This window comes from Hemibagrus wyckioides, linkage group LG03 (assembly GCF_019097595.1).
Source record: "Hemibagrus wyckioides isolate EC202008001 linkage group LG03, SWU_Hwy_1.0, whole genome shotgun sequence".
In the NCBI taxonomy this organism is placed as follows: Eukaryota; Metazoa; Chordata; class Actinopteri; order Siluriformes; family Bagridae; genus Hemibagrus; species Hemibagrus wyckioides.
The window spans coordinates 9,086,860-9,231,038 of NC_080712.1; the positions used below are offsets into that span (position 1 = coordinate 9,086,860).

Genomic DNA, 144,179 nt, shown 5'->3' on the forward strand with positions numbered 1-144,179 from the left:
GCCATGACACTCAATACATCAAGCCAACAATCACCATGATATTTGTTTTAATGCATCTCTCCAATGGATGACTCTCAGAAACACAGTCCCATTTTCGCTGTGTTAAGGAGAAACTTTGTTCTATAACAGCACATATTCACTTAGGTAGGTCTCCCTAAAAAACACATTTAACAGTCTAGTTGTTTGTTTGTTTTCCTCTCAGGAGTTGCTAATGGTGCTGTATATCCTTAAAGGTCAAATACCAAGTGTGGAATATTCTGGACAGATTTGTAGGACTGATAACTGATAATAATAATGAATGATTACACCGCTAAGCCACAGCAAAATCCCAGATTTAATAAACCATGACTAAATTAGGGAATGAGAAAAACAACAATATTCATCTTAAAGCGTGTCATTAGCAAGGTCTCTAGGCAGATGTTTGCTTATTGGATTCTGAAAGGACGGAAATCAAACTTCAAGCTTCACTGAGTTTTTACTTAACTGTTTCATTAGCAAACCAAAGCTCATAAGTTACAAGCTGTGTGTGTGTGTGTGTGTGTGTGTGATGCTCATTTAGCTAAAATGTCGCACTCGCACTCAGAGCTCGCTTTATACTGTGCGCTGGAGTTATCTGAATCAGATTTCATGCAAAATCTTATCAATAAATCATGCAAGATGAGACTCTCAGATGTCACATCAGAGCTGCATGTTCTCTGCCACCTCGTAACCGCCGCATTACATTTACAACACTGACGCTTACTCCTGCCTAACCCGGACTGGTGTAAGCAATCCTTTTCCAAACAAGACAACAATGCACTTCACTAAGTGGATAAGAGCCTCTGACAGATGCTGTAAAAATGTGAATGGAAATCTGATCTGAAATGCTGCAGGGTCAGGTTTTTGTTGTTCCAGCTTTAGGGAAAAAACATCCCACTATATGGTACAATGCAGGACTCAAAGCAACGTTTTACTGCAGAATATGATAACTGATATATGTACAGCTCAGGTAGCACATTCAAGGTAGATTATTTATAAGCTTATTTCTACATAGGAATGCCTAAGTACAAAAAGCAGGAATACTTTTTAGTGTTTACTTGACCATGTTGTAAAAACATGGCTTTTTGATAGTTTTAAAGAACAACAGAAAAGAAAAGAAAAGAAAAGAAAAGAAAAGAAAAGAAAAGAAAAGAAAAGAAAAGAAAAGAATCAATTTTCTAGTATTTTGTACAATGTAGTTGATCAGAATATTTGAATCATTATGATTGGTACTTTAAAAATAAAATTGAAAAATCTAGAGATTGTCTATTATAAAAGCTATTCAATAACCATTATGTAAATGTCTTCTTCTTCAGCTTCTTCTTCTTCAGCTTCTTCTTCGTCTTCAGCTTTTCCCTTCAGGGGTCACCACAGCAAATCATCTCTCTCCACCTATCCCTATCTTCTGCATCCTCAACACTTGCACCCACTATCTTCATATCCTCATTTATTACATCCATATACCGCCTCTTTGGCCTTCTTCTTTGCCTCCTTCCTGGCAGCTCCATGTCCAACATTCTCCTCCCAATATACTCACTCTCCCTCCTCTGAACATGTCCAAACCATCTTAATCTGTCCTCCCTAACTTTGTCCCCTAAACATGAGCTGTCCACCATGAGCTGTCCCTCTGATGTACTCGTTCCTAATCCTGTCCAACCGTGTCACTCCCAAAGAGAACCTCAACATCTTCAGCTCTGCTACCTCTAGCTCTGACTCCTGTCTCTGTCTCAGTGATACTGTCTCTAAACCATACAGCATGGCCGGTCTCACCACTGTCCTGTACACCTTCCCCTTGATTCTCGCTGAAATATCACAACCATTATGTACATTATATTGCATAATATATTAAAACAATCATATATTAAAACTGTAATATTAAGTAATATTAATATACAGTGATATAATTTCCACATTTTTGACTTATCGCATCAACTTTTCTAGATGTACACTGATCACACCACTGCCACTCTTCTATAAAGACCTTGAAATACACTGTTTTATTCTATTGTGTGCCTGTAAATAGCTGGATTGACAATAAGGCTCTCTTTTCTGCTATTTATATTTCTTGAAACAAAGTCGAAATTGAGAAAATGAAGGTGCTCAGTTAAGAAACCACACTTAGGGAGCAACTCCTTAGTTTACCACCAGAGGTCACTATTTCACAATTTCAGCTATTTTGTATTACGAGTACACAAGGTGTGTTTTATTCAAGAGCAGCTCCAGGGGTATTTTGCCCTGTTGTCACTTCCGAGTACAAATGCTATCACAAACACACACACAGCCTGAAGATGTGTGTTTGCCAGAAGATGCAATATCGAAGTGTGTATTTTTAGTCATTATATGTGATGATGCACCGAAAGAATCCCTTCAAACCCTTAAAAACTACTCTGATTTTGATTTTTCACAAAACTGAAGCACATCTCTGACAACAGAATAAGTCAATTAAAAAAACAACAGTAATAATAATTAAAACATTTTAAACAGCCTTATCAGTATCAGTATATATGGCTGGGTGTGTAGCAGCTTTGCAAATCGTTCAGTATTAAGAAAACATACTCAGGTACCTTCACCATCATGCTAGAAATGATTTTCTGCTTTCCCCAGACTCACATTCACAGCCTCATGTTCAACCTCCCACCTCTATCTGACCTCTGAAACACAACATTTATGAGGTTTGATCTCACTAGTGTTGTTTCAGATAGTGTTTGTGTCAGATAGATGAGCACAGAGATGTGACTTGACAGTATGGGAATGAAATAAGGCCTGTTTCCTCGATGAACTGACACCACAATCATTGACACACCTCTGAAGCCAACTTTATATATACAGCTCTGGAAAAAAATAAGAGACCACTGCAAAATAATCAGTTTCTTATGTTTTTTTCTTCCAGGTTCATGTATTGGTGAGATGAATAGTTTTGTTCCATTTTTTTGTGAACTGCTGACAATATTTCTCCTAAATTCAAAATATAACTATTGTTATTTACAGTATATATTTAAAGGAAATGACAACACATCAAAATAACCCAAGATCATGTAGTATTTGCAGAGTTTTAACCTCTTAAGACCCAAGCTTTGGTTTGGCTTGCATTTTAGATTTCGTCTAGCTATTTAGGATGAACCAATAAATATAATAACCAGATATTATCTTTGAACATGAAGCCACTTCTTTTGTGTACAACAGGTTCCAGTTACAAAGAATTATGTATTATGGTGAACACAACCAAAAATGTGATGTCCACGTATGTGGACACCAGGTTTTAGGAGGTTAATAACTCAAATAAAACAAAATGCAAATAATTTGTAAACAAATTGTGTTAATGCTTTGGCTAAATAACATTAAGAAATCAGTATTTGGTGGAATAACCCCGATCTGCATGTGTTTTGGCTCCATGCTCTCCACCAGTTTTTTACATTGCTGTTGGGGAACAAACAGCTCAGCTTTGCTTGATGGTTTGTGACCATCCATCTTCCTCTTCATGACATTCTAGAGGTTTTCAATAGGATTGAAATCTGGAGATGGCAGAGGTCTCTTATTTTTTTCCAGAGCTGTATGTATATATATGTTATATATAGCTGTATATATATATATATATATATATATATATATATATATAAACATTGTTTAAATTTGTTAGTCTCTTATCAGAAAGACTGACTAAATGTTGTGTGTTTGTAGAAGACATGAGTCTGAATGGGTCATCTAATTCCAGCTGCTAATCTTGGCTGTCTTTAAGTCACAGCGGTGGATAACTGTGACGATGAGAAGGCAGTCCTCTTCTCTGGAGTTTTTAACTGCCGTAGAGAGATGCCGGTGATGAGCATCAGTGTTTACGGAAGACGTGATTAATACTGACATTAATCTGGCGAAGGAGAAAGATTTATAGCTGGATTGGATTCTCTCTGAGCTGACTGTGTCCCGGTGCACTAAATATCAATCTGTTGATTTACACAGGCTTATAGATTAAATATCTACAAACATTTGTCATGAACACTAGTACAGAGCTGTCAGATGCATTAAAAAAAATTTTTTAAACAGAATATTAAGCATAAGAATGCCTTCAAATATCCATATGGCTACAGAGTAATAGTGTAACAGACAGAGGGTGAGTCTCAGTCAGCTCTGCACTGATCAGGGAGTTGGCCAATTTTAGCTCTGTCTCTCTTAATCGTGAAATGGTTTCAATGTACTGTAACGGTCACTTCCTAAAAAACCTTCTGAGCTCAAAAAAAGGTTAATGGACGATCTCTCAGCCGAATTCGTCTACAAAGATAAGTAATTTTTAATGATTACTTATGTTAGTGTAAGCAATGTGTGTAATAACTATTTGAAGTTGTTTGACTCTGCCAACTTGAGTGTTAAGTGTTTAATCGATTCCATAGCAGAAATAGTGTTTTATAATAGATAGATAGATAGATAGATAGATAGATAGATAGATAGATAGATAGATAGATAGATAGATAGATAGATAGATAGATAGATACTTTATTCATCCCAAAGGAAATTTACAGCTTCCAGCAGTATCCACAAGCACAGGTAGATAAAATAAGAAGGAATATAACAAATAAAAAACCCAAATTTAATGGTACAAAAATATAACAAATAACAAAATATAGCAAAATTTAAGAAAAAAATATAGCAAAAATACTAAATACAGAGATTTAAGAAATACAAGATAAGTAATGTGCAAAAAAAACAAGAGTTTAAAGGTACAGACCTAGTGAGGTGATGTGCAAAAACCGTTTATGTGCAAAAACTGTGTGTTTCTGAGTCCTGTGCAAATCTCAGTGTATTGAAGAGCTCTTTACAAACCGGAGTGTATTGTGCGTAGTGTGTAGTTTGTTGTACAGTCCAGGACAGACAGTGCCCCATCAACCCCCATATTTATGTAATAAACCCCCTTATCTCCTCTGTCTTGAGATGATGTTGTACAGTGGATGAAGTGGATTGTCCATGATGGACAGGAGCCTGCTCAGCGCCCGTCTCTCTGCCACTGATGTCAGGCTGTCCAGTTCTTAGCCCACAATCAAGCCCACCTTCCTCACCAGCTTGTCCAGATGTGAGGCGTCCTTCTTCTTGATGCTGCCTCCCCAGCACACTGCTGCATAGAAAAGGGCACTCACCACAACAGTCTGATAGAACATCTGCAGTAGCGTTTTGCAGATGTGAAACGCCAGCCTTCTTAGGAAGTACAGTCCTTTCCTGCGCAGAGTGTCTGTGTTAGCAGTCCAGTCCATTTTATCATCCAGCTGTACTCCAAGGTATCTGTAGGTCTTGACAAACTCCACACAGTCACCATTGCTCACAGGCTCAGGTTGAGGCCTGGGCCTCCTGAAGTCCACCACCATCTCCCTGGTCTTTGTGGTGTTGAGGTGCAGATGGTTAAAGTCACAACATGCAACGAAGTCCCATATCAGTTTTCTGTACTCCTCCTCCTGTCTCTTCCTGATACAGCCAATGATAGCAGTGTCGTCTGCGAACTTTTGCACGTGGCAGAAAGTCCGACGTGTACAGGGTGAACAGGACCCGAGAGAGAACAGTCCCTTGTGGCGCTCCCATACTGTTGACCACAGTGTCAGACCTGCAGTCCCCCAGTCGCACGTACTGAGGTCTGCCTGTCAGGTAGTCAGTGATCCACGTGACCAGGTGTGAGCTTACTCCCATCTCTGTTAATTTACCTCTGAGAAGCAGAGGCTGGATGAACATAAATATAGAATACAATAAACAAACCATATTTAGATCAGTATTTACATTACAATACACATGTGGCAAACTGGCAGTAGTAGTACCTTGTGAGTTTAGCAAATAGTGTTAATAGTTGTAGTAGTGCAGTGTGAGAGTGTTATCACTCATCACACACAGGTGAACTATTGTACAATGTTATGGCAAATGGTATGAATAACCTTCTGTAACGTTTTTACCATTTGCAATAGTGATAACACTCTCACACTGCACACCTACAACTATTAACAAATTTTTCTAATTTCTAATTTTCTAATGTACTTTAAACAGCGTAAAATAAATAATGTCAGCCTTGCTTGTTGTTGCTAAATACCAGTGCTGATGTTTTGCAGAGCGAGTACACAGTCATGTCGCCGGAAATTGAGTCATCAGTGTCCCGCTGTGTAGCGAGTCAGGATCCTTACCAGTGCCAGGACTCGTGTACATGATATACCGATGCATGCCGTAGGGAGCTGGGGAGCTGATTGAGTTGCACCCAGAGTAAATATTAATACCGAAGCTACACTGTGATGTTGCATCACATAAAAGCAAAGAATAAAAAAAAAAACACATTTTCGTTTCTGATTTGTTTTTAGCTACAGTTCTATTTTTCTGTTATTCAATTATACATTTATTGGGCTTCCAGGAACTGATATTAAAATTAATTTATCTCCATGCTTGAATAATTCACAATGAAGCTAAATTCCAGTCGTCTATATACTATGCTATAGGGTGTATGGCCTTTTTAGAATCTATGTAGTGCACTTCATACCAACATTTGAGACACAACATGACTCAGATTGTATTTTATAACTGATTAAAAACTGTATACATAATAGACACCGATCATGCATAACATTATGACCACCCACCTAATATTGTGTCGATCCCCCTTTTGCTGCCAAAATAGCCCTGACTCATCAAGGCTTGGACTCCACTAGATCCCTGAGGTTGTGCTGTGGTATCTGGCAGCAGATCCTTTAAGTCCTGTAAATTGCACGGTGGGTCCTCGATGGAACTTGAAGGATACTTAGAGGACTTAAAGGACTTTAAAGGATACGTTTGATAGATACTGACCACTGCAGACTGGGAACACCCCACAAGAGCTGCAGTTTTGGAAATGCTCTGATCCAGTCATCTAGCCATCACAATTTAGCCCTTACACTTGTCCATTTTTCCTGCTTCTAACACATCAGCATTGAGGATAAAATGTTCACTTGCTGCCTAATATATCCCACCCACTAACAGGTGCCATGATGAGGAGATCATCAGTCTTATTCACTTCACCTCTCGGTGCTCATAATGTCATGTTTCATCTTTGTAGAAATATATCTGATAATGTGCCATAAAGGACATGCAGGTATTCAAAGCACATTTAAGGGTAGGAAAAAGGTTAAAAGGAACCATTTTTCAATATCATTATCCAAGGAGACTAGAAGTAGAACACTTTTTCTGGAAGTCTTTTTTGAAACAGTGTAAGCTTTTAGCAAGTGGTCATGCTGAAAGAAAATCATAATGTTGGCTACAGAAATGAGACGTTGAGATGCGTGTAGATGCATGAGGAAATTGATTTATAGTGCGTATCATGGAGCATGGTTTTAAATTGAGCTGAATTCAGAGATTTCATGCCCATAGACCAGGTTACTATTTTGTAACTTTATTTTATTATTAAAGCTGTGTCCATAGAAATGATAAAGTGGTATAGCCACTTTCAAAGACTTTTTCTCTTTTTCTACTCAGTGATTCCCTTCACAACATAACAACCTTTCATAATTCAGTAAAATAGATAGGGAAGAAAAGATAAAAGGGAAGGAGATTAGTGAAGGATGTTGTTAATTTACTTTAAGGGAGAGGTACATTTTCTCATTTATTAGTGTCATTAAAAGGTCCCAAATTCTTTTTATCATTATTTCCTGGTTTATCCCTTGAGGAAATATTTGATCTTTTTCTGTTTCTGTTTCATTCATGCTTTCATTTGAGTATCATGCTTCTGGCTATTAGTGCTGCAAAATCCAAATCATGTTTGTTATCTTTAGATATCTGGTCATGTGTTTCTAGAGCAGCAAACAGGTCCATCAAGTTGCTATCTGGTGTGTTCTTTCTAAAAGTCAGAGATGTGTTACACACCATAACACAAAAAAAACCCTCTGCAAACATCCACCAACAAGCTCCTGTTATCACTTACATTAAAGCAACTATAAACAGTCTTTCTGCTCATTCTTCAGTTCACTAAACAAAAAGTAAAAACTCCTTTACTGAAGATTTTCCTCACTGCAGAAAATGACTGGACTCGTTCCATAAATGGTACCTAAACATCTCTTACAGAAAACTTCACTATATCACTTAAAAAAGAATAACATCACATTTTTTTTGATATCTTAGATAAATCAAAGCTGCTACACAAGTAACTATAAAATCATCACTACTGTAGAAATGATATCATATAGCAATGAGCACAATCATATAAACATGTGAAATCAATTCCAGGTTGAAATACAGTATTTTCAGTATAGATAAACACCTGAACATTCAAAATCGTCAGGTATTCAAAAGCACTGTGGTATACGCCGAACAGGCATAACATTATGACCACCTGCCTAATATTCTGTTGGTCCCCCGACCCGTCAAGGCATGGACTCCATTAGATTCCTCAAGGTGTGCTGTGGTATCTGGCACCAAAATGTTAGCAGCAGATCCTTTAAGTCCTGGTAGGGCCTCCAGGTGTCTCAAAGGATACGTTTGATAGATACTGACCACTGCAGACCGGGAACACCCCACAGGAGCTGCAGTTTTGGAGATGCTCTGATCCAGTCATCTAGCCATCACAATTTGGCCCTTCATCAAACTCGCTCAAATCCTTACCCTTGCCCATTTTTCCTGCTTCTAACACATCAACTTTGAGGACAAAATGTTCACTTCCTGCCTAATATATCCCACCCACTAACAGGTGCCATGAAGAGGAGATCATCAGTGTTATTCACTTCACCATTCACTGCTCATAATGTCATGCCTGATCGGAAATAGGAAACTGCTAAAGTGTATTTTCGAGGGTGGTGTTTTTTATTCATAATTATAGGCATGGACATTTCAAGTTATTTTATAGAGCCCTGTGCTTAACAGTAAATAGCTCTCAGTCTCTGACACACTCCAGCATAAAGAATAGTAATTACTGTACAGTGAAAATATGAATCATTTGAAGCCCCGTAGACACACATATGGATCATTCCCTCATAAAAATTTGTTTTATTTGTCTCTAGCTTCACCAAACCACAATGTAGCATTAAATGTTATTTATGCATTATGTGTATAAAACAATAAAACCAAACCGCATGAAATTCCTCCTGCCTCCAGGATACATCTGTGATTGACTGATAGCAAAAGCAAACACATCGAGAATCTTTTCAGTGGAACTAAAATATTCATGAAACACTCAGCACGATTTAACACACACACACACACACAGGCACAGTGCCCAGCTCGTGGCAGCTTGTATAAGACTCCCAATTTGTTCATAAAAAGTGATTTACTGTTTTTCTTGCAGAAAAAATGTCACAGTGGAGATTTTCATTCATCTCGGCTCGACAGATAAAACTTAATCAACAAAAAGTGAACACAGAAACGCATCAGCCATAGTCTAATTCACCGTGAAGATTAAAATGTTTGGTGGAAAGTCGACTTGACACAATTTTTCACTAACCACAACAGCAAAGGCTTTCAATTTAGAACTTGAAGTGACCATTGCTACACAAGAACCATTTTTTTCTTTAAATGCAGGTTGGCATCATTCCCCACAGGACACAAGGAATATCTGCTGATTTAATTAGACTGACACAGTTCATTTTCATCATCACAGATCTCCTCAGTGAACACTCAATCCTGATCAGTTTAAACCGGAGCCTAGATAGGGCCTTTACAACAGTTGTGGTAAACCTCTGGCAATGTCGCTGCAAATTTGCCTCAAGTTCATATGCAAATTTAGGTTTGTGGCAAACTTCCGATGAACTTCTGTCAAACATCTAATGAACTTCTTGCAAAGTTTGTGACAAACCTATGGTAAACAATTTATTGAACATTTACAGTGTGCAGTACATTTGCTGTAAATTCACATTTTGTACATTTCTGTCAAATATTTAGCTAAGCTTACAATAAAGAAATAAAAAACTGATCATTAAAAATATACAATTTATTAAATAAATACAAATACCACCTGCAAACCATGCAGTAATACACCAACACAGATTACAATACAGCCATACAAAAACACACCATAAACTAATTATTATTATTATTTTTATTTTTATTATTATTAGTAGTAGTAGTAGTAGTATTGTACATTAATACCAACAACAAAATTATAAGGAATCCAATAATAATAATAATAATAATAATAATAATAATAATAATAATAATAATAATAATAATTCTGCAAAAACCTGAGGGGAACAAAAAGAAGAAATATTTTATTAGCTTTTTAAATAATAAATTCTGGCATTGAACAGTATAAGGAACCATGATGAGATCCATGATTTTTTCCCTAAGCTTCCATCTCCAATAGATTCTAGACATGCCAGCCATAAAACAGTCCATTCCAGGAGGTGTATATAGGACATCGTACATGATAAAGACAAGACAATCCCATTTCTATGATTTATACAGCTCACTTCTCCTGCACAATTATTACAGTCATCAACATCACTTAAAATAACATTGTATAGCTCTTCTCTGGACATGTACATGTCCCTTCCTGACCCGGGGCAGGTCTTGCTCTATAGTAGTAGCATATTAGCAGCAAACATGGTTTGTCTGTGCATTGTTGACTGTGAGTCACACTTTCTGCACACTTTCCCCTTATCCAAATGCTGTTTCTTCAAAAGATGATTGAAGTGAATTTGTTTTGAAGAGGGTTTCATTATTGGACCAGGTTGTTCTGAGGTGTGCTGGAGCTGCTGATCTTCAGTGGTGGAATATTTTGCTTTCTTTGACACAGTGAGCGCATGATTCTGACTGATATAAGTGTAAGTAAAAGCCACTGTCAGGTTTGTGTATACTTGCCCCAGGGATGTAGCAGTGCTCTTGGCTGTTGTGTCGAAGCCCTTCAACACAATGTCCCTCAAAATGTTCTGTTTCAGGTGGAAATATGTAAGCATACGGAATCAAACCAGAAGTCATTTCATTTCAGGCTGGAGTAGTTTTACATGGTGTACTCTGCTCATTCATGTGTCTGGAAAGATTAAAGCACATCTTACCTTCTATGAGTATCTGGTATTATACCTTCTAGATGTACCGTTTATTGTACTATTTGAAAGTGATTAGATTTCAGAGCATATGTCTGTTTATCGGACAATCATGCAATCACTACAACTTTTAAAAGAGCTTTCGAAAAAAATACAGCAGTAAGAACTGGGTTATTTGTGAAATGTGGTGTCTGCGCATGACAATGGGTGTGTTACACAGACTGCCACTCCTTTCTGTTCACATTGCCACACACACACACACACACACACACCACTCCTCTCTGTCACACACACACACACACACACACCACTCCTTTCTGTTCACATTGCCACACACACACACACACCACTCCTCTCTGTCACACACACACACACACACACACACACCACTCCTCTCCATTCACATCTCCTCCCTCTCTCTCTCTCACACACACATACCACTCTCTCTCTCTCTCTCTCTCTCTCTCTCTCACTCACACACACACATACACACATACCTCTCTCTCTCTCTCTCTCACACACTCACTCACACACACACACACATTTCTCTCTCTCGCGCTCTCTCTCTCTCTCTCTCACACACACACACACACACACACACACACACACAAACGCCACTCCTCTCCGTTCACATCTCCTCCCTCACACACACACACCACTCCTCTCCGTTCACATCTCCTCCCTCACACACACACACACACACACCACTCCTTTCCGTTCACATCTCCTCCTTCACACACTCCTCTGTTCCGTTCTCCGGTGGGAGGAGCACCGGAGGAGCAGAAAGAAAGGAAACCGGTTTAAAAAAGTGACAGGAGAATCACTAATAAACAAAACGTGGACAATCCTATAGACAAACAGACTACACTCTGCTTTAGAGCAGCCTTTCCTTAACGGATATAAATGAAGGCGACATCTTGAAGTTGTGCTACAGTTTTTTTCCAGCCATGGCTGCTTTAAGAACGGTCTTCAAACTGTCTGGATTTTATGGCAGTCTTCCACAGACACGTTCCGCCTTCAAACCAAGCGCTAAACCCCTGCAAACGGTAAGACATCCAGCAAAACTTCTCCCATGGCTTAATCCTAAATGGCGTTCTAATGGAAACGTAGTGCACTAACTACTGTCTAGAATTGCATTATTACGCACTTAAACGTAGTGCACCTATGTAGGGAGCAGGTAGCTGTTTGTAGTTAGACATCGCGTAGCTGACACTACGTAGCATAGTTAGCATGGTTTTGATGGGTTGCTGTTACGCCTCATTTCAGGGTACTTTTGTTTAGTAAATAAAATTGTAAAAAAAATATATATACATTTTCAGTTTTTGTTCATTTTGTATCAGAACCACTGTTTACGGTGAAGTGTGGAATTAAGTGCAACACTTTTTGTCTTCGACGTTTTCCTGGCTCTTTTTGGTAAAATGTCTGAAGACAAAGTGCACCAAAATGCATTGTCAATTCTGAAGGACAATTAATAAATAAATCATTTTGACTTGATAGATAACTATGTATGGACCTCAAAAAGTGTAAAACGGTCAACTTTGCTGCCAAAGTCACGAAGTTTAAAGAAAAAGAAAAGTTTTCAGACTTATTAAAGTCTTGTTAAACTTTTTAATGAGTCCTGAAACACCCTGTTAAATAATCTCTCCTAAACATCAGGGATTTAGTGTAAAAACTGCACTTCATTTTCACTATGTGAACAAACCTGCCTCTTCCCTCACTCTGTCAAGAAGCGTGGAAGGGAGTCACCCGAGTCAAGGCGCTGATCTTGTGGCCTCGTACTTTTCCAGTCCTCAACTTCCCAGTTTTGGTGATCCTGTGCTTGCCATAGCCTTAGGTTGGAGTGGAAGCCAATGTAGTCTTCTGCTGTCTGCCTGAAGAAGCAGCTTTCGGAGATGCTTTTCAGCTCACCGTGCTTAAAGAGTGGTTATTTGAATGACCATAGCCTTACTGTGGGCTTCAACCAGTCTGACCACTCTCCTCTGACCTCTCCTATCACCCATCAATCAGCATCACAACTCTTGCTTACTAGTTGGTAATTTAATAAATCCTAGAAGATCAACAGTTTATGAAATACTCAAATCAGCCAGTCTGGAACCAACAGCCATGTCGCAGTCAAAGACGTTTTATACAGTATTATTAATCCATTTAATGAATGCATTTTCCGTGGTGTTTTAGGTTGTCTGCCCACTTTTCATGCCTTGTGCCTGTGTGAAACCATCGTTGTTGTTATTTCAAAACTGAGTGCTTGAATGTTTGTAGGATTTGTATTAGAATTATCATTGTGAACACCATTTCGATTATGGAAATGATTCAGACAGGGGTTAGGTCAAATGTTAGAGATATTATTCCTCCAATACCTTTTTTTTAAAAAAAACAACAACTATATTTTAAGGGTATTTTTATCATACAAATTTATAAACATAAAGAACTGGACTTGTTTTCAGCAGAGAGAGATCCCCATTGATACCGCTGGCATCGAATTTACTTGAAGTCATGAAACACAAGACTCATTATTCACAGTTATTCACTGATTTGTTATTATTTTTATTATTATTAAGTTGTGTATTTACCTGGTCATATTAACCAGATAGCAAAATAGGTCTGGCCCAGATCTGGCCCACACAATGCACTTACGCTCGTCCCACATACCACAAAGAATGACGGCCCTTTGGTGGCCCGTGTCTGGTTTGCCAGAGGTGGGCCAGACGTGGGCCAGCACTGGGCCACACCACATAAACCAAACCATAACTGGGCCACATCTAGCATGCCATCACTGCTAGACCTGATCCACATCTGGTTGACATACCACTTGCCATGCCAGAACTCAGCCAGCAGTGCCGGCTTAATGCCAGATCTGTCCCAGATCTGTCCCAGACCTGTCTGCTATTTGGGTTAATGTAGTATTGTTATTTACAACCTGATGGTTGATGGCTGAGGTAAATCTCTTGGCATTTTTCCATGAACTTAGTTTGTGTAGTTATTTATGATATAACACCTATTTTTATCAGTTTATATAAATCTTCTGCTATAGACATCCATGTAAATGATTAGCTACTATAAAAACATTAACGTATAACATCCACTGCATCAGTATAAATCTTTTATTCACTTTACAGCCAGAAAACTGTCCGAGCTGCTGTTATAGAAAATTAATCAACACTTTCTGACCAATCAGATTTGATAATTCAGTAGCATTGTAGTTTATACTGTTATATTTGATTTGTTTGTCAGGAATGGTCCTTTCATGTGAGTAATCTTTCACGTTGCCATTTTAACACCAACATGACCTCTGAAAGCATTCGCTCAGCGTCATGGTCCAGTGTTCAGTGCAAAACAATAAGCTTGTCACAGATATGGGTTAGGGCATATGGAGGCCCTGCAGTCCTACCCGGCTTTCTCACCGCATTGCGCTGGTGGAAAAAACTCTACAGACTGTGGGCTTATATTTCATCCCTCTGACATATTACAGGAGGAGTGGGCGTTAATATACAGCACAAGATTCACTGCCATTGCTCTGCTTCCTGCCTGTTACAGTTTGTATTACATTTAATGTTTTATTTGTTCATGATGCCTACATTACAAATGCTCAGGTTACTGAAGACCCAAGTTAGCATTCAGGTCTCGGAGAAAACGTCAGGCTATCAATTTCTAGGCACTCGACTTTCGACTTGTTTGTCTGTCTGATTCTGAAATTGATCAAGGTCACATGTCTGAGATTTGAGGTTAAGCTTCAATAGCTTCCTTCCTGTTTGTCATACACAGATCTAACATACACTGACCAGGCATAACATTATGACATTATGCCTAATATTCTTTTGTTCTCCCTTTTGCTGCCAAAACAGCCCTGACCAGTTATACACTGTGTATTCTGACACATTTCAATCAGGACCGGCATTAACTTCTGCAGCTATTTGAGCAACAGCATGGGTCAGCCTTCACTCCCCACGTGCATCAGTGAGCCTTGGCTGCCCATGACCCTGTTGCCGGTTCACCACTGTCCCTTCCTTTGACCACTTCTGATAGATACTGACCACTGCAGACCAGGAACACCCCACAAGAGCTGCAGTTTTGGAGATGCTCTGTTCCAGTCGTCTAGCCATCACAATTTGGCCCTTGTCAAACTCGCTCAAATCCATTTTTCCTGCTTCTAACACATCAACTTTGAGGAGAAAATGTTCACTTGCTGCCTAATATATCCCACCCACTAACAGGAGCCATGATGAGGAAATACTCAGTCTTATTCACTTCACCTGTCAATGCTCATAATGTTATGCCTGATCGGTGTATGTGCTTATGTTCAGGAAATCGAGGCCGATATTTTGGTTGGCTATTTTTGCCATAATGAGTTTGACTGTCTCTGATTTTGTCTGAGATTCTTGTTGGCACAACATCTCAATACCGAGTGGTTGAAATGATTTTATTTGACTGTACGTGTCATAAGAAGAGTTTCAAAATATGATGATAAAAAAAAAAATTGACTAAGAATAGAATTACACTATTCAGGTGCGATTAGATTTTAAAATCAATCCAAGCAGGAGAAAGGTGAGGTGAAATAGGGATGTGGTATCTTAGTGGTTAAGGCTTTGGTCATAAGGTTGTGAGTTTGAATCCCAAGCTGTCACTGCTGGGCTCCTGAGCAAGGACCTTAACCCTGAATTGCGCAGTTGTATAAAATGAGATAAACTGTAAGTCCCTCTGGATAAGGGCGTCTGCCAATTGCCAGAAATGTACATATATCTTTACACTCATTTCCGGGATACAACTTACTAACAATAAAGGCTGGACCTGTTTGCAGTGGAGACATCCCTGTTGACCCGCATGGTATTGAATTCTGCAAGCAGGGCAGGTTATGTAGTTTATGCATATTGCGACTTGTGTGCATCGTTAAGCTAAGTGCATTTAAAATGAAGCTTGCGGACGACACACATGGGTGCCTGTAGGATTACTGTAAGACCTGACTAACACACACAATATATGATAAGTGTAATGGCTTTATTATTCTATGGGGGACTGGTTATTATTTTGTTGGCATGGCTTGGTTCCGCTGGTCTCTTTAGAGCAAAATATCACTGAATATTTATGCAATTAATACTGAAAAGTGCTTATGAATGAAGATGAGACATTTCCATTCTGTTGGGTGTGGTCTTTTTTTGGAGGACTCACACACTCAAGACTTCCTGTTTCAGGTTTTTTTATTGCAGAAGAAGGGCTATTATGGAAAGCAGAGGAGATGAAATGCCTGAATGATATATAAAGCCAAACTTGCATAGGTCTGTATGACTGTAGCGCTGTAATTAGTTGACATTAGTGCTGTGAGTGCTTGCACCAGGAGTTCTTGATGATGACATGCCATGCATCCAAAGGGAAATAATCAAATCAGCAAAAGTATTAACATAGTGCTGTTTTGCAGATCTGTCTGCACAGATCAATCAACCACTCAGGGAAAAGATTCGTCTGTCGACGTTAAGCGCTGTAAGGCTGTAACAGCATGTGCTTGATGTGACAGTGATGTATCAGAGTTGAATTTGGGGACATGCAGAATTTTAGGAGACTCTTAATCAGGCAAATTGAGCTGTTTATCTGTTGTAAACTGTCTCAGTAGATTGATTTTGCCATGTTAATTAAACAGAGTGTGCAGTTAATGCTGATGGATTCCTGTGCACTTTTTCTTTTTCTGTAAATACAGAATCAGCAGTATTGAAATGTGCAGTTTAAGAAGGATAGAGATTAGGCAGAGTGGTACCTGGACATAAAACAGTCCAAGATTGCATCCAGGAGGACAATTGCTGCTCCTTCTGGAGTGTTACAAGTTTAATCATCTCATCTCACACAGATGGCACACGAGATTTTCCTCTTGGTACCTTACCTCTCGTACCTGTATCGAAAAATAGGGGTTGATGTATCTGAATGCATCATTACAGGTCTTTAAAAATTACATTTGGAGTAAACCTAAAGAAATCCTGTTTAGGATATTATTATTCTAGTGCAGAAGCTGAAAAGTGTAGAGAAAAATATCGACTTTCTTGCAATGGAAAAAAGTCAAAAGCACAGGTATATATTATTACACAAAGATTCAAACACACAAAAAACATTGTTGAATATTTTCCAGCCCTTTTTTAAATGAAGCCAACCCAACAAATGCAATAATAATGTAGACTGAACGATTAACCTCATTTGCAATAGTGTCGTGAGATGATAAAACAAGATTTTCTAACCACAAAGGCTGCAGTTACAGTCTGGTCACGTGACACATAAGCAAGAGTAGAGCAATCAGCAGAGGAAGAACCAACTTAGCATGCTACACTGTACCTTGATCTGTTGTACAATGCCCAGAACCTGACACTAAGGAAGGTTTAGTGTTAAAGAGGAACAGTATATCAATGTGTGGAAATATTTTGGCTTTAAAAAACAAGATGCAGCTCAACATTAGCTACTGTGCAGAACCTGCCTTGCTACCGTTGCTGCCTCTTAGGGAAACACCACTAACCTGTATCAGCACTTTTAAAAACACCACAAAGCCATGTATGATAGTTGCATGGCTAAAATGACGACCAAATGTGTGTCCAGTAAGCCAAGTATCACCGACCATACAATTTACAAGTATAACTCTATATCAACGTAATTCAAAACGACACGTGGAAATTACTCAGGCAGTTCATAGTGAAACATATGATGCCCCTCAGTACAGTGACCAAGCCGGGGCTTATGGCTTTGATAATTACACTGCAGAGTTTTTCACTACTACATCTGGCCTGTGGTCAAGCCGTACAGCGGAGCCCTATTAGTCTCATTTTTCCTGCCCTTTGTATGTACTGACAGGAGATCAGTAGGATATAATTTCTTTTACATTTTTACTTATTTCCTGGATTGTTAAAGGGGAGGATTTTGATTGACACTGAACCCGTCATTCCTCCTTTTATAATTTAATCAATAATGCCTTGTCTATGCGATTGTAAAGGATAGTTAATCAATCAAGAAATGTATCTGTAAACTAATTTCTAAAAAAAACCCCAGTAATAATAAGGACTAGACATGCAGATTTCAGCTTGTGTGCATCGTCTTGTATCCACTTTGACATTTATAAATAATTGCCTTTAAAATTAAGCTGCCAGACAACACACATGGGTGGTTAGATGAGTTTTTTAAGACCTGTGGTGATTAATGTAAGAAATAAAATGATGGCTCTATTCCAAAGTCTAAACCCCGTCTTCAGCCATTCAACATTCATGGGGTCGGCATAGAGGTGGTGCCAGACTATAAATATCTGGGGGTGCATCTGGACAACAAGTTGGACTGGTCCCTGAACACAGATGCTCTCTATTGTAAGAGCCAGCTATTTGTCCACTCAGGTCCATCAACATCTGCACTAAGATGCTGCACATGTTTTACCAGTCTGTGTTGCTTTTCTGTGCTGCAGTCTGCCGGGAAGGCAGCATGAAACACAAGGACGAAAGACAGCTGGACAAACTGGTGAAAAAGGCTCAGTGGTTGGGAAGAAGTCTGGGTTCACTAGAGGCTGTGGAGGAGGGATGCATACTGAATAAGATGGAAGCCATTCTGGATAATACAGATCATCATCTACATAACTAGCTGACTGAGCAGAGAAGCAGCTGCCGTGGGCGTCTTACCTCAATGTGCTGCAGGATGAACCGCTTCGGAAGATCCTTCATCTCTACTGCCATCAAGATATTCAACACCTTCTGCAGAATATAAATATTCTGAAGACAGAGTGTAAATATTCTAAATACAAACAAGGCTTTACAGGACTAAAGAATTTCATGAAATGGCATAAACGAATTATTTCGGCTTTTTCTTATGCTGTGGGAGGGGCTTTTTGCTTCAGAAATGCTGTATCGTAACAGTACCTAGTGCATTCGGTTCAGTAGCTACTGCTGAGTTGATGATGCACTACGTACTGATCAGTATATGTGTGTAGTATAAATACAATCTGGACACACTTCATCCACAATGTTGGCATTGTCATGTGACTTATGGAGTCACAGCAACAGTTTAAACATTCAGCAAGTTAACAGTTTACTCAGGTGTTGTTACACAAGTACAGTTTAACCACAACGTCTCTGACTGTTGCACAATGCTGTGTACTGATACGCATCTGATTGTCTATCTTAAAAGGATTTTCGAACCTGACTTTTGACAAGCCTTCCTCCTGTCACGTCTGATGACCATGAGACACTGTAGACATGCAGCAGGAAGGTTTTGGCAAAATTCTCGCCTAATAAACGTGTAGTTTGCAGATTCACCTGTCAGAGGCTGGTCTGCTTTATTATACACCAGAAAACTGGTCGTTACAGTCCGACTGCACCTGACAGATCGAGTGGGTGGATGGATGGAGAGAATTCATTCTCTAATAGGAGGCTGCGCTGTTTTGGGAACAACAACAAAAAAAAAAAACAGCTCTTCGCTGTATTCGTTAAAGGCTGCAGGATGGATGCCGCAGTCTATCCAGGTCTGCCTACGTATTTTATTTTGCCATAGTAGTATGGGCACATTTTACCCAACTTTAAATTACTTTACTTTGTAGATGTTGTTTTTGTATTCATGGATCATGGAGAATCCTCACAGGAGGTGCCTTAAACCTTAAGGTGCCTTCAGGTTTAAAGAAGAAAGAACAGTTGCAGTTTTCGGGGGGAAAATTGTATTGTATTGTATTGTATTGTATTGTATTGTAATATAATACATTACAATACAATACAACACATTATGTCACGTCACAGTGTGCAACTTCAAAATAAAAATCCTAAGGAGGCCTACTCCTCCTTAGTCTGTGCATATATATATAACTTCATTTAAAATAAAACAAAAAAATTAATTAAACATGTGCAATTATGTTACATGTAGTAACAGTAGAGTACAGTACAGAACAAACAGTACCGAAAATTTTTTTTTTTTTTGGGTTTCCCCAAACCAATTCAATATGATCCTCACTGGGTCCATAAATGGAAATGTTACCTACAATGCTTGTGAACATCTAACCAAGTAGAAAGAATATATTTAGTTTCAAAATCGATTGTCCCCAGAGCACATTTACACTAGATGTTGGACCTTGCTGTTAAACTAATTGTCGCATTGATTTATTTCATCTAGACGCCAAAGCACAATTGGACAGCGTTGAAATCTGTCTCAGTGGATTACGTGTGCAAGCTCTTCCACATTATAACCATAACATCATTTCTGCTTCTGTCTTATTCACTATAATAGCAGCGGTGCTATTTTACGCCCGGTGTCTGCAGGAGTTCATGAAAATTAACTTCAGTGACGTATATGTATGGACATGTTTACACAAACCTCCTTTTAGTAACCAGGAGAAAGATGGTCAGATGGTATGCTATGTCATACATAACATCATCAGTGTAAAAAAATACCTATTAATAGAAAGGTAAATTTTGAATAATACTTTCAATGCATCTTGGTCAGTTCAGTAGTCAGGCCACTGATCAAGCAATCGGAAAATCCTTTCCTAAAAAAAAAAAATCATCCCACAATGCACCACAAAACCCAGGGAGCATCAATGCCCACTATGTTCTTGGTGTCATATTTTCAGCCCCCTTTGTCTTAAAATCTAAATAGCTTGTTATTGTTCTTGTAGCTCACTTGCGTTAAAGTTTTTAAATTTTATTTGATGTTCTGTATACAGTTAATTTTAATCTAAACACTTTTATGAGTAATTTAAAAAAAAAATTAAAAAATCCATCAGATAGCCTACAATCCTACATGAAGTTCCATGACAGAAAAGCGTCGCTAACAAATTTATAATATGTATAAAGTTTTATTAAGTATATACACTTGCACTTGATCACACGCTCTCTCTCTCCCTCTGTCTCTATTCATATTCATATTTCACTTTCTATCTTTCTTCTAAAATGATCTATCAATCATTCTCTCTATCTATCTCTCTCTCTCCTGCACACACACACATTTTACAATCCAAATACACAGTCATCCATACCAGTTCCCAAACTTGTACACACAACCCCTAGGGAGCTAGCGAGCTGACTGAGACACACCCTATGACTTTATTATAAGTTACACGGTGCTCTAAGTCTGTACTGCCAAACGTAAACAGTGATACAGGAGACAGAAGATTCTCTATTTCAAGCCAGAAATGCGTCATAGCCCTGAGTGCAAGAATCTCATTGTCTGTTGCTCTTTATGCAATTCTCCTTATCTAACATTTATATAACGGATAGCTTTACTGCCTTCAAAGCAATACAGTGAGAGGAAAGCGGTCTGAGAGCTCTGTAGGAATTTGGCTACTGTTATATTTTGCTCTGCAGAGGTCTGGGGGAGGATGAGGTGCTGTGCAGTGGGTTTAAGCAGCTTATTTATTTTCCTCTCGCTCACACAGCTCATTCAGCTCTATAGACACTTACTGTAATTAAACACCGTAGCGTGTAATTTTAGGGAGTGGCAGAATGGCCGGGGTCTGGAAGGAAAAATGTCAAGCTGATTGTTCTCGTTCTAAAATTCTTGTTGTAGAAGAGATTAGAAAAGCTCTAAGAGTTAAATAATAAGCTGACTTCAGTCGAATAACAGATAGGAAAAAAAGAGTTATTAACTTTCAGGATTACACTGAAAGAGCTGCTGAGTGCTGCAAGGTAATGGTGGTCTGGTATATCCATAATCTGACCCATAATTCAGCAGTGACACAAGCTGTAATAACTTTATCCCTTTAAGGAAGGCTATACCTGTCAACTCCTTTAATATTTCTTGCAGAAAAGCTAAAATTAGCAGCTTTGTCATCTGCTACTTTGGCATTTTAGACTTGAAGCCCTGGGAAAGGACCAAATTGATGGAAAGGACTGGCGCGTGATGGCTATGGTCTGATTGATGGTCCACACTGACCCATAATTCAAGACCCTTTAATGGCTACCGGGATGCCCTTGAAGCTAATAAGATCTTACATTAGTATGTTAGTCACTTTACTAGCTCAGTCATGACCACACTTTGTCAACACTACAGATCGCTGAGAAGAAAAGAATCAAGCTCAACACAAAGGGCTTTTAACTTAGCTTTTCTTCCATCACACCATCTTGGCAGCTGATTATCAAGCACAATCTGGTGTGTTAAATGGAACAGGTGAAACAATCCTGAAACCCACTGAAATATACTGCTTTCTTAACAAGTATAGAAAGGCTGCATAGACTAGCATGCCAGTCCTGCTGTGCTTTGTTTCCTGGCAGCCATGTGTGAATGTCAATTACTGACTTGGCTCGCAGCTCTCTACCATTCAGCACGTGGTTTGTTGTGTATGCTTTATTTTCTAAATCCATCTGCACACAACTGGGTCTGTTGTTCAAGATTATTATTTTTTGGACGCTACTCACACAGTATTACAGATGGAAATATGGTGTTATTTTACTGCCAATACTCCTTTTTGTCAAAACTTCCTATTTGAACTGGTCAGGTCATGATAAACATTGATGATGATAATCATCATCGGCATTCAAAAAAGAAAGTAGTAAGGGGTGCACAGTGGTTAGTTTGTTTGCCTCGTGCATTCATGATTGGGGTTCAATCCCCACCTCCACCCTGTGTGCATGTTCTCAGGGTACTCTGGTTTCATCCGCCGTCCAAAAGCATGCATAGCAGGCTAATTCGGATCTCAAATTGTCCGGTGTGTGTGTGTGTGCGCTTATGTGCTTGTGTCTTGCAGTGGGTTGGAATCTCATCTGGCTGTCTGTCATCTTGTGCCCCGAGTCCCCTGGGATTTACTCGTGTAGGATAAGTGTTTTAGTGGATGGATGGATGGATGAATGGATGGATGGATAGATAGAAGAAAAGAATTGATCATAAAAAGACTAAAATTGGCTGTGCTCCCAGAGATGGGTTGGTATACTCTCTCTCTATGAATCACAGCGACACAAGCCAGTCAGAGCCCTCTGAGAGACCAGGCATGCAGTAGTGGATGGATAATAGTACCTTCCTCAGAGTGTGTTCATCTGCCCGTATTTTGCATGAGCAGCAGTTGGAAAAGATGCAATCGACTGGCTTCACATGCCTTCGCCCGCCACATCACCCCATCCCCAATTGGTAGCTAGGTGGGAATTGACCTTGTGGAGAAAATCAGGGAGAAAAATGCCATGAATATAATCAAGTTTTTATAACACTGATTATCCCTTTATGAAAAAAAAACAATACTTCTTGTTGTGTGGGTTTATTGGTAGAAACTCTATCAAGCTGTGTTTGTATCACTTTATAATTATTTGCTGTCTTTCTATAATGAATTATACCTCTATTACTCTACGAAACAGCTCTGTAATTCAATTTACCATTTGTTCTTCATTTTGATGACACAACGGCTCCGGCGCCAAATGAATAAATGCAAATGAGTGAAAAGGTTGATGAGCCGCTTTGCATCTAAACCGTTTTTGTATCAAGATCACTTCTGCTTTAGAGTCTCTGGAGTCTTTTTCAAATGTGAGTCATGAGTTGGAAAGATGGATGTTCGGATGGATTTTTCCTACTCTGTATGCCGTCTCAGCTCTCGGTTGGTTTCAAGCTTGAAGAGAAGCCTCTCCTAGTTCTATAACATAGTGGTGGCACTGGGCAGCTACAAGCAAAGATCTATGTATCTGAATGGGAATTTATGAATATTTCAGGATTAATGAATCCATGTGTGGCATTGAATGTCACTAGTACTAGATATAATATCACAATCCTGATCTTACTGTCTATTCAGCTCTCTATTCCCTCTTTTTGTAGCCATATACAATTGGTTGCTTTTGAGGTTACCAGGGATCAACTTTGAGACTGTCAGTAATAGCTTGGGTGGCCTAACATTTATCATTCACTCTAGAGTATTAATTAATTTCACTACAGGCCAAAAAAATGAAATTTCTGTCTGTTTTATATATATTCAGCATATTCAGCATATACCATATTCAGCATTGAATGTGTTTGTCATGACACACTCCACAGTGGTGGTTAATGACTCATATGAAAGTAGAGACTCAGCACTTTAAGATTTTCTGTTTATACCTAGCCTACTAGGGGCAGTATATTCATAGAAATGGTGATTATGTAACCAATTTCTGCTTTCTGAGATGCCCCAACCGCTTAAATTCTATATAAGGTTAACACAACAGAGGGAAAAACATCTCACACTGAAAGCCAACACAGTCCTGAGTCATTTTATATCGGATTTGCGGCCACAAAATAATTAATTTGTTTATACTAATGTCCCATGAGCCGATTTCTGCCGACAGAAAGGAACGCCAGTGTGCTGGTTAAAAGAGTTAAGCGCTAAATCCACCTTTTGTGTTCACTTGTGCTTCTCTGCAACTATTTTGTACTTGTTTTAGATTTATTTGTAGAATTTCATTTTCAGATATGATTCTTGTAAGAGAATGAAAGAAAACATTCAGATATGTATACATAAGCAGCCATACAGTGCATTTACCATGTCCCTGGTCAGTGTTGTGGGGGTTTAAATAAAGTTAAGATAAAATTAAATAGAATATGCAAAGATCCATACAGATACGGATATTTGAAGCAAATACAGATCGACGTAATGTGTTACATTCTGAGTCGGTATTTCCTTTCTGTGAAAAAAAACGTAACCAGTGGTTTTCTTTGTTGCCAGACATTTAACGCATGAGCAACAAAAAGAGAACCTGCAAAACCTAGCCATCTGCTCAAAAAATTTCACTTCCTGTGCATCTGACTCAATCCCACATGAAAATTTTTTGTGCACAGCGCCAAAATTACACACTGTGACTGCTAATCGTTTGTTGGTTTGTTTGTTTTTCCTTGAGGTACCTTGCACCACTTTTGCCTTTTTTTGTGTTTTTACTCATTTATTGACTTAAAGGAGAAGTGTCACTCCGGCATAATTTGCTCCGAGTGAAAAACAGCGCAGCAAGTTTCGCTAATAAACAAGCAAAAGCACTAAGCTGGTTTTAAAAGAATAGACGGCTTCAGCTGTCCTGAGGGAAAGAAAAACTTTTGTCAGCTTATTTCAAGGCATTACAAGTTTCCAAACACCACTAAGTTTAGTCCAATGAGTCAAAAATGCTCGCTTTGTTTTTTCTTATGTTTTGTTGTAAATGCACTTCTTCAGCATGTGCTTACGTTCCTGCTCAGTACTTGCTGTGTAGTGGAATATAACTGCCACAACTTTGACCCATGTGCTACCGTGGTGCAATGGATTAGATTTCACATTTACACTAGTACGGGTGTTATAAAGAACAATTCAGTTAGACGCGAGTTCAATAGATTTTTGGTCAGACTGAATAATGGAGGAAAAGCTGGTGTTTGAACCCGATGCTTTTGTGGTATTAACAGTATACTTGGCGTATTCGGCTCACTGCAGTGTTTTGGTCCACTGGTCATCAGTGTCGTAACTTAATTGGTCAACTTGTAAAAGCAACAGTTCTTGAAAGAAGCATGCTGCTCCTGATTGAAGATATAGAGAAGCTATACTTTATCACAGCTGAGAGTGCTGCCTTGGATTATTATACACAACATAAGCTATATACACTGATAAGGCATAACATTATATTATTATGTTGCCTAATATTGTGTTGGTCCCCCTTTTGCTGCCAAAACAGCCCCAAACCTGTTGAGGGATGGACTCCACTAGATCCCTAAAGGTGTGCTGTGGTATCTGGCACCAAGATGTTAGCAGCAGATCCTTTAAGTCCTTTATATTGCGAGGTGGGGTCTCCATGGATCCCACCTCTCAACTTAACAGGACATAAAAGATACTTACAGGACTTAAAGGACTTCCAGGATTTAAAGGATACTATTGATGGATACTGACCATTGCAGACCGAGAACACCCCACATGAGCTGCAGTTTTGGAGATGATCCAGTCGTCTAGTCATCACAATTTGGCCCTTGTCAGACTCACTCAAAATGTTCACTTGCTGCCTAATATATCCCACTAACACTAACAGGTGCCATAATGAGGAAATAATCAGTGTTATTCACTTCACCTGTCAGTGCGCATAATGTTATGCCTGATCGATGTATATTTTTATGTAATCTGTTTTAATGATCTGTTTAATGCTCAAACAAAACAATACAATGTTTTGTATAATTACTGAAGTATAGAATTGAGAGGTGTGAATCAAACAAAATGATTTGATCTATTGAACTGTTGCTGACGTCTCAAATCGAGAAGTGTATATTAAACAAAGTTCATACAATACATTGAATCATTTTTTTGTCATATCAAATCAAGTTGCTTGTATCAATTAAAATGATATAATACGTTGAATGGTTCCTGATCTGTCGAATCAAATAAAAAAATAAATTGAAGCATTGCTGGTGTTTCACCTTGAGATGCTTGCATCAAATGAGATGTAGTTAATCTTAAAGATGTTTTTCATATCTTCTGATCTAAGTTCTGCTCTTCTTATAAGAAAAAAGGACAGTGATGTATCTGATTGTAGTCTAGTCTAGTCACTTCGACTAGGTGTTGTTGAAAAGGTATTTTTTTATAATGATTTTTGAGCCCTTGCTTTGGCAATATTCCAGACTAAACTTTTCTGCTTTTACTGATACAGTAAGCATCAGATAATACAATCAGAAATAAAATAAAAAGCAGAAAAGCCAATTCACTGAAGTGATAATACTCTCAATCATTTATTTCTTGCAGTTATTTTTACCCTGCGCCATCTTTATCTGTGTAAACTTTGACCTGTGAATCCACAAGCCCGAGCTAACAAGAAAACAAGAGGGCGTCACTGTATAAAATTCCGCTACTGATTAAGTAACAGTCACCCTTGACTTTCGCCTGGCTGTTTTATCACGGTTACTTGGCACATATGAGGAGGAAAAAATAACCATCTCATCCACCAACCTGCTCTAGGGTAGTTTTATTCTCCCTCATCTCTGTCTTTTAGTATTTTGTTATTAGCCATAGTGAAATCTCTGAACATACTTCACTACCTTGCATTGTGTATTTGGAGCTGGAAAATGCACGATGGACTACACTTCTGTTAAAGCTCTATTTATTTGTGAATCTCAGTGGTGTTGGTATTTGAAATTCGTGTGTAGTGTATTGAGGTTAAAGGTAGACTTGATAGCTTCAAGGTTTTCTTTATACATTTACATTTACAGCATTTGGCAGACGCCCTTATCCAGAGCGAGGTACAAAACTGCTTCGAAGTCTCTATCAGTGACTATATCGATACTGGTTCACTAAGTCACAGACTAATTATACCGTCTGTCTAACAATCCGTTGGGAAAGCACACAGACAAACAATTTATTTAATTTATTTTTTCGCTAGCAGGAAGATGTAGGTCTTCACTTGTTCTGATATTGATGGGAAGTTCATTTCACCACCCAGGGTCAAAAACAGAGAAGAGACTTGATGCATAATTACCTTTCATTAGGACCAGTCATGCAGTGCTAGAGGATCCGAGGGAGCGTGCTGCAGTGTGGGGAGTGATAGGAGTCATACATTTACAGATACCCTTCTCCAGAGAGACTTACATTTATTTCTATTATACATCTAAGCAGTTGAAGGTTAAGGTCCGTGCTCATGTTCCTAACACTTGCAGCTTAGTGGTCCTGGGATTTAAACTAACTCGCATCCTTCTGATTAGTAGTCCAACATCTTAACCATTGAGGTACTGTAGTCGTGTATTGTAGAGTTCTTTGATTTGTTTTAAACCATTCTTCATCATTACGGTGGCAGTAGATCTGGTGTAAATCCCAACTGCAATACCATCTAGATGGGACATTTGTATGACACTCTGTGTATACAAATACACACACACACAAACACGTATACAGTGGAACCTCTGCATACAAATTTAATTCATTCTGGAGGAGAAGTAAAAATTTGTATTGCCAAACGAATTTTCCAATAAATGCAGATAATCCGTTCCAGCCACCCAAAAATATTACCAATATTATCAATACGAAGCCTATGTAAACTGTATAGCTAGTTACAAAGAACTGACCCAAGCCAAGCATTCCATGTCAAGGGTCCTCACAGGAAGTCCTGCCACCAAGCTTGGGCTAAAAATAAAACAGACCACCCACGCCACCAATCTGTCAACAACAAAAAAACGACCGACCAATCACCTAGCTTTTGGATGCATGCCGAAGGCAATGTTGGTATCGTGGATTAACTCTTTCGAAACTGTCGCTTTCGCTGACTGAAAAAAAAAAATCGTAAAATTTGTAAACTCACTTCACTTGGCTTTGCTTGGCTTTCCACTGACGCAAACAAGTTTTGAATGACAGTTTTGAAAATGCTTCATATGCCGGTGCAAATTTCTTGCAAAATTTTGTGTGCCAAGGTTTCACTGTATATATAAAGACACATTAACACACACATTCATACCCAAGGTCAATCTAGTGCAGCCTAAATAAGGTAGGAGGAAATGGAAGAACCTGGTGGAAACCCATACTGACACTGAGAGCATGCAAAACTCCATATAGAGATTATCCTCAGGAGCTCAGGATTAAATCAAATGTGACACTGCTTTAGTCAATCTAATCAAACACTTGATATTAATAGCACTCGTTTTTTAAACATTGTGTGGTATTTGAATTATTTAAATATTATTTCTTTAGCCTTGCATTTTACACATTTGTTCTCAAAATAAAAGGTGGAAAATGACATGGGGGAAAATGACCCTCATCTCAGTTTTGGTTTAGACCTTGCACATTTTTATGCCATGCTGTGATCTATGCCCAAATCATTTATATGCATAGAATTCCTTCAACTAAAACATCTTTCATGGATATGTGCTCCTCTATACATTGAGAGCTCTCCGAGGGGCTGTCGTAAACTCTGTGCATTCACTACATCGTTGGCTTCGGCTCACTGATTCCGGATGAGGTCGTTAATTAAATATCGATGCAGCAATCAAGCCCTTTGGATGAGCACACATCTGCTGAGTCGTAACAGTCAACTTAATGTGCACTGTCCACCTCATGGGAGTCTTTAATCTGCCCAGAATTTTATTTCATTGCTAAATGTTCAGAGAGATACTGAGTATGATGTAATAAAAAAATGAATAGCTTAAGATGGACAGGAACGTTGTCCTTATATTCAGAGACGCAGCCTGCTGGAGGAATTCAGATATATTTAAAACATGAAAGGAGCTCATAAGATGATTATAACACTGGGCATTTGGAAATGAATTGCACATTACAGTTATCGATTCAAGTCATGTAAATGATTGATACATTTAAGGAAAATTTAAATAGATGCGAACACATTCTTGAAACATCTATGATATTATTTTTAATCACTCTGTAAATGAAAAACCTGTTTCCTTGAGGTAAAAACGTGAAGTCGTGCACCTGCTAATTCCCATTATTATGTTATTATGAATGTCATCATGTCACTTTTAACAACAGACATTGTCTCAAAGTAGCTTTATAGAAATGTTAAAATATAGAATAAAAATGACAAAGTTTAAAATGTAATTTTATAATGATCCCTTATAATTAAGCCTGAGGCTACGGTGTCAAGGAAAAACTCTCTGCAATGATATGAGGAAGAAACCTTAAGACTGAAAAGGGAACCCATCCTAAATTGAGTGACACCAGAGAGTGATATTATAAATAATGTCCTTTTCTACAGCTGGATTTAGTCAAGTGTAATTGTTCAACCTCGAGCTCCTGGTCAGCATAATTTTTGAGTTCATTAGAAATTATTATTAAGAATCTGATTAATTTGGCTCACTGATGCTTCGGGGCTGTTTTTTTGCTGGTGGTTCAGAGGAACATGTGACACTTGATGGCTTGATTGCCTCTGCCAGGAAGTGACAAGAGTGTTCAACGTGATTATGAGCCACAGAAACACAAAAAAGGAGAAAGAAAGACAAAAAGACACAAAATCAATGCTTTGCAAAGACCATCTCGGTCTCCACCGTGGTGCGAATTAAAGAGGGACAAACTCAAGAACTTCAAAAGTTTGTATGGAGCAATGAACCAAGATCCAGTTGTCTCCAGCTCCATACAGGAAGATAGAGATACTGATTTTCAGGAGATACTAATTGTAAGGGTACAAAGGGAATGTTAAATTCAGTGTTGGAAAAAAAAATTGTGATATGTAAAATAGAAATGATGTAAACGAAAAAATGCCCCACACAGCATTGAGGGCATAAAATACCACAGCTTTATACCAAGCCACAGATCTTTAAACTTCCTTAGGGAAATGCACATCCAATGGGAACTGCTAAAAAAGCCATTACATTTCTGTGCCTCAGGACATAAACACTGGGAATTTCCAATCGCACATAAGGACTGGAAATTTCCTCTCTTATTCAAAACATCTGAACAGGTCGCTTTATTCAGGTCTTTGTAGATCTTTTCATGCGATAACCTGTTTTACCTCCACACCCTGCTAAGGTAGACAATGAATGTTTGCACAAGTTGATGATGACCTCGATAAGCACTGTCTGTCTGTCTATAGGTTGCACCATCTGTCTGTCCGTAGTTATACCATCTGTCTGTCTGCCCATAGTGTACATCGTCTGTCTGTCTGTCCATAGCCTACACCATCTGTCTATCTGTCCATAGCCTTCACTGTCTGTCTGTCCATAGTCTACACTGATAGATAGATAGATGGATGGATGGATGGATGGATGGATGGATGGATACTTTATTCATCCCATAGGGTTTCCAGCAGTATCCACAAACACAGGTAATAGATAAAATAGGAAGGAATATAATAAAAATACTAAAATACCCAAATTAGGGTACAAAAATATAACAAAAAATATATCGGATAACAAAATATTACACAATTTAACAAAATATAGCAGAAAAATACTAAATACAGAGATTTAAGAAATAAATATGGAGAATTGCAAAACTGTTGTGCAAAAACTGTTTATGTGCAAAAACTGCGTGTTTATGAGTGCTGTGCAAATCTCAGTTTATTGAAGAGTTCTGTATAAACCGGAGTGTATTGTGTGTAGTGTGTAGTTTATTGTACAGTCCAGTACAGAGAGAAGAGTAGTGTCAGCACTGACTCCTCTCAGAGTCGCATGGCATGGGGGAGGAACGACCTCCTCAATCTGTCAGTGGAGCAGGGCAGTGACAGCAACCTGTCACTGAAGCTGCTTCTCTTTCTGGAGTTGATGTTATACAGTGGATGAAGTGGATTGTCCATGATGGACAGGAGCCTGCTCAGCGCCCGTCTCTCTGCCACTGATGTCAGGCTGTCCAGTTCTGAGCCCACAATCGACCCCGCCTTCCTCACCAGCTTGTCCAGACATGAGGCGTCCTTCTTCTTGATGCTGCCTCCCCAGCACACTGCCGCATAGAAACGGGCACTCGCCACAAAAGTCTGATAGAACATCTGCAGCAGCTTTTTGCAGATGTTAAAGGATGCCAGCTTTCTTAGGAAGTACAGCCGACTCTGTCCTTTCCTATACAGAGCATCCGTGTTGGCAGTGCAAACCCTTCACTGTCTGTCCATAGCCAACAGCTTCTGTCTGTCTATAATCTGTAACGTCTGTCTGTCCATAGTCTACACTGTCCATGATCCACATTGTCTGTTTGTCCATAGCCAGCGCTTTCCATCTGTCTGTTCATGGTCTGTACCATCTGTCTGTTTCTAGGCTAAACTATCTGCCTGTCTGTAGTCTACCTCAACTGTCTGCCGATAGTCTACACTGTGTGCCTGAATATTTTGTCCACCCTATCTGTCTGTCCATATTCTACAACATCTGTCTGTCTACATCCCACGATATCTTCTTTTCTATAGTCCTTACAATCTAGCTGTCTGCCTGTCTGTTTACTGTCTCTATCTATATCCACCTGTCTATCTCTCTCTATTTGTACATAATATACACTTGTGCTGAATGGGGTATATTGGATCAATATATGGATCTATAACATGTTGTCTTCTGTCATTTCAGATCAGCCGATGGAGTCTTCCAGTTGCTTGCTGTAGCACCGTAGCACCATCTAGTGGTACTCTTTCTACATTACAGCTTGTGTAATCAATATAAGGTTTTTTCTGTGCACACTGCATGTAGGTATAAATACATGATCATTTCTGTCTTCTGTTCACGCTGTAGATCTTTCAGTGCAGTACAAACATGGCCGCCTGGTACTGGCTCTGCCTCTGCCTTCCAGACAGGAGAAATGTCTGTTCCACCTGAGACCCATGCTTTCAACCGTCAGTGACTTTATTCATGACATCCAGAGAGAAGATCCAGGAGTCTCAACAGCTTCTGTACATACCACAGGTACATACACACACACACACACACACACACACACAAAAAAGTTTTCTTCAAAAATGTAAACACAGCAGTTTTATGGATAAGCATTGTACAGATGAAACACTCTTACACACTCACTGGGTACACCATTTGCTATGTAAAATTATAGCTGAATATATAATTCTTTTCAAATATACTTTGTTTTAAAGTCGTTATTCAGGAAATTAAAGTAGAGTAGAGATTATATAATCAGCAGCCAGTAACAGTAAGAGTTTAATGTTACTGGTACCCACTGAAGTCCAATATTTTCCCTATAACTGCTCATTCAGAGGTGCTTTTCATAACACTTTTCAACGATTACAATTTTTTATTCGATTACAATACTCTTATTCATTTAAAGTTGTGGACCATCCATAAAACAAGTTAGCTCCATTTATAACTTATATAGCATACCATTTATAATTTATATTATAGCAGCTATTAAGTTTTGTACCCACACCAGGATCAGTAGCAATAGCAGCAATAATGTGTTAGATCGAGGGCATTAATCTTAATCTGTGAATTGAATTACAGCCAGAACTGTTATGGGATAAAAGTAAAAAAATATATATATAATAAAATAGAAGGAATTTTACCAATGTGTTTTAAAAATGTAGGGAAAAAATAGGGAATAAATAATTTAAAGCAAGTATTCATTAAATATATTAAAAATATATGTCTGTAATTTTAAAAGAATTGTACAACTAGTGAGCGTATACTATTCTAACTCAATGTTCAGTGTAACTGAAGTGTATTTGAAGGTGTGTGTTGATTTGATGCTTGTATAAACAGTATATCAGTGAACTTACATGGGTTGAAATGTGTTCCATGTACACAGAGGGTGTGAGGATTGCCTCCACTACGTCTATGAACACTCTGCTCAACACGGACTTCCAGCTGTGCATCAATGGAGTCGTCTACAACGTCCAATCAGCTCCAACAGGTACACATCACAAGCACCTGATATCTTTTCTAACCACGCGTTTCACCATCTTGAAGGTTGCAGTCAGATTTTCTGACTTTCTTTGATATTTCCACAAACTTGAACACATCTGCTGAGTAAAATGGCACAGACAGGGGATGGCAGCATGTGCAGGCAGTAATCGTGACATATAAAGAGGGCAGGATGTCAGGGGATCAGCAAACACCAGTTTACAATGCATTAGAAGGAAACTTAGACAATGAACGAGAGTGTTTGCATGATGTGTGGGAGAGTGCAGCATGATCAGATTTCAGTAGTTAGGTTTAAGGATAGGTATGGATGTCGGGTTTTATAGTTTGTTTGATTGGTGGTAGTTTTATTAAAAGAGGTCTATAGTTTGTCAAATGGCCTTTTTGCATGAAAGTAAACGGTTCTTGGGTGCATTTTTAGTAACGAAAACTATTTGACATCTAAGCATTCATCTCTCAGCGATTCTTAAGCAGAGAGTGATACATGTGTGGGAATCACCGCAGGCTAAACCTGGAGGAAAAAATGGATAGAATTATAGTCAATTTAGCCATTTTAAATTATAACTCTAACTCTTATGGACTACACTTACTCCAGGTACCCTTAAACCAGGTTTAATTCTCTTTTGTCTGTTTGTGTTTGTGTGTGTGTGTGTGTGTGTGTGTATAGAAACAGTGTCAAGCGAGGCTGTTACAAGTGTGGCAGATATAAAGAACATGGTACACATGTTACACACAGCACTGAATCTGCCTGAACATCACCTGGTGAAGGAAAAGCAGCTACAGCAGAAACTGGACATTCTGAAACAAGAACTCATGCCTCTAGAACAGGTTATTATGTTCTTATTATTTACTTATTGACAATACAGTTGACATTTACTAAATATAGGCATCCATATACATCCATTATACAGGTATAAACTCTAACTAGATTATAAATGACCTTTAAATAAAGGATTACCTCCTTCTCTATGTGCTCCTGTCACTGACAAAGAGCCATATAACCTTAAACTGTAATCTGTTTAACACTGCAAATAGTTTCTCTGTTCATTTAAAACCCTGCAGATTTTTTCCCACTACATGAAAGTAGAGTCAGTACTGCTTTCATTGGTTTTTATGGCTGTGGCATCACTGGCTTCACAATGTCATCAAATATGTATCCCCATATTTAGTTTGTTTTGTATTGGGTATGGAACACACCATGTTGTACACCATGTACAAATAAATAAGGTTATTTATTTGTACACCTGTAATAAAATATATTTGTGTTTAGTTGAAGGCACATCTTGAATTGAAAGCTGAGCACAGTTCTTCACGTGCTCTCTGGATGGGCTTGGCTCTGCTCTCGGTGCAGGGCGGAGCTCTGGCCTGGCTCACATGGTGGGTTTACTCCTGGGACATTATGGAGCCTGTCACCTACTTCATCACCTATGGCACCAGCATGGGGGTCTATGCCTACTACGTTCTCACCAAGCAGGTAAAGAGACACTGGAGGGTTGGGGGGACACAAAAATAACCAACTTTTAGTCATTACGTATTCATAAATTACATATTTATTTCATTCATGACCGACGAGTACCTGTTCATTCATATAATTCATAAACTAGTTCCAACAGTTTATACTTGGATCACAAATCCCAGTTCGTACAGAATCAGCACCAAGTATAGCTCAGTAATGGGTATATTTCCTTCAATATGTCCAACCAATGACCTGCTCCTCCTTCACACCCAGCACTCTGCTGCAGTCAGCTGCCAAAGCAGTCATGTGTCTTACATGAGCGCTACAAAAGTTATGAGACAGTACATGGAAGTAAACCATGAAGACCAATTCTTCACAAGATTTGTCTAACATTTTAATTCTAGCACTGATCAGGCATAAAATTATGACCACCTGCCTAATATTGTGTTAGTCCCCCTTTTGCTGCCAAAACAGCTCTGAGCCATTGAGGCATGGACTCCACTAGATCCCTAAATGTGTGCTGTGGTATCTGGCACCAAGATGTTAGCAGCAGATCCTTTTAGTCCTGTAAATTACGAAGTGGGCCCTCCACAGGTCCCACCTCGCAATTTACAGGACTTAAAGGATACTTTTGATAGATCTGGAAAACCCCACAAGAGCTGCAGTTTTGGAGATGCTCTGATCCAGTGGTCTAGCCATCACAATTTGGCCCTTCATCAAACTTGCTCAAATCCTTACACTTGCCTATTTTTCCTGCATCTAACACATCAACTTTGAGGACAAAATGTTCACTTGCTGCCTAATATATCCCACCCACTAACAGGTGCCATGATGAGGAGATCATCAGTCTTATTCACTTCACCTCACAGTGCTCATAATGTTATGCCTGATCGGTGTATGTTTAATAAATTGGCAAATATAATGTCACTGATAATAAATCTTTTAATGTGGTTCTATTATTAAAATACAGGGCTGAGATTTTGGAGCCTGGACAAAAAACATACATAGGGCTAGGGTCATTGTCAGGGGTAAACTAGAGCTTGGTACCTAACACAATATACATGGAATTATATGACCAAAGATAATAATTGCATGAATGATACTAGAAGCTCTTTGTGTGGGCATGCTTTCATAGGACAATAATAATTCTAAGTCTAAATTTTTAGCAATCGCTAATTAATATTGTTTAAAACATTTGATATGGGTTTCTTTCCTACAGGACTATGTTTACCCAGATGCAAAAGACAGGCAGTTCCTGCATTACTTCTACAGAGGCGCCAGAAAACAGAAGTTTGACGTGGAGAAATACAACACGCTCAAAGACAAGCTGGCTTCGGTAGAGTGGTTATATATATATATATATATATATATATATATAAGATCTCACATTAGCTGTTTTAATTTTCAGGACTTTTCTAATCACGTTGTATTTCTTTCCCACTCTTTTTATCATGCAGGTAGAGGATGACTTGAGGCGTTTGCGGAACCCAAATCGACTTCAACTGCCTGTGGAGCAAATCGAGCCTAACAGTCATGCTACACTTCCCTAAACATTACATCTTAATACTGGTGTTGTTTCTTAATACTGTTTACAGATATTATTTCATGGCCCACTTTTAGAAAACAGCATATTGTTTGGAACAACCAAATATTTCAAATAAAGCACTTACACTGGAGTTTCATCCTTCAAACCTACTTTTTGTCCTTTACTCTTGTGTCCAATATTATCTAAATGAAGATACCTATTGACTGAGGTGAACTGTGCCTTGTTGTAAGTACAGTGCCTTACATAAATATTCATCCTGTTTAAGTGGTTCTATAGTTTGTAGTGTTACAACAATCAAGGAATGGCTAATATCAGACAGCAAGTAAGAATAACTAAAGGAAAAAGAAAATTACAACCTTTTTCAGGAAACTCTGTCATTCACTCTGGAGTTAAAAAAAAAGACCTTGAACTTTCATAGGTTTATGACACATAGTGAATCTGAGTATGTGTCATGACTATAGACACAACACTCAAAAGCCACTTTTTTCGAAACACCAAACCAAACAGCCTCATCTAAAAGTATGCACAGTTTTATTCACTTTGTAAAGAGAAGAAAAATCCATTTGAAGCATGTACAGAACTGACTTTCCAAGTTTTTTTCCCCAAGTTGTTTTCTCCCTAACTTGTCCTCTGCCTTGCTTCCAGTATCCCCTGGGATAGAATCCAGGTTCGTCGTGAACCTGTGTAGGATAATTGGTACGGAAACTGGATGGATTTTTAGTGGTAATCTATTAACATTAACAACAAATTAATAAATTTTAGATTAAACATAGGACATCAGTTGAGACGTTGTTGAGAATTAGTTCATGAAGACTCAGGTCATAAGTTAATGGATAATTAGTCTCCTGACAGGATATCAATCATTGATAGTGTGACTCAACTTGCAACTCTCACTAATCTGCTAGCATGTAACATTAGCATTTAGCATTATAAACATTAAAAACTGTAATTGAATATAAAAACAAATAATTCTGGGTTCATATCATTTCGAATCTTCGCCATGAGGCGATAGGTGTGTCCGCATATTCTTCAGAAGCTGACACATCAGTCCACTAATGTAGATAAGATAAATTAAGTGGAACTTTATTGTGGTATTTGGCCTGAATATGTTGGCATATTACCTTCAATGCGTCCAACCAATGACCTGCTCCTTCACATCCAGCACTCTGGCAAAGCAGTCATGTGTTTTACATAAGCAGGACTTAAGTGTACAAAAGTTATGAGACCTTACATGCAAGTGAATGAGAACAATTCTTCACTTTAAAGATTCGTTCAAATACACTGATTCGTTCATGAACAAAACACCACTAACACCAATGTCTAACTTGTAAGTACAGTGCCTTACATAAATATTCATCCTGTTTAAGCGGTCCATACTTTGTAGTGTTACAACAATCAATATCAGGCTAATATCAGACAGCAAGTAAGAATAACTAAAAGAAACAAAATTACAGCCTTTTTCAGGAAACTCTGTCATTCACTTTGGAGCTAAAAAGACCTTGAACTTTCATAGGTTTATGAGCAAAGCATATCAAAGTGAATCTGACTACGTGTCATGAATCTAGACATGACACTCAAAAGCAACTTTTTCGGAACACCAAACAAAACAGCCTCGATTCTTGAGAGCATGGATTCCACAAGGTGTTCACTGAAGCATTTCTTATTATCAACTTTAATCAATATAATATTCATCTAATCATAAAATGATTATTAAATAGTGCTTCATCTAAAACAGGGGTCGCCAACTGGCGGTCTCCGCTCCGAATCCGGACCACGAGATGTGTCCATCCGGACCGCAAATCCTTTTCATGTAATGAAATAAATATATGGCAAACACTATTTTCTAATAAAATGTACAGCTCAGTAGAGCGCCATGGGTTGCTACTATAGTTACCATGCTCACTGTCCCTACGTTCACTTCAGACATGCACTAGAGCAGAGAGCCGTGCGAAACCAGATGAAACTTTCAACTTTGAGTGAGAAACAATGGCATTCTCAAAAATAAGGAAAGTTGACGCTGAAAACCGAGGTTTCCGAGATGAATGACCGTGCCGGAGGTCACTTAGGACTTAGGAAAGTGGCACTACACACCTTGAGCATGTTAGGTTCAACATATAGCTGTGAGTCAGCATTCTCAACATTATTAAAAGAAAAAACAGGTCAAGAATGACCAATGAACATTTACATTCCAGTTTGAGGATTGCACTGACCCCATTCCTCCCAAGATTCAAAGTGATAGCTGGAATGGCCAGAGCCAATTTCTCCCACCGAAGTTCTCAATCAGAAAACGTATGCAGTTTTGCAGAAGTTTTATGCTTTCACCTTTAAGTTTAACTTGGTTCAGCCTAACAGGCAATTTTCTTTAATTTTAAGTGAGTTGTTATGGACTTAAAGAAACAGTACAAATTAACAGATTAAGGATTTATTGCACTGTTTCATTTTTCCAACACTGGCACTTTATTTTTGCCTGTTTGTTTTTCTGAATGATATTGCTGATGATCTCCAATGCAATGTGGAACACAGAAGAGAGCAGTGTTCAGCATTAAATACATGTACATTTAGTTAAGTAGAGACAATACATGTAAAGATAAAATGTGATGTGAGATTTCTGTGTTTTGTTTTGTTTGACCCAATGAGGTTTGCATCATTAATTGTGATTGTTCAGCAAAAAAGTTTCAAAAGAAATTGTTCCTTTTATCTGTTATATCGTGTCCAAAAAAGATGTTGTTTACACTCATTTGTTTAGTCTGGCAAAAAGCATCAGTTCATGTTTTAAGGTATATAATTGTCCAGACCTCAGCTGGCAAGAAGGGTTCATTTACTGGACCTCAAGCAGTTTTAGTTAAAGTATCAGAGTATGTAGAATAACAAAGTATGAAGCTTTATAATGCTTTGACCATGTCATTGTATTTGCAGTTTTTGCTCAGCAGAGGTCCTTCTTTTCCTTATATGGTGAATGCTTTTATGATAAACATCATTCATACTCACTCAAACATGTGGGGATATTTCACTGACTGCATTGCTCGCTTACCAATAGATGATCAGTGTTTAGAATAATTTATAATCACACTCTCTGGTGTCACCCAAATAAGGATGAGGTTCCCTTTTGAGTCTGGTTCCTCTTAAGGTTTCTTCCTCTTACCATCTAAGGAGTTTTTCCTTGCCACAGTCGCCTTGAGCAAGCACAGGCTTGCTCACTAGTTTTTTGTCTAACATCTAGGACATTTTGCACTGTTATTTGTTTCTTATGTCCTGTTTAGCTGCTTTGAGGCAATGTCCATTGTTAAAAGAGCTATAGAAAGAGAGTTGAATTGAACAGATGATAAAGGTACATTTTTTTTCACATGTTAATGATGCACACTTTTCTTCACTTTGTGAGGAGAAAAAAATCTATTTGAAGCAGGTACAGAACTGACTTTCCAAGTTATTTATTTATTTATTTATTTATTTATTTTACCAATTCCCAAAAATTCAATTTTTTGTTGCTACAAAACTATTTAGTAATAACACATTTCTTTTGTGTGATGCTGCCGTCTGCTTTCGATGTCTTAACCAGAATGTGGCAACCTCAGCTTTGTTTGTTGGATTGTTTATCTGAAACAGTCCACTTTCAGGAAACAATGATTCAGCAGGTTGTTACGGTTAATATTAACTTCTCGCTTGTCCTTTCATTTTCAATTTGTTGTTTATTTTAGCTTGTTGATTTATGATCTATGCACCTCCAGGTTTCAGGGTTTGGTCTTGATCTAGACTGTTAAAGAGATAATTCTGGTGCCAGAACACTTGCGAAAGCAGGTTACAGAGCTGGAAGTTGACCTCACAGGCACACCCAATACAATAACAAATCCAACTGTCCAGATGAAAACAACTATTCAAATTGTTGTGGGGGCCATGCTCAAGGGCCCAACGGTGGCAGCTTGGTGGTGCTGGGGCTTGAACCCCGATCATCCAGTCAACGACCCAGAGCCTTAACCACTTGAGCTACCACCACTAAAATTACATGTTTCTAACATAGATTTTACAGTAAAGTAAAATATATATAAAGAAAATGTGTCACACTTGTGCACATGTAGAATTTAAACATTATAAGCAACTGTTAACAAGTATAGTAATTGATAGTAAAAAAAATAGTAATTGAATACAAAAACAAATAATTCTGGCTTCATATCATTGCACATCTTCACCATGAGGCTTTAGGTGTGGCCGCAAATTCTTTTAATGTGGTATTTGGCCTGAATGTCATGCCTTATCTCTAAATACTGACTCAGTGCCATTCATCAGCAAACAGACTACCAGTTGGTGTATGGAGATTCATCACAAATAAAAAACTATGTGTGCATAGAGTCTACATGCTAATAAACTCCCACTGAAATGCTGCTGTAATCCAACACAAAAGTGTTTTCCGACCAAAATGCTTTTCAATGTCCATCATTAGATTTTGATGACTTTTTCATTTAGTGTGAATGACTTGCTTGGTCAGGGATACCAACAACAAGGACTGTAAATACACTGATGAGCCAAAACATTATGACCACCTGCCTAATATTGTTTTGGTCCCCCTTTTGCTGCCAAAACAGCCCTGACCCCATCAAGGCATGGACTCCAGTAGATCCCTGAAGGTATGCTGTGGTATCTGGCACTAAGACCAATAGAAACCTCACCTTGCAACTTACAGGACTTAAAGGACTTACAGGACTTAAATGATACTCTTGATGGATAATGACCACCGCAGACCGGGAACACCCCACAAGAGCTGCAGTTGTGGAGATGCTCTGATCCAGTCGTCTAGCCATCACAATTTGGCCCTTTGTCTAACTTTCAAATCATTGCTCTTGCCCATTTTTCCTGCTTCTAACACATCAACTTTGAGGACAAAATGTTCACTAGCTACCTAATATATCCCACCCACTAACAGGTGCCATGATGAGATCATCAGTGTTATTCACTTCACCTCTCAGTTCTCATAATGTTATGCCTGATTGGTTTGAGTAAGTAAAAATGATTGTTATCTGCACACATGCTTTTGTGTGATGGGACTATAGTCTGGAAAAAAGTGATCATGGTCATATGTAGCTTTTACATATTGATATAAAGTCTCTGTCATACCAAAACTGGCCCCAGGATGTCACATGACAATGTCAAATGTCCCACTGATCACATAAGTCATGTTAGTTCCCATCAGCACTCCTATTTCCAATTCTGTTTTCTGTGTGTTTGTTTCTTACAAAAGTAAGCTTTTGTTGTTGAATTTGTGTGATGGCATAGTCTCACATTTCACATAGTCTCAGTTTTTAAATGTGCGTATTTCTGTTGAATTTGTTTAACATAGCCATTGTTTGACAGAATACATTGTTGGACATTGCATATTTTACTTGAGCTGAAACATGTTGAGCTCTGAATTGTTCTTTTCAATGCTGTAAGTGATGAAGATGCTACTTCTACAATGTAATGTAGATGATGCAAAGTGTTTTTTTATTATTATTAGTTTTATTTTTTCACTTATAACTCATAAGTACTGATCTCTGCTGCCACTGGGAATCCAGGTATTTTCCGTTTTATGTTATGCTTTGCTCTCTGCGTATTTTTACCACGGCACGTGCGTTTTTTTGATTCATGTCTTGTGTCTGCATGTTTGTTTGCGAAGTATCAGTGATGTATCCTCGTGATCACTGTGTACCAAGTGTTTCCTGTTTTCTGTTTGCCATAGTTTATTTTGATCCCATGTTTTGACTTTTGTTCTGTTTAGCAACTTCCATATTTTTCTCTTGTCTGTCTATGCCATTTTGCTGATCACCCTACCTCCTAAATGTTTTAAAATTTCGACCTTGCGTTGTATTTTGAATTATTTGCTATCATGTGCATTAAAGACATCTACACTTGCACCACATGATGCTCTATATTCACGGTTTCATAGTTTGTTTGACATTCAGGGTTATCTGACTACCGTGTTTATTAATTATCTTCATTTCCTGTTTTTTTCCAGTTGTTATTGTGAGTACACGATCAGGCATAACATTATGAGCACTGAGAGGTGAAGTGAATAACACTGATTATTTCCTCCTCATGGCACCTGTTAGTGGGTGGGATATATTAGGCAGCAAGTGAACATTTTGTCTTTAAAGTTGATGTGTTAGAAGCAGGAAAAATGGGCAAGTGTAAGGATTTGAGTGAGCCAAATTGTGATGACTAGATGACTGGATCAGAGCATCTCAAAAACTGCAGCTCTTGTGGGGTGTTCCCGGTCTGCAGTGGTCAGTATCTATCAAAAGTATCCTTTAAGTCCTGAAAGTTTACAAGACTTAAAGGATCTGCTGCTAACATCTTGGTGCCAGATACCACAGCACACCTTCAGGGATCTAGGGGAGTCCATGCCTCGACAGGTCAGGGCTGTTTTGGCAGCAAAAGGGGGACCAACTCTATATTAGGCAGGTGGTCATAATGTTATGCCTGACGAGTGTATGTGTGTTTAATCTCAGACGTTTTCCCACAAGTTATAATGAAAGACAGCTATGCAGAATAAACAAGAGTGCTCTAATCCTGAACTGTTTGAACAATATTCATTAATGATTTCCTTGACATGCCTATTATGAAATAATATTTGAATTGGCAGATTTGCATAAGTCAAACATAATGTGAGTATAAATCAACTCTCTAACCACAGTGCTTTAATCACTTAGATATCTGTTTAAGCTAAGCAACTATTATGGCAATTGTTTCCACTGCCATTTTTTCTATTTGTTATCATTTCTAATAACCAGTTCAGTGCCTGAATCCTGGAGTTATTTTTAGGCATCAGTTCATGAGGATTAAGAAGATGATGATGATTAATTGTGGAAGAAAAGACACACCTACAGATTAAATTTACTCACTGTCATTGTTTATTAGCAAGTAAGTAGTAGTAGTAATGTACTACTGGGAATTGGTTAGTTACTATTTCTTGGTAAAATAGAGTTTTTTAGTCAGCATAGATGTGAAACAGGGCATCTGTTTTTTTTTCTCTCCATCTTCTGGGTACATGTCACGTTGAGAAACCTTCAGGTTGACCAGCGTCAGGAGCTCGGTGAACTCCAGAGTTGATCCATGCTGTTGCAGTGTTTCACATAAGTCCTGAATATAGTATGATCCCAGTTGGGGATTGCGAATGGAATAGAATCCTATTAAAGAAGACATGAAAATCAGTGTCCAAATAGTCCCAGCTAAGGAGTCTTGAAACTTTATTTAACCAGGATAAAAACTCGTTGAGATTAAATCACTTTTAGAACAGTGACCTGTCCAAGAAGGCAGCAACAATTAACATATTAAAAAAGATGTTGGGTAAATAAGAAAGCTAAATTAAAAAAAATCAAATAAAATTAAAAATAAAAAAAAATAAAAAATAAAAATCAAATATGACAGAAACAACTGTCCAAAAAAGTTATTTATAAGTGCCATAAATTCCATAAGTTAAGGGAGTGCAGTAAGTTTGATAAGGCATTTAAGGCAAAGACCTTTTTTCTCCCAGCTCAGACCTAACACCAGGAACGAGAAAGAGTCAGTTTTAGTGAAGATATTCATATTTTATAGATATCATGGATGACAAATAGGTAGGTAACAAGCCACATACTGATTTAAAAATAAAACAGTATCAATCGACTGTGTCAATATACTGCAGAGGGCTTGTTTAGGGCACATTTTGTATCATTCATACCGAAAATGAAATCTTCTACTAATTGTTTTAATGCATGAAAGACAGTGGGCTTAGCCCTGCAAGTCAAATAATACCTTTTTCACCTTTACATAAGAGTTATAAATGGAAATTGACCACCACCACTTTGGTTAAGAGACATTAACCTGGTGCAGTCGCATAAGCTTGATATAGTAAATAAACTTCACAGGAGTTTCACATTTTCCTTTTGTCTCTTTCATACTCACCCACTGCTGAAGAGTAACACATGAGGAAATCTGCCCCTGCTGGAATGGTGTAGATGTTAGCTGCTTCCTCCACCTCGTCCTTATCATCATTATCCCCTCCTACCATGCCGGTCACAGGATCTTCATACTTCTTACCAGCACATGCCTTCATTCACAAAAACACAGATGTTTGGTTTTATGAAAATTTGTTTGGAACTATATTTGTTTGGAATTTGATTATGCCGGTCACAGGATCTTCATTTTTTTTTTTTTTACCAGTACATGCCTTCATTTTCAGAGAATCACAGATAATTATATTTCTAACAAAATTACAGCATCTCTGTCTGTGTTGTTATGTCTGTAGTTTCCTTCACATGGAATTAAATGACCGATGTGTTTGACTGATTTTGATTGGTTTACTGTACTGTATTAAAGTGGTGTTGCTAAATGATGTTAGAGTCACCTGAAAGATGAAGATCTTGGGCTTCCCTATAAGACTCTTGCACTGATCTCCTCTGAAGAAATCTGAGATTTCCTTAATGCTGATCATATCATCGTAGGCAGAAATTTGCCCTTCATCCCCATGAGTCAGAAAAATGCAGACAAAGCAGTCGTCATCTGTGTGGTCCGTGTTTGCAGCTGTGGTCAAATATTATTATTTAGGTTGAAGGCTGACACATTTTTGCATTACATTTTTATCAGTGTTTAGTAACATGTTAAAGTGAGATGGTCAAACCTTTATGTAATTCGTGTAGCACCTCCTTCTTAGATTTGTCATTGTAATCGTTTACTTCAAATCCTAAGGCCTGAAAACTTAAATGAAAGTAGGAAAAAGTTGTAAAATGACTGTAATTTTTTGTAGTTTCATGTTTCATTTAATGCCATAGTATTTTTTTTGGGGGGGGGGGCAGCCTGGACACCCAATTTACATGACTTACAGGACACATAGAGAGGGTATGAACACACAGAAAACAGAAAAATCTGTCTCTCTGTCTCTCTCTCTCTGTCTCTCTCTCTCTCTCTCTCTCTCTCTCTGTCTCTCTCTCTCTCTCTCTCTCTCTCTCTGATCAGAAGCATACCACCTTATGGCACGGGCATGTATGACTGGCAAAGGCATGTGACTGGTGAAGCAGGTGGAATTTTAGGGGAATCTTTCAGGTGTCCTGTAGGTATATGGATGGAAGGATGGATGGATGGATGGATGGATAGATAGACAAAAAAGACAAACCTTTCTCTGAGGTTGTCTCTATCTTTATTTGTGCCAAGACGTTTATTAGAATCTCCTTTAAAGTTTTCCTGGTTGAAGATAATTGCCTTGCCTCGGTTCTTGTGGTTCATCTTGTACTCCATGGGTGAATCATTTTTTCTGGCAAATAAAATCACATAATATACTTTTTAAATACAAGACTACATATGTGAATACAGCGTTTATGTACAAAAGTATGTGGACACCTGAGTACTACACCCTATGTGATTCTGGAATATTCCATTCCGAAACCACATTAATATGGAGTTGTTCCCCTCTTCGCTACTATGACAGCCTCCATTCCATTCCTCCATTCAAAGCCTTCCAGGAAGGCTTTCTGACAGATTTCAGAACGTGAGTGTGAGGGTTTGTGCCAGTTTATGCGTGAGAGCATTAGAGAGTTATGGCAGACGGTAGGGCATTGTGCAGGACAGCCAACCTTATCAAACCATGTTTTGTTTGCATGGAGCTCACTTTATACTCAGGCATTGTCATGCTGGAAAAGGTTTGGGCTAGTGATAAAGCATACAACAGCATATGGATGTATTGATGAGATGTCCACATGCTCTTAGCCATCTTGTGTAACAAAAGCTACAAACTAGCCTGATGCAGACTTCAAGGTAACTGCTAATTTCACTGTAGGGAACAAACCAAGTAAAGTATAATGTTTAAGATGTTTGTTTTTTTTTTCAGAGTTAAGATGGAATTATATGTGACTTTAAAAAAAAATCACAAAAACAGATATAGTAAAATATAAAGAGATTAATAAAATATGAGCATAAATGAACACTTGGAATGCTCTGTACAATAATCTAATGCAGTAGCTTACTTAGACTTATATATTGGAGTCATATATTTTGATATATATTTTACATACATATATTTTAAAACTATTTTAAATCTGCATTAAAAACTACTTTAAAACAAATGATCAGTCGTTTTACCTTTTAGGTTTCAGGCATGCCCCAGACATTTTGTCTCTTCACATCCTTCACACACAAAGGATAAGGAAACAAATGCAAAAATGTCGGCCGAAATGGCATTCAGACTCCACCTACTGTAGCTACTTATTATTATAGCAGTACACTTTTGAAACAAGTCTGTTTTATGGAGAAATAAATATTTCTTTGAGTGGCAAAAAAAAAAAACCTGTATTATCATGGAAAAGCAGGGTTTTGTGTCCTAACATTTAAAGGACATTAAAATTTAAACTAAATAAACACAAAACTAAATACAATCTTGACAAAATTTTGATGATTTATTATTGAATAATAAGCCAGCAGAACCAGTGGCAACTCTCTGAGATGATATGATTAAGAGAAGACTAATACAGAAAGGAATGAAAGGCATGAAAACTTACCTGTTACCTGCCACTAAGCAAATGAGTAACCTTACCACATAGGATTTATCTACTGTAGGCCCCGCCCCCTGAAAGCTACTCTCACAAATTACTCACCAACTCATGCAGAGCAAACCGTGTCGAAATAAAAACAATTCAGAGTTTAAACACAAAGCAATACATTGAATGGTACTAAACACAGACGTCACAGGTCACTAACAAACTTAAAAAACAATACAGATCAGATATTCAAACCACTTACTGTATGTATTTAATGTCTGAAAACTAATAATGACCTGTGAATAATTCTAAGGCAAGCAGTTCAGTATAAGCAGTGATTACATTTATAACATCATTATAATCAGTTAAATCAACTTCCTCGTTAAGTAAGTAGTCGACAGTACACCGACCAGGCATAACATTAAGACTACCTGTCTAATATTGTGTTGGTCCCTCTTTTGCTGCCAAAACAGCCCTGATCCGTCATGCACTGTGTATTCTGTCACCTTTCTATCAGAACCAGCATTAACTTCTTCAGCAAATTTGAGCAACAGTAACTCGTCTGTTGGATCGGATCACACGGGTCAGCCTTCACTCCCCATGTGCATCAGTGAGCCTTGGCCGCCCATGACCCTGTTGCCGGTTCACCATTGTTCCTTCCTTGGACCACTTTTGATAGATACTGACCACTGCAGACCGGGAACACCCCACAAGAGCTGCAGTTGTGGAGATGCTCTGATCCAGTTGTACAGCCATCACAGTTTGGCCCTTCGTCAAACTCGCTCAAATCCTTACGCTTGTCCATTTTTCCTGCTTCTAACACATCAACTTTGAGGACAAAATGTTCACTTGCTGCCTAATATATCCCACCCACTAACAGGAGCTATGATGAGGAGATCATCAGTGTTATTCACTTCACCTCTCATTGTTCATAATGTTATGCCTGATCAGTGTATTTTTGTATCTCATACCTAAAATGAATAGACTTACTGAATTTCCACATTAATGGAATAAATCGGAAGGATACAGTATACACACATGCAGCAGGTGTACTAACACGAGAATATGTTTTGTTGGAGACAAAAAAGCACTAGTATTATGTGCAAAGTTATAATCATTTAGGATTATTAAATAATAAATAATTAAAAAAATTAAAATAAATATAAATTATAGAAAATACTGGTGTTACATCAGACAGTAAATAAAGAATGAGAGTGAAATCTGGAAAGAGGCACATTAAAAGATGTTTACTTCATTTCACTTCACTCTGGATTTCGAAAGAGCTTTGAGCTTTGGTGTAACTTTCATAATAAATAATTAATGATGTGACTTCTACAGTACAGAAAGGAGAACAATTAATGTACTCTTCTAACTCCAAAGATCTGATGACTATTTATTCTGTTGTTTCTACTTTGGGAATTCCAGCTCATGTTCTATAGTGTGTGTGTGTGTGTGTGTGTGTATGCAATGCAAACCCTAAGCTAAGAAACCTTTGCACTATGAAAATGAAAATGAGATAGGTTCTAAATAAGACATCTATTGAAGCTCAGTAGAGCTGTTATTATTATTATTTTTGTATTTGCACATCACTTTTACTGTTGCATTCACAGATCTCATGAAGATACTGTACATTCATTCTGTCATTTTAGTAACTGTTTTATCATTGTCTGGAACAGCTGGACAATGTGTGCCACATCTTTTTTATTGTTTTCTTTCCTGTTATCTCACCTGTTTCCCATTAACCTTAATGTTTATCCCTAGATCCCTGTGTTCCTGTCTTTGTTGGTCATTGTCAAGGGTGTAACTTTGGTTTAAGGGGGGGTGGGGGTGTTTATCCCATTTCCTGCATTTACATACATTTAGGGACCATGGTTATACAAAATCCAGGAAATAATGAAGTTGATTATAATAAATTCTGTCAAAAAGAATAGTAGGCTACTAAACCATGTACATAAAAAAGATGTCTTACTTTCTTTATTGTTTAATAGGGGCCGATCACCAAGACTTGAGAGAATCATTTTATAAAGTCAAAAATGTTCACCATTAATGTTTTGTGTGTGAATAAAATTGAAATAATGTGAGACACAGTTTCCACTGTTAAACAAACTTTTATTTTAAACTGACCGCAGTACCTGAAAATGTAAAATGAATCACTTGTTGTACAGGACGTCTGTCAGAGACACATCCACCAAAGCGCAGGGGTTTAGAATAGAAAAAGCAGAAAACTTTTATGAACTGTGTGTTACAGAACTATTGTGTAATATCAGGTGCAGATAGACATCAGCAACATTAATATGTAATTATATGAAAATGTTGATCATTACAATAATAATTGTCTTCCATGCATAAACAACCACCCTTAGTTAATGAACAAATTAAAATATTTACATTCCTGTGCTAATTTTCTGTGCAGCACAAATACCTAAAGTAAATCATTTTTATGCCTCCAACACTGTATTATAGCAGGGTAGGAATAACCATCTGCAATCCTTACTTCTGTAATCCAAAATGATGGGAAATTGATAATAGATACACTGGTTATTTGGTACACAGGATGCAAGATTGGCACACAATCTCACAAAAAAAATATAAAGAACATTGTCGTCCATCTATCCATTCAATCATATCTCTCCATGTACCCTAACTGAGTTATGATCATATTGAGTCTAACATTAAACTAGCATCCAGAGTCTGCTTGTCATTGCTGAGAGAAAATGCGTGGTTTAAATGCGTGGTCAACTCGTTTTCATGCTACACAGAATGTTCACGAAAATATGATTTTCCTGACCTGAGCATGGGGCAGGGGCAGCCGGACATGACAATCATGGTCAGGGTCAGCATGAATCCTTAGTCTATCCTGGAAACAGTGGAGAATTCACCCTGGATGGGACACTGGTGCATCACAAGACACAATGTGCATACGCATTCACATGCTTATCCATACCTATAGGCATGTTAGAGTAGCCATTTCACTGAACTGAATGTTTTTGGGCAGTGAAAGAAAACCAAACAACCTGGAGTACACAGACACATGAACACAATGACCCAAGCTCAAGATCAAACCAGTAACCTTACACACACTTGATTTTCCTTGCAAAATATTAAAAAACAAGCAATGCTGAATAGTACCGTCCAGAATAGTTTTGTAGTAACCGTGAATGCACTGGGTCTGAGTGCTACTGTTTACTATTTATTACACCTAAAGTATAGTTTTTTAGTCAGCATGGAGGTGAAGCAAGGCATCTGTTTTTTGCCCATTTTTCCATATCCCAGGTTGACACTGCGTCGGGAAACCTTCTGGTTGACCAGTGTTAGGAGCTCAGTGAACTCCTTGCTTGAGCCATGCTGTTCCAGCGTTTCACATAAATCCTGAATGTACAACGTTCCAGACCAGATATCACGAAAAGAGTAGAATCCTATTCAGAAAAAAACATTGAAATATGATCAGCCACTGGATCTATAATGATCAATAAGTTATAAACAGGGCTACGTATATAAATAAACTGAGCTAGATAGATGTTATAGGAGCAACTACCCTAAAAACCTTTGGTTCTTTATTTGGTTCTTCATTATTCTGAGCCTTCATAAAACATTTGATATGTAATATGCAATATTTCGTATATTCTTTTATAAAGATGGAGGAGTTCAAGCAAAAGTAATGAATTTTTATAGGTGAGCTGAGTCAAAAGATTTGACTTACTGAAAAGAGCCAGAATCATTTATTTTTGTTTTGTTTGTGTTTTTTTTCCATACATACCTTCTGCTGCAGAGTAACACATGAGGAAATCTGCCCCTGCTGGGATGGTGTAGATGTTAGCTGCTTCCTCCACATTTTCCTCATCATCAACAATATCCCCTCCCACCATGCCGGTCACAGCATCTTCATATTTCTCACCAGCACATGCCTTCATTCACAGAAACACAGATGTTTGGTTTTATGAAAATTTGTTTGGAACTATATTTGTTTGAAATATGATTCGAGTTCATTCACTGGTTATCATATGCATATGCAAATTACAGCACATATATCTGTAGAGTTTCCTGCATATGTAATGAAATGAATGCTGGTACAGTTGAAATGACTTTAGAGTCACCTGGAAGATGAAGATCTTGGGCTTCCCTACAAGGCTCTTGCACTTATCTCCTCTGAAGGGATCTGTTATTTCCTTAATCTTAAACATATCATCAGAGGCATATATATGCCCTTCTGTCCCATGAGTCAGGAAAATGCAAACAAAGCAGTCGGCATCTGCGTGGTCCATCTCTGCAGCTGTGGATGGGTAAAAGCAAATAATGTTGATTCTACAGAATTTATAGTAATTAAGCCAGTTCTCAGAAACATGTAGAAGTTCAGGAGGGTTGTACCTTTTCGTATTTCCATGAGCACCTCCTTCATAGTTTTGTTATTGTTTACCTTCACTTCAAATCCTAAGGCTTGAAATCTGATAGAGCAAAATGTTCACAATTTATTTTGGTAGTTTTAATCTTTAAAGCCTAGATCCATCATTTCAAATATTCATTAGAAAATAACTGAGGTATTTGTCCCCTCAGAAAAGACATTGTTTGCTCTCAGGATATAATTTATCTAAGACTTACAGTACATTTGAAATGTTTATTTACACAGAGGAAAAGGTTAGTGAGTGTGAACCTTTTTGTGAGGTTGTCTCTGTCTATATTTGTTCCACGGCGCTTCGGACAAGACTGAAACTTTTCATGGTTGAAAATTAGTGCCAATCCTCTCCTCTTGTGGTTCATCTCATACTCCATTGTTGGATCAGTTTTACTGGCAATCAAAAGCATATAATATACGAGTCTAATAAAAGCATCTGATTTCAAAAGTGATTTAATTGTTTATTTGACCAGAGAGGATAATGTCAGTAAAAATACAACATCTACAGAGATCAGGTTTAATATGACAACTGGTAGCAGCTGTACTTGTAAATATTTATTCAAGGTGAAATCAGCTGTTTAGTTACACTATAGCTTCTCACAGAGGGTGAAACTGCTTTAAAGTGAAAAGAATTGAATGAAAAACTACAATTGCATCCACCACCTCTACAGACCTTTGACAACATGATTGGCTCTAAATGCTGTATATTAACACTGTTAACTCAAATATGATAATATGTTTTGATTAAATTTTATTTAAAAACATCAACAACAACAACAACAACAACAAATAACATATCGCCAGTTAGAGAGGCACAATTAGAGAAAAAGAGAAACACCTCACACATTCATTAAAAAATACTCAGTAAAGGATCTGCAGTTTTACCTTTTACTTTGCGCTCCACCCTCGGACATTTTCTATCTTCGTGCTCTTCAAACACGAAGAATGAGGAAGTTAAATGTGTTCATCAAAACATAAAAACAATTATTTTGTCCGAGCTGGATTATCTGCTCAGACTCCACTTACTTTAGCTGAAGTCTAAGTTAGCGAGAGACTCCTGAAAGAAGAATGATGGGTTTTTTTTTAAATATTAAAAATATTTTAATATTGTGAGGAACAAAAATCAAATGTTAAAAATAAAAAATAGCTACTACCTCACAGGAATTCTAACATTTAGGCTAAACTTGGCTAATGGACTACATAAACTAGACTATATAAAAAAAAATAAAAATATTTATTAAAAAAAACCTTATGTGAGATTAAAAGAGATGTACCAAAGGAAACTCGCCTGAAACCAGCAACTAACTAAATAAAGAATGAGGAGGAGCTCCTGTATGGACTGCTTATATAACAACCTTGCCCTACTTGGTGTAAGAGAAGCTGTTTAGTACAGCCATAGCGCCACCTACTGGAAAAAAATACCACCATCAAATAGTGTCTCACTAAAACCCATTAATTACTCACCATACACTTAGTGAGAGAACAGTGTAAAGAAATAATTTTGGTTGGAAAAAAAAAGGTAAACGATTTCACATTGTGCACTGATGATGTTTTTTGTTTTTAATTAAGTCCTAGTAATCCCTAATTACACACCAAACACTAATTACTCACCAACCTGAGAGAAGTGTATAAACTTTAATCATTAGGAGTAATTCAACCACACCACCACCTGATCCAGACAAAGCTATGTGTCACTCCCTTATGTATATAAACAGCATCCAGGTGGACTTTTGCAAATATCCACACGGAATATCTGCAGACATGTTAGTCTAGTAAGTTATAAAGTATTTCTTAAATTAATTAAATACATTTAGTAATACAGTATTAATATTGCATTTCTTCTTTCTGTCCAGAAACAGCTGATTAAATTTAAATTGCTCTGCTCATCAATTTCTGCACAAAACATATTTCATTTGTGAGACGTGGATTTTAGACTTTTTTAGTAGGGGAAAAAAATCTAGGGTGTCTCATATAACAAATTAAGATCAGCTCTATTTCAGGTTTTACCACATACTAAAATAAAGGCTCCTGTTTCGTGTGAATCCTGCCCAATGAAAAGAATGGGCTCCACAATCAGATCCACAAGTGAGAATGCGGGTCAGCATTACATTTCTAATCATGTTTTCTTATGTGACATAAAAAATGCACATATGCCTTATACCTCCAGACTAGAGGTTTGAGTCCTGTGTTTTCAGAGTTTGCATGGTCATATATACTCCACCCTTTACAAATGCAACGCTATTCACAACACTTTATATGGCCAAAACATGGCATCTTATTTTTCCCATGCTGCTCTGAGAGAGAATAATAATAATAATAATAATAATAATAATAATAATAATAATAATAATAATAATAATAATAATAATAATAATAATAATGAGCTTAGGCTTAGGCTATCGTCGTTCTAAATCCCGCTTTAATGCATTGAGGAAAGTTTACAGAGTACAGATGTACAGTGTGGAACGATGTGATACAGTATTAGAAGGTTACGGCAAAATGCTAATCAATGGACATTCGAAGGAATTTGATAAAAGGCTGCAATTGCATCCACCACCTCTACAGACATGCGACAACATGATTGGCTCTAAATGTTGTATTTAACAACAAATATAATATTTATTAAGCAAATTTTATTGAACAACAACAACACAACATATCTCTTCGAAAGGCACAATAAAAGAGAAACACCACGTTATTCTTGGCAATATTGTGCCCCACACATTCTAAGGGCATTAAAAAATTTTATTTAGTAAAGGATCTCTAGTTTTACCTTTTACTTTGCACTCCAGCATTCTTCAAATACAAAGAATGAGGAATTTAAATGATTTCATCAAACTGCAAAAACAGTTCCTTTGTCTGAGCTGGATTATCTGGTCAGACCAGACTTACTTTGTTTGCAGTATAATTTAACGACACACTTCTGAAACGAGAAAAAAAAAAAAAAAAAAGTTTACGGTTTAATGGGTTTTTAAATAATAAAAATATTTTAAGTGTAAGAAACAAAAATTTAATGTTAAAAATTAAAAACAAAAATAGCTACGACCTCACATGAATTCTAAAATGGAATTACTCACCAAACACAAAGAGAACAGTGTAAATCAATTACTTTAAATTACTTTACCAAAGAATTGTTAAAGGATTGTTTGTTTCGCCTTGTGCACCACATTGTGCACCTGTCCCACCTGGTGAGGTTTTCTTTATTTTTTATTAAGTCTAATTAATCAATTACATACCAAACACTAATTACTCACCACACCTATCCTTAGAGAAGTTTATCCTGATCCAGACAAAGCAGCTGTGTCTCACTCCCTTTTATTTCCATGCTGCTCTGAGAGAGAAAATGAAAGTGAAATCATTCCGGTATATACAACCTAGCCTCTGAGAGACAGTGTGCTCCACACAGCAGAGACACTCTGAGATCACGGAGAACAGGAGAACAATGGCAGGTGAGAATTCAACTTCTAGACATGTAATCAGATGTAAAAATTAGGATTATTATTATTATTATTATTATTAATAATAATGAGCTTAGGCTTAGGTTATCGTTGTTCTAAACCCTGCTTTTATGCATTGATGAAGGTTTACAGTGTACAGGTGTAGAGTGTGGAACGATGTGATATTAGAACCAGGACGGAGCAACACTTCAAGAAAAAGTTTTGGTAGTCGGTAGCATCAGGCGGGGGAAATATGTGACACTCAAAATTAGCCGAAGTTAGATATCAGCGAACGCCTGTTCAACTAACTTTAAAAAGCCAAAAGACTCTTCTTAAATAAAATAACAGTTAATTACAAAAAAATACCAAAAAAAACTGGATACAAGTACTTTTGTATTTTAATTAAAGTAAACATTTAAACTTTTGACTTCTACATTTACTTGAGTAATATTGTTAACTAAGGTATCTCACTCAAGTACAGCAGATACTGAATAAGGGACAAACAGATGTGAAGCATAAGAGTTGCATTATTTAAAATGCAAATAAGAATGTTAAACCAGGGTTTAGGAATGTGTGAGATTATGAATACCAAGAATTATTTATTTATTTTATTCTGGCCTGAACACATCATTTTTTTTTTATTCTCATGCAGTTTTCCAAAATGAGCTCCCAAAAAAGAAGCTTTCAAAGAATACGAAACAGAAGAAGAAGACCTGGCCGCCTTTTTTAAATCTGTTTGGATGTTTGGGATGTTTGCTTGTGGTATTTCTTGGAATTCAGGTAGGCTGAATTATCAGTTATTAAGCCTGAAGTTAGATTATTTACAAGAAATAGACCTTCTATTTAAGAATAAGATCACTTCTGTACTTACAAAGTTAGTACTTATTTTGAACATCTAAAGTAGGCCACTCAAAATGCTGTTTTCCCACAGATGCATCACAGCAACTCTTCAAGTGAACAAGGTAAGGTTATAATAATATATGCAAAAAATATGCCAAAAATCCAACAAGGCAAAACATTAATGTCATATTCTACCAGTTCAAGAATTCATTGATGAATTCAATGACTCAAAGTGAAAGGAATTTAATGAAAAGCTGCAATTGTAGCCACCACCTCTACAGACTTGTGACAACATGATTGGCTCTAAATTCTGTATATTAACAATGTTAAATCAAATATGATAACATTTATTAATTAAATTTTATAAAACAACAACAACAACAAAACATATCTCTATTTAGAAAGGCACAATTAAAGAGAAACCCCACATTATCCTTGGCATTATTGTGCCCCACACATTCGCAGGGCATTAAAAAATTTACCTTTTACTTTGCACACCAGCCTCTGACATCTTCTGGCTACTCAAACACAAAGAATAAGGTAACTGCAAGAACAGTGTGAAATGACAGGTTATGAATACCAAGTATTAAATGTTAACCACTGTTAAAGTATGAGCGGTGTGTAGCATGAAGATAACTCAGGCTTCTTTTCAGCCGGGGTTTACAATGACCCAGAGTAAAATATTTCAAGTGTGAAAAGTCTAAACATTGATTTTAACTGAATAAAAAAATTGCCATATGGTTATTGTTATTAGCATATCTTATTTAATTGTAACATTTTATTTTATACTGGCCTGAACACAATTTCTTTGACTCTTATGCAGTTTCCGAAAATGAGTTCCCAGGAGAGAGGCATTCTCAGAACACAAAACAGGAGACCTGGCTGCCTCTTTTTGGAATGTTTGGATGCTTGGGATTTTTGCTTGTGATATGTCTTGGGATTCAGGTAGGCTGAAATATCCTGACTGACATAATACTTCTGTTATTAAGCCTAAAGTTAGATTATTTACAAGAAATTGAGCTGTAGCTTAACATTAAATGGATATCAGGTACCAAATACTCCATCTTATTCAGTTCAATTCAATTTCATTCAGTTCAGTTTTATTTGTATAGTGCTTTTAACAGTGGACATTGTTACAACACAGCTTTTCAGAAATAAATAAATTCTGGATATAAATTTTAAAAACTTGTTTACCTAATGAGTAAGCCAGAAGCAATAATGGCAAGAAAAATGTCTCTGAGAAAACGTGAGGAAGAAATCTTGAACTCTTCTTGAATACTAATTGGAAAACACCTTAGACGTCACTATGGCTAAATTCTTGGCGCAAAACGTTGCATTATATACAGATTACCAAATGACATGAAAACATTTTCAGCAACCTCAAGCAATTTCTAACTGCTTCTGCAGCATGTGCATACTCTGGTCTGAAGTTGCTTTTCCTTTGTTGTGCATTCTCAATAGCCTGTATATGAAAATTAATTAAATATAGTATTTAGCATCTGCTGCTATTGCATTTCTGCATTAAATATCTGGATTCTGTTTTCAAAAGCATGTTGGATCACTTCTGTGCTTACAAAGATTGTCACTGGGCAGTAATGTATATGTGACAAATAAAGACAACTTAACTTAAAGTTAGTGTTTATAATGAACATCTAAAATAGACCACTCAAAATGCTGTTTTCCCACAGATGCATCAGAGAAACTCTTCAAGTGAACAAGGTAAGGTTTTAATAATATATGGACAAATATGCCAAAAAATCCAGGCAAAAAAATAATTTGTTAAAAATGAATTAATAAAATGTCATATTTTAACAGTTCAAGAATCCAGTGATGAGCTTCGGATCCTGCTGATTGGAAAGACAGGTGCAGGCAAAAGTGCAACAGGAAACACCATCCTTGGAAGAAAGGCTTTTAAATCTGATGCGTCTTCTTCATCTGTAACAACACAGTGTGAGAAAGCCAGTGGAACTGTACATGGCAGAAAAGTCTTTGTTATTGACTCTCCAGGCCTGTTTGACACTCAGTTATCTGTAGACAAGGTGGTCAGTCGGATTAAGCGGTGCATTCCATTCTCTGCTCCAGGACCTCATGTCTTTTTAGTTGTGATACAAATAGGTAGATTCACAGAGCAAGAAGAAAAAACAGTTGAAATATTTCAATCAATCTTTGGAGAAAATTCCTCTGGGTACATGATGGCTCTCTTCACTCATGGAGATCAACTAAACGGAAAGAATATTCATCAATATGTACGCAACAATACAAAGCTTTTGAATTTCATCAAGAAATGCAATGGAGGATACCATGTGTTTGAAAATGAAGATCAGAATCCAGAACAAGTCATCCAGCTCCTGGACCAGATTGATAAGATGGTCACTGTAAATGGTGGAGAATATTACACTACAGAGATGCTTCAGGAGGCCGAGAGAGCGATAGAAGCAGAGAAACAGCGAATCCTGAAAAAGAATAAAGCAAAGAGAAAGAAAGAGTTAGAAGAACTGAGGAAGAAGTTTGAAGGAGAAGAACTTGAGAGAGAGAAAAAGAAGATAACTAAGTGGCATGAAGAGAAAGCAAGAGAATATGCTGAAATTGTTTACTCTTATTGTGATATCCTCATTAAGATGTTAATTGAAATTATATCAAAAGAATTAATAAACAAAATCTGCCATGTTTTCAAACAATAGCACTTATAAAATAATCATTACCCACAAATGTTTGTAATGATTTTAAAGTGACTCCAGAATCAGTAATGTTCCAGCAGAATAAGGTCATCATCAAACTGGCTACTTGTTAAGTGTAACAGTAAATCTTTTACTTTGTAACATTCATCATAGTCACATTTTGTCAGAGGAATATCAATAATCAGAGGAATGTAGTAATGAATATTCAACATGAAAACATGGTTTTATTGATCAAGAACCTTTGACCATTCTGTGCATAAAATATTGAATAGTAATTAGTTACTTTTACTTGACTTCATTTTGGGTTAATCCAAAGCAACTGACAAATGACATGGCATTAAACTCACAACCTCACTCTCCTACCTCTCTATCTACCTGCTGTAATGGACAGATTTGAAACTACCTAGAACCTGCCTCATTCAGGAGTGCTTCCTAGGGACGTGTCTTTTTCCTGCCCATTTAATCTTGATGGTTTCTGAAGGTCTTTTTGTAAAATCTTTGTAGCATTTTTGTTTTTGTTCCACATTTAATTTTAGATTACAATATTTTGGTGACTTCCTTAGTTTTGTTTCTTTTATCATGGAGTTGTATTCTTGTGTATAATGTTACTTACATTACAACTTTAGGTATATCTTTCTTTTTTGGTGCAATTAGAATTTTACTTAGCCTTGTGATTAATTTCTGTATCTTTTTGATTTGTTTTTGTAACTCCTCATCACTATTTGTGACCTGGCACCTTGCCCTTAGTGAATTTTCTGTAACTTGAACAAATAAATTTATATACCTCAATATTATGGGACATTGACCTTGTATTCCAGATCATTATAAATAGTTAGCACTTAAACCATGAATGTTGCTTCCTCTTCAGCATAAGATGTCAGTGGTTATGGAGGATAAATGCCACAGTAATATTAGAGCAATTCCGATATTTAACTGTTCATGATGTTTAACATTTTACTGCTTTATACACACAGAGCTTATATTTATATACTGTATAGTGTCACAACAAAGACACAAAAATGGACACAAGTACAGTTTAGTGGTTTCTTAAAAATAATTCAGGTTATTATTATTATTATTATTAAAATCCAAAATGCAAGGCAATCTAAACAGGCAAACAGACAATCAACAAACAGGTTATCAAAGAAACAGGCAAAGCACAAACAGATGAGGAAAACAGGATCAAAACCAGATAATTACCGTGAGCTAAAGGCTTGGTGTCGTCAGAACACAGAACAATGTGGCTTAACTTTGGGAAACAGGTGAACATAATCAAAAGTCTGGTGCTGGGTGTAGTGGAGTCCACTGCAGCCATGTTTATATGTCGTGGTGTGTTATGGGAAATGCAAAGTTTTACTTATACTTTACTTACTAAACTTTAATTTACTTACTAAATATACTGCATCAGCTATATGTGGTTGAAATGACAACAAAGCTTCTTGACTTGACTTCACTTGAAGATGGTAGGTGACACAGTGACAGTATTTGTTTTCATATCTCAGTTTTATGATTATAGCAAATATCTAATTAACCCAGTTGCAAATATTTAAGTAACCCTGTTGTGTTTAAACATTCATTTTAATTATAGTTTTCAAGAATACTGGCACATTTGTGTTTACTGACATACTTTGAGTTATTTTATTTGTGCGTTAATTGTTATTTTTCCCAAAGATTTTGAAGCTACAGAGCAGCTCTATGAGAGAACAAGTGAGCATACTTTCTCTAGCATCAACCTTGTCCATGTTATAATAGAGAAGAACAATTTCATTATATTTATAATAGTATATTTATAATAGTAATAGTATAATTAAATCATGTTAAGTTCACAGATCACATTAGATCATTTCTACATTATATTATTATTTGTACATCTGTACTTTTAGCAACGTCCAGTCTAAATACCTGTTTCTGCACAGTTGTTTAAGCTATAATGAAGTATAATGGAGTATATAAGTTGTACAGCTGGGTAGATAAGCACTAAGTGCCTCCTTTTCTCTAGCTTGTGCTGGGATTTGAACTTACAACCTTACTTATCTGGTTCTCTATCTACATGTTGTAATGGACAGACTTGAATCTACCTTGAACCTTTTTTAGGTGTTTTTTTTTTCTTTGGCCTTTTAATCTTAAAGGCTTCTGAAGGTCTTTATATGAAGTAGCATTTAGGTTCTTGTTTCACGTTTATTTAAGATTCAATCAGAAGTCCAGTTACAGTGAATGTGGAAGTGCCGGTATGTTGTAGGTAGTGGAGTCCACTGCGGCCATGTTTATATGTCATGCTGTGTGTACATGACAAATTTCTTTGCAGATTTAATGAGGAAGCTACAGAAAAACTGTAATTCTCACATCCAGAAAAAATGCTCAAATAGCACTAACCATGTAGGAAGTAAGCATGATACAATGTGTTCCCCAGTATTTTTAAATTAACATATTTTAGGTTATGTAAATTTCATAAAAGTAATGAAAAGTAAAAAGGCATAAAGCAATTATTAAAACATGAAAGCTGCACTTGGCCAACTGCTGCAATTAGAGTGTCTCTATTAATTGTAATTTCTAAATAATAATGTTTTAATACTGCCTTAGCTTCTTCTAACCATAACCTTAAGGGTTCATCATTTGCTTAAGCTTAGTTCATGGGCTGGTCAAGTGCCAAAGCAAATGATCCTGATTTGTTTGACTGTTGCTGCAGAACAGGAAATGAAAGCGAGACTGTTCTTTCAGAGTTAAACAAAACTCAGTCTCTGAGAGACAGTGAGCTCCACACTCAAATCTGTGAGACTCCAACTTTAACAACAGGATGGCAGGTGAGATAAAATGACTATATTTGTTTTCATGTCTCAATTTTATGATTACAGCCAATATTTAAAGTAACCTAGTTGTGTTTAAACATTCATTTTAATTACCATTTGTTTACAGTCACATTTGTGTTTATTGTAGTATTTTAAGCTATTTTATTTGTGTGTTTATTTTATTTTATTAAATTAGTTTATTTAAACTAATTAGGTTTTTTTTTTATAGTTTTTAGTTTATTCATTTTAATTACCATTTGTTTACAGTCACATTTGTGTTTATTGTCGTATTTTAAGCTATTTTATTTGTGTGTTTATTTCTCAGGACAGCTGAATCAGTACATGGCCTGGCTTCTTTCTTCTAAATTGCGGCTGCTCACATGTTTTGTTCTTGTGGCAGGTTTTGGGATTCAGGTAGGCTAAAATTTCACACGTAATAATACATAATAAACTTATGTTACATTATATGCAAGACAGAGCTTTGTAGTTTTGTATTACTGTTTGCTATTGTGGTTTAGAAAAGCGAAGGTAGAGAAATCATAAAATTAAATAACACAAAAAATGCTGTATGCTTCAAATATCGATTTTAAATGAAGAAAGTGAGTGCATACTTTCTCTAACATCAATCGTATCCAAGTTATAATAGAAAAGAGGTGTTTCATTATAGCTATAACAGTATAAATAAAACTCAAAGTTCACAGGAGGTCACTTATTAGATCATTTTTGTACATTGTATTAATATTAACACATTGAAAATAGACAAGTCTAATTATTATTTTCCCCAAAGGTTTGGAAGCTACAGAACAGCTCTGTGAGTGAACAAGGTATGTACTGTACATTAACATTAACAAAAAACATTTGAAATATTCAACAAGACAAGAAATTAATGTTATATTCTACCAGTTCCAGAATTTAGTGATGAACTTCGGATCCTGATGATCGGAAAGACAGGTGCGGGCAAAAGTGCACCATCCTTGGCAGAAAGGCATTTAAATCTGATGTGTCTTCTTCATCTGTAACAACACAGTGTGAGAAAGCCAGTGGAACTGTACATGGCAGAAAAGTGTCTGTTATTGACTCTCCAGGCCTGTTTGACACTCAGTTATCTGAAGACGAGGTGGTCAGTCGGATTAAGCTGTGTATTCCATTCTCTGCTCCAGGACCTCATGTCTTTTTAGTTGTGATTCAAATAGGTAGATTTACAGATGAAGAAGAAAAAACAGTTGAAATATTTCAAGCCATTTTTGGGGAAAAGTCCTCCAGGTACACGATGGCTCTCTTCACTCATGGAGATCAACTAAAGGGAAAGAATATTCATCAATATTGATTATATTGTTCGCAAAAATACAAAGCTTTTGAATTTCATCAGGAAATGCAATGGAGGATACCATGTGTTTGATAATGAAGATCAGAATCCAGAACAAGTCATCCAGCTCCTGGACCAGATTGATAAGATGGTCACTGTAAATGGTGGAGAACATTACACTACAGAGATGCTTCAGGAGGCCGAGAGAGCGATAGAAGGAGAAGAGAAGAACTTGAGAGAGAAGAAAAGAAGAAAACTAAGCAGCATGAAGAGGAAGCAAGAGAAAAGGCTGAAAGGGGTTACTCTTATTCTAAAACATATCTTCAGTGGTTAATAGACATTATTTTACATTTTTTATGGCTAGGCCATGTTTAATATTTGCACAGCAATTTTAAATAATCATTAACTAAAGACTGTATCCTTGTGTACCCTGATGTCTGAAACTCACAATCACCGCCACATACTTTTCAATGTACATTCTGTAACGGACAGACTTGAAACTACTTTCAACCTGCCTCATTTTATGAAACAGCTTCTCAGGCACAGTGAACCCATACAGCATAGTCTCATTACTGTCCTTACAGCCATTACTGGAGTAGATTTCTGCCTCCATGGGGATGAGAGCCAGCTTAGATGCATTCCACTTCCAACCGTCACTTAGCAGATAAGTACTTGCCCCCACTTTCTTAACAAATGTCAGAGGTTCTGTGATTCTGGATGATACTTTATGAACATGCTCAGCACTCTGGAAACATACTACCTATGTACTACTTGCTTGTTCGTTGCTTATGCTTCACAGTCTCACTTACTTGCTTGAGTGTTTTAGTTCTGTGTGAGACATACAACTTTGTCGCATCTTCACTTAGCTCAACAACTCAAATGGGGTATCTCCTGTTGTTGTATGTGGAGTAGCACAGTAATTTTGTAAGCACTCTGTTAATGCTTCTTTCCATGGTCTTTGCATTATTTGGGAAGTGTTTATGCACTCTTTCAGCATCCTATTGAATCTCTCAATAGTTCTGTTTGCTATTGGGTATTATACACTGAAATATTGGTGCTTTAGCTCTCTCTCAGAGAGTCAGCAAATGCATGGTTTGTAAACTGACATTCTTTGTTAGAGACCAGGTAGGAAGGAATTCCTTTATTAGTTAACTAAACTAAATACTGAAATACTGACTGTCCTGAATTTGAACTTTTTCTCTTCTGAATCTGTATAGCAGCAAGTTTCTGTTGATGAACAAATATGCTTAGATCCTTTCTTGTCATTTGTGTCAAATTGATTTCCATAACAGAGGCATGCCCAGCACACATTCCAGTCATTCTGTAAGAGTTAACAAGTCAAACTGTCCTGCTATAGTACTTACTATTTTCTTTTGCCGTGAAATATATGTTTTATATATTTTAATTTTTAAAGCTTCGTTTTTCACTTATATCATAAATCTTAATAGGAAAACCTAATTGTTCTCAACTCCTGGCATTTTACAGCCAACCTTATGTGCCCTGTGCACCTTGACGGCTTAGAATAATGCTAACTGACGTTTGTATCATGTTCATTTATAAGACCTGGTATTAACAGGCATGTGTGAGTAGAGTGACAGATTCTTCTTATATAAAATGAATAGTTAATTACAAAAAGTGGCAACATTAAAGCAAGGATAAATGTAGTACTTTTCTACTTATGTACCTTTGGATACTTCAGCGACTAAAGTACGTTTGTACTTTAACTCAAGTAAAAATTTTAATTGAGTGATTTCTATATTTACTGGAGTAACATTTTAACTAAGGTATCTCTACTTTCACTCAAGTACAGTAGATATGTACTTTGCCCACCACTGATGTTCTTGAGACGTATAGGACATAGAAATACATATAACTAGTTAGCAATGCTTTTTCTAAAGAAAATATAGTATTTCTTTGAATGTTTGTGAGCGTCCACCTTTTGAGGTTTCTGTCTATATTTGTTGGTTGAAGATTAGTGCCAAGCCTCGCCACTTTTGGGTCATCTTGTTCTCCATTGCTGGATCAGTTTTACTGGCAATCAAAAGGACATTATATACGAGTCTGATAGCAGCACCCGATTTCAAAAGTGATTTAATTGTTTATTTGACCAGAGAGGATAATGTGTTTGGTGTTTGGTGTACTGGGATGTTTGGATGCTGTTGCCTTACCACCCTTGCAAGATGCTCGGGTTTGCTGACTGTGAAGTGGTTGAACACTTTATGTCCCGGGAAGCCTTCACATCTGTCCCCTTCTGGCTTTCCCTTTTAGTTATGCTGTCATAGCTAGTCTTTCCAGAGTCCCTGTCTGCACTTTACACATAATCTACATTGTCTTAAAACATCACATGAACATAAGCATACTTAATCTCTCTCTCTCTCTCTCACTGTTGAGCTCCCAGTGTTCTGAGTTTCCAGTGTGACCACTGGCTCTACCCCTGGTTGGAGTCTCGTCACTTGGTGGTGCTCACTGATGCTGTGGATGGATCTGTGTGAACAGCCTGTGACCAGGAGACAGCCGTGGACAGAGCCAATTGGAGACTATCACATCAATACGGATCTGCTGTTACATCTGTCAGCTTGCAACAGCAAGGAATTAGTGTCTATAATGAACTCAGAAACTACACTGACCTAATAGTTCCTCATAAGCCCTTGGTTGCTGTTGTATAAATGACATTATTTAGTTACATTTACATTACTTACATAATTACACACATACATTAGTTACATAATTACACACATACATTAGTTACATACATTAGTTCCATCAGAGGGTGAAACTGCCTCAAAGTGAAAGGAATTTCATATAAAACTACAGTTGCATCTGCCACCTCTACAGACTTGTGACAACATCATTGGCTCTAAATGCTGTATATTAACACTGTTAACTCAAATATGATAACACTTATTAATTCAATTTTATTTAAAAACAACAACGAAAACTACATCTCAAGTTAGAGAGGCACAATTAAAGAGAAACACCACGTTAATCCTTGGCAATATTGTGCTCACACATTCACAGGAAATTAAAAAAATACTCAGTAAAGGATCTGTAGTTTTACATTTTAATGAGGAAGTTAAACGTGTTCATCAAAACACAAAAATGTTGTCCGAGCTGGATTATCTGGTCAGACTCCACTTACTTTAGCTGAAGTCTAAGTTAGCGAGAGACTCCTGAAACAAGAATGATTTTAAAGTATTTGATGGTTTTTTTAAATATTAAAAATATTGTAATTGTGAGGAACAAAAATCAAATGTTAAAAATAAAAAATAGCTACTATCTCACAGGCATTCTAACATTTAGGATAAACTTTAAAGGACATAAACCAGACTATATAAAACAAAATAAAATGTTTATTTAAAAAAACAGTTTTTTATTTACCAAAGGAAACTCACCTGAAAACAGCAACTAACTAATTTAAGGATGAGGAGGAGCTACTGAACGGAATGTGCTGCTTGTATAACAACCTTGTCCTTCCCGGTGTAAGAGAAGGTGTTTACTACAGATATACCTACCAGGTGGAATTTTGCAAATATCCAAACAGAAAAAAACAGTCTGCAGACATGTCAATCGACAGTGTAAGAGAAGGTGTTTAATACAGTCTAGTGGAAAGTCCCAGTATTCCCAGTAATTACACACCAAACATAATTACTAACTTTCCGGCTCACTGGTTGTCCTTCCTTAAACCACTTCTGGTAGTTGCTAAGCACTGCATTACAGGAATCCACCACAAGACCTGCTGTTTTGGAGATGCTCTGACCTAGTCATCTAGCCATCACAATTTAGTCCTTAAATTCAATGAGATCCTTGCGCTTGCCCGGTTATTCCTGCTTTACCACATATCAACTTTGAGAACTGACTCTTCACCTGTGACACCTAATATGTCCCACCCCTTTTGATGTTCACCTGTGTTTTTGCATCCTTTTCTGTGTAAATGCTGCTCTGAGAGGGGAAACAAAAGTGAAAGTAATCATGATACTGGTTTACGAAACTTAGCCTCTGAGAGACAGTGTGCTTCACACAGCAGAGACACTCCGAGATCAACAAGTACAATGGCAGGTGAGAATTCAACTTCTAGAAATGTTATCAGATGTCAAGATTAATTGTAACATTTTGTTTTATTTAGGCCTGAACACATAATTTTTATGACTCTTATGCAGTTTCCAAAAATGAATTCCCAGAAAGGACGCCTTCACTGAACACAAAGCAGAAGAAGAACAAGAAGAACAAGAACAACAAGAACAACAAGAACAACAAGAACAAGAACAACTACTACAACAACAACAAGACCTGTCTGCCGTTTTCTAAACTGTTGGAATGTTTGAGATATTCGGTTTTATTTGTATATTATTAGTATATTTTAATTATATTATTATGTGGACATTATCAAAAGCAGCCTTACAGAAATAAACACATTCTGGATATGAATTATAAAAATATGTTTCCTTAATGAGCAAGCCTGAAGCAAGTCCCTGAGGAAACGTGAGGAAGAAACCTTAAGCTTGCTTTTTAAGCAACCTCAAGCTATTTCTAACTGCTTCTGCAGCATGCACATAATCTGGTGTGAAATCGCATTTCCTTTGATGTGTCTTCTCAATAGCCACATCATTTAAGAAAATGAATTAAATATACTATTTAACTTGTGCTGCTATTGCATGCCTGCACAAAATATCTGGATTCTGCTTTCACAAGCATGTTGTATCACTTCTGTACTTACAAAATTAGTGTTTATAAAGAACACCTAAAGTAGCCCACTCAAAATGCTGTTTTCCCACAGATGCATCACAGCAACTTTTCAAGTGAACAAGGTAAGGTTCTGATAATATATGAAAAAATATGTCAAAAATCCAACAAAGCAAAAAATTAATGCCATATTCTAACAGTTCAAGAATTTGTGGAGCTTCAGATCCTGCTGATTGGAAAGACGGGGGGGTGGGAAAAAGTGCAACAGGAAACACCATCCTTGGAAGAAAGGCTTTTAAATCTGATGTGTCTTCTTCATCTGTAACAACACAGTGTGAGAAAGCCAGTGGAACTGTAAATGGCAGAAAGGTCTTTGTTATTGACTCTCCAGGCCTGTTTGACACTCAGTTATCTGTAGACAAGGTGGTCAGTCGGATTAAGCTGTGCATTCCATTCTCAGCTCCAGGACCTCATGTCTTTTTAGTTGTGATTCAAATAGGTAGATTCACAGAGCAAGAAGAAAAAACAGCTGAAATATTTCAAGCCATTTTTGGGGAAAAGTCCTCCTGGTACATGATGGCTCTCTTCACTCATGGAGATGAAATAAAGGGAAAGAATATTCATCAATATGTACGCAACAATATAAAGCTTTTGAATTTTACCAGGAAATGCAATGGAGGATACCATGTGTTCGATAATGAAGATCAGAATCCAGAACAAGTCATCCAGCTCCTGGACCAGATTGATAAGATGGTCACTGTAAATGGTGGAGAATATTACACTACAGAGATGCTTCAGGAGGCCGAGAGAGCGATAGAAGCAGAGAAACAGCGAATCCTGGAAGAGAATAAAGCACAGAGAATGAAAGAGATAGAAGAACTCACGAAGAAGTTTGAAGGAGAAGAACTTGAGAGAGAGAAAACGAAGATAACTAAGTGGCATGAAGAGAAAGCAAGAGAATATGCTGAAATTGTTTACCCTTATTGTGATATCCTCATTAAGATGTTAATTGAAATTATATCAAAAGAATTGATAAACAAAATCTGCCATGTTTTCAAACAATAGCACTTATAAAATAATCATTACCCACAAATGTTTGTAATGATTTTAAAGTGACTCCAGAATCAGTAATGTTCCAGCAGAATAAGGTCATCATCAAACTGGCTACTTGTTAAGTGTAACAGTAAATCTTTTACTTTGTAACATTCATCATAGTCACATTTTGTCAGAGGAATATCAATAATCAGAGGAATGTAGATTTAAGATTACAATATTTTGGTGACTTGCTTAGTTTTGTTTCTTTTTTCATGGAGTTGTATTCTTGTCTATAATGTTGCTTACATATACAGCTTTAAATATTTCTTTAATTTTTTGGTGCAATTGTTAGAATTTTACTTAGTCTTGTGATTAATTTCTGTCTTCATTTTCTCTTATTTGTTTTTGTAACTCCACACCACTTTTTGTGACATGGAACCTTGCTCTTAATCCATGGTACCATCACACAAAATCTGTTCTATGCTGCAGTGACTGCATTGACAATGTAAATACCTCTGTATGTCTGCAAAAATGGTGGTATTGACAATAAAGAACCTTGAACCTCAATATTATGTGAAACTGATCTTGTCTTCATTACAACCAATTGGAAACATAATGAATAGTTAACACACAACGAATGTTGCTTCCTCTACAGCATAAGATGCCAGTGTTTATAAAGGATAAAGATAGTGATATTAGATTGATTTAAATTTTGAACTGTTGATGATGTTTATAATTTTACTACATTGTACACACAGAGCTTATAATCTAGCCATGGGGTCACAGTCCAGTGACTTCTGTGCCGGTCCCAAAATAGAAAGGGTTGGGTCAGTAAGGGCGTCCGGCGTAAAACATTAAATTTAACCAAATTTAACCATGCGAATCGTCAGTACTCTGAATTTCATACCAGATCGGTCGAGGCCCGGGTTAACAACGACCGCCATCGGCACCATTGAGCAACAGGGCGCTGGTGGAAATTGGGCTACTGTTGGTCAAAGAAGTAGAGGAGGGAGGAGAGTGTGCAGACAGAGAGAGAAGAGGAAAGGTAAGAGTGTAGGACTGAGAATAGGAACTCTGAATATTGGTACAATGACAGGGAAAGGTAGAGAGCTGGCTGATATGATGGAGAGAAGGAAGGTGGATATACTGTGTGTACAGGAGACCAGGTGGAAGGGTAGCAAGGAGTAGTATAGGAGCAGGATTCAAGCTGTTATTATTGTGTGGATAGTAAGAGAAATGGGGTAGGTGTGATCCTGAAGGAGGAGTTTGTGAGGAATGTTCTGGAGGTGAAGAGAGTGTCAGACAGGGTGATGAGTCTGAAGTTAGAGGTTGAAGGGGTGATGTTGAATGTTGTTAGTGGTTATGCCCCACAGGTAGGTTGTGAGTTAGAGGAGAAAGAGAGATTCTGGAGTGAATTAGATGAGGTGATAGAGACTATTCCCACGGGTGAGAGAGTGGTGATAGGAGCAGATTTTAATGGACATGTTGGTGAGGGGAACACAGGTGATGAGGAGGTGATGGGCAAGTTTGGAGTTAAGAAAAGGAACCTTGAAGGACAGATGGTAGTGGACTTTGCTAAGAGGATGGACATGGCTGCGGTTAACACTTATTTTCAGAAGTGGGAGGAGCATAGAGTGACTTACAAGAGCGGAGGTAGGCGCACACAGGTAGACTACATCCTATGTAGAAGAGGCAATCTGAAAGAGATTAGTGACTGTAAAGTGGTAGTGGGAGAGAGTGTAGCCAGACAGCATAGGATGGTGGTGTGTAGGATGACTTTGATGGTCTGTAAGAAGAGGTCAAAGATAGAGATAGAGAAGAAAACCAAGTGGTGGAAGCTGAAAAAGGAGGAATGTTGTGAGGAATGTAGACAGAAGTTGAGGCAGGCTCTGGGTGGTCAGGTAGTGCTGCCAGATGACTGGGAAACTACAGCAGAAGTGATCAGGGAGACAGGAAGAAAGGTGCTGGGTGTGTCATTTGGAAGGAGGAAGGAAGATCAGGAGTATTCAGAGGAAGAGGTTAGCCAAGAAGAAGTAAGTATATACAGGAATACAAGGAGTTACAGCACAGAGTGAAGAGGGTGGTGTCTAAGGCCAAGCAGAAGGCATATGATGAGTTGTACACTAGGTTAGACAATAGAGAAGGAGAGAAGGTTAGCTAGGCAGCGGGATCGAGATGGGGAGGATGTGCAGCAAGATAGAGTTATTAAGGATAGAGATGGAAAGGTGCTCACAATTGAGGAGAGTGTACAGAGAAGATGGAAGGAGAGCTGATGAATGAGGAAAATGAGAGGGAAAGAAGAGTAGAAGGGGTGAACTCTGTGGAACAGAAAGTAGACAAGATTAGAAGGGATGAAGTCAGGAAGGCTTTGAAGAGGATGAAAAGTGGAAAGGCAGTCGGTCCTGACGACATCCTGGTGGAGGTCTGGAAGTGTCTAGGAGAGGCAGGAGAGGAGAGGAATTTTTTCTAGGAGAGGAATTTTTAACTAGTTTGTTTAACAGGGTTTTAGAGAGTGAGAAGATGCCTGAGAAATGGAGAAGTGTATTAGTGCCGATCTTTAAGAATAAGGTGACGTGCAGAGTTGCAGCAACTATAGGGGGATAAAGTTGATGAGCCATACAATGAAGCTATGGGAAAGAGTAGTGGAGGCTAGGTTAAGGAAGGTAGTGGAAATTTGTGAGCAGCAGTATGGCTTCATGCCCAGAAAGAGCACAACAGATACCAATTTTTGCTCTGAGAATGTTGATGGCGAAATAGATACCTGATAGATAGATAGATAGATAGATAGATAGATAGATAGATAGATAGATAGATAGATAGATAGATAGATAGATACTTTATTCATCCCAAAGGGAAATTCACAGTTTCCAGCAGTATCCACAAACACAGGTAATAGATAAAATAGGAAGAATATAACAAAAATACTAAAAGACCCAAATTAGGGTATAAAAATAAAACAAAAAATATATCAAATAACAAAATATTACACAATTTAACAAAATATAGCAAAAAATACTAACTACAGAGATTTAAGGAATAAATATGGAGAATTAGATGAAAAACAAGATAAGTAATGTGCAAAACAAGTGTTTAAGGTTACAGACCTAGTTGATGTGCAAAAACTGCGTGTTTATGAGTGCTGTGCAAATCTCAGTTTATTGAGAGTTCTGTATGAACCGGAGTGTATTGTGTGTAGTGTGTGGTTTATTGTACAGTCCAGTACAGAGAGAAGAGTAGTGTCAGCACTGACTTCTCCCACCCTGTGTGGAATTAAAGTATAGGGATGGTCAGAGAGAGTTGCACTGTGTGTTTATAGACTTGGAGAAAGCGTTTGACAGGGTGCCAAGAGAAGAGCTGTGGTACTGTATGAGGAAGTCAGGAGTAGCAGAGAAGTATGTCAGAGTGGTGCAGGACATGTATGAGAGGAGCAGGACAGTGGTGAGGTGTGCTGTAGGGCAGACAGAGGAGTTCAAAGTGGAGGTGGGACTGCATCAGGGATCGGCTCTGAGCCCCTTCCTGTTTGCTATGGAGATGGACCAGTTATCAGAGGAGGTCAGACAGGAGTCTCCATGGACAATGAAGACTTCAGATGACATTGTGATCTGTAGTGAGAGCAGGGAGCAGGGAACAGGTGGAGGAAAACCTGGAGAGGTGAAGGTTTGCGCTGGAGAGAAGAGGAATGAAACTTGGTCGTAGTAAGACTGAGTACATGTGTGTGAATGAAATGAAGGGAAGTGGAAAAGTAAGATTACAGGGTGAAGAGGTGAAGAGGTGACTTGGGGTCAACAGTCCAGAGTAATGAAGAGTGTGAGAAGAGGTAAAGAAGCGAGTGCAGGCAGGTTGGAATGGGTGGAGAATGGTGTCAGGAGTTCTGTGTGATATAAAAATATCAGCAAGAATCAAGGGGAAGGTGTACAAGACAGTGGTGAGACCGGCCATGCTGTATGGTTTAGAGGCAGTGTCACTGAGGGAGAGACAGGAGTCAGAGCTGGAGGAAGCAGAGCTGAAGATGTTGAGGTTCTCTTTGGGAGTGACACGGTTGGACAGGATTAGGAATGAGTACATCAGAGGGACAGCTCATGGTGGACGTTTGGAGGACAAATTTAGGGAGGCCAGGTTAAGATGGTTTGGACATGTTCAGAGGTGGGAGAGTGAGTATATTTTTAGGAGAATGTTGGACATGGAGCTGCCAGGAAGGAGGCAAAGAGGAAGGCCAAAGAGGAGGCATATGGATGTAATAAATGAGGATATGAAGCTATCACAAGGGGGGTGGTAGTGTTGAGGATGCAGAAGATGGGGATAGGTGGAGAGAGATGATTTGCTGTGGCGACCCCTGAAGGGAAAAGCCGAAAGAAGAATATATCTATATAATTCATATATATATTTAAATATATAACATAATATATATTAATTTCCCTCATGGGATCAAAACATCTATCTATCTATCTAAATTAAACTACTGACAAAAGCTGTTACAAACTGTAGGCTGTGCTGTTGTACAGAAATAGTGCATATCTTTAACCAATCAGAATGATATGTCACAATCAGCTGAAATATCACAACTGACACAAAATCTGTTTTAACGCTCAATTTCCAATATGCATTATGCATCACCTTGGGCATCCATGGGACCTGGTTTCCGGCTCACTGGTTGTCCTTCCATAAACCGCCCAGTAGCGCTCACCCCCATCATCACTAAGTGCTTTGAACGGCTGGTCCTGGCACACCTTAAAACCTGTCTTCCTGCCACCCTTGACCCTCATCAGTTTGCTTACTGTCAGAACAGGAGCACAGAGGACGCAGTATCCACAGTGCTGCACTCAGTCCTCTCTCACGTGGACAATAATGACACCTATGCCAGAATGCTTTTCCTGGACTTTAGTTCAGTGTTTAACACTTTCATCCCTTACAAAAGTTAGTCACCAAACTTGGAGACCTGGGCATCAGCGCATCACTATGCAACTGGCTCATGGACTTTCTGACCAACAGGCCCCAGCATGTTTGGATAGATCGCCAATGCTCTTCCACCCTCATCCTTGTCACCGGAGTACCACAAGGCTGTGTGCTGAGTCCCTTCCTCTACTCTCTCTTCACCTATGACTGCAAGCCTGTACATAGTTCCAACACAATTATCAAGTTTGCAGATGACACCACGGTGATTGGACTCAGCAAAGACAATGATGAGTCAGCTTATAGAGAGGAGGTGGACTGTCTAGCTGCATGGTGCGCTGACAACAACCTGCTGCTCAACATTACGAAGACCAAGGAGCTCATAGTGTACTTCAGGAAGGAGAAAGGTGACACACACACACCCATTCATATCAATGGAGAGGTGGTGGACCGTGTCACTAGCTTCAAATTCCTGGGTATCCACTTCTCCGAGGATCTCTCCTGGACTACCAACAGCTCCAGTCTGATCAAGAAGGCTCACCAGCGCCTCTTCTTCCTGAGGGCTCTGAGGAAGAACCATCTCTCTTCAGACATCCTGGTGAACTTCTACCATTGCACCATCGAGAGCATCCTGAGCGGCTGTATCACTGTCTGGTATGGGAACTGCACTGTGTCAGCCCGGAAAGTGCTGCAGAGGGTGGTGAAAACTGCCCAACGGAGTTCCACTTCCCAAGATCGAGGACATTTACAGGAAGCGCTGTCTCAGCAGAGCACACAAAATCATAAAGGACTTCTCTCACCCTGCCAATAATCTCTTTGCCCTCCCGCCTTCTGGGAGGCGCTACAGGAGCCTCCGGACCAAGACTTGCAGGTTTAGGAACAGCTTTTTCCCCACAACTGTTTCTTTGATTAACTCTGCCTCCACCCGATCACACACACATTATCAGTGTATATAACCTTTTTCTGTATATAACCATCTCTGTGTACAGTTTACATATGCAAATATTTATCATGGTATACAAGATCTTCCTCATTGCACACATCTAAATCATTGCACTCATTGTACATAACTCTTTCTCTGAATACTGTTTACATATTTAATTATTTTCATGGTATACAATACCTTCTTTATTGCACCACCTATAATCATTTGCTCATTTGCACTCATTGTATTTACCTCCCTCTGTTTACTGTTTATATACTGTTTATATATGCAAATTATTTGTATATTTTTATATATTGTTTATATATGCAAATTCTTTATTGTTTATATACTGATTATATATGCTAATTATTTGCACTGCGAAAATGCACTTCTGGTTAGATGCTAGCTGTATTTCTTTGCCTTGTACCCACATGTGCAGTGACAATAAAGTTGAATCTAATCTAATCTTATCTAAACCACTTCTGGTAGTTACTAAGCACTGCATACCGGGAACACACCACAAGACCAGCTGTTTTGAAGATGCTTTGACCTAGTCGTCTAGCTCAGGGGTTCCCAAAAAAGAACACAACACAAAAGAACACAACAGTCTAACAACCATATAATTTTTATAGTAATTTACTCAAAATTCAAAATTAATCTCACCTAATGAGATGGGTGGGCACAATGCATGGAGCACAGGAAGTCCATTCTTGGTTTAATTTTGGAGACTGCCACTCGGAGATCATCCTTCATGATCATCCTTCACGCCTTGGATGGCTGTGGGTATTCCCTCTCGACTAAAATCCAAAACTCAGCCATGCGTCTTGGAATTAAACACTGTCTTTAAGGTTCGGTCGCTTGACAGTTCACCGATTCTAGCTCACGGGCCAGTTTATCCCCATGCATAGCGCAACTCATAGCTATAGCAGTGGGTTTAATGAGGGTTTCCCCGATCGTGTGTGGCTTTTTTGCCTGAGCAATTAAATATGCCACCTCATATGATGCCTTGTTGAGCTATTAACCAACGTTTCATTTCAATAAAAATAATATCCTAAGACTAAAGCGAAGGTTAGTTGTAAAGTTAGTTATGGATAAAACATGCTATTTCCAATAGCTCACGACCTCTACTTTGACACCTACTTTAGGAACCCAGTGGTGTACTGGTCCCTGGAGTAGTGCGTATACGCGGGTATACGGGGGGTTTGTAGCATTGCGAGGTCGTTTGTAATTCCGAAAACAAACCGTTGAACATATATAATATAACAGGCAGCAAATCAGGTAATGATTTACAGTGATCTGATCCAATGGCGTTGGACAGTGTCAGATTGTCGGGGGTGGGGCGGTTGCTATCATATTTGAAGGGAAGCCGGCACCTCGGTCCTGAATGGTCACTGTCTTTACTGGGTGCTTTTAGGGAATATTTGCATTTGGGTTAGCTACTCGTGATGATGATCTTTCATGATTTTCTCTAATGCAGGACCCAACTGAATGATACGCATCAGAGGGGATTTAGAAGTGGGTATACGCAAAGCCGGCTGATAAAGAAGTGGGTATACGCTGTATATCTGCGTATACCCTGCACTACACCACTGTGGGAACCACTGGTCTAGCCATCACAATCCAACACATCAACACATCCAACATATCAATCACATTACACATCAACTTTGAGGACTGACTCTTTACCTGTGAACAGGGGCATCGTAAGTGGGGGGAAAAGGGTGACTGAGTGCATAGGGCCCTGGCATCAGTGGCATGTGAGGGGCCCTGGCTGCCCAACCCTCAAAGATCCTCAAACATATTATTATTATTGTGAAATTGAGTGTACAGTGCCTGTGCTTGTATGCAGTATTCTGATCCTCGCTGTTTTAGCAAGATTTGGCACACTCACACGTTTGTGTCGACACCTCCTATAGGAACAGGGTGCATGCAAATTTAAATGATTTAATTGGTCATTCAAGAACAAAGCCAAATGATAATTGGCTGTGAGGGAGCACCGGAGCACGGATTCAGTAGTCGGAACTAAGCGAGCGCTGAGCGGGCAAGTTGAGACCGACGCCGTGATATGCGCAATGTCCAAACAAAAATCAGGCTACCAAAAAAGAGGGAGAGAGGAAACAAAATGAAGGGAAACAACTTCTCCCAAGTTTTTCCCCCCTAAGAGAGCAGGTGAGAACGTGTTTTGTGATAAGAGAAACAATGTTACAAAGTTAGCAATTAAAAATCCAAGCTTACTCTAAACTTTGAAATAACATGTAAAGTGTTTGAATGTGAGGCAATTTTTAAGAGATAAAATATGAAGAATAATATGACATCTATGTGTGTACTGTACAGTACATTACAGATTTCATGGATCTTGCTCAAAATATTAAAATGAGAAACCCTCTGTTCACCGGCCCTGTCTCAGAGAGTGCAGCCGTGGGTCCATCACAACAAGGTTCTACTGCTAGTTTTTCAGTCTTTTTCACTTTTGATTATTTGATTATTTTATTTATTTTGAATTAGACAGACATGCATTGAAAGAAGGCAAAGTGGTGATTTGAGTTATATTGTGTTTATTTATTTATATTACTGATTGAAAGAATAATAATGTTCTGGACAACGAGCACAGTGACTCTTAATAAAACACAATTCAAATAAAAAAAAAAATCATTAAGTTGTCATTTTTATCTATAAGGGGATACCTGAGGTACTTTATTTATAGCAGGGGTGTCCAATCCTAACCGCAAAGGGCCGGTGTGGGTGCAGGTTTTCATTCTAACTGAGCAGAAGCCACACCTGAGTCTACTGAAAGCCAAGATCTACTGATTAGCCAGTTGGAATCAGGTATAGCTTCTGCTTGGTTGGAATGAAAACCTGAACCCACACCGGCCCTTTCTGGATAAGATTGGACACCCCTGATTTATAGTATAAAGTCACAGGGGTAGGCAAAGTCAATCTTGGAGATCCACTGTCCTGTAGATTTTAGCTTCAACCCTAAGATGAAGAAGAAAAAACAAAACATAACTGTCTATAGTATTCCTGAAGACCTTGATTAGCTTGTTCAGGTGTGCTTGATTAAGGTTGGAGCTAAACTCTGTAGGACAGTGGCCTTCCAGGACCGGCATTACCTATCTTGGTATAGCACAATTTATACACAGAATTGTTTCTGTGCTGCATTAACATGCATGCAATGCAAAGAATTTTTTAATACTATACATGGTATTAGAATTTTTTAATAATGTTCTTTTCAATTTTACATCACTGATTTGACAACAATTACTGTATCAGTGAGTAAAGTGTGTATACTTTTATATTATTATTTTAAAAAAAGTGATGAATAGCATGGATCATGAGATGATGGGAAAGGGCCCCCCCCCATACACTGTCTTTGCATAGGGCCCAAGAATTGGGGCTACACCCCTGACCACACATGCTATGAAATGAGCCTTACAGTAACAGATAATATATGACAGAAACAAACAGAAATCTTCCATCTTACAGCTGGGTGTTGGCTTGGGAAGTTTTTCCTCTGGGGTCCAGCTGTTTCAGAACTCCACGGTCACTGTGCTGTGGTCATTATAAGGCCAAATCTTTTCCATTATGTACTGTAGAATAATTCCAGCAACTCGAACATATAACTAAACTCCAAACACAGAAAAGAAATGTACATGAGCAAAAAGCAAATCAGTAAGTGTGCTGTAGGTGAGATTTTTTTTAAAGACAACTTACCTTAAAGTATTAAATCTCCAGAAGACAAAAGCGATCTCTCCAGTAGGCGGGGCGTGCTCTTCTATTATTGTAATAGCGGGACGGTGTCACGCAGTGCACTCTGGGAAGAGTAGTCCTTTTAGTAAAGCATGGTTAATCCCCTAGATGAAAATAAACTACAATTTCCAAGATGCATTGAAAAAAACACGTCATCGTCATCTGTACACCGCATTGTCCTTTCTGCCACATGAGACCGAACAGGATCGCGATAAACACACATATGAAAGCTGCGGATTTTTATAAATGTTTTTGTTTACGCGGGGTACAGAATGGTTTCTTCAATTACTGATCATTTACATATATAGACTTAGAAAATGTTATCCATTTAATGCAGCAGAATGTGTTTAGAAGACAGATGTCTAATCTAATAACAAAACAGACATACAGCAGACACAGTTTATTAACAATATAGTAGTTGTTCAAACTAAAGTTGTTCATGTTAATTTCAGTCATAAATCTGTCTCATTAAAAACTCAACACTTAAAAAGGCTATTAAAAGGACCAGTGAAAATCCACTCAGACTCAGTAGCCATTCAGTCACTAGCCCTTGTGTCTGGACGGTGCTGCAGACTGACCATTAGTTTCTGTGTCTTGGATCATTCTGCAAACATTTTTTTCATTCCACACATTCACACCTCTTGTCTGCCTCAATTACCCATCAAAATAATCTTGTCAACGATCATTGTCTTCTCTTCTTCAGATTTACTTCATTTATATTCACTTATATTACTGCCCACTTATCATTAATTCCTTGTAAGCTTGTTTTTAAATAAATTTTGATGAAAATGTCTGCTGTTTGATGTTAAGGAGTTTTTAACTGTAACACGTTCAGTTTTTTATTCTTTTTGACAAAATTAACTTTATAAATATGTATAAAACAAATATGAACCACTACAGTATCTTACAAGGATACTGTACACATTCATGTCAGAGACCTTTTACTCTTCGGCTAACCAAATCCCACCCAGATCTCAGCCGGATATTTTTCTTTTTCTGGCAGACCAAACTCAAGCCAGAGCTCAGCCAGACATAGAATTTGCTTTTGGTTGACCAGAGTCCAGCCAGAGCTCAGCCTAATACTGTTTGACACAAGGGTGTGAAAAAGACTGCGGCAGCATCGAGCCAGAAGTGCCGAATGTAAGCCAGATTCGCGGAGAGAGATGTCAGTCAAAATCGATCAACATTTACTTAATTCCTCTACACTTCTGGGGCAAAATTCATAATAAAACATTCAGGGCTAGATTAAAATCATTCGGGTCTCGAGCCCTAGCGATGCCCCTGTGGATGTATGTATGGATGGATGTATATATGTATGTATGTATGTATATATGTACCAAGAGAACATTAAAAACCACAACAAATTCCTTGTGTCTGTGCACAGTTGGTGAATAAAGCTGATTCTGATTTCTCTGATCGACTCTGTGGATGAATCTGAATCACTGAGAAATGGCACTGAAGAGAAATGTCGTCTCTGTGTAAATATTTGCTTTCCTCTTTAAAACTTTAGCTTAATATTAGGTACAAACTGTGAGGAAAAGGTGCAGAATTTACATTTTCTAAGGCAAAAATTCGGACGAACAAAAATGAATCGGGTGAATCTTGTCGACGTTCGATTCATTGAACCGACTCAGTAAATTGAATCAAACGTTCTATCGCTGTGTGTGGAGTAGTGTTTAAAGAAAACAAACAAACAAACAAACGTGTGAACAATCCCTTACACAGTATTATTTTTATATATTAAAAATATGAACTTAAATATAATTGTTAAATGATTCACATTTCTTCGATCGACTCTGTGGATGAATCTGAATCACTTAGACATGGCACTGAAGAGAAATGTGGGCTCTGTGTAAATACTTGCTTGATTGAAATACTTGAAATACTTTATTTTCCCCTTTGTAGGAATATTACATGTGTCTCTGCACATGTCCTGTGTAGATAACAGAAGTATTGGCACCCTTCATAAAAAAAAAAAAATGAGCAGAAATTCATATACAGAATGAATAACATACACAATGGGAATATGAAAATATTTACACATTTTTTACATTTATTGGAACACTTATTGAAAACTTCAGGTTGTGTGATTGTGAGAGACAGTGAGAGAGAGAGAGAGAGAGAGAGAGACTGAACTGGACTGAATGTTTGCGGTCGTTCATGCTGGAAAAACTAGGAAGTGTGTTTTCTTACTAGCCAAGTTAGCAGTTTTAATCTTATTTGTTTCGTTCCACATCAACAATCTGGACTAGATCCTTTACATAAAATCTAAATAAAAGAGGAAACACACCAAATACCTTTGCAAGGCTCTGTATTACCCTGTTTATGGAACCCAGGCCTCCTGCTATGTGCTATAACAGACCTGGGTGTGTTACTGAGTTGGTGTGATGCCTTAAGGTGACCCATGAAGCTGATTCCTCTCCTATTAGCCTTGTAACTCTGTGTAAAAGTAAAAGCTAAACAGAAATATTCTTTAAATATTTACTCCATCGTATCAGACTAATATGTACGTACTGGACGTCTTGACATATTTGTAACTAATTCTCTCTCACTGTTTCTATGTTACTACATTATACTCTTTTATACTATATTATATGTACAGTGCCTATAGAAATTCAGTATTATGTTGTAGAGGTGTTTCTCTTCAGTGAGGACTGAGTGATTGTTCAGGATTGAAGAGAAAATGGATGCTGCCAAGTACATCCAAATTGTTGAGGAAAACCTGCGTCCCTCTGCTAGACAGCTGAAGATGGGCAGATCATTCACCTTCCAACACGACAATGACCCTAAACATAACGCCAAAAGAACAACACAGTGGCTTAAGGGTAGGAAGGTGAATGTACTTGAGTGGCCGAGTCAGAGCCCTGACTTAAATCCGATCTGTTTGAGAGATGAAGAGCAGTTCATCGTCACTCACCATGGAATTTGACTGAACTTGAGCAATTCTGTGAGGATGAATGGGCTAATTTTCCCTAATCTAGGTGTGCAAAGCTAAAACAGACTAATCCAAAAAGATCAATGGCTGTAATTCAAGCAAAAGGTGGCTCTATGAAGTATTAAATCAGGAGTCTGATGACTTTTCCATCTCTGGTATTCTACTTTTTCAGTTTTTTATTCATTTTCAGAACTGTTACCTTTCAGTAGTTTGATGTTGTAAGGTGAAAATTTGGAAATAAAGCTGAAAAAGATAGATATGGTATTAGAATTTTCTAGAGATATGTATTAATCCATTTTCTAAAGAAATTACAATAGCAGATTAATCTATTTAAAAGTGATCAGAAATGGATTGTGGGACGTTTTCTCCAAAGCAGACTGTATCGTCTGTGCTACTGAGAAAATCAGAGAAATCTCACTGGATTATACAAGCTGTGGATCTGCCTGTCTGTGGAAATAGAAACTCATTCATAGATTTATCTGTTTATTTATAGTCATTTGCATTTAAATACACTACCTTTTTACAGACCAAAACTGACTTGTATTAAAGAGCCCTAACTCTAGCTCTATGATTTTATATTGATCACTTTAACCATTTCCCTTTTTTTAATTTATATTCTATCCCAATCAATAAACTCAGAAAATTAAATATGAAACCGAGGGATTTTAGTCTAAAAGTTACTGCCTAACCTTGTGTGTGTACTTGTGGTGTGTGTGTGTGTGTCTTGTGGAATTTGAAAGAAGAACAGCAAGTCCAGACAAACAAGTGGAAAAATGTTGAGATGTTTATTTCCAATGTTAGCCAGTGATCTACATGATCCACAATGGTACACAGTAGGAGATGTAGTGCAATGCCTTAAAACTGCATCAGAAAATAAACAGAGAAAATCTGAAGGCACTCATTAGATCTGTATACAGTACAGTCATGTGGGTCGAATGGAATGAATATGAAAAGAGAAAAATATAGAAAGTTACAAAAATGTGCATGTAGTGTAATTGTACTATTTATTAAAAAATATAATAATAATAATTAAAAAACATATCCATCTATCCATCCATGTCTATATATATACAGCTCTGGAACTAAATAAGAGACCACTGCAAAATAATCAGTTTCTTATGTTTTTTCTTCCAGGTTCATGTATTGGTGAGATGAAGAGTTTTGTTTCATTTTTTGTGAACTGCTGACAATATTTCTCCTAAATTCAAAATATAACTATTGTTATTTACAGTGTATATTTAAAGGAAATGACAACACATCAAAATAACCAGAGATCATGCAGTATTAATAACTCAAATAAAACAAAATTCAAAACATATGTAAACAAATTGTGTTAATGCTTTGGCTAAATAACATTAAGAAATCAGTATTTGGTGGAATAACCCCGATCTGCATGTGTTTTGGGTCCATGCTCTCCACCAGTTTCTCACATTGCTGTTGGGGAACTTTATACCACTCGCAAACAGCTCAGCTTTACTTGATGGTTTGTGACCATCCATTTTCCTCTTCATGACATTCCAGAGGTCTTCAATAGGGTTCACATATGGAGATGGTCTCATTTTTTTTCCAGAGCTGTGTGTGTGTATATATATATATATCGTAGATTTTTGGGAGGCTGGAACGGATTATCTACATTTACATTATTTTTGAATTAAATTTGTATGCCGAGGTTCCACTGTAATAATAATAATAATAATAATAATAATAATGATAATACTAAAAAAAAAACATAATAATAAAGGCACTCATTAGATCTTTATATATATATATATGAGAGAGAGAGAGAGAGAGAGAGAGAGAGAGAGAGAGAGAGTATCTCACAGTACACCCCTAACATTTTTGTAAATATTTTATTATATCTTTTCATGTGACAACACTGAAGAAATGCCACTCTGCTACAGTGTAAAGTAGTGAGTGTACAGTCTGTATAACAGTGTAAATTTGCTGTCTCCTTAAAATAACTCAACACACAGTCATTAATGTCTAAACTATTGGCAACAAAAGTGAGTACACCCCTAAGTGGTGTAAGAAAAATAAAACTATGAGGGCATTGAAGATCTTAATGTAGAAGTTTATTGCAGCGTCGCAGTGACAAAATACATAAAGTACTTTGGGTTCATCGGAGTCAAAAAGAACGCAGGACAAATCCTGCTCAAACCTTTTATACAGTGTTTCCCGTGTGTAATTTAAATGAGTTTCACTTTAAATGTAAATTAGAACTGAGTATCCCCCAAATGGCTGGATGATACTGTCGTCTAGCCGGATGTCCTTAAATGGTCATCATGGTCACGTATACCTTGGCTAGGTATTGTTCTAAGTGTTATCACCCAAATGGTCGGGCGATACTAAATAGTAATCACGGTCACGTATACCCTGTGTTCAGGGACTGTTCTTGATGTCTTGCTGCCGCTCCCAGACTAATAATTGATTGGATTAAGTGTTCTAAATGTTTGGTAACGCTGCTTTAAGCCAATGTAAAGATACCAAATAGATAAACTGATTTGAATTAAAGATATTTCTATATGATATGTAAGCCTTTTTGGGATTTGAGCTCTTTCGGATGTGTACTGTGGAGTGAATCTGGGTTGAGGCAGTCTGTAGTTTCTTACAGTCCCCCCTTTGATGCTTTTGGCCCTGAAGCATCACAACACTTCCTTTACACAGATTACACCTCCCATTTCAGGCAGGTGCCCAGTGGCGGTGAAGCCCTGCAGTGGGTTGTCCTCCTTCGGCCCTCAGAGAATCTTACCCGTCATCGAAACTTCACCTCATGCACACTGGTTATGGCTCCATTCCACTAGGCAAACTTACCATAATGTTTCTTCTTAAGAACCAAACATTTAGAACACTTAATCCAATCAATTATTAGTCTGGGAGCGGCAGCAAGACATCAAGAACCGTCCCTGAACAAAGGGCATACGTGACCGTGATTACTGTTTAGTATCGCCCGACCATTTGGGTGATATCACCTAGAACAATACCTAGCCAAGGTATACGTGACCGTAATTTAATATAACATTTACATCTTGGAATAAAAAACAAAAACAAAAAAACAACAGGAGCAAGGCTCCATAGTCCTTATGGATGGCCATAGAGCAGATATTATGTTTAAAAAACAAATGATGATAAAATAATAATAATAATAATAATACAGTGGAACCTCAACATGCAAATCCCCTGTCTTCAAATTTTCTCCTTAAGAATTGAAATTTAGGAAGAAATTAGCATCGGCATATGAAGCATTTTCAACATATGAACGAACCGAACGCCGGATAAGTTGTAGATTTTTGGGAGGCTGGAACGGATTATCTACATTTACATTATTTCTGAATTAAATTTGTATGCCGAGGTTCCACTGTAGTAATGATAATAATAATAATAATGAATAAATAAAACATTAACTTAAACAAAACTGGCAAGTCCCATAAAGGTTAAAGGTTGTCCCACTTTAGACCTGGGTGTCTGACCCATGGTGGGATTGACCGCTCTTCACAGAATGGACTGTGAAAAAGAGCTGTATCTGTTTCTTTTTAAACAATTTGGTGCCTTTCGTGGTTGAAAGGAGGTTCATCAAAACTACCTACCTTCCTTCTTACCCACCTAACTGCATACTGACCACCATATTCTGCCACACCCACCTGCACCACCAGGCCTCACACACCCACCTGCCCCAGTCAGCTCAGCCCACACAGCTACCCCAATAGGCTCCCCCTCCCGCCCACCCCGTCAGCCTGTACCACGCAGCCCAGCCCTACCCCACCCGCTCCGACACAGCCCACTCCATCGCCTGCCTCCCGGCCACCGTACGACACCACCGCCCACCCCCTCCAGACCTATCAAGCGTGCCCGCCCTCCGGTGGGCCCCGCCTGTCACGCACACTACGTTCCCTGCCCCTCCACCTACCTAAACATGACCACCCCCTCTCGGCCTACCCCAGTCCCGCCCAGTCTACTGCACCCTCTCAACCCGCTGAATCCACCAACCTGAACACACACCTAACTAGGAACTAGAGCTGCACGATTACTCCTTAAAAAATGGCCATCACGATTCCACACCATCTTAATCCTACTTTACTACAGTTCAGCTAAATCTATTTTCATGGAAATGAGAGAAGTGTAACGAGGAGAGAGGAGCGTTCCCAAGTATCGTCTATTTTTTCGGTTTTAAACTAGATTATGCTGCATTACAAGCAATCTACACCAAAGGGTAACACCACCAACCTGTTTAATCACCTGAAACATTACAGACCACACTAACATTAATAAAAGCGACGTTATTCAGCACAGGGGAGCGTCAATAAATGACTAACTGAATGACACTAAACCGATGTTGTTACAAACACCTTCACACTGTCTTTCACATGTGAGTAAAAATTATGATTTAAAATCTATTTTGATTAAAATAATGTCTAATTTAATTTACTACAAGGCTTAAAAATGAGATAAAATAATATAATAAACATAAAATGATTAAAACTAATGAGATAAAAATAAGATTTTATTATTCTAATTATAGATTATTAAGATGATTTTACTTTTTATAAGTAATAAATTCTATTTAAATAATTAAAATAAATTCATTAATATTAATTATTTGTGTTTTTTTTAATAAATTCTATTCATTACTACAAAAGTGAAATAAGCTGCGCCTCTTTATATTACATTTTGAGGGCTTCTTCTATTTTATAAGAATATTTTTATGACAAAATTGTGATTTTTATTTATTTCTCATGAAAAACCTGGTAGTCATTTGTTTATATTTGTTTAAACTTAATTAAAGCCAAGAGTATTTTTTCTGTTTTGTTTGGTAATTTAAGGTGCAGGGTTTCTAAACCACTAAACTTCAAAGAAATAGAATAGCGTGATTTATATTCTAAAAAAAACGTTTTATTTATTCATAAAAATATTTTTGAAAATTACGACGTATTCCTCATTTGGTCCAGAATCGTGCAGCTCTACTTCACACCTAAACACCTGAAACTCAACCTACTGACCGGCACAACTGTCCACCAACCTGCTCACTGACAGACCACCTACACACACCTACTAACCTGCACAACTGTCCACCAACCTGCTCACTGACAGACCACCTACACACACCTACTAACCTACACAACTGTCCACCTACCTGCTCACTGACAGACCACCTACACACACCTACTAACCTACACAACTGTCCACCTACCTGCTCATTGACAGACCACCTACACACACCTATTGACCTGCACAACTGTCCACCTACCTGCTCACTGACAGACCACCTACACACACCTACTAACCTACACAACTGTCCACCAACCTGCTCACTGACAGACCACCTACACACACCTACTGACCTGAACAACTGTCCACCTACCTGCTCACTGACAGACCACCTACACACACCTACTAACCTACACAACTGTCCACCTACCTGCTCACTGACAGACCACCTACACACACCTACTGACCTACACAACTGTCCACCTACCTGCTCACTGACAGACCACCTACACACACCTACTAACCTACACAACTGTCCACCAACCTGCTCACTGACAGACCACCTACACACACCTACTGACCTGCACAACTGTCCACCTACCTGCTCACTGACAGACCACCTACACACACCTACTGACCTACACAACTGTCCACCTACCTGCTCACTGACAGACCACCTACACACACCTACTGACCTGAACAACTGTCCACCAACCTGCTCACTGACAGACCACCTACACACACCTACTGACCTGCACAACTGTCCACCTACCTGCTCACTGACAGACCACCTACACACACCTACTGACCTGCACAACTGTCCACCTACCTGCTCAGACAGACCACCTACACACACCTATTGACCTGCACAACTGTCCACCTACCTGCTCACTGACAGACCACCTAAACACACCTACTGACCTGCACAACTGTCCACCTACCTGCTCACTAACAGACCACTTACACACACATACTAACCTACACACCTGCTCATCTACACACACCTAAACACCTGCTCATATATACACAAATACCCCATCTACACAAATATCTACCTATCTACACCCAACCTACACAAATATCTACCTATCTACACCCCACCTACACAAATATCTACCTATCTACACCCCACCTACACAAATATCTACCTACCTACACAAATATCTACCTATCTACACCCAACCTACACAAATATCTACCTATCTACACCCAACCTACACAAATATCTACCTATCTACACCCAACCTACACAAATATCTACCTATCTACACCACACCTACACAAATATCTACCTACTTACACCCAACCTACACAAATATCTACCTATCTACAACCCACCTATACAAATATCTACCTACTTACACCCAACCTACACAAATATCTACCTACCTACACCCAACCTACACAAATATCTACCTACCTACACCCAACCTACACAAATATCTACCTACTTACACCCAACCTACACAAATATCTACCTATCTACAACCCACCTATACAAATATCTACCTACCTACACCCAACCTACACAAATATCTACCTATCTACACCCAACCTACACAAATATCTACCTACTTACACCCAACCTACACAAATATCTACCTACTTACACCCAACCTACACAAATATCTACCTACTTACACCCAACCTACACAAATATCTACCTATCTACAACCCACCTATACAAATATCTACCTATCTACACCCAACCTACACAAATATCTACCTATCTACACCCAACCTACACCAATATCTACCTACTTACACCCAACCTACACAAATATCTACCTACTTACACCCAACCTACACAAATATCTACCTATCTACAACCCACCTATACAAATATCTCCCTAGCAGGGATAACTAGCATGCAAAGGTCTGGTGAGCGGTGAGCAGGGCCGCCGGGCTAGGTAGGCAGGCGGGGCGGGCCGGACGGGCCAGGCAGGGCCAGGGCAGGCTACGTGGACAGGCAGAGCAGGGCAGGTCAGGGGGGGGTTAGCCATATGGGGCAAGCTGTGTGAGCTGGGCTGAGTGGGGCAGGCTGGGTGATGCAGGCCGGGTGATGCAGGTAAGGTGAGGCAGAATAAGTGATGTGAAGTACGCTAGCTGAGGCGTGATAGGATAGGAACGGTAGGAATAAACTTACATATTAGAATTGTTTTGATTATTCTCAACAATTTTGATCTGAACTTCACTTCTCAGTTCAAAGAACTCAATATCCAATGTGCATCTATATACATGTGATGTCAGGTGTAATAATAATGTAAATATTATAGACATCACTTTTCATAATACATAATGTTTAGTCTGTGTACTTGCCAGTGATGTTTTATAGTAAAAAAAAAAAACCTTAACATTTATGACTGCACTAATAACTATAGCACTGATAACAAAATCTTATCAAATAAAATCTAAATGTAAAGGTGATGAGGAGAGTTTACAAACTATACTGAAACTCAAATATCACAAAATCTCCTCAGATAAAATCTAAATGAACAGTCTGTACAGGTGATGAGGAGAGTAATGGGCTTTGGTTTTGCCTGAGTGATGAACTTCATCCGTCTACATCTGGAGAGCAGACCATCACGCTCACCAGGACAGAACCACAGGCCAATGGTGATTCAACATCTGGAGGACAGACCATCAGGTTCCCCAGGACAGAACCACAGGCCACTCATGAATCATCATCTGGAAAGCAGACCATCAGATTCACCAGGACAGAACCACAGGCCACTGGCGAATCATCATTCATTCGTTTATTTCACTTCCCCTGGAGTCAAAGAGAGGGAAGAGAAGAGGAAGATATGTTGTGATCATGGATGGAAGGAGTTAAAAGGACATTGAGGTTGTGGAGCTCAGGATGTTCAGTGTGTTTTAGCTTCACTGCATGAATAACGTTCATCTTCTTCTTCTACAGTATGAGGCACAAAAAACTCAACGTGTTTTCTCATCACCTTCATTGCAATAATCTTCACTGAAGTTCTACAAATCTACACAACAGCAGAACTTTATAGAGCAGCGCTCTCCAACCTGTTTTCCATTAAGAGCTACTTTGACCAAATGGATGTTGTTTTCATTTAGATCATTAAATTACAGTTATACACACTTGTCAGTTAGAAGACACAAAAAATCTCTCTTACCTCAGTCTGAAAGTGTGAACCGTCTCCAAAGTAGAAATGATCAACTCTTCAGCAGTCCCACGTCACTGTTCTGATTCTGAAACGTCAGAACATTTCCATGGTAACCAGGCGCGTGGCTAGGGCTAATCCTTATCAATAGGGCTCGAGACCGGAAAGAGTTTAATCCAGCCCTGAATGTTTTGTATGGCGTCAAATTCGCGCCATAAATATCGTACTCGTAAAAATAAATAAAACACGTGAATCACAAGGATGCTAGTTTGTTTTTTCCAGCATGCTAGTGTTTGTTATTCCAAAAAATCACGCGTAGAGTTTCATGCAGATTAGGGGGCGGGTTAAAAGTCCCCATTGGTCCACTGCGTCTCAAACCTACTGCCCTATCACAGCCTATCAGTAAAGTGACGTCACTGACGCGCTACTCTGCCGGTTAGTGTTTGAACCTGTCTTAAGCAAGTGAGAAGATTTAATTAATCCGTTTCTTAAATGTGTGTCTATTGTAGTATCGAGTCAAACTTCCTGTTATTATGCTAAAGAGTATTTTAATGAACTGGACAAGTGTATCATTGTACAATCATTAGCATCATAGCATAACGTTATTGTTGCTCAAACAGTAGTGCGCTAACAGCACTAAGCTCATGTGTTCAGTTTCATCATGATGAAATGTAGAGCTTTAAAGTAATGTCCTTCACTTTGTGTTTACTCTGATCTCAGTATTAACCCAGACTCTTAATCAGAGTCCTGTATCACCATGTCCACAGGCCCAGGTCAGTCAGATACAGGCTCAGGTCAGTCAGATACAGGGTCAGATATAGGCTCAGGTCAGTCAGATGCAGGCTCAGGTCAGATACAAGGTCAGATACAGGCTCAGGTCAGTCAGATACAGGGTCAGATACAGGCTCAGATCAGTCAGATACAGGGTCAGGTCAGTCAGATACAGGGTCAGGTCAGTCAGATACAGGCTCAGGTCAGTCAGATACAGGGTCAGATACAGGCTCAGGTCAGTCAGATACAGGTTCAGATACAGGCTCAGGTCAGTCAGATACAGGGTCAGATACAGGCTCAGGTCAGTCAGATACAGGGTCAGATACAGGCTCAGGTCAGTCAGATACAGGGTCAGATATAGGCTCAGGTCAGTCAGATACAGGGTCAGATACAGGCTCAGGTCAATCAGATACAGGGTCAGATACAGGCTTAGGTCAATCAGATACAGGCTCAGATCAGTCAGATATAGGGTCAGGTCAATCAGATACAGGCTCAGGTCAATCAGTTACAGGGTCAGATACAGGCTCAGGCCAGTCAGATACAGGGTCAGATACAGGCTCAGATCAGTCAGATATAGGGTCAGGTCAATCAGATACAGGGTCAGACACAGGCTCAGATCAGTCAGATATAGGGTCAGATACAGGGTCAGGTCAGTCAGATACAGGGTCAGACACAGGCTCAGATCAGTCAGATATAGGGTCAGATACAGGCTCAGGTCAGTCAGATACAGGGTCAGATATAGGATCAGGTCAATCAGATACAGGGTCAGATACAGGCTCAAATCAGTCAGATATAGGGTCAGGTCAGTCAGATACAGGGTCAGATACAGGCTCAGGTCAGTCAGATACAGGCTCAGGTCAGTCAGATACAGGGTCAGATACAGGCTCAGGTCAATCAGATACAGGGTCAGATACAGGCTCAGATCAGTCAAATATAGGGTCAGGTCAGTCAGATACAGGGTCAGATACAGGCTCAGGTCAGTCAGATACAGGGTCAGATACAGGGTCAGATACAGGCTCAGATCAGTCAAATATAGGGTCAGGTCAGTCAGATACAGGGTCAGATACAGGCTCAGGTCAATCAGATACAGGGTCAGATACAGGCTCAGGTCAGTCAGATACAGGGTCAGATACAGGGTCAGATACAGGCTCAGATCAGTCAAATATAGGGTCAGGTCAGTCAGATACAGGGTCACATACAGGCTCAGGTCAGTCAGATACAGGGTCAGATACAGGCTCAGGTCAGTCAGATACAGGGTCAGATACAGGCTCAGGTCAATCAGATACAGGGTCAGATACAGGGTCAGATCAGTCAGATATAGGGTCAGGTCAATCAGATACAGGGTCAGATACAGGCTCAGGTCAATCAGATACAGGGTCAGATACAGGGTCAGATACAGGCTCAGGTCAGTCAGATACAGGGTCAGATACAGGGTCACATACAGGCTCAGGTCAGTCAGATACAGGGTCAGATACAGGCTCAGGTCAGTCAGATACAGGGTCAGATACAGGCTCAGGTCAATCAGATACAGGGTCAGATACAGGCTCAGGTCAGTCAGATACAGGGTCAGATACAGGCTCAGGTCAATCAGATACAGGGTCAGATACAGGGTCAGATCAGTCAGATACAGGGTCAGGGGCTGCAGGATCAGAGACAGACACATGCACTAATCAGGACATGGCCAAGTGCATGCTGGTGCTGTAATGAAGTATAGATTCCCCATGCAATGTTTTGAAGATGACCGTTAATAAAAGCTAGATATTCAGTTTTATATGAGGATATGAAAGTCTGCTGCTTTTCTCTTTATCACATTTTTGGCTCTTTCCCCGATATTTTCAGGAGGCAGACTGCCTGTGGAAAAAGAAGAATGAACACTGTTCCAGAAACCAGGAAAGATAACAGCTTTAGTCTGAATGTTCAGGGCTGCCATTACAGCAGTGTTCTTGCTTCTACAAGATCTACATGTTTGATATATAAAATACAGTTGTTGGTTTGTTTTTTTGCATAATGTTTTTAAAGTATTTGACTCTGCACTTCTGTTTCTGCCCATTGCAGTAGTTTTATCATTTATAATAAGTTTTATTAAGTTTTTGTAATTCTGTGTCAAGGGCTGTTACTGCTAGTTCTGTCCAATGTTGAAAAAAAGAAAGAAATAAAATAAAGTTTTATTAAAGCAGTGAGTGTTACTGTTTCATATTAAGGCCAGAGAGAGAGAGAGAGAGAGAGAGAGAGAGAGCTGTTTATTCATATTAACAACGGCTTCTTGTCAGAGTCAAGCTCAAAACAACTCTTTAAATTAGAAAGGATTTGGGGTTAAATGCATTGCAAAATGATGCTATAAATGTAATTAAAACACATTTTTTTCCACAATTTGCTGCACATAGTATAAAACTAATAAATACAGATCTCTTCCAAAGTCTCAGGATGGGGAGTTTGGGTCAGTGTGTGTCCTAAACTGTGCCTGTGGTCACAGCATCCACTCAGTCTCTGTAAGCACAACCCCAGTACTCTGCTCCTCTAGAAAGAAAGCACCATGTCCTCCACACCTACACTAAACAACTGGGGTCATTTAACAACCATTTTAGACATATTATACCTGATTCCTTGGACAATAAGGGCATCTAACTAACGTATACATTGATATGGATTACATGTAGCTGTGTGGAATCGCCCATCTTCTCACTTGCTTAAGACTAGTGATGTGTCGTTCATTTTGAATGAATCTTTCCCTTGACTCGAGAACATCGAGTCGTCTCGGGGAGTGATTCGTTCATTTTGTGTTCACTGCGCATGCGCAACATCGTATAAGATCAGTAAACAGAAAAGATTAGTTCACTTTTCGAGTCTTTGGGTTTGTACCATGACATGACCGCTTAATTGGATACAGAAATGAGTTCATTCTCAACCGTCCTTACAGTTACATGAATCTGAGTCTTGTTTTTAATCCATATGCAGTTATTTAATAATATAGATTGCCTGTGTAACCTACACCTCTGTAACATAGCATATTATAACAATGTACAGACTCTTGAATTGTTGTTTATTGTTTATTTTTATTCATAAAGATTTATAGCAAAGGAAATAACTATCCCAAAATGAATTTAAATAAAATCAATGAAAACTCAAGCAAACTATAAAGCCACAGAGCCTAATAGCCATTACCATTTAACTTTTCGCAATATAAAGCCTAAAACAATATTGCACAACAAATTGGGCTTTTTAATTAATTAGAGATTGTCTGTGTAACATACACACTCTTGAATTATTACAAAACTGGAAGCTTGGAAAACTGGAAATTGAAGCGTTTCTGCTGCTGTCCCAGGTGCTAAATTCATGTCACAGCCAATTTAAATTTATTAAAACGTTTGTCAGGAACGGGGTTCGAATCCCACTCAGTGCAAATGAATGAAATTTTTTAACTGAGTGAAAATTGCTGCAATACTACAAAAAAATGCTGCATACGGCTTTGTGAACTATAAGCACAAAGACAGCGTGCAGTTCATGAAAGAGTTTATGTAAACACACATTCATGAATAATATATAATGAATTCTGTAAATAGAGACACACAACAACAAAGAAATCAGTGTTTATCAATCAATTTATTTATTTGACATTTTTAACACTAAAGAGCAATCGACACAAAAATTGTGAATAAACACACACCAGAGACTGCACACACACATACTGTATACATATTATTGCAAACTTTAAACACTAATTAACTTAATACACATTAAAATAAAGACAAAATATATACAAAATATATCTAAAAATAAATACAAATTCTATCTGAAAATATATAGAAAAGTCTGTGTGTACACTACCAGTCAAAAGTTTGGACACACCTTTTAATTCAATGTTTTTTGTTTAGGGATTTATTTTCTACATTCTAGAACAATACTGGAGATTTCAAAACTATGAAATAACACACATGGACTTAAGTAATCCACATGTAACGACAAAAAACAACAGTCAGTTGTTATTTTAAGACACGAAGGTCAGGTGATCTGGAATAGTTCTTGCAAGAACAGTGTTGTCAAGTGCATCTGCAAAACCCATCAAGCCCCATGATGAAACTGGCTCACATGAAGACCATCCCAGTAAAGCAAGACCAAAACTTACCTCTGCTGCAGAGGAGAAGTTCATTTAGAGTTACCAGCCTCAGAAATCACCAATTAACAGCACCTCAGATTAGAGCCATTATGAGCCAGAGCATCAGTAGCAGACATATCTCAAATTTCAACTGTTCAAAGGACATTATTGTGTATTTCGGCCGCCTTCAGCACTGTTTTACAATGTAGAAAGAAATAAACATCAGGAAAGACCATGGAATTAGAAGATGTGTCCAAACTTTTGACTGGTAGTGTATATGTGGACTGTTCCATCTTACAAAACCTACACGGGCGTCCGACATGGTCAAAAGTCAAAGAAGCTTTATTACCATATATAGCTGATGCAGTACACGGTGAAATGAAACAACGTTCCTCCTGGACCAGAGGTGCTACACAGAACAAAAACAAAGGACAGGTGACGCAGACACACACAGAGCTAAACTATACTACAAGGTGCATTCTTTAGAAACTAAACATACAACATAAGTGTACAGGATGACAAGACAGTGCAGACAAACAAGACACATAACGCTGACGCAAAAGAATAGAGTTTGACCGTGATTGCAAAGAGATACAAATATTAAAGTGACGTGTACATGTAAACAAGAAATATGTGTGTGTGTGTATGTGTGTGTGTTGTTCAACAGTCTGGTTGTGAGGGTCTGAATGCTTCAGTACCTCTTTCCGGATGGCAGAAGGGTGAAGAGTGTGTGTGAGGGGTGTGTGGGGTCGTCCACAATGCTGTTTGCTTTATGGATGCAGCGTGTGGAGTACATGTCCATAATAGAGGGAAGAGAGACTCCAATGATCTTCTCTGCTGATGGTGAGGTTCAGGCCTCTTGCATTTCTGCTGTCTGTTCTCCTCCACCTGTTGCTTGGTGGATGCATGTTCTCTCTGAAAGAACTCAGGTGGTATGGAGAGGGCAGCAGAAGGTACTGCAAGATACAAAATCTTGTCAGGCATTTGTGTATAAGAATATAAAACGTTTTAAATACTCCATTCTTACATTACCTTTTACTGTTAACTTTAGTAATTAATGCACAACAGATAAGATAAGATAAGATAAGATAAGATAAGATAAGATAAGATAAGATAAGATAAGATAAGATAAGATTATTTGTGTGTATTATGATGACAGGTTATTTGTGTGTATTATGATGACAGGTTATTTGTGTGTATTATGATGACAGGTTATTTGTGTGTATTATGATGACAGGTTATATGTGTGTATTATGATGACAGGTTATTTGTGTGTATTATGATGACAGGTTATATGTGTGTATTATGATGACAGGTTATATGTGTGTATTATGATGACAGGTTATTTGTGTGTATTATGATGACAGGTTATTTGTGTGTATTATGATAGGTTATTTGTGTGTATTATGATGACAGGTTATTTGTGTGTATTATGATGACAGGTTATTTGTGTGTATTATGATAACAGGTTATTTGTGTGTATTATGATGACAGCTTATATCACATTGCACTGTCTAATTCGTCGTCGTTGAAAGACAAGAATTAGCAATCTGCGTCTTCACTGTACTTGGATTTCTTAAAATATATCTCTGTGTTAATTGAAGCATAGTGTACATGTAAAACAAGCTACGTTGTTATTCATACTACCAGACACAATGGCAAACAATTCCTTCATACAAGCAAAAAATAAACAACTGACCCATTGGCTTGGACGGTGAACTAGAGGCAGGCACGGGCGGACGGTCTGACTGCATCTGGCGCTGGAGTGCTGCAGTTTGTACATCTGTGTCCCTGGGACACAAGTCACCCTCATTATAAAGGAAGCATAACCGTATTCACCAAAGACTTCTCTTTTGTCAGAGGCGTCACCCCCTCTCTGACGGACCACAGCAAGACAAGTCCCTCCTTCTTCGGTGCCGACTTTCCTGCAGAGACGGGTCGTCTTTGATCAGCCTGGCCTCCTCTGCTGGCTCCTGAAGGAGATATCCTAGTGGTCCCTTACGGATCCCTTTTTTGTGCATGGTGATCTGTAAGACAGAAAACGTAGTGACTGTTAGTTAGTATGTCTGTTTTAAAACAAAATCTTACAATGACCATTATAAAAAACACTAGGACTTTGTTTATGCACCCTAACCACCCCGGCCCAAGCTTAACAATCGTATGGTTTAATCATCAGGCATTAACACCTGTTCTCAGACCAGTCCTTCACACCTAGTGGTTTATCACCTAAGAGTGACTGATTGATTAAAGTGTGAAGGGCAGTGGGCCATCAGAACCATCTCAGACAAAGAGTTTCAGACACTCAATGTAACTTCTTCCTCTCTCGGCTTTTCCCTTCAGGGGTCGCCACAACCAATCATCTCTCTCCACCTATCCCTATCTTCTGCATCCTCAACACTTGCACCCACTAGCTTCATATCCTTATTTATTACATCCATATACCTCCTCTTTGCCTCCTTCCTGGCAGCTCCATGTACAACATTCTCCTACCAATATACTCACTCTCCCTCCTCTGAACATGTCCAAACCATCTTAATCTGTCCTCCCTAACTTTGTCCCCCAAATGTCCAACATGAGCTGACCCTCTGATGTACTCATTCCTAATCCTGTCCAACCTTGTCCCTCCCAAAGAGAACCTCAACATCTTCAGCTCTGCTACCTCCAGCTCTGACTCCTGTCTCTTCCTCAGTGACACTGCCTCTAAACCATACAGCATGGCCGGTCTCACCACTGTCTTGTACACCTTCCCCTTGATTCTTGCTGAAATTTTTCTATCACACAGAACTCCCGACACCTTTCTCCACCCATTCCAACATGCCTGCACTCGCTTCTTTACCTCTTTCCCACACTCTCCATTACTCTGGACTGTTGACCCCAAGTACTTAAACTCCTGTACCTTCTTCACCTCTTCAACCCGTAATCTTACCGTTCCACTTCCCTCTCTGTCATTCACATACATGTACTCTTACTATGACCGAGTTTCATTCCTCTTCTCTCCAGCGCAAACCTCCACCTGCTCCCTGCTCTCACTACAGATCACAATGTCATCTGCAAACATCATTGTCCAAGGAGACTCCCATCTGACCTCCTCTGATAACTGGTCCATCACCATAGCAAACAGGAAGGGGCTCAGAGCCGATCCCTGATGCAGTCCCACCTCCACTTTGAACTCCTCTGTCTGCCCTACAGCACACCTCACCACTGTCCTGCTCCTCTCATACATGTCCTGCACCACTCTGACATACTTCTCTGCTACTCCTGACTTCCTCATACAGTACCACAGCTCTTCTCTTGGCACCCTGTCAAACGCTTTCTCCAAGTCTATAAACACACAGTGCAACTCTCTCTGACCATCCCTATACTTCTCCATCAACATTCTCAGAGCAAAAATTGGTATCTGTTGTGCTCTTTCTGGGCATGAAGCCATACTGCTGCTCACAAATTTCCACTACATTCCTTGACCTCGCTTCCACTATTCTTTCCCATAGCTTCATTGTATGGCTCATCAACTTTATCCCCCTATAGTTGCTGCAACTCTGCACGTCACCCTTATTCTTAAAGATCGGCACTAATACACTTCTTCTCCATTCCTCAGGCATCTTCTCACTCTCTAAAACCCTGTTAAACAGACTAGTTAAAAATTCCACTGCCGCCTCTCCTAGACACTTCCAGACCTCCACCAGGATGTCGTCAGGACCGACTGCCTTTCCACTTTTCATCCTCTTCAAAGCCTTCCTGACTTCATCCTTTCTAATCTTATCTACTTTCTGTTCCACAGAGTTCACCCCTTCTACTCTTTTTTCCCCTCTCATTTTCCTTATTCATCAGCTCTTCAAAGTACTCCTTCCATCTCCTCTGTACACCTTTCCATCTCTATCCTTAATAACTCTAACTTGCTGCACATGCTCCCCATCTCGAATCCTCTGCCTAGCTAACCTGTACAAGTCCTTCTCTCCATCTCTAGTGTCTAACCTAGTGTACAACTCGTCATACGCCTTCTGCTTGGCCGTAGACACCTCCCTCTTCACTCTGTGCTGTAACTCCTTGTATTCCTGTCTATTCTCTTCAGTCCTGTCCACATCCCACTTCTTCTTGGCTAACCTCTTCCTCTGAATACTATCCTGAACTTCCTCATTCCACCACCAGGTCTCCTTATCTTCCTCCTTCCAAATGACACACCCAGCACCTTTCTTCCTGTCTCCCTGATCACTTCTGCTGTAGTTTCCCAGTCATCTGGCAGCACTACCTGACCACCCAGAGCCTGCCTCAACTTCTGTCTACATTCCTCACAACATTCCTCCTTTTCCAGCTTCCACCACTTGGTTTTCTTCTCTATCTCTATCTTTGACCTCTTCTTACAGACCATCAAAGTCATCCTACACACCACCATCCTATGCTGTCTGGCTACACTCTCTCCCACTACCACTTTACAGTCACTAATCTCTTTCAGATTGCCTCTTCTACATAAGGATGTAGTCTACCTGTGTGCTCCTACCTCCACTCTTGAAAGTCTCCTCCCTCTTCTGAAAATAAGTGTTAACTACAGCCATGTCCATCCTCTTAGCAAAGTCCACTACCATCTGTCCTTCAAGGTTCCTCTGCTTAACTCCAAACTTGCCCATCACCTCCTCATCACCTGTGTTCCCCTCACCAACATGTCCATTAAAATCTGCTCCTATCACCACTCTGTCACCCGTGGGAATAGTCTCTATTAGGGGTGCTCCGATCAGGATTTTTGTGGCCGATCTCCGATCTCCGATCGCTAGAAGCTGTATCGACCAATACCGATACCGATTAGAGGGTCTATTTCAAGCCTTATCATATATCATTATTTAGTAAACTATATTTAACAACAATGTAAATTAAAGTATTAAAATTACGAGAAGAGGAATATCATGAATTGATAACTCTCTTCACCTCCAGAACATTCCTCACAAACTCCTCCTTCAGGATCACACCTACCCCATTTCTCTTACTATCCACACCATAATAAAACAGCTTGAATCCTGCTCCTATACTTCGAGCCTTGCTACCCTTCCACCTGGTCTCCTGTACACACAGTATATCCACCTTCCTTCTCTCCATCATATCAGCCAGCTCTCTACCTTTCCCTGTCATAGTACCAACATTCAGAGTTCCTCTTCTCAGTCCTACACTCTTACCTTTCCTCTTCTCTCTCTGTCTGCACACTCTCCTCCCTCCTCTACTTCTTCGACCAACAGTAGCCCAATTTCCACCAGCGCCCTGTAGATCAACGGTGCCGATGGCGGTCGTTGTTAACCCGGGCCTCGACCGGTCCGGTATGAAATTCAGAGTACTGACGATTCGCATGGTTAAATTTGGCAACGTTTTATGCCGGATGCCCTTCCTGACGCAACCCTCTCTATTTATCCGGGCTTGGGACCGGCACAGAAGTTACTGGACTGTGACTCCATGGCTAGATTAGACACTCAATGTAACATGAAACATAAAAGCCTGTGCAGAGCCAACAACCTCTCCCTGAATGTCGACAAGACTAAAGAGATGGTTGTTGACTTCAGGAGAGCACAGGGTGACCATTCTCCGCTGTTCATTGACGGATCCTCGGTGGAGATCGTCAAGAGCACCAAATTCCTTGGTGTCCATCTGGAGGAGAACTTCACCTGGTCACTCAACACCAGCTCCATCACCAAGAAAGCCCAGCAGCGCTTCTACTTCCTGAGGAGGCTGAGGAAAGCCCATCTCCCTTCCCCCATCCTGACTGTGTTCTACAGAGGGACCATCGAGAGCATCCTGAGCAGCTGCATCACTGCCTGGTTTGGGAACTGCACCGTCTCGGATCGCAAGACCCTTCAGCGGATAGTGAGGACAGCTGAAAAGATCATCGGAGTCTCTCTTCCCTCTATCACAGACATTTACACCGCACGCTGCATCCGCAAAGCTAACAGCATTGTGGATGACCCCACACACCCCTCACACACACACTTGACCCTCCTGCCATCTGGAAAGAGGTACCAGAGCATTCGGGCCCTCACAACCAGACTGTGTAACAGTTTCTTTCCTCAAGCCATCAGGCTCCTCAACACACAGGAATGAACTGTTCTACACTCTCTCTCACACACACACACACACACACTCAGGACTGAACTGTATACAACTCTCTGTTTCTCTCACACACACTCAGGACTGAACTGTATACAACTCTCTGTTTCTCTCACACACATATACACACACACACACACACACACACTCTCTCTCTCTCTCTCGACTGTGTGGATGCACACACACACAATTTATATTGTTCATTACTTATTGCACTACCTCAACCTGTCATCTGCTGCTAGAGTTGTATTTATGTTTATTTCTATTTACACTACCTCAACCGCTGCTGTTGTATTTTTGCACAATATTTTTTTTTACATCATTTCATTTTATCTTATTTTATTTCACTTACATTCCATTACACATGTTCTTTTCTTTCTTTTTCGGCGCTAAGTGTCTTGTGTTTTTTGTGTTGTCTTTTGTCTTGTCTATGCTCTGTTTGCACCTAGCTGCACACTGTGCACTTTACGTGGCTAAGACAAACTTCTGTCCTAGCTCTGTGGTGGTGTTTTTTGTGTTGAACTCTTTGTTGTTGTATGTTTATGTAGCACCAGGTCCCGGAGAAACGTTGTTTCATTTCACTATGTACTGCGTCAGCTATATGTGGTTGAAATGACAGTAAAGCTTCTTGAATCTTGAAAACTGTTTTTTTTTTACAGTCATTAAATACATAAAAGCACAAATAAGGTTATCATTAATAATCAGAGCAAACACTCCCAATAGGACAAAACTAACGTCATTTAAACATACTGTAATAGATGTAAACTGATAAACACTACAATAATTAATTAATTAATTAATAAATAAACCTTTGTTGGATTTATTATTAAGCATTAAACAGACATAAACAAACTCTCTCGTTTAGCATCGCGTACATGTTTCACAATATCACAATAAACAAACAAGAACAAACACAAAAAACAAACATTACACAAGTAAATACAACACCGTTCATTCATTCAGCAGACAATAAAGACGAGAAAGTACGATAAAGACGATAAACAGATAAATAACGAGACAGAACATACACGGAAGGGAAAAAATCATAATCGATATGTTTTAACACAAAACTCATATTTAAGTCAAGCTCGTGCATAGTTTAGCGTTTACATTAATCATTCACGAACAATGTCTGATACGGCCATGCAGAGAAGCTAATATGAGCATTAACTGTAAACAAAAACAAACACACGCTAATGTCATTTTAAAGTACAGTAACAAACCTGTAAAGTAACATACCTGTGACCGAGGAGTGGACACTGCTGAATGAACTGGACAAGGGGCCAACAGTGCGTGCATGCGCAGACGAGAGCAAAAACACAGAAGAGCGCCAGTAGAGGGTCGGCGGCCGAAAATATACCGCAGCCGTAGTGGTTTAGCACTACCATTAAAATTTTAGCTAAACAGTCCACGGCCTGAAGTGTCAGTAAGTGTTTTGCACCAATGGAATTATCCAAGCAGATAAAGGATGTCCTCAGCGAGCTCTTAGTTTAGGGCAGAGGTGTCTAATCTTATCCCCAAAGGGCCGGGGTGGGTGCAGGTTTCATTCCAACCCAGCAGAAAGCCAAGATCATCTGATCAAGCAGGTGGAATCAGCTGTGGCTCCTGCTGGATTGGAATGAAAACCTGCACCCACACGGGGCCTTTGTGGATAAAATTGAACACCCCTTTAGGGGTAAGTGGTAGCACAGTTGTTGTTTGCTCACAAGGTTTAGAACACACCAGAATTATTAGATACCTGGTTTTTACAGTTTCATTTAATTTCACATGTTCTTTTTCGGCTCTATGTGTCCTGTCTTGTGTTGATTTTTGTACTCACTGTTTCTGCACTGTCCAGTCTTTGCCCTGTTTGAGCCTGGTTGCATTTTATGTGGCTAGGACAAACTTCTGCCCCTAGCTCTGTGTTGTTGTTTCTGTGTTTGTAATTATATGTTGTATGTTTCTGAAGCACCAGGGTCCTGGAGAAACGTTGTCTCATTTCACTATGTACTGCGTCAGCTATATGTGGCTGAAATGACAATAAAAAAATTCGGACGAACAAAAATGAATCGGTTGAATCTTATCGACGTTCGATTCATTGAACCGACTCAGTAAATTGAATCAAACGTTCTATCGCTGTGTGTGGAGTAGTGTTTGAGGAAAACAAACAAACGTGTGAACAACCCCTTACACAGTATCATTTTTATATATTAAAAATATGAACTTAAATATAATTGTTAAATGATTCACATTTCTTTGATCGACTCTGTGGGTGAATCTGAATCACTGAGACATGGCACTGAAGAGAAATGTGGGCTCTGTGTAAATACTTGCTTTCCTCTTTAAACTTTGGATTTTTCCCTTTGTAGGAATATTTGTGTCTCTGCACATGTCCTGTGTAGATAACAGAAGTAATGGCACCCTTCATGAAAAAATGAGCAGAAATTCATATACAGAATGAATAAGGAGTACACAATGGGAATATGAAAATAGTTACACATTTTTCACATTTATTGGAACACTTATTGAAAACTTCAGGTTGTGTGATTGTGAGAAAGAGAGAGAGACTGAACTGGACTGAATGTTTGCGGTCGTTCATGCTGGAAAAACTAGGAAGTGTGTTTTCTTACTAGCCGAGTTAGCAGTTTTAATCTTATTTGTTTCGTTCCACATCAACAATCTGGACTAGATCCTTTACATAAAATCTAAATAAAAGAGGAAACACACCAAATACCTTTGCAAGGCTCTGTATTACCCTGTTTATGGAACCCAGGCCTCCTGCTATGTGCTATAACAGACCTGGGTGTGTTACTGAGTTGGTGTGATGCCTTAAGGTGACCCATGAAGCTGATTCCTCTCCTATTAGCATCGTAACTCTGTGTAAAAGTCCAAAACTAAACAGAAATATTCTTTAAATATTTACTCCATCGTATCAGACTAATATGTACGTCTTGACATATTTGTAACTAATTCTCTCTCACTGTTTCTATGTTACTACATTATACTCTTTTATACTATATTATATGTACAGTGCCTATAGAAATTCAGCATTATGTTGTGGACGTGTTTCTCTTCAGTGAGGACTGAGTGATTGTTCAGGATTGAAGAGAAAATGGATGCTGCCAAGTACATCCAAATTGTTGAGGAAAACCTGCGTCCCTCTGCTAGACAGCTGAAGATGGGCAGATCATTCACCTTCCAACACGACAATGACCCTAAACATAACGCCAAAAGAACAACGCAGTGGCTTAAGGGTAGGAAGGTGAATGTACTTGAGTGGCCGAGTCAGAGCCCTGACTTAAATCCGATCTGTTTGAGAGATGAAGAGCAGTTCATCGTCACTCACCATGGAATTTGACTGAACTTGAGCAATTCTGTGAGGATGAATGGGCTAATTTTCCCTAATCTAGGTGTGCAAAGCTAAAACAGACTAATCCAAAAAGATCAATGGCTGTAATTCAAGCAAAAGGTGGCTCTATGAAGTATTAAATCAGGAGTCTGATGACTTTTCCATCTCTGGTATTCTACTTTTTCAGTTTTTTATTCATTTTCAGAACTGTTACCTTTCAGTAGTTTGATGTTGTAAGGTGAAAATTTGGAAATAAAGCTGAAAAAGATAGATATGGTATTAGAATTTTCTAGAGATATGTATTAATCCATTTTCTAAAGAAATTACAATAGCAGATTAATCTATTTAAAAGTGATCAGAAATGGATTGTGGGACGTTTTCTCCAAAGCAGACTGTATCGTCTGTGCTACTGAGAAAATCAGAGAAATCTCACTGGATTATACAAGCTGTGGATCTGCCTGTCTGTGGAAATAGAAACTCATTTATAGATTTATCTGTTTATTTATAGTCATTTGCATTTAAATACACTACCTTTTTACAGACCAAAACTGACTTGTATTAAAGAGCCCTAACTCTAGCTCTATGATTTTATATTGATCACTTTAACCATTTCCCTTTTTTTAATTTATATTCTATCCCAATCAATAAACTCAGAAAATTCTATATGAAACTGAGGGATTTTAGTCTAAAAGTTACTGCCTAACCTTGTGTGTGTACTTGTGGTGTGTGTGTGTGTGTCTTGTGGAATTTGAAAGAAGAACAGCAAGTCCAGACAAACAAGTGGAAAAATGTTGAGATTTTTATTTCCAATGTTAGCCAGTGATCTACATGATCCACAATGGTACACAGTAGGAGATGTAGTGCAATGCTTTAAAACTGCATCAGAAAATAAACAGAGAAAATCTGAAGGCACTCATTAGATCTGTATACAGTACAGTCATGTGGGTCGAATGGAATGAATATGAAAAGAGAAAAATATAGAAAGTTACAAAAATGTGCATGTAGTGTAATTGTACTATTTATTAAAAAATATAATAATAATAATTAAAAAACATATCCATCTATCCATCCATGTCTATATATATACAGCTCTGGAACTAAATAAGAGACCACTGCAAAATAATCAGTTTCTTATGTTTTTTCTTCCAGGTTCATGTATTGGTGAGATGAAGAGTTTTGTTTCATTTTTTGTGAACTGCTGACAATATTTCTCCTAAATTCAAAATGTAACTATTGTTATTTACAGTGTATATTTAAAGGAAATGACAACACATCAAAATAACCAGAGATCATGCAGTATTAATAACTCAAATAAAACAAAATTCAAAACATATGTAAACAAATTGTGTTAATGCTTTGGCTAAATAACATTAAGAAATCAGTATTTGGTGGAATAACCCCGATCTGCATGTGTTTTGGGTCCATGCTCTCCACCAGTTTCTCACATTGCTGTTGGGGAACTTTATACCACTTGCAAACAGCTCAGCTTTACTTGATGGTTTGTGACCATCCATTTTCCTCTTCATGACATTCCAGAGGTCTTCAATAGGGTTCACATATGGAGATGGTCTCATTTTCTTTCCAGAGCTGTGTGTGTATATATATATATATATCGTAGATTTTTGGGAGGCTGGAACGGATTATCTACATTTACATTATTTTTGAATTAAATTTGTATGCCGAGGTTCCACTGTAATAATAATAATAATAATAATACTTAAATTTAAGGCACTCATTAGATCTTTATATATATATATATATATATATATATATATATATATATATATATATATATATATATATATATATATATATAGAGAGAGAGAGAGAGAGAGAGAGAGAGAGAGAGAGAGAGAGAGTATCTCACAGTACACCCCTAACATTGTTGTAAATATTTTATTATATCTTTTCATGTGACAACACTGAAGAAATGCCACTCTGCTACAGTGTAAAGTAGTGAGTGTACAGTCTGTATAACAGTGTAAATTTGCTGTCTCCTTAAAATAACTCAACACACAGCCATTAATGTCTAAACTATTGGCAACAAAAGTGAGTACACCCCTAAGTGGTGTAAGAAAAATAAAACTATGAGGGCATTGAAGATCTTAATGTAGAAGTTTATTGCAGCGTCGCAGTGACAAAATACATAAAGTACTTTGGGTTCATCGGAGTCAAAAAGAACGCAGGACAAATCCTGCTCAAACCTTTTATACAGTGTTTCCCGTGTGTAATTTAAATGAGTTTCACTTTAAATGTAAATTAGAACTGAGTATCCCCCAAATGGCTGGATGATACTGTCGTCTAGCCGGATGTCCTTAAATGGTCATCATGGTCACGTATACCTTGGCTAGGTATTGTTCTAAGTGTTATCACCCAAATGGTCGGGCGATACTAAATAGTAATCACGGTCACGTATACCCTGTGTTCAGGGACTGTTCTTGATGTCTTGCTGCCGCTCCCAGACTAATAATTGATTGGATTAAGTGTTCTAAATGTTTGGTAACGCTGCTTTAAGCCAATGTAAAGATACCAAATAGATAAACTGATTTGAATTAAAGATATTTCTATATGATATGTAAGCCTTTTTGGGATTTGAGCTCTTTCGGATGTGTACTGTGGAGTGAATCTGGGTTGAGGCAGTCTGTAGTTTCTTACAGTCCCCCCTTTGATGCTTTTGGCCCTGAAGCATCACAACACTTCCTTTACACAGATTACACCTCCCATTTCAGGCAGGTGCCCAGTGGCGGTGAAGCCCTGCAGTGGGTTGTCCTCCTTCGGCCCTCAGAGAATCTTACCCGTCATCGAAACTTCACCTCATGCACACTGGTTATGGCTCCATTCCACTAGGCAAACTTACCATAATGTTTCTTCTTAAGAACCAAACATTTAGAACACTTAATCCAATCAATTATTAGTCTGGGAGCGGCAGCAAGACATCAAGAACCGTCCCTGAACAAAGGGCATACGTGACCGTGATTACTGTTTAGTATCGCCCGACCATTTGGGTGATATCACCTAGAACAATACCTAGCCAAGGTATACGTGACCGTAATTTAATATAACATTTACATCTTGGAATAAAAAACAAAAACAAAAAAACAACAGGAGCAAGGCTCCATAGTCCTTATGGATGGCCATAGAGCAGATATTATGTTTAAAAGACAAATGATGATAAAATAATAATAATAATAATACAGTGGAACCTCAACATGCAAATCCCCTGTCTTCAAATTTTCTCCTTAAGAATTGAAATTTAGGAAGAAATTAGCATCGGCATATGAAGCATTTTCAACATATGAACGAACCGAACGCCGGATAAGTTGTAGATTTTTGGGAGGCTGGAACGGATTATCTACATTTACATTATTTCTGAATTAAATTTGTATGCCGAGGTTCCACTGTAGTAATGATAATAATAATAATAATGAATAAATAAAACATTAACTTAAACAAAACTGGCAAGTCCCATAAAGGTTAAAGGTTGTCCCACTTTAGACCTGGGTGTCTGACCCATGGTGGGATTGACCGCTCTTCACAGAATGGACTGTGAAAAAGAGCTGTATCTGTTTCTTTTTAAACAATTTGGTGCCTTTCGTGGTTGAAAGGAGGTTCATCAAAACTACCTACCTTCCTTCTTACCCACCTAACTGCATACTGACCACCATATTCTGCCACACCCACCTGCACCACCAGGCCTCACACACCCACCTGCCCCAGTCAGCTCAGCCCACACAGCTACCCCAATAGGCTCCCCCTCCCGCCCACCCCGTCAGCCTGTACCACGCAGCCCAGCCCTACCCCACCCGCTCCGACACAGCCCACTCCATCGCCTGCCTCCCGGCCACCGTACGACACCACCGCCCACCCCCTCCAGACCTATCAAGCGTGCCCGCCCTCCGGTGGGCCCCGCCTGTCACGCACACTACGTTCCCTGCCCCTCCACCTACCTAAACATGACCACCCCCTCTCGGCCTACCCCAGTCCCGCCCAGTCTACTGCACCCTCTCAACCCGCTGAATCCACCAACCTGAACACACACCTAACTAGGAACTAGAGCTGCACGATTACTCCTTAAAAAATGGCCATCACGATTCCACACCATCTTAATCCTACTTTACTACAGTTCAGCTAAATCTATTTTCATGGAAATGAGAGAAGTGTAACGAGGAGAGAGGAGCGTTCCCAAGAATCGTCTATTTTTTCGGTTTTAAACTAGATTATGCTGCATTACAAGCAATCTACACCAAAGGGTAACACCACCAACCTGTTTAATCACCTGAAACATTACAGACCACACTAACATTAATAAAAGCGACGTTATTCAGCACAGGGGAGCGTCAATAAATGACTAACTGAATGACACTAAACCGATGTTGTTACAAACACCTTCATACTGTCTTTCACATGTGAGTAAAAATTATGATTTAAAATCTATTTTGATTAAAATAATGTCTAATTTAATTTACTACAAGGCTTAAAAATAAGATAAAATAATATAATAAACATAAAATGATTAAAACTAATGAGATAAAAATAAGATTTTATTATTCTTAATATAGATTATTAAGATGATTTTACTTTTTATAAGTAATAAATTCTATTTAAATAATTAAAATAAATTCATTAATATTAATTATTTGTGTTTTTTTTAATAAATTCTATTCATTACTACAAAAGTGAAATAAGCTGCGCCTCTTTATATTACATTTTGAGGGCTTCTTCTATTTTATAAGAATATTTTTATGACAAAATTGTGATTTTTATTTATTTCTCATGAAAAACCTGGTAGTCATTTGTTTATATTTGTTTAAACTTAATTAAAGCCAAGAGTATTTTTTCTGTTTTGTTTGGTAATTTAAGGTGCAGGGTTTCTAAACCACTAAACTTCAAAGAAATAGAATAGCGTGATTTATATTCTAAAAAAACGTTTTATTTATTCATAAAAATATTTTTGAAAATTACGACATATTCCTCATTTGGTCCAGAATCGTGCAGCTCTACTTCACACCTAAACACCTGAAACTCAACCTACTGACCGGCACAATTGTCCACCAACCTGCTCACTGACAGACCACCTACACACACCTACTAACCTGAACAACTGTCCACCAACCTGCTCACTGACAGACGACCTACACACACCTACTAACCTACACAACTGTCCACCTACCTGCTCACTGACAGACCACCTACACACACCTACTAACCTACACAACTGTCCACCTACCTGCTCACTGACAGACCACCTACACACACCTACTAACCTACACAACTGTCCACCTACCTGCTCACTGACAGACCACCTACACACACCTACTGACCTGCACAACTGTCCACCTACCTGCTCATTGACAGACCACCTACACACACCTACTAACCTACACAACTGTCCACCTACCTGCTCACTGACAGACCACCTACACACACCTACTGACCTGCACAACTGTCCACCAACCTGCTCACTGACAGACCACCTACACACACCTACTAACCTGAACAACTGTCCACCTACCTGCTCACTGACAGACCACCTACACACACCTACTAACCTACACAACTGTCCACCTACCTGCTCATTGACAGACCACCTACACACACCTACTGACCTGCACAACTGTCCACCTACCTGCTCACTGACAGACCACCTACACACACCTACTAACCTACACAACTGTCCACCTACCTGCTCATTGACAGACCACCTACACACACCTACTGACCGGCACAACTGTCCACCAACCTGCTCACTGACAGACCACCTACACACACCTACTGACCTACACAATTGTCCACCTACCTGCTCACTGACAGACCACCTACACACACCTACTAACCTACACAACTGTCCACCTACCTGCTCACTGACAGACCACCTACACACACCTACTAACCTACACAACTGTCCACCTACCTGCTCACTGACAGACCACCTACACACACCTACTGACCTGCACAACTGTCCACCTACCTGCTCATTGACAGACCACCTACACACACCTACTAACCTACACAACTGTCCACCTACCTGCTCACTGACAGACCACCTACACACACCTACTAACCTGAACAACTGTCCACCTACCTGCTCACTGACAGACCACCTACACACACCTACTAACCTACACAACTGTCCACCTACCTGCTCATTGACAGACCACCTACACACACCTACTGACCTGCACAACTGTCCACCTACCTGCTCACTGACAGACCACCTACACACACCTACTAACCTACACAACTGTCCACCTACCTGCTCACTGACAGACCACCTACACACACCTACTGACCTGAACAACTGTCCACCTACCTGCTCACTGACAGACCACCTACACACACCTACTGACCTACACAACTGTCCACCAACCTGCTCACTGACAGACCACCTACACACACCTACTAACCTGAACAACTGTCCACCTACCTGCTCACTGACAGACCACCTACACACACCTACTAACCTACACAACTGTCCACCAACCTGCTCACTGACAGACCACCTACACACACCTACTAACCTACACAACTGTCCACCTACCTGCTCACTGACAGACCACCTACACACACCTACTAACCTGAACAACTGTCCACCTACCTGCTCACTGACAGACCACCTACACACACCTACTGACCTGCACAACTGTCCACCTACCTGCTCACTGACACACCACCTACACACACCTACTGACCTGAACAACTGTCCACCTACCTGCTCACTGACAGACCACCTACACACACCTACTGACCTGCACAACTGTCCACCTACCTGCTCACTGACAGACCACCTACACACACCTATTGACCTGCACAACTGTCCACCTACCTGCTCACTGACAGACCACCTACACACACCTACTAACCTACACAACTGTCCACCTACCTGCTCACTAACAGACCACTTACACACACATACTAACCTACACACCTGCTCATCTACACACACCTAAACACCCGCTCATATATACACAAATACCCCATCTACACAAATATCTACCTATCTACACCCCACCTACACAAATATCTAACTATCTACACCCAACCTACACAAATATCTAACTATCTACACCCCACCTACACAAATATCTACCTATCTACACCCCACCTACGCAAATATCTACCTATCTACACCCAACCTACACAAATATCTACCTATCTACACCCCACCTACACAAATATCTACCTATCTACACCCCACCTACGCAAATATCTACCTATCTACACCACACCTACACAAATATCTACCTATCTACACCCCACCTACACAAATATCTACCTATCTACACCCCACCTACACAAATATCTACCTATCTACACCCAACCTACACCAATATCTACCTATCTACACCCAACCTACACCAATATCTACCTACTTACACCCAACCTACACAAATATCTACCTACTTACACCCAACCTACACAAATATCTACCTACCTACACCCAACCTACACAAATATCTACCTATCTACAACCCACCTATACAAATATCTCCCTAGCAGGGATAGCTAGCATGCAAAGGTCTGGTGAGCGGTGAGCAGGGCCGCCGGGCTAGGTAGGCAGGCGGGGCGGGCCGGACGGGCCAGGCAGGGCCAGGGCAGGCTACGTGGACAGGCAGAGCAGGGCAGGTCAGGGGGGGGTTAGCCATATGGGGCAAGCTGTGTGAGCTGGGCTGAGTGGGGCAGGCTGGGTGATGCAGGCCGGGTGATGCAGGTAAGGTGAGGCAGAATAAGTGATGTGAAGTACGCTAGCTGAGGCGTGATAGGATAGGAACGGTAGGAATAAACTTACATATTAGAATTGTTTTGATTATTCTCAACAATTTTGATCTGAACTTCACTTCTCAGTTCAAAGAACTCAATATCCAATGTGCATCTATATACATGTGATGTCAGGTGTAATAATAATGTAAATATTATAGACATCACTTTTCATAATACATAATGTTTAGTCTGTGTACTTGCCAGTGATGTTTTATAGTAAAAAAAAAAACCTTAACATTTATGACTGCACTAATAACTATAGCACTGATAACAAAATCTTATCAAATAAAATCTAAATGTAAAGGTGATGAGAAGAGTTTACAAACTATACTGAAACTCAAATATCACAAAATCTCCTCAGATAAAATCTAAATGAACAGTCTGTACAGGTGATGAGGAGAGTAATGGGCTTTGGTTTTGCCTGAGTGATGAACTTCATCCGTCTACATCTGGAGAGCAGACCATCACGCTCACCAGGACAGAACCACAGGCCAATGGTGATTCAACATCTGGAGGACAGACCATCAGGTTCCCCAGGACAGAACCACAGGCCACTCATGAATCATCATCTGGAAAGCAGACCATCAAATTCACCAGGACAGAACCACAGGCCACTCATGAATCATCATCTGGAAAGCAGACCATCAGATTCACCAGGACAGAACCACAGGCCACTGGCGAATCATCATTCATTCGTTTATTTCACTTCCCCTGGAGTCAAAGAGAGGGAAGAGAAGAGGAAGATATGTTGTGATCATGGATGGAAGGAGTTAAAAGGACATTGAGGTTGTGGAGCTCAGGATGTTCAGTGTGTTTTAGCTTCACTGCATAAATAACGTTCATCTTCTTCTTCTACAGTATGAGGCACAAAAAACTCAACGTGTTTTCTCATCACCTTCATTGCAATAATCTTCACTGAACTTCTACAAATCTACACAACAGCAGAACTTTATAGAGCAGCGCTCTCCAACCTGTTTTCCATTAAGAGCTACTTTGACTAAATGGATGTTGTTTTCATTTAGATCATTAAATTACAGTTTTACACACTTGTCAGTTAGAAGACACAAAAAATCTCTCTTACCTCAGTCTGAAAGTGTGAACCGTCTCCAAAGTAGAAACATGCCCTAACACACCCTCAGTCACATGCCCTAACACGCCCTCAGTCACATGTCCTAACACGCCCTCAGTCACATGTCCTAACACGCCCTCAGTCACATGCCCTAACACGTCCTCAGTCACATGCCCTAACACGCCCTCAGTCACATGCCCTAACACGTCCTCAGTCACATGCCCTAACACGCCCTCAGTCACATGCCCTAACACGCCCTCAGTCACATGCCCTAACACGCCCTCAGTCACATGCCCTAACACGCCCTCAGTCACATGCCCTATCACGCCCTCAGTCACATGCCCTATCACGCCCTCAGTCACATGCCCTAACACGCCCTCAGTCACATGCCCTAACACGCCCTCAGTCACATGCCCTAACACGCCCTCAGTCACATGCCCTAACACGCCCTCAGTCACATGCCCTAACACGCCCTCAGTCACATGCCCTAACACGCCCTCAGTCACATGCCCTATCATGTCCTCAGTCACATGCCCTAACACGCCCTCAGTCACATGCCCTAACACGCCCTCAGTCACATGCCCTAACATGTCCTCAGTCACATGCTCTAACACGCCCTCAGTCACATGACGTCAGTCACACCTGGTAAATAACACCTGAATAGCAGTGAATAATCCCCTAACTAGACACTAATAATCAATTAACTAATTATTAACTAATAATCGCTGCTATTAAAACTGATCAGAACTAAAGGTTGTGAAGTTTAAATGTACAAACTATAACAACATGACAGAAGTACACCCAATCAATGCAGGAGCTTTCTGAACTAATAAATTTGATCAGATCATTAATCTGCGGCTTTTTTTGGACAAACTCTTTCTAAATGTGATGCATGCGCACACCGGACACGGCAGGTGAAGATGGAGTCAGGGTCTCGTGCTCGTGCCGCTGTCCGGGTCAGTGACCCCTCTGTCACAAATACACCGTCTTTCTCATGGCATATGCAGGACTAAAACCCTACATGGGGAGCAGAAGCACGGTCTTGGTGCCGGACGAGAATCAGGGACCGATCCACTAACATTAGTGTCTGTCACAGTATCTTCAGGAAGCAGAAATCTGTACATTTCTAGTGCACAAGGCGCAGTCTCTGCTACTAGCTCGTGTGTAGCTAGCCTGAACTAGCTAATGTTAGCTAAATTAGTATTAGGAAGAAACTACGTGATAAAAGGACGATAATAAAGGAGAACTAGAACAAAAACCTTAACGTGTTTTCTCATCACCTTCGTTACCATCATCTTCACTGAACTTCTACAAATCTACACAACAACAGCAGAACTTTATAGAGCAGCGCTCTCCAACCTGTTTTCCTTTAAGAGCTACTTTGACTAAATGGATAATGTTTTCATTTAGATCATTAAATTAGAGTTTTACACACTTGTCAGTTTGAAGACACAAAAAAATCTCTCTTACCTCAGTCTGAAAGTGTGAACCGTCTCCAAAGTAGAAATGATCAACTCTTCAGCAGTCCCACGTCACTGTTCTGATTCTGAAACGTCAGAACATTTCCATGGTAACCAGGCGCGTGGCTAGGGCTAATCCTTATCAATAGGGCTCGAGACCGGAAAGAGTTTAATCCAGCCCTGAATGTTTTGTATGGCGTCAAATCCGCGCCATAAATATCGTACTCGTAAAAATAAATAAAACACGTGAATCACAAGGATGCTAGTTTGTTTTTTCCAGCATGCTAGTGTTTGTTATTCCAAAAAATCACGCGTAGAGTTTCATGCAGATTAGGGGGCGGGTTAAAAGTCCCCATTGGTCCACTGCGTCTCAACCTACTGCCCTATCACAGCCTATCAGTAAAGTGACGTCACTGACGCGCTACTCTGCCGGTTAGTGTTTGAACCTGTCTTAAGCAAGTGAGAAGATTTAATTAATCCGTTTCTTAAATGTGTGTCTATTGTAGTATCGAGTCAAACTTCCTGTTATTATGCTAAAGAGTATTTTAATGAACTGGACAAGTGTATCATTGTACAATCATTAGCATCATAGCATAACATTATTGTTGCTCAAACAGTAGTGCGCTAACAGCACTAAGCTCATGTGTTCAGTTTCATCATGATGAAATGTAGAGCTTTAAAGTAATGTCCTTCACTTTGTGTTTACTCTGATCTCAGTATTAACCCAGACTCTTAATCAGAGTCCTGTATCACCATGTCCACAGGCCAAGGTCAGTCAGATACAGGCTCAGGTCAGTCAGATACAGGGTCAGATATAGGCTCAGGTCAGTCAGATGCAGGCTCAGGTCAGATACAAGGTCAGATACAGGCTCAGGTCAGTCAGATACAGGGTCAGATACAGGCTCAGGTCAATCAGATACAGGATCAGATACAGGCTCAGGTCAGTCAGATACAGGGTCAGATACAGGCTCAGGTCAGTCAGATACAGGGTCAGATACAGGCTCAGGTCAGTCAGATACAGGGTCAGATACAGGCTCAGGTCAGTCAGATACAGGGTCAGATACAGGCTCAGATCAGTCAGATACAGGGTCAGATAAAGGCTCAGGTCAGTCAGATACAGGCTCAGGTCAGTCAGATACAGGGTCAGATACAGGCTCAGGTCAGTCAGATACAGGGTCAGATACAGGCTCAGGTCAGTCAGATACAGGGTCAGGTCAGTCAGATACAGGCTCAGGTCAATCAGATACAGGGTCAGATACAGGCTCAGATCAGTCAGATATAGGGTCAGGTCAGTCAGATACAGGGTCAGATACAGGCTCAGGTCAGTCAGATACAGGGTCAGATACAGGCTCAGGTCAGTCAGATACAGGGTCAGATACAGGCTCAGGTCAGTCAGATACAGGGTCAGATACAGGGTCAGATACAGGCTCAGGTCAGTCAGATACAGGGTCAGATACAGGCTCAGGTCAGTCAGATACAGGGTCAGATACAGGGTCAGATACAGGCTCAGATCAGTCAAATATAGGGTCAGGTCAGTCAGATACAGGGTCAGATACAGGCTCAGGTCAGTCAGATACAGGGTCAGATACAGGCTCAGGTCAGTCAGATACAGGGTCAGATACAGGGTCAGATACAGGCTCAGATCAGTCAAATATAGGGTCAGGTCAGTCAGATACAGGGTCACATACAGGCTCAGGTCAGTCAGATACAGGGTCAGATACAGGCTCAGGTCAGTCAGATACAGGGTCAGATACAGGCTCAGGTCAATCAGATACAGGGTCAGATACAGGGTCAGATCAGTCAGATATAGGGTCAGGTCAATCAGATACAGGGTCAGATACAGGCTCAGGTCAATCAGATACAGGGTCAGATACAGGGTCAGATACAGGCTCAGGTCAGTCAGATACAGGGTCAGATACAGGGTCACATACAGGCTCAGGTCAGTCAGATACAGGGTCAGATACAGGCTCAGGTCAGTCAGATACAGGGTCACATACAGGCTCAGGTCAGTCAGATACAGGGTCAGATACAGGCTCAGGTCAATCAGATACAGGGTCAGATACAGGGTCAGATCAGTCAGATACAGGGTCAGGGGCTGCAGGATCAGAGACAGACACATGCACTAATCAGGATATGGCCAAGTGCATGCTGGTGCTGTAATGAAGCATAGATTCCCCATGCAATGTTTTGAAGATGACCGTTAATAAAAGCTAGATATTCAGTTTTATATGAGGATATGAAAGTCTGCTGCTTTTCTCTTTATCACATTTTTGGCTCTTTCCCCGATATTTTCAGGAGGCAGACTGCCTGTGGAAAAAGAAGAATGAACACTGTTCCAGAAACCAGGAAAGATAACAGCTTTAGTCTGAATGTTCAGGGCTGCCATTACAGCAGTGTTCTTGCTTCTACAAGATCTACATGTTTGATATATAAAATACAGTTGTTGGTTTGTTTTTTTGCATAATGTTTTTAAAGTATTTGACTCTGCACTTCTGTTTCTGCCCATTGCAGTAGTTTTATCATTTATAATAAGTTTTATTAAGTTTTTGTAATTCTGTGTCAAGGGCTGTTACTGCTAGTTCTGTCCAATGTTGAAAAAAAGAAAGAAATAAAATAAAGTTTTATTAAAGCAGTGAGTGTTACTGTTTCATATTAAGGCCAGAGAGAGAGAGAGAGAGCTGTTTATTCATATTAACAACGGCTTCTTGTCAGAGTCAAGCTCAAAACAACTCTTTAAATTAGAAAGGATTTGGGGTTAAATGCATTGCAAAATGATGCTATAAATGTAATTAAAACACATTTTTTTCCACAATTTGCTGCACATAGTATAAAACTAATAAATACAGATCTCTTCCAAAGTCTCAGGATGGGGAGTTTGGGTCAGTGTGTGTCCTAAACTGTGCCTGTGGTCACAGCATCCACTCAGTCTCTGTAAGCACAACCCCAGTACTCTGCTCCTCTAGAAAGAAAGCACCATGTCCTCCACACCTACACAAAACAACTGGGGTCATTTAACAACCATTTTAGACATATTATACCTGATTCCTTGGACAATAAGGGCATCTAACTAACGTATACATTGATATGGATTACATGTAGCTGTGTGGAATCGCCCATCTTCTCACTTGCTTAAGACTAGTGATGTGTCGTTCATTTTGAATGAATCTTTCCCTTGACTCGAGAACATCGAGTCGTCTCGGGGAGTGATTCGTTCATTTTGTGTTCACTGCGCATGCGCAACATCGTATAAGATCAGTAAACAGAAAAGATTAGTTCACTTTTCGAGTCTTTGGGTTTGTACCATGACATGACCGCTTAATTGGATACAGAAATGAGTTCATTCTCAACCGTCCTTACAGTTACATGAATCTGAGTCTTGTTTTTAATCCATATGCAGTTATTTAATAATATAGATTGCCTGTGTAACCTACACCTCTGTAACATAGCATATTATAACAATGTACAGACTCTTGAATTGTTGTTTATTGTTTATTTTTATTCATAAAGATTTATAGCAAAGGAAATAACTATCCCAAAATGAATTTAAATAAAATCAATGAAAACTCAAGCAAACTATAAAGCCACAGAGCCTAATAGCCATTACCATTTAACTTTTCGCAATATAAAGCCTAAAACAATATTGCACAACAAATTGGGCTTTTTAATTAATTAGAGATTGTCTGTGTAACATACACACTCTTGAAGTATTACAAAACTGGAAGCTTGGAAAACTGGAAATTGAAGCGTTTCTGCTGCTGTCCCAGGTGCTAAATTCATGTCACAGCCAATTTAAATTTATTAAAACGTTTGTCAGGAACGGGGTTCGAATCCCACTCAGTGCAAATGAATGAAATTTTTTAACTGAGTGAAAATTGCTGCAATACTACAAAAAAATGCTGCATACGGCTTTGTGAACTATAAGCACAAAGACAGCGTGCAGTTCATGAAAGAGTTTATGTAAACACACATTCATGAATAATATATAATGAATTCTGTAAATAGAGACACACAACAACAAAGAAATCAGTGTTTATCAATCAATTTATTTATTTGACATTTTTAACACTAAAGAGCAATCGACACAAAAATTGTGAATAAACACACACCAGAGACTGCACACACACATACTGTATACATATTATTGCAAACTTTAAACACTAATTAACTTAATACACATTAAAATAAAGACAAAATATATACAAAATATATCTAAAAATAAATACAAATTCTATCTGAAAATATATAGAAAAGTCTGTGTGTACACTACCAGTCAAAAGTTTGGACACACCTTTTAATTCAATGTTTTTTGTTTAGGGATTTATTTTCTACATTCTAGAACAATACTGGAGATTTCAAAACTATGAAATAACACACATGGACTTAAGTAATCCACATGTAACGACAAAAAACAACAGTCAGTTGTTATTTTAAGACACGAAGGTCAGGTGATCTGGAATAGTTCTTGCAAGAATAGTGTTGTCAAGTGCATCTGCAAAACCCATCAAGCCCCATGATGAAACTGGCTCACATGAAGACCATCCCAGTAAAGCAAGACCAAAACTTACCTCTGCTGCAGAGGAGAAGTTCATTTAGAGTTACCAGCCTCAGAAATCACCAATTAACAGCACCTCAGATTAGAGCCATTATGAGCCAGAGCATCAGTAGCAGACATATCTCAAATTTCAACTGTTCAAAGGACATTATTGTGTATTTCGGCCGCCTTCAGCACTGTTTTACAATGTAGAAAGAAATAAACATCAGGAAAGACCATGGAATTAGAAGATGTGTCCAAACTTTTGACTGGTAGTGTATATGTGGACTGTTCGGACCCTGATTAGTTCCATCTTACAAAACCTACACGGGCGTCCGACATGGTCAAAAGTCAAAGAAGCTTTATTACCATATATAGCTGATGCAGTACACGGTGAAATGAAACAACGTTCCTCCTGGACCAGAGGTGCTACACAGAACAAAAACAAAGGACAGGTGACGCAGACACACACAGAGCTAAACTATACTACAAGGTGCATTCTTTAGAAACTAAACATACAACATAAGTGTACAGGATGACAAGACAGTGCAGACAAACAAGACACATAACGCTGACGCAAAAGAATAGAGTTTGACCGTGATTGCAAAGAGATACAAATATTAAAGTGACGTGTACATGTAAACAAGAAATATGTGTGTGTGTGTATGTGTGTGTGTTGTTCAACAGTCTGGTTGTGAGGGTCTGAATGCTTCAGTACCTCTTTCCGGATGGCAGAAGGGTGAAGAGTGTGTGTGAGGGGTGTGTGGGGTCGTCCACAATGCTGTTTGCTTTATGGATGCAGCGTGTGGAGTACATGTCCATAATAGAGGGAAGAGAGACTCCAATGATCTTCTCTGCTGATGGTGAGGTTCAGGCCTCTTGCATTTCTGCTGTCTGTTCTCCTCCACCTGTTGCTTGGTGGATGCATGTTCTCTCTGAAAGAACTCAGGTGGTATGGAGAGGGCAGCAGAAGGTACTGCAAGATACAAAATCTTGTCAGGCATTTGTGTATAAGAATATAAAAGGTTTTAAATACTCCATTCTTACATTACCTTTTACTGTTAACTTTAGTAATTAATGCACAACAGATAAGATAAGATAAGATAAGATAAGATAAGATAAGATAAGATAAGATAAGATAAGATAAGATAAGATAAGATTATTTGTGTGTATTATGATGACAGGTTATTTGTGTGTATTATGATGACAGGTTATTTGTGTGTATTATGATGACAGGTTATTTGTGTGTATTATGATGACAGGTTATATGTGTGTATTATGATGACAGGTTATTTGTGTGTATTATGATGACAGGTTATTTGTGTGTATTATGATAGGTTATTTGTGTGTATTATGATGACAGCTTATATCACATTGCACTGTCTAATTCGTCGTCGTTGAAAGACAAGAATTAGCAATCTGCGTCTTCACTGTACTTGGATTTCTTAAAATATATCTCTGTGTTAATTGAAGCATAGTGTACATGTAAAACAAGCTACGTTGTTATTCATACTACCAGACACAATGGCAAACAATTCCTTCATACAAGCAAAAAATAAACAACTGACCCATTGGCTTGGACGGTGAACTAGAGGCAGGCACGGGCGGACGGTCTGACTGCATCTGGCGCTGGAGTGCTGCAGTTTGTACATCTGTGTCCCTGGGACACAGGTCACCCTCATTATAAAGGAAGCATAACCGTATTCACCAAAGACTTCTCTTTTGTCAGAGGCGTCACCCCCTCTCTGACGGACCACAGCAAGACAAGTCCCTCCTTCTTCGGTGCCGACTTTCCTGCAGAGACGGGTCGTCTTTGATCAGCCTGGCCTCCTCTGCTGGCTCCTGAAGGAGATATCCTAGTGGTCCCTTACGGATCCCTTTTTTGTGCATGGTGATCTGTAAGACAGAAAACGTAGTGACTGTTAGTTAGTATGTCTGTTTTAAAACAAAATCTTACAATGACCATTATAAAAAACACTAGGACTTTGTTTATGCACCCTAACCACCCCGGCCCAAGCTTAACAATCGTATGGTTTAATCATCAGGCATTAACACCTGTTCTCAGACCAGTCCTTCACACCTAGTGGTTTATCACCTAAGAGTGACTGATTGATTAAAGTGTGAAGGGCAGTGGGCCATCAGAACCATCTCAGACAAAGAGTTTCAGACACTCAATGTAACTTCTTCCTCTCTCGGCTTTTCCCTTCAGGGGTCGCCACAACCAATCATCTCTCTCCACCTATCCCTATCTTCTGCATCCTCAACACTTGCACCCACTAGCTTCATATCCTTATTTATTACATCCATATACCTCCTCTTTGCCTCCTTCCTGGCAGCTCCATGTACAACATTCTCCTACCAATATACTCACTCTCCCTCCTCTGAACATGTCCAAACCATCTTAATCTGTCCTCCCTAACTTTGTCCCCCAAATGTCCAACATGAGCTGACCCTCTGATGTACTCATTCCTAATCCTGTCCAACCTTGTCCCTCCCAAAGAGAACCTCAACATCTTCAGCTCTGCTACCTCCAGCTCTGACTCCTGTCTCTTCCTCAGTGACACTGCCTCTAAACCATACAGCATGGCCGGTCTCACCACTGTCTTGTACACCTTCCCCTTGATTCTTGCTGAAATTTTTCTATCACACAGAACTCCCGACACCTTTCTCCACCCATTCCAACATGCCTGCACTCGCTTCTTTACCTCTTTCCCACACTCTCCATTACTCTGGACTGTTGACCCCAAGTACTTAAACTCCTGTACCTTCTTCACCTCTTCAACCCGTAATCTTACCGTTCCACTTCCCTCTCTGTCATTCACATACATGTACTCTTACTATGACCGAGTTTCATTCCTCTTCTCTCCAGCGCAAACCTCCACCTGCTCCCTGCTCTCACTACAGATCACAATGTCATCTGCAAACATCATTGTCCAAGGAGACTCCCATCTGACCTCCTCTGATAACTGGTCCATCACCATAGCAAACAGGAAGGGGCTCAGAGCCGATCCCTGATGCAGTCCCACCTCCACTTTGAACTCCTCTGTCTGCCCTACAGCACACCTCACCACTGTCCTGCTCCTCTCATACATGTCCTGCACCACTCTGACATACTTCTCTGCTACTCCTGACTTCCTCATACAGTACCACAGCTCTTCTCTTGGCACCCTGTCAAACGCTTTCTCCAAGTCTATAAACACACAGTGCAACTCTCTCTGACCATCCCTATACTTCTCCATCAACATTCTCAGAGCAAAAATTGGTATCTGTTGTGCTCTTTCTGGGCATGAAGCCATACTGCTGCTCACAAATTTCCACTACATTCCTTGACCTCGCTTCCACTATTCTTTCCCATAGCTTCATTGTATGGCTCATCAACTTTATCCCCCTATAGTTGCTGCAACTCTGCACGTCACCCTTATTCTTAAAGATCGGCACTAATACACTTCTTCTCCATTCCTCAGGCATCTTCTCACTCTCTAAAACCCTGTTAAACAGACTAGTTAAAAATTCCACTGCCGCCTCTCCTAGACACTTCCAGACCTCCACCAGGATGTCGTCAGGACCGACTGCCTTTCCACTTTTCATCCTCTTCAAAGCATTCCTGACTTCATCCTTTCTAATCTTATCTACTTTCTGTTCCACAGAGTTCACCCCTTCTACTCTTTTTTCCCCTCTCATTTTCCTTATTCATCAGCTCTTCAAAGTACTCCTTCCATCTCCTCTGTACACCTTTCCATCTCTATCCTTAATAACTCTAACTTGCTGCACATGCTCCCCATCTCGAATCCTCTGCCTAGCTAACCTGTACAAGTCCTTCTCTCCATCTCTAGTGTCTAACCTAGTGTACAACTCGTCATACGCCTTCTGCTTGGCCGTAGACACCTCCCTCTTCACTCTGTGCTGTAACTCCTTGTATTCCTGTCTATTCTCTTCAGTCCTGTCCACATCCCACTTCTTCTTGGCTAACCTCTTCTTCTGAATACTATCCTGAACTTCCTCATTCCACCACCAGGTCTCCTTATCTTCCTCCTTCCAAATGACACACCCAGCACCTTTCTTCCTGTCTCCCTGATCACTTCTGCTGTAGTTTCCCAGTCATCTGGCAGCACTACCTGACCACCCAGAGCCTGCCTCAACTTCTGTCTACATTCCTCACAACATTCCTCCTTTTCCAGCTTCCACCACTTGGTTTTCTTCTCTATCTCTATCTTTGACCTCTTCTTACAGACCATCAAAGTCATCCTACACACCACCATCCTATGCTGTCTGGCTACACTCTCTCCCACTACCACTTTACAGTCACTAATCTCTTTCAGATTGCCTCTTCTACATAAGGATGTAGTCTACCTGTGTGCTCCTACCTCCACTCTTGAAAGTCTCCTCCCTCTTCTGAAAATAAGTGTTAACTACAGCCATGTCCATCCTCTTAGCAAAGTCCACTACCATCTGTCCTTCAAGGTTCCTCTGCTTAACTCCAAACTTGCCCATCACCTCCTCATCACCTGTGTTCCCCTCACCAACATGTCCATTAAAATCTGCTCCTATCACCACTCTGTCACCCGTGGGAATAGTCTCTATTAGGGGTGCTCCGATCAGGATTTTTGTGGCCGATCTCCGATCGCTAGAAGCTGTATCGACCAATACCGATACCGATTAGAGGGTCTATTTCAAGCCTTATCATATATCATTATTTAGTAAACTATATTTAACAACAATGTAAATTAAAGTATTAAAATTACGAGAAGAGGAATATCATGAATTGATAACTCTCTTCACCTCCAGAACATTCCTCACAAACTCCTCCTTCAGGATCACACCTACCCCATTTCTCTTACTATCCACACCATAATAAAACAGCTTGAATCCTGCTCCTATACTTCGAGCCTTGCTACCCTTCCACCTGGTCTCCTGTACACACAGTATATCCACCTTCCTTCTCTCCATCATATCAGCCAGCTCTCTACCTTTCCCTGTCATAGTACCAACATTCAGAGTTCCTCTTCTCAGTCCTACACTCTTACCTTTCCTCTTCTCTCTCTGTCTGCACACTCTCCTCCCTCCTCTACTTCTTCGACCAACAGTAGCCCAATTTCCACCAGCGCCCTGTAGATCAACGGTGCCGATGGCGGTCGTTGTTAACCCGGGCCTCGACCGGTCCGGTATGAAATTCAGAGTACTGACGATTCGCATGGTTAAATTTGGCAACGTTTTATGCCGGATGCCCTTCCTGACGCAACCCTCTCTATTTATCCGGGCTTGGGACCGGCACAGAAGTTACTGGACTGTGACTCCATGGCTAGATTAGACACTCAATGTAACATGAAACATAAAAGCCTGTGCAGAGCCAACAACCTCTCCCTGAATGTCGACAAGACTAAAGAGATGGTTGTTGACTTCAGGAGAGCACAGGGTGACCATTCTCCGCTGTTCATTGACGGATCCTCGGTGGAGATCGTCAAGAGCACCAAATTCCTTGGTGTCCATCTGGAGGAGAACTTCACCTGGTCACTCAACACCAGCTCCATCACCAAGAAAGCCCAGCAGCGCTTCTACTTCCTGAGGAGGCTGAGGAAAGCCCATCTCCCTTCCCCCATCCTGACTGTGTTCTACAGAGGGACCATCGAGAGCATCCTGAGCAGCTGCATCACTGCCTGGTTTGGGAACTGCACCGTCTCGGATCGCAAGACCCTTCAGCGGATAGTGAGGACAGCTGAAAAGATCATCGGAGTCTCTCTTCCCTCTATCACAGACATTTACACCGCACGCTGCATCCGCAAAGCTAACAGCATTGTGGATGACCCCACACACCCCTCACACACACACTTGACCCTCCTGCCATCTGGAAAGAGGTACCAGAGCATTCGGGCCCTCACAACCAGACTGTGTAACAGTTTCTTTCCTCAAGCCATCAGGCTCCTCAACACACAGGAATGAACTGTTCTACACTCTCTCTCACACACACACACACACACACTCAAGACTGAACTGTATACAACTCTCTGTTTCTCTCACACACATATACACACACACACACACACTCAGGACTGAACTGTATACAACTCTGTTTCTCTCACACACATATACACACACACACACACACACTCTCTCTCTCTCGACTGTGTGGATGCACACACACGCACACACAATTTATATTGTTCATTACTTATTGCACTACCTCAACCTGTCATCTGCTGCTAGAGTTGTATTTATGTTTATTTCTATTTACACTACCTCAACCGCTGCTGTTGTATTTTTGCACAATATTTTTTTTTACATCATTTCATTTTATCTTATTTTATTTCACTTACATTCCATTACACATGTTCTTTTCTTTCTTTTTCGGCGCTAAGTGTCTTGTGTTTTTTGTGTTGTCTTTTGTCTTGTCTATGCTCTGTTTGCACCTAGCTGCACACTGTGCACTTTACGTGGCTAAGACAAACTTCTGTCCTAGCTCTGTGGTGGTGTTTTTTGTGTTGAACTCTTTGTTGTTGTATGTTTATGTAGCACCAGGTCCCGGAGAAACGTTGTTTCATTTCACTATGTACTGCGTCAGCTATATGTGGTTGAAATGACAGTAAAGCTTCTTGAATCTTGAAAACTGTTTTTTTTTACAGTCATTAAATACATAAAAGCACAAATAAGGTTATCATTAATAATCAGAGCAAACACTCCCAATAAGACAAAACTAACGTCATTTAAACATACTGTAATAGATGTAAACTGATAAACACTACAATAATTAATTAATTAATTAATAAATAAACCTTTGTTGGATTTATTATTAAGCATTAAACAGACATAAACAAACTCTCTCGTTTAGCATCGCGTACATGTTTCACAATATCACAATAAACAAACAAGAACAAACACAAAAAACAAACATTACACAAGTAAATACAACACCGTTCATTCATTCAGCAGACAATAAAGACGAGAAAGTACGATAAAGACGATAAACAGATAAATAACGAGACAGAACATACACGGAAGGGAAAAAATCATAATCGATATGTTTTAACACAAAACTCATATTTAAGTCAAGCTCGTGCATAGTTTAGCGTTTACATTAATCATTCACGAACAATGTCTGATACGGCCATGCAGAGAAGCTAATATGAGCATTAACTGTAAACAAAAACAAACACACGCTAATGTCATTTTAAAGTACAGTAACAAACCTGTAAAGTAACATACCTGTGACCGAGGAGTGGACACTGCTGAATGAACTGGACAAGGGGCCAACAGTGCGCGCATGCGCAGACGAGAGCAAAAACACAGAAGAGCGCCAGTAGAGGGTCGGCGGCCGAAAATATACCGCAGCCGTAGTGGTTTAGCACTACCATTAAAATTTTAGCTAAACAGTCCACGGCCTGAAGTGTCAGTAAGTGTTTTGCACCAATGGAATTATCCAAGCAGATAAAGGATGTCCTCAGCGAGCTCTTAGTTTAGGGCAGAGGTGTCTAATCTTATCCCCAAAGGGCCGGGGTGGGTGCAGGTTTCATTCCAACCCAGCAGAAAGCCAAGATCATCTGATCAAGCAGGTGGAATCAGCTGTGGCTCCTGCTGGATTGGAATGAAAACCTGCACCCACACGGGGCCTTTGTGGATAAAATTGAACACCCCTTTAGGGGTAAGTGGTAGCACAGTTGTTGTTTGCTCACAAGGTTTAGAACACATCAGAATATCATATATGTTATTAGATACCTGGTTTTTACAGTTTCATTTAATTTCACATGTTCTTTTTCGGCTCTATGTGTCCTGTCTTGTGTTGATTTTTGTACTCACTGTTTCTGCACTGTCCAGTCTTTGCCCTGTTTGAGCCTGGTTGCATTTTATGTGGCTAGGACAAACTTCTGCCCCTAGCTCTGTGTTGTTGTTTCTGTGTTTGTAATTATATGTTGTATGTTTCTGAAGCACCAGGGTCCTGGAGAAACGTTGTCTCATTTCACTATGTACTGCGTCAGCTATATGTGGCTGAAATGACAATAAAAAAATTCGGACGAACAAAAATGAATCGGTTGAATCTTATCGACGTTCGATTCATTGAACCGACTCAGTAAATTGAATCAAACGTTCTATCGCTGTGTGTGGAGTAGTGTTTGAGGAAAACAAACAAACGTGTGAACAATCCCTTACACAGTATCATTTTTATATATTAAAAATATGAACTTAAATATAATTGTTAAATGATTCACATTTCTTTGATCGACTCTGTGGGTGAATCTGAATCACTGAGACATGGCACTGAAGAGAAATGTGGGCTCTGTGTAAATACTTGCTTTCCTCTTTAAACTTTGGATTTTTCCCTTTGTAGGAATATTTGTGTCTCTGCACATGTCCTGTGTAGATAACAGAAGTAATGGCACCCTTCATGAAAAAATGAGCAGAAATTCATATACAGAATGAATAAGGAGTACACAATGGGAATATGAAAATAGTTACACATTTTTCACATTTATTGGAACACTTATTGAAAACTTCAGGTTGTGTGATTGTGAGAAAGAGAGAGAGACTGAACTGGACTGAATGTTTGCGGTCGTTCATGCTGGAAAAACTAGGAAGTGTGTTTTCTTACTAGCCGAGTTAGCAGTTTTAATCTTATTTGTTTCATTCCACATCAACAATCTGGACTAGATCCTTTACATAAAATCTAAATAAAAGAGGAAACACACCAAATACCTTTGCAAGGCTCTGTATTACCCTGTTTATGGAACCCAGGCCTCCTGCTATGTGCTATAACAGACCTGGGTGTGTTACTGAGTTGGTGTGATGCCTTAAGGTGACCCATGAAGCTGATTCCTCTCCTATTAGCATCGTAACTCTGTGTAAAAGTCCAAAACTAAACAGAAATATTCTTTAAATATTTACTCCATCGTATCAGACTAATATGTACGTCTTGACATATTTGTAACTAATTCTCTCTCACTGTTTCTATGTTACTACATTATACTCTTTTATACTATATTATATGTACAGTGCCTATAGAAATTCAGCATTATGTTGTGGACGTGTTTCTCTTCAGTGAGGACTGAGTGATTGTTCAGGATTGAAGAGAAAATGGATGCTGCCAAGTACATCCAAATTGTTGAGGAAAACCTGCGTCCCTCTGCTAGACAGCTGAAGATGGGCAGATCATTCACCTTCCAACACGACAATGACCCTAAACATAACGCCAAAAGAACAACGCAGTGGCTTAAGGGTAGGAAGGTGAATGTACTTGAGTGGCCGAGTCAGAGCCCTGACTTAAATCCGATCTGTTTGAGAGATGAAGAGCAGTTCATCGTCACTCACCATGGAATTTGACTGAACTTGAGCAATTCTGTGAGGATGAATGGGCTAATTTTCCCTAATCTAGGTGTGCAAAGCTAAAACAGACTAATCCAAAAAGATCAATGGCTGTAATTCAAGCAAAAGGTGGCTCTATGAAGTATTAAATCAGGAGTCTGATGACTTTTCCATCTCTGGTATTCTACTTTTTCAGTTTTTTATTCATTTTCAGAACTGTTACCTTTCAGTAGTTTGATGTTGTAAGGTGAAAATTTGGAAATAAAGCTGAAAAAGATAGATATGGTATTAGAATTTTCTAGAGATATGTATTAATCCATTTTCTAAAGAAATTACAATAGCAGATTAATCTATTTAAAAGTGATCAGAAATGGATTGTGGGACGTTTTCTCCAAAGCAGACTGTATCGTCTGTGCTACTGAGAAAATCAGAGAAATCTCACTGGATTATACAAGCTGTGGATCTGCCTGTCTGTGGAAATAGAAACTCATTTATAGATTTATCTGTTTATTTATAGTCATTTGCATTTAAATACACTACCTTTTTACAGACCAAAACTGACTTGTATTAAAGAGCCCTAACTCTAGCTCTATGATTTTATATTGATCACTTTAACCATTTCCCTTTTTTTAATTTATATTCTATCCCAATCAATAAACTCAGAAAATTAAATATGAAACCGAGGGATTTTAGTCTAAAAGTTACTGCCTAACCTTGTGTGTGTACTTGTGGTGTGTGTGTGTGTGTCTTGTGGAATTTGAAAGAAGAACAGCAAGTCCAGACAAACAAGTGGAAAAATGTTGAGATTTTTATTTCCAATGTTAGCCAGTGATCTACATGATCCACAATGGTACACAGTAGGAGATGTAGTGCAATGCCTTAAAACTGCATCAGAAAATAAACAGAGAAAATCTGAAGGCACTCATTAGATCTGTATACAGTACAGTCATGTGGGTCGAATGGAATGAATATGAAAAGAGAAAAATATAGAAAGTTACAAAAATGTGCATGTAGTGTAATTGTACTATTTATTAAAAAATATAATAATAATAATTAAAAAACATATCCATCTATCCATCCATGTCTATATATATACAGCTCTGGAACTAAATAAGAGACCACTGCAAAATAATCAGTTTCTTATGTTTTTTCTTCCAGGTTCATGTATTGGTGAGATGAAGAGTTTTGTTTCATTTTTTGTGAACTGCTGACAATATTTCTCCTAAATTCAAAATGTAACTATTGTTATTTACAGTGTATATTTAAAGGAAATGACAACACATCAAAATAACCAGAGATCATGCAGTATTAATAACTCAAATAAAACAAAATTCAAAACATATGTAAACAAATTGTGTTAATGCTTTGGCTAAATAACATTAAGAAATCAGTATTTGGTGGAATAACCCCGATCTGCATGTGTTTTGGGTCCATGCTCTCCACCAGTTTCTCACATTGCTGTTGGGGAACTTTATACCACTCGCAAACAGCTCAGCTTTACTTGATGGTTTGTGACCATCCATTTTCCTCTTCATGACATTCCAGAGGTCTTCAATAGGGTTCACATATGGAGATGGTCTCATTTTTTTTCCAGAGCTGTGTGTGTATATATATATATATATATCGTAGATTTTTGGGAGGCTGGAACGGATTATCTACATTTACATTATTTTTGAATTAAATTTGTATGCCGAGGTTCCACTGTAATAATAATAATAATAATAATAATAATAATAATAATAATAATAATAATACTTAAATTTAAGGCACTCATTAGATCTTTATATATATATATATATATATATATATATATATATAGAGAGAGAGAGAGAGAGAGAGAGTATCTCACAGTACACCCCTAACATTGTTGTAAATATTTTATTATATCTTTTCATGTGACAACACTGAAGAAATGCCACTCTGCTACAGTGTAAAGTAGTGAGTGTACAGTCTGTATAACAGTGTAAATTTGCTGTCTCCTTAAAATAACTCAACACACAGCCATTAATGTCTAAACTATTGGCAACAAAAGTGAGTACACCCCTAAGTGGTGTAAGAAAAATAAAACTATGAGGGCATTGAAGATCTTAATGTAGAAGTTTATTGCAGCGTCGCAGTGACAAAATACATAAAGTACTTTGGGTTCATCGGAGTCAAAAAGAACGCAGGACAAATCCTGCTCAAACCTTTTATACAGTGTTTCCCGTGTGTAATTTAAATGAGTTTCACTTTAAATGTAAATTAGAACTGAGTATCCCCCAAATGGCTGGATGATACTGTCGTCTAGCCGGATGTCCTTAAATGGTCATCATGGTCACGTATACCTTGGCTAGGTATTGTTCTAAGTGTTATCACCCAAATGGTCGGGCGATACTAAATAGTAATCACGGTCACGTATACCCTGTGTTCAGGGACTGTTCTTGATGTCTTGCTGCCGCTCCCAGACTAATAATTGATTGGATTAAGTGTTCTAAATGTTTGGTAACGCTGCTTTAAGCCAATGTAAAGATACCAAATAGATAAACTGATTTGAATTAAAGATATTTCTATATGATATGTAAGCCTTTTTGGGATTTGAGCTCTTTCGGATGTGTACTGTGGAGTGAATCTGGGTTGAGGCAGTCTGTAGTTTCTTACAGTCCCCCCTTTGATGCTTTTGGCCCTGAAGCATCACAACACTTCCTTTACACAGATTACACCTCCCATTTCAGGCAGGTGCCCAGTGGCGGTGAAGCCCTGCAGTGGGTTGTCCTCCTTCGGCCCTCAGAGAATCTTACCCGTCATCGAAACTTCACCTCATGCACACTGGTTATGGCTCCATTCCACTAGGCAAACTTACCATAATGTTTCTTCTTAAGAACCAAACATTTAGAACACTTAATCCAATCAATTATTAGTCTGGGAGCGGCAGCAAGACATCAAGAACCGTCCCTGAACAAAGGGCATACGTGACCGTGATTACTGTTTAGTATCGCCCGACCATTTGGGTGATATCACCTAGAACAATACCTAGCCAAGGTATACGTGACCGTAATTTAATATAACATTTACATCTTGGAATAAAAAACAAAAACAAAAAAACAACAGGAGCAAGGCTCCATAGTCCTTATGGATGGCCATAGAGCAGATATTATGTTTAAAAAACAAATGATGATAAAATAATAATAATAATAATAATACAGTGGAACCTCAACATGCAAATCCCCTGTCTTCAAATTTTCTCCTTAAGAATTGAAATTTAGGAAGAAATTAGCATCGGCATATGAAGCATTTTCAACATATGAACGAACCGAACGCCGGATAAGTTGTAGATTTTTGGGAGGCTGGAACGGATTATCTACATTTACATTATTTCTGAATTAAATTTGTATGCCGAGGTTCCACTGTAGTAATGATAATAATAATAATAATGAATAAATAAAACATTAACTTAAACAAAACTGGCAAGTCCCATAAAGGTTAAAGGTTGTCCCACTTTAGACCTGGGTGTCTGACCCATGGTGGGATTGACCGCTCTTCACAGAATGGACTGTGAAAAAGAGCTGTATCTGTTTCTTTTTAAACAATTTGGTGCCTTTCGTGGTTGAAAGGAGGTTCATCAAAACTACCTACCTTCCTTCTTACCCACCTAACTGCATACTGACCACCATATTCTGCCACACCCACCTGCACCACCAGGCCTCACACACCCACCTGCCCCAGTCAGCTCAGCCCACACAGCTACCCCAATAGGCTCCCCCTCCCGCCCACCCCGTCAGCCTGTACCACGCAGCCCAGCCCTACCCCACCCGCTCCGACACAGCCCACTCCATCGCCTGCCTCCCGGCCACCGTACGACACCACCGCCCACCCTCTCCAGACCTATCAAGCGTGCCCGCCCTCCGGTGGGCTCCGCCTGTCACGCACACTGCGTTCCCTGCCCCTCCACCTACCTAAACATGACCACCCCCTCTCGGCCTACCCCAGTCCCGCCCAGTCTACTGCACCCTCTCAACCCGCTGAATCCACCAACCTGAACACACACCTAACTAGGAACTAGAGCTGCACGATTACTCCTTAAAAAATGGCCATCACGATTCCACACCATCTTAATCCTACTTTACTACAGTTCAGCTAAATCTATTTTCATGGAAATGAGAGAAGTGTAACGAGGAGAGAGGAGCGTTCCCAAGTATCGTCTATTTTTTCGGTTTTAAACTAGATTATGCTGCATTACAAGCAATGTTTAGTCACGGTTTCTACACCAAAGGGTAACACCACCAACCTGTTTAATCACCTGAAACATTACAGACCACACTAACATTAATAAAAGCGACGTTATTCAGCACAGGGGAGCGTCAATAAATGACTAACTGAATGACACTAAACCGATGTTGTTACAAACACCTTCACACTGTCTTTCACATGTGAGTAAAAATTATGATTTAAAATCTATTTTGATTAAAATAATGTCTAATTTAATTTACTACAAGGCTTAAAAATGAGATAAAATAATATAATAAACATAAAATGATTAAAACTAATGAGATAAAAATAAAATTTTATTATTCTAATTATAGATTATTAAGATGATTTTACTTTTTATAAGTAATAAATTCTATTTAAATAATTAAAATAAATTCATTAATATTAATTATTTGTGTTTTTTTTAATAAATTCTATTCATTACTACAAAAGTGAAATAAGCTGCGCCTCTTTATATTACATTTTGAGGGCTTCTTCTATTTTATAAGAATATTTTTATGACAAAATTGTGATTTTTATTTATTTCTCATGAAAAACCTGGTAGTCATTTGTTTATATTTGTTTAAACTTAATTAAAGCCAAGAGTATTTTTGCTGTTTTGTTTGGTAATTTAAGGTGCAGGGTTTCTAAACCACTAAACTTCAAAGAAATAGAAAAGCGTGATTTATATTCTAAAAAAAACGTTTTATTTATTCATAAACATATTTTTGAAAATTACGACGTATTCCTCATTTGGTCCAGAATCGTGCAGCTCTACTTCACACCTAAACACCTGAAACTCAACCTACTGACCGGCACAACTGTCCACCAACCTGCTCACTGACAGACCACCTACACACACCTACTAACCTACACAACTGTCCACCTACCTGCTCACTGACAGACCACCTACACACACCTACTAACCTACACAACTGTCCACCTACCTGCTCACTGACAGACCACCTACACACACCTACTAACCTACACAACTGTCCACCTACCTGCTCACTGACAGACCACCTACACACACCTACTAACCTACACAACTGTCCACCTACCTGCTCACTGACAGACCACCTACACACACCTACTGACCTGCACAACTGTCCACCTACCTGCTCACTGACAGACCACCTACACACACCTACTGACCTGCACAACTGTCCACCAACCTGCTCACTGACAGACCACCTACACACACCTACTAACCTACACAACTGTCCACCTACCTGCTCACTGACAGACCACCTACACACACCTACTGACCTACACAACTGTCCACCTACCTGCTCACTGACAGACTACCTACACACACCTACACAACTGTCCACCAACCTGCTCAGACAGACCACCTACACACACCTATTGACCTGCACAACTGTCCACCTACCTGCTCACTGACAGACCACCTACACACACCTACTAACCTACACAACTGTCCACCTACCTGCTCACTGACAGACCACCTACACACACCTACTAACCTGCACAACTGTCCACCTACCTGCTCACTGACAGACCACCTACACACACCTACTAACCTGAACAACTGTCCACCTACCTGCTCACTGACAGACCACCTACACACACCTACTGACCTACACAACTGACCACCTACACACACCTACTGACCTACACAACTGTCCACCAACCTGCTCACTGACAGACCACCTACACACACCTACTGACCTGAACAACTGTCCACCTACCTGCTCACTGACAGACCACCTACACACACCTACTAACCTGCACAACTGTCCACCTACCTGCTCACTGACAGACCACCTACACACACCTACTAACCTGAACAACTGTCCACCTACCTGCTCACTGACAGACCACCTACACACACCTACTGACCTACACAACTGACCACCTACACACACCTACTGACCTACACAACTGTCCACCAACCTGCTCACTGACAGACCACCTACACACACCTACTGACCTGAACAACTGTCCACCTACCTGCTCACTGACAGACCACCTACACACACCTACTAACCTACACAACTGTCCACCAACCTGCTCACTGACAGACCACCTACACACACCTACTGACCTGCACAACTGTCCACCTACCTGCTCAGACAGACCACCTACACACACCTATTGACCTGCACAACTGTCCACCTACCTGCTCACTGACAGACCACCTAAACACACCTACTGACCTGCACAACTGTCCACCTACCTGCTCACTAACAGACCACTTACACACACATACTAACCTACACACCTGCTCATCTACACACACCTAAACACCTGCTCATATATACACAAATACCCCATCTACACAAATATCTACCTATCTACACCCCACCTACACAAATATCTAACTATCTACACCCAACCTACACAAATATCTAACTATCTACACCCCACCTAATCATGCCTACACAGTTGTGTATGCACGCACCCACCTACACACCACATATACATGGATATCTACCTACCTATACCCCACCTACACAAATATCTACCTATCTACACCCCACCTACACAAATATCTACCTATCTACACCCCACCTACACAAATATCTACCTACTTACACCCAACCTACACAAATATCTACCTATCTACAACCCACCTATACAAATATCTACCTACCTACACCCAACCTACACAAATATCTACCTATCTACAACCCACCTATACAAATATCTACCTACCTACACCCAACCTACACAAATATCTACCTATCTACACCCAACCTACACAAATATCTACCTACTTACACCCAACCTACACAAATATCTACCTACTTACACCCAACCTACACAAATATCTACCTACCTACACCCAACCTACACAAATATCTACCTACCTACACCCAACCTACACAAATATCTACCTATCTACAACCCACCTATACAAATATCTCCCTAGCAGGGATAACTAGCATGCAAAGGTCTGGTGAGCGGTGAGCAGGGCCGCCGGGCTAGGTAGGCAGGCGGGGCGGGCCGGACGGGCCAGGCAGGGCCAGGGCAGGCTACGTGGACAGGCAGAGCAGGGCAGGTCAGGGGGGGGTTAGCCATATGGGGCAAGCTGTGTGAGCTGGGCTGAGTGGGGCAGGCTGGGTGATGCAGGCCGGGTGATGCAGGTAAGGTGAGGCAGAATAAGTGATGTGAAGTACGCTAGCTGAGGCGTGATAGGATAGGAACGGTAGGAATAAACTTACATATTAGAATTGTTTTGATTATCCTCAACAATTTTGATCTGAACTTCACTTCTCAGTTCAAAGAACTCAATATCCAATGTGCATCTATATACATGTGATGTCAGGTGTAATAATAATGTAAATATTATAGACATCACTTTTCATAATACATAATGTTTAGTCTGTGTACTTGCCAGTGATGTTTTATAGTAAAAAAAAAAACCTTAACATTTATGACTGCACTAATAACTATAGCACTGATAACAAAATCTTATCAAATAAAATCTAAATGTAAAGGTGATGAGGAGAGTTTACAAACTATACTGAAACTCAAATATCACAAAATCTCCTCAGATAAAATCTAAATGAACAGTCTGTACAGGTGATGAGGAGAGTAATGGGCTTTGGTTTTGCCTGAGTGATGAACTTCATCCGTCTACATCTGGAGAGCAGACCATCACGCTCACCAGGACAGAACCACAGGCCAATGGTGATTCAACATCTGGAGGACAGACCATCAGGTTCCCCAGGACAGAACCACAGGCCACTCATGAATCATCATCTGGAAAGCAGACCATCAGATTCACCAGGACAGAACCACAGGCCGCTCTCCAACCTGTTTTCCATTAAGAGCTACTTTGACCAAATGGATGTTGTTTTCATTTAGATCATTAAATTACAGTTTTACACACTTGTCAGTTAGAAGACACAAAAAATCTCTCTTACCTCAGTCTGAAAGTGTGAACCGTCTCCATAGTAGAAACACACCCTAACACACCCTCAGTCACATGCCCTAACACACCCTCAGTCACATGCCCTAACACGCCCTCAGTCACATGCCCTAACACGCCCTCAGTCACATGCCCTAACACGCCCTCAGTCACATGCCCTAACACACCCTCAGTCACATGCCCTAACACGCCCTCAGTCACATGCCCTAACACGCCCTCAGTCACATGCCCTAACACGCCCTCAGTCACATGCCCTAACACGCCCTCAGTCACATGCCCTAACATGTCCTCAGTCACATGCCCTAACACGCCCTCAGTCACATGCCCTAACATGTCCTCAGTCACATGCTCTAACGCCCTCAGTCACATGCTCTAACACGCCCTCAGTCACATGCCCTAACACGCCCTCAGTCACATGCCCTAACATGCCCTCAGTCACATGACGTCACACCTGGTAAATAACACCTGAATAGCAGTGAATAAACCCCTAACTAGACACTAATAATCAATTAACTAATTATTAACTAATAATCGCTGCTATTAAAACTGATCAGAACTAAAGGTTGTGAAGTTTAAATGTACAAACTATAACAACATGACAGAAGTACACCCAATCAATGCAGGAGCTTTCTGAACTAATAAATTTGATCAGATCATTAATCTGCGGCTTTTTTGGACAAACTCTTTCTAAATGTCATGCATGTGCACACCGGACACGGCACGTGATTTTGCAGTCACGGTCTCGTGCTCGTGCCGCTGTCCGGTCAGTGACCCCTCTGTCACAAATACACCGTCTTTCTCATGGCATATGCAGGACTAAAACCCTACATGGGGAGCAGAAGCACGGTCTTGGTGCCGGACGAGAATCAGGGACCGATCCACTAACATTAGTGTCTGTCACAGTATCTTCAGGAAGCAGAAATCTGTACATTTCTAGTGCACAAGGCGCAGTCTCTGCTACTAGCTCGTGTGTAGCTAGCCTGAACTAGCTAATGTTAGCTAAATTAGTATTAGGAAGAAACTACGTGATAAAAGGACGATAATAAAAAAGGAGAACTAGAACAAAAACCTTAACGTGTTTTCTCATCACCTTCGTTACCATCATCTTCACTGAACTTCTACAAATCTACACAACAACAGCAGAACTTTATAGAGCAGCGCTCTCCAACCTGTTTTCCTTTAAGAGCTACTTTGACTAAATGGATAATGTTTTCATTTAGATCATTAAATTAGAGTTTTACACACTTGTCAGTTTGAAGACACAAAAAAATCTCTCTTACCTCAGTCTGAAAGTGTGAACCGTCTCCAAAGTAGAAATGATCAACTCTTCAGCAGTCCCACGTCACTGTTCTGATTCTGAAACGTCAGAACATTTCCATGGTAACCAGGCGCGTGGCTAGGGCTAATCCTTATCAATAGGGCTCGAGACCGGAAAGAGTTTAATCCAGCCCTGAATGTTTTGTATGGCGTCAAATCCGCGCCATAAATATCGTACTCGTAAAAATAAATAAAACACGTGAATCACAAGGATGCTAGTTTGTTTTTTCCAGCATGCTAGTGTTTGTTATTCCAAAAATCACGCGTAGAGTTTTATGCAGATTAGGGGGCGGGTTAAAAGTCCCCATTGGTCCACTGCGTCTCAACCTACTGCCCTATCACAGCCTATCAGTAAAGTGACGTCACTGACGCGCTACTCTGCCGGTTAGTGTTTGAACCTGTCTTAAGCAAGTGAGAAGATTTAATTAATCCGTTTCTTAAATGTGTGTCTATTGTAGTATCGAGTCAAACTTCCTGTTATTATGCTAAAGAGTATTTTAATGAACTGGACAAGTGTATCATTGTACAATCATTAGCATCATAGCATAACATTATTGTTGCTCAAACAGTAGTGCGCTAACAGCACTAAGCTCATGTGTTCAGTTTCATCATGATGAAATGTAGAGCTTTAAAGTAATGTCCTTCACTTTGTGTTTACTCTGATCTCAGTATTAACCCAGACTCTTAATCAGAGTCCTGTATCACCATGTCCACAGGCCCAGGTCAGTCAGATACAGGCTCAGGTCAGTCAGATACAGGGTCAGATATAGGCTCAGGTCAGTCAGATGCAGGCTCAGGTCAGATACAAGGTCAGATACAGGCTCAGGTCAGTCAGATACAGGGTCAGATACAGGCTCAGGTCAATCAGATACAGGATCAGATACAGGCTCAGGTCAGTCAGATACAGGCTCAGGTCAGTCAGATACAGGGTCAGATACAGGCTCAGGTCAGTCAGATACAGGGTCAGATACAGGCTCAGGTCAGTCAGATACAGGGTCAGATACAGGCTCAGATCAGTCAGATACAGGGTCAGATAAAGGCTCAGGTCAATCAGATACAGGATCAGATACAGGCTCAGGTCAGTCAGATACAGGCTCAGATCAGTCAGATACAGGGTCAGATAAAGGCTCAGGTCAGTCAGATACATGGTCAGGTCAGTCAGATACAAGGTCAGATACAGGGTCAGACACAGTCTCAGGTCAGTCAGATACAGGCTCAGGTCAGTCAGATACAGGGTCAGATACAGGCTCAGATCAGTCAGATACAGGGTCAGGTCAGTCAGATACAGGCTCAGGTCAGTGAGATACAGGGTCAGATACAGGCTCAGGTCAGTGAGATACAGGTTCAGATACAGGCACAGGTCAGTCAGATACAGGGTCAGATACAGGCTCAGGTCAGTCAGATACAGGGTCAGATACAGGCTCAGGTCAGTCAGATACAGGGTCAGATATAGGCTCAGGTCAGTCAGATACAGGGTCAGATACAGGCTCAGGTCAATCAGATACAGGGTCAGATACAGGCTTAGGTCAATCAGATACAGGGTCAGATACAGGCTCAGATCAGTCAGATATAGGGTCAGGTCAATCAGATACAGGCTCAGGTCAATCAGTTACAGGGTCAGATACAGGCTCAGGCCAGTCAGATACAGGGTCAGATACAGGCTCAGATCAGTCAGATATAGGGTCAGGTCAATCAGATACAGGGTCAGACACAGGCTCAGATCAGTCAGATATAGGGTCAGATACAGGGTCAGGTCAGTCAGATACAGGGTCAGACACAGGCTCAGATCAGTCAGATATAGGGTCAGATACAGGCTCAGGTCAGTCAGATACAGGGTCAGATATAGGATCAGGTCAATCAGATACAGGGTCAGATACAGGCTCAGATCAGTCAGATATAGGGTCAGGTCAGTCAGATACAGGGTCAGATACAGGCTCAGGTCAGTCAGATACAGGCTCAGGTCAGTCAGATACAGGGTCAGATACAGGCTCAGGTCAGTCAGATACAGGGTCAGATATAGGATCAGGTCAATCAGATACAGGGTCAGATACAGGCTCAGATCAGTCAGATATAGGGTCAGGTCAGTCAGATACAGGGTCAGATACAGGCTCAGGTCAGTCAGATACAGGGTCAGATACAGGCTCAGGTCAGTCAGATACAGGGTCAGATACAGGCTCAGGTCAATCAGATACAGGGTCAGATACAGGCTCAGGTCAGTCAGATACAGGGTCAGATACAGGCTCAGGTCAGTCAGATACAGGGTCAGATACAGGCTCAGGTCAGTCAGATACAGGGTCAGATACAGGCTCAGGTCAGTCAGATACAGGGTCAGATACAGGCTCAGGTCAGTCAGATACAGGGTCAGGTCAGTCAGATACAGGCTCAGGTCAATCAGATACAGGGTCAGATACAGGCTCAGATCAGTCAGATATAGGGTCAGGTCAGTCAGATACAGGGTCAGATACAGGCTCAGGTCAGTCAGATACAGGCTCAGGTCAGTCAGATACAGGGTCAGATACAGGCTCAGGTCAGTCAGATACAGGGTCAGATACAGGCTCAGGTCAGTCAGATACAGGGTCAGATACAGGCTCAGGTCAGTCAGATACAGGGTCAGGTCAGTCAGATACAGGGTCAGATACAGGCTCAGGTCAGTCAGATACAGGGTCAGATACAGGCTCAGGTCAGTCAGATACAGGGTCAGATACAGGGTCAGATACAGGCTCAGGTCAGTCAGATACAGGGTCAGATACAGGCTCAGGTCAGTCAGATACAGGGTCAGATACAGGGTCAGATACAGGCTCAGATCAGTCAAATATAGGGTCAGGTCAGTCAGATACAGGGTCAGATACAGGCTCAGGTCAGTCAGATACAGGGTCAGATACAGGGTCAGATACAGGCTCAGATCAGTCAAATATAGGGTCAGGTCAGTCAGATACAGGGTCACATACAGGCTCAGGTCAGTCAGATACAGGGTCAGATACAGGCTCAGGTCAGTCAGATACAGGGTCAGATACAGGCTCAGGTCAATCAGATACAGGGTCAGATACAGGGTCAGATCAGTCAGATATAGGGTCAGGTCAATCAGATACAGGGTCACATACAGGCTCAGGTCAATCAGATACAGGGTCAGATACAGGGTCAGATACAGGCTCAGGTCAGTCAGATACAGGGTCAGATACAGGGTCACATACAGGCTCAGGTCAGTCAGATACAGGGTCAGATACAGGCTCAGGTCAGTCAGATACAGGGTCACATACAGGCTCAGGTCAGTCAGATACAGGGTCAGATACAGGCTCAGGTCAATCAGATACAGGGTCAGATCAGTCAGATACAGGGTCAGGGGCTGCAGGATCAGAGACAGACACATGCACTAATCAGGATATGGCCAAGTGCATGCTGGTGCTGTAATGAAGCATAGATTCCCCATGCAATGTTTTGAAGATGACCGTTAATAAAAGCTAGATATTCAGTTTTATATGAGGATATGAAAGTCTGCTGCTTTTCTCTTTATCACATTTTTGGCTCTTTCCCCGATATTTTCAGGAGGCAGACTGCCTGTGGAAAAAGAAGAATGAACACTGTTCCAGAAACCAGGAAAGATAACAGCTTTAGTCTGAATGTTCAGGGCTGCCATTACAGCAGTGTTCTTGCTTCTACAAGATCTACATGTTTGATATATAAAATACAGTTGTTGGTTTGTTTTTTTGCATAATGTTTTTAAAGTATTTGACTCTGCACTTCTGTTTCTGCCCATTGCAGTAGTTTTATCATTTATAATAAGTTTTATTAAGTTTTTGTAATTCTGTGTCAAGGGCTGTTACTGCTAGTTCTGTCCAATGTTGAAAAAAAGAAAGAAATAAAATAAAGTTTTATTAAAGCAGTGAGTGTTACTGTTTCATATTAAGGCCAGAGAGAGAGAGAGAGAGAGAGAGAGCTGTTTATTCATATTAACAATGGCTTCTTGTCAGAGTCAAGCTCAAAACAACTCTTTAAATTAGAAAGGATTTGGGGTTAAATGCATTGCAAAATGATGCTATAAATGTAATTAAAACACATTTTTTTCCACAATTTGCTGCACATAGTATAAAACTAATAAATACAGATCTCTTCCAAAGTCTCAGGATGGGGAGTTTGGGTCAGTGTGTGTCCTAAACTGTGCCTGTGGTCACAGCATCCACTCAGTCTCTGTAAGCACAACCCCAGTACTCTGCTCCTCTAGAAAGAAAGCACCATGTCCTCCACACCTACACAAAACAACTGGGGTCATTTAACAACCATTTTAGACATATTATACCTGATTCCTTGGACAATAAGGGCATCTAACTAACGTATACATTGATATGGATTACATGTAGCTGTGTGGAATCGCCCATCTTCTCACTTGCTTAAGACTAGTGATGTGTCGTTCATTTTGAATGAATCTTTCCCTTGACTCGAGAACATCGAGTCGTCTCGGGGAGTGATTCGTTCATTTTGTGTTCACTGCGCATGCGCAACATCGTATAAGATCAGTAAACAGAAAAGATTAGTTCACTTTTCGAGTCTTTGGGTTTGTACCATGACATGACCGCTTAATTGGATACAGAAATGAGTTCATTCTCAACCGTCCTTACAGTTACATGAATCTGAGTCTTGTTTTTAATCCATATGCAGTTATTTAATAATATAGATTGCCTGTGTAACCTACACCTCTGTAACATAGCATATTATAACAATGTACAGACTCTTGAATTGTTGTTTATTGTTTATTTTTATTCATAAAGATTTATAGCAAAGGAAATAACTATCCCAAAATGAATTTAAATAAAATCAATGAAAACTCAAGCAAACTATAAAGCCACAGAGCCTAATAGCCATTACCATTTAACTTTTCGCAATATAAAGCCTAAAACAATATTGCACAACAAATTGGGCTTTTTAATTAATTAGAGATTGTCTGTGTAACATACACACTCTTGAATTATTACAAAACTGGAAGCTTGGAAAACTGGAAATTGAAGCGTTTCTGCTGCTGTCCCAGGTGCTAAATTCATGTCACAGCCAATTTAAATTTATTAAAACGTTTGTCAGGAACGGGGTTCGAATCCCACTCAGTGCAAATGAATGAAATTTTTTAACTGAGTGAAAATTGCTGCAATACTACAAAAAAATGCTGCATACGGCTTTGTGAACTATAAGCACAAAGACAGCGTGCAGTTCATGAAAGAGTTTATGTAAACACACATTCATGAATAATATATAATGAATTCTGTAAATAGAGACACACAACAACAAAGAAATCAGTGTTTATCAATCAATTTATTTATTTGACATTTTTAACACTAAAGAGCAATCGACACAAAAATTGTGAATAAACACACACCAGAGACTGCACACACACATACTGTATACATATTATTGCAAACTTTAAACACTAATTAACTTAATACACATTAAAATAAAGACAAAATATATACAAAATATATCTAAAAATAAATACAAATTCTATCTGAAAATATATAGAAAAGTCTGTGTGTACACTACCAGTCAAAAGTTTGGACACACCTTTTAATTCAATGTTTTTTGTTTAGGGATTTATTTTCTACATTCTAGAACAATACTGGAGATTTCAAAACTATGAAATAACACACATGGACTTAAGTAATCCACATGTAACGACAAAAAACAACAGTCAGTTGTTATTTTAAGACACGAAGGTCAGGTGTTCTGGAATAGTTCTTGCAAGAACAGTGTTGTCAAGTGCATTTGCAAAACCCATCAAGCACCATGATGAAACTGGCTCACATGAAGACCATCCCAGGAAAGCAAGACCAAAACTTACCTCTGCTGCAGAGGAGAAGTTCATTTAGAGTTACCAGCCTCAGAAATCACCAATTAACAGCACCTCAGATTAGAGCCATTATGAGCCAGAGCATCAGTAGCAGACATATCTCAAATTTCAACTGTTCAAAGGACATTATTGTGTATTTCGGCCGCCTTCAGCACTGTTTTACAATGTAGAAAGAAATAAACATCAGGAAAGACCATGGAATTAGAAGATGTGTCCAAACTTTTGACTGGTAGTGTATATGTGGACTGTTCGGACCCTGATTAGTTCCATCTTACAAAACCTACACGGGCGTCCGACATGGTCAAAAGTCAAAGAAGCTTTATTACCATATATAGCTGATGCAGTACACGGTGAAATGAAACAACGTTCCTCCTGGACCAGAGGTGCTACACAGAACAAAAACAAAGGACAGGTGACGCAGACACACACAGAGCTAAACTATACTACAAGGTGCATTCTTTAGAAACTAAACATACAACATAAGTGTACAGGATGACAAGACAAGACAGTGCAGACAAACAAGACACATAACGCTGACGCAAAAGAATAGAGTTTGACCGTGAGTGCAAAGAGATACAAATATTAAAGTGACGTGTACATGTAAACAAGAAATATGTGTGTGTGTGTATGTGTGTGTGTTGTTCAACAGTCTGGTTGTGAGGGTCTGAATGCTTCAGTACCTCTTTCCGGATGGCAGAAGGGTGAAGAGTGTGTGTGAGGGGTGTGTGGGGTCGTCCACAATGCTGTTTGCTTTTATATTTGTGTATAAGAATATAAAACGTTTTAAATACTCCATTCTTACATTACCTTTTACTGTTAACTTTAGTAATTAATGCACAACAGATAAGATAAGATAAGATAAGATAAGATAAGATAAGATTATTTGTGTGTATTATGATGACAGGTTATTTGTGTGTATTATGATGACAGGTTATTTGTGTGTATTATGATGACAGGTTATTTGTGTGTATTATGATGACAGGTTATTTGTGTGTATTATGATAGGTTATTTGTGTGTATTATGATGACAGCTTATATCACATTGCACTGTCTAATTCGTCGTCGTTGAAAGACAAGAATTAGCAATCTGCGTCTTCACTGTACTTGGATTTCTTAAAATATATCTCTGTGTTAATTGAAGCATAGTGTACATGTAAAACAAGCTACGTTGTTATTCATACTACCAGACACAATGGCAAACAATTCCTTCATACAAGCAAAAAATAAACAACTGACCCATTGGCTTGGACGGTGAACTAGAGGCAGGCACGGGCGGACGGTCTGACTGCATCTGGCGTTGGAGTGCTGCAGTTTGTACATCTGTGTCCCTGGGACACAGGTCACCCTCATTATAAAGGAAGCATAACCGTATTCACCAAAGACTTCTCTTTTGTCAGAGGCGTCACCCCCTCTCTGACGGACCACAGCAAGACAAGTCCCTCCTTCTTCGGTGCCGACTTTCCTGCAGAGACGGGTCGTCTTTGATCAGCCTGGCCTCCTCTGCTGGCTCCTGAAGGAGATATCCTAGTGGTCCCTTACGGATCCCTTTTTTGTGCATGGTGATCTGTAAGACAGAAAACGTAGTGACTGTCAGTTAGTATGTCTGTTTTAAAACAAAATCTTACAATGACCATTATAAAAAACACTAGGACTTTGTTTATGCACCCTAACCACCCCGGCCCAAGCTTAACAATCGTATGGTTTAATCATCAGGCATTAACACCTGTTCTCAGACCAGTCCTTCACACCTAGTGGTTTATCACCTAAGAGTGACTGATTGATTAAAGTGTGAAGGGCAGTGGGCCATCAGAACCATCTCAGACAAAGAGTTTCAGACACTCAATGTAACTTCTTCCTCTCTCGGCTTTTCCCTTCAGGGGTCGCCACAACCAATCATCTCTCTCCACCTATCCCCATCTTCTGCATCCTCAACACTTGCACCCACTAGCTTCATATCCTTATTTATTACATCCATATACCTCCTCTTTGCCTCCTTCCTGGCAGCTCCATGTACAACATTCTCCTACCAATATACTCACTCTCCCTCCTCTGAACATGTCCAAACCATCTTAATCTGTCCTCCCTAACTTTGTCCCCCAAATGTCCAACATGAGCTGACCCTCTGATGTACTCATTCCTAATCCTGTCCAACCTTGTCCCTCC

At 39.4% G+C, this 144,179-nt stretch overlaps 3 protein-coding genes and 1 pseudogene across 6 annotated transcripts; 2 read left to right on the plus strand and 2 right to left on the minus strand.

Moving 5' to 3' along the window:
- Positions 1 to 11,650: 11,650 nt before the first annotated feature.
- Positions 11,651 to 36,282, plus strand: LOC131351166 (calcium uniporter protein, mitochondrial-like). The gene is made up of 8 exons (XM_058386426.1): positions 11,651 to 12,019; positions 31,833 to 31,887; positions 31,995 to 32,165; positions 33,019 to 33,123; positions 33,799 to 33,959; positions 34,402 to 34,605; positions 35,807 to 35,923; positions 36,045 to 36,282. The coding sequence occupies exons 1-8, from the start codon at positions 11,921 to 11,923 to the stop codon at positions 36,135 to 36,137; spliced, it is 1,005 nt and encodes a 334-aa protein (XP_058242409.1). The 5' UTR covers positions 11,651 to 11,920; the 3' UTR covers positions 36,138 to 36,282.
- A 6,725-nt stretch (positions 36,283 to 43,007) lies between these two features.
- Positions 43,008 to 46,385, minus strand: LOC131346510 (caspase-6-like). Its single transcript, XM_058379969.1, has 6 exons — positions 46,214 to 46,385; positions 45,252 to 45,389; positions 44,760 to 44,836; positions 44,487 to 44,662; positions 44,045 to 44,189; positions 43,008 to 43,287 (listed from the first exon to the last, which is right to left on the minus strand). Exons 1-6 carry the CDS (start codon positions 46,240 to 46,242, stop codon positions 43,064 to 43,066), a joined length of 789 nt encoding a protein of 262 aa, XP_058235952.1. The 5' UTR covers positions 46,243 to 46,385; the 3' UTR covers positions 43,008 to 43,063.
- Positions 46,386 to 48,696: 2,311 nt separating this feature from the next.
- On the minus strand, positions 48,697 to 52,288 carry LOC131351342 (caspase-6-like). Of its 4 annotated transcripts, XM_058386745.1 has the most exons (8): positions 52,153 to 52,238; positions 52,025 to 52,055; positions 51,884 to 51,928; positions 51,257 to 51,391; positions 50,974 to 51,050; positions 50,703 to 50,878; positions 50,366 to 50,513; positions 48,697 to 50,024 (listed from the first exon to the last, which is right to left on the minus strand). In XM_058386745.1, exons 3-8 carry the CDS (start codon positions 51,910 to 51,912, stop codon positions 49,795 to 49,797), a joined length of 795 nt encoding a protein of 264 aa, XP_058242728.1. In that variant the 5' UTR covers positions 51,913 to 51,928; positions 52,025 to 52,055; positions 52,153 to 52,238; the 3' UTR covers positions 48,697 to 49,794. The 4 variants fall into 4 exon arrangements, with proteins under 4 accessions (XP_058242728.1, XP_058242726.1, XP_058242725.1 ...); XM_058386743.1 differs by lacking the exon at positions 52,153 to 52,238 and adding an exon at positions 52,273 to 52,288 and having other exon boundaries at positions 51,884 to 52,055; XM_058386742.1 differs by having other exon boundaries at positions 51,884 to 52,055; positions 52,153 to 52,267.
- A 2,077-nt stretch (positions 52,289 to 54,365) lies between these two features.
- Positions 54,366 to 68,289, plus strand: LOC131348325 (GTPase IMAP family member 8-like; annotated as a pseudogene).
- Positions 68,290 to 144,179: the final 75,890 nt, after the last annotated feature.

Excerpts from the sequence above, each read along its gene's own strand:
- LOC131351166 (XM_058386426.1), top strand. The coding sequence starts at position 11,921 with ATGGCTGCTTTAAGAACGGTCTTCAAACTGTCTGGATTTTATGGCAGT. Across the intron at positions 31,888-31,994 it reads CACCGTAGCACCATCTAGTG|ATCTTTCAGTGCAGTACAAA; the intron begins GTACTCTTTCTA and ends TTCACGCTGTAG. Across the intron at positions 32,166-33,018 it reads AGCTTCTGTACATACCACAG|AGGGTGTGAGGATTGCCTCC; the intron begins GTACATACACAC and ends CCATGTACACAG.
- LOC131351342 (XM_058386743.1), bottom strand. The coding sequence starts at position 51,912 with ATGTCCGAGGGTGGAGCGCAAAGTAAAAG. Across the intron at positions 51,392-51,883 it reads GGTGGAGCGCAAAGTAAAAG|TAAAACTGATCCAACAATGG; the intron begins GTAAAACTGCAG and ends TTTGATTGCCAG. Across the intron at positions 51,051-51,256 it reads AGAGACAACCTCACAAAAAG|ATTTCAAGCCTTAGGATTTG; the intron begins GTTCACACTCAC and ends TTGCTCTATCAG.
- LOC131346510 (XM_058379969.1), bottom strand. The coding sequence starts at position 46,242 with ATGTCTGGGGCATGCCTGAAACCTAAAAG. Across the intron at positions 44,837-45,251 it reads AGAGACAACCTCAGAGAAAG|TTTTCAGGCCTTAGGATTTG; the intron begins GTTTGTCTTTTT and ends CTTTCATTTAAG. Across the intron at positions 44,190-44,486 it reads CCAAGATCTTCATCTTTCAG|GCATGTGCTGGTAAGAAGTA; the intron begins GTGACTCTAACA and ends TTGTGAATGAAG.